The sequence below is a fragment of the Fusarium phalaenopsidis genome, assembly GCF_050370095.1.
Source record: "Fusarium phalaenopsidis strain FUZ10S chromosome Unknown contig_32338, whole genome shotgun sequence".
NCBI classification, from domain to species: domain Eukaryota; kingdom Fungi; phylum Ascomycota; class Sordariomycetes; order Hypocreales; family Nectriaceae; genus Fusarium; species Fusarium phalaenopsidis.
Window position 1 is genome coordinate 96,050 of NW_028145389.1, and position 138,516 is coordinate 234,565.

The following is a 138,516-nucleotide window of genomic DNA, read 5'->3' on the forward strand; positions in this document are numbered from 1 at the left end:
CAGTCATTTAGGCGATCAATGCGGAAGGCCGGGCTATCCAGCCGTTCATCGTGGTTACGGGCTAATATCACCTCGCTAATTAGTACTAAGAAAGCAACCTCCCGGGCGATTAGGCTATTGCGACGTCTCAAAATGGCTGGACCGATAATGAGATAGGTCTCGAGTGGCTAAAGCACTTCAATCAGCACATAACCAACTGATCAATTGGTCCCTATCGTCTTCTGATCCTCGATGGCCACGAAAGTCACCACTCGGCCGACTTTGAGATATATTGCGAGGAGAATAATATTATTATGCTCTATATGCCGCCTTATTCATCTCATCTACTCTAGCCCCTTGACGTTGGTTGCTTTGGGCTACTTAAGAAGGCTTATAGTCGAGAAATAGAGCATTTAATTAAATACTCTATAACCCATATTTCAAAGACTAAATTCTTCCCGGCCTTCTACGCCGCATTTTAAGCCACTATAACGAAGAAAAATATCAAGGCAGCCTTTAAAGGGGCTGGGCTTATTCCTTTTGACCTAGAAAGTGTGGTCTTAAAGCTTGATATGTAGCTATGGACTTTAATGCCTGCCGAGGAGGAGGCTGGCCCCTCTAACCCTTAGGTCTTAAAGACCCTAAAGACTATCCTTGAGGCCTAATCTTAGTCTAAATACCTTAAAAGAAGAATTAAAAGGCATAAAAATAGCTCTCTTAAATTAATTTTAGAAGTATTAAAGTCTCTTTCTAAGGGAATAAAGGCGGTTATATATGAGATGGCATTAATGAGGGCTAAGATCTAAGACCTTTAATAGGTAAATAAGGCATTAAGCCAGTGGCGAAGGGCAAAAAGGACCCGCTTATAGAAAAGAGGGAAGATAACTCTAGATAAAGGAAGGCAAGTAATTAATTAGATGGATATTAATGCGCAGGTAGTGGCTAAATCGTCGAGAAGTAGTGGTTAAGGAAGGTCGGCGCGACCGGGGGTTTAGCGCTATAGTATATATAGTAAGCCTGGTTATAATATAAGAATATATTAGGTAGTAATTAAGATATCTAGGGAAGAATATAGTAAGTAGTTTTAATTAATTAAATAGTTTATTATATTTTTATTATAATTTATATCTTAGAGGTTAAGATTTTTAATTTATATATTTATTTAATTTATATACTTATTAAGTATATTATAAGAAATAAAATTTATTTTTTAATTATAACTTAAAATTTTTTTATTAAGGTAAATTTTATAATACTTATAATTCTTTAATAAGAAACTTAAAATAATTAGGAAATTAAAACTATATAGTATATAAGAATAATTAAATTTAATAAGCTAACTAACTATATATATAGTATTATAAGTTAGATTAATAGATAAGCCCCTATAGCGACTGACCCTTAGTCTGCATATCCCCTAAGATGTAACTCCTTAACTATTACCTATATTTATCCTCTATATTAATATTCTATTAAGCAGCTCAGTGCAGTTAGCCTTTGTAATATTAAAATCCATGCTGCATGTGGTTAAGTATATAATGCGTGCTTTAAGATAACTAATATCTTAGTTATAGATATATAAAAGAGTCTAAATAATATCTTTATGCCTATTATAATCGCTTATCTAGGCATAAAATGCTTTAGCCTTAGCATAGTCCTCTAAGTTACTAATTTTATAGCCTAATATATCTTCTTTAATGCTTTAAAGCACTATTATATTAATTATACCTCTAATAATGCTATTATATATATCTCCTATAATATAATATTATACCTATATAGCATCGCTATATTTACTATTATAAACTATATTAATATACTAGCTAGCCTATGGCTTAACTACTGGGATCTAAGAGGTAATAGTAAGGACTTCTTAAATAGAGAACTTAAGGAATAATAGCTTAATTGCCTCTGATTCTTGTGTACTAGCTATAGCAGCGCAATAAAAGCTAAACGCAAGTAGCAGAAGCATAGTAGAGAAATATATTATAAATATATTAAGAACTCTTTGCTCTTAGAATAGGATATACTAGCTTAGCTATCTAAGAGTAGAAAATAGGCTATTTTATATAATCTTCTCTTATATTTTAGTGATTATACTTAGGTAGTAATACAGGCTTAGATTAATCTCGTCTCTAGTAATTATTTAATCTTTCGGCTAATATAGAACTAATAATTATAGATACTATGGAGTCTTTATTGGTTATGTTAGCTTTTTATAAAAACGTTCTATATAAAACTTTATTTAGTGATATGCTATTTAACCATCCCGCTTATATCTAAGCTACTAGCCCCGTTTTTCTTTTCTGATATGTCAAAACAACCTCAACTACCTATATATAAATCCCTCATTGCTTCTATACCAACCGCGAGCTTATCCCACATGGTCGTTGTATTCTGTTTTACTACTATCTTTACGTGTTTAATCTTTGGCTCTTTGCTACGCTTCGGCATAACTAGCCATAACATGCAACGGTCAGTTTAAGAATCAGTCACTCATTAAGGTTCCTTTCTAATCTAACCTCTTAAAGTAACTCTGCAGCTAGTGCACAGGAATTAGAGGCAATTAAGCTACTATTCCTTAAGTTCTCTATTTAAGAAGTCCTTATTAATACCTCTTAGATCTAGGTAGTTAAGCCATGGGCTAGCTAGTATATTAACGCAGTTCGCGATAGTAGATATAGCGATGCCATATAGGCATAGTATTATATTGCGGGAGATATATATAATAGCATTATTAGAGGCATAACTAATATAATAATACTTTAAAGCATTAAAAAAGATATATTAGAGTATAAGATAAACGACCTAGAGGGTTATGCTAAGGCTAAAGCATTCTATGCCTAGATAAATAATAATAATAGGCATAAAGAGGTTATTTAAATAATTTTATACCCTAGTTTAGAAGGTATCCTTAGAAGTGAACTCTAAGTAATTATTTACTATTCTATCTTATCTATCTATGAAGTTGGTTATATTTATATAATTAGTCTCTAAGTTAATTTAGTAAACTTCTCTTTATTTTAATTACTCGCTATAATTCCGCCCTATGCTAGGAAAGTTAGCTCAAAGCCGCATAAACTAACACTAAGTAATAACTACGTGGAGGTATGGATATTTATTCGTCTGTTATAGTTATAATATATATAAGTAGGCTAAATTCCAATATAAACGAGGCAGTATAACTAAAGCCGTCTGTGCTAAGCCTTAATTTAGCTATCCCCCTTGCACTTATATAAAAACCACTATTATAACAAGCCCGGCTTTATTTTTAGTTTATAGGATTCTAGCCTAGATTCCTATAGTCTCGGCCTTAAAGTATAAGGTCGTGCTTAGATATCGACTCGTCGCTGCACAATGCAGTGAATGCAATGACTATAGTGCGGGATAGTTAATAACCCGTTAATGGATAAGGTTTGATTAATATGGAACTTTTTATGAAAAGCTAATATAACCAATAGAGACTCCATAGTATCCCTAATCATTAGTTCTGTGCTAGCCGAGAGATCTTATAATTATTAGAGCCGAGGCTAATCTAGGCCCATATTGCTATACCTAGCCTAATTACTATAAATTAAAGGAGGATTATATTAAATACCTTGCTTTCTGCCCTCATAAACCTAGGCTAGTTAATCTCATTTCAAGGCTAAGCATTTCTTAATATATTTATTATATATATCTCTACTTCCCTAATACTACTAGCATTTAGCTTCCATTGCGCTGCTGCAGCTAGTGCATAGGAATCAGAGGTAATTAAGCTATTATTCCTTAAGCTCTCTATTTAAGAAGTCCTTATTAATACCTCCTAGATCCTAATAGTTAAGTTATAAGCTAGCTAATATATTAGTATAGTTCGTAATAATAGATATAGCGATGCTATATAGGCATAGTATTATATTACGGGAGATATATGCAATGGCATTATTAGAGGCATAACTAATATAATAGTGCTTTAGAGTATTAAAGAAGATATATTAGGCTATAAAATTAGTGACCTAGAGGACTATGCTAAGGCTAAAGCATTCTATGCCTAGATAAGTAACTATAACAGGCATAAAGACATTATTTAGACTCTTTTATATATCTATAACTAAGATATTAGTTACCTTAAAGCACGCATCAGATATTCGACTTTATATAGTCGCAATCTTATTGCTCTCTGATCTGATTATGTTTAGCTACTCCGGCACATATCAACACGGGAGGAGAACATAGGTGACACTCAAGGAGTTGCCTCTTGGGGGGAATGCAGACTGAGGGTCAGTCGCTATAGGGGCTCATCCACTGATCTAACTTACTACCGAGCTCATGCAGTTGGTCTATTGCTTGAAGAGCATTGCGCATATATACCTCTATGTTGCCGAGAGGTCTATGTTTCTGGCTATTCACCGCGTAATTTAGGGCATCATAAGGTTTATCTTAGTAGTAAAAACTTAGGATGTTTATGATTTGCGATTAAGGCGGTCTTTACTAGGCAACTTAAAAATCATAGTTGGGCAGTCTTCCCTATAATATTTATAATAAAATAGTTTTAAGAATATTCAGGACCTTAATAAATAAGTAATTAACTATTATATAATTAGTTTTTTCTTATAACCTTATATTTATTTTAACTTAAATATACTAGCTTGCCTATTAAGGTAGCTAGCTATTAGCAGGATTCTTTTATCGCTAGAATAGTATTAATAGGCATATATTAAGGAGTCTATGATATATACTATATAAGTAAGAAATCAACCGTGGATGCATAGGAATTGCGCCTAAATATTTAATCTATGGCTTATAAGAGTAGCTACTGCGCGGCTATGGACGATAGCTATAAAAGAAGCCTGTTTTTATCATGGATAATATATCTTTTACTATAAAAATAAGCTAGAGCCGATAAGTGCTAAAGTTAATATAAAACTCCTCTACTTGCCTCTATACTCGCTAGGCTTTAACCTAGTTAAGTAATACTTTATAGAGCTAAAAAACTTTATTAAGAAGCCCGGAATAGAGCTATCTAAACTATATAATAAGGACTTCTGACTATTCCTACTCCTAAGCATAGAAATAATAGGAAAATATTAAGCGAGCGCTATAGGCTATTTTTATCACACGGGCTCGCTATTAACAAGTATATAGAGTAAGCACTATTAAGTAATAAATTAATAGATAGATAGAATAAATAGACTACTATAATAAATAAAATAAAAGCATAGATAATAACTAATATAGTCTATATTATATATAGGATTATAGATTATTAACTCATATCTTAATATCCTAGATAAATAACCTGGCGATGCTAGCCTTAGCGCCTTGATTAACGTAGTGTCCAATGTTTTGATCCTAACAGAAGAGCCTTAGTTTGCCTTCGTGACAATACCCATGCTGAGAAATCCAGCTTTCTAGTAGCCATCTTTGACCTAGTCATAGAGCCATTGTTATAATCACTATGGCCCTGTCAATCGGTTTCAGGATCACCAGGGCTACCAGGTCCACTGCTGATGATAAAACGGTCCTAAAATTAGATAATAGTGGGTTATACCTATAATCACTCTCTAAGCTAGGTGCTTTCCATTTTGCTCTCCGCTTATAATCACGTCGCTATGCATCCTTAGCTCGTTACCTTATTTAGCATACTTAGCTATTTTAGTTGAAATACTTATATTTAATCTTATATACTTTCTTTGCTTATTAAAATAATAGTAAGAGCCCTAGTAAATGTTTCTATTATATTATATGAGATTATATAAGTCTTTCTAGACACGGGGCTAGCTAGTAGCTAGTCCCTCTGGGCAAGCTATTAAGTAATTACCCCCTACTGCTACACTACCCTAGACCCTTGATGTTCTTGTAGATAAAAGAGATGTTAATTCTGAGCTCCCTCCCTGCGATCTATGACAGAGACGACGACGATGGTCTCTTTATTATTCGTACTAGGTAGTCCCATGCTTCTTTAGCCGCAGATATAACTGGCACGCAGCCTCACTGAAACTAGATCCAGGGGAATTCCTCGCAGCGCGCTTATAAGACATTAAGAGGCACGCGACGCGTTGCTTCCATGAGTCATGCCAGCTATCAAGGGCCGCTTCGCGGCGAATACGTGATTACCGGCGCGCACGCATCCACTAGGGTGGCGATCCACCTACCCGACCCTTCTCGACCGTCCCCTTCCCACCTGATCACAAGTTTATTAAGCGGACGGACATCTTACCCTAGCTGCGAGACCAAACGGAGTAGCCGGGCTGCGCGGGTCGGGCTCGGCGGCATCGGGTAGGCTACTTGCCCTATGACCCAAGACGTTGCTAACGGACAAAGGAAATCATAGGTCGCGATCCATTACGGGCATAAAGTCCAATAGGCATCACTAGATACCTGGGTTTTCTAGGTATATGCGACCTCCATAGCCCGTTTCGAAGAGGTATACCGACGGAATCATTACTTAATAGCTTAGAATTAGTGATAAATGGCATCTTATTATACTTAAATAAATACTCTTAAAGGTCTTAAACTAATTAAAGTGGAAAGGTATTCTAGGCTTAAGTATATATAAAGTATTTAGTAATTATTTATTAAAATATAAGCTAGATAAAGATAATATATATTAAAATAAATAGATAATTATAGTAGCACCTTATTACTAAATAATATAGGCGAGATTATAGATTATAAAAAATAATATTTTAAGAAAAACTACTTAGAAACTATATAGAACTTTAAGGTTTATAATTATCTCTTAGAGAAGGTCTTTTAGGTTAGGGAGCGCTTATATCTAGTTAATATTATCTTATAGTATGCTATTAAATTATCCTTAAATTACTAAAGAATAATACTTAGTTTAATATACCTTTTTTAATTAAAACTACCTCTAAATATAAATAACATATATAATAAGCATACAACGCATCCAAGTATGCGACGCACTTTTCCCTCCTATACCTAACTTTTTAATTAATCAATTGATTTTTCTACTACTAAATATATTAGACCTAAATACTAAGGCTAAAACCCTTCTTACCCTTTAAGCCCTTCAAAATGACCTAAAACTAAGCGTCCGACGCGCTGCAAAGATCTATAAGGTCTCTGAGCCAAGGCTGCGTCGTCGCAGACAGGGAATCCAATCGCGATGCGATTGGATTCTAAAATCACGCCGACTATCTGATCTAGAGGAACAGATCATAGTTCAGTTTATTCTTGACCTAGATTTACGAGGATTCCCCCCCTGACTGCGTGCTATTAAAGAAATGGCTAACTGATTGCTTGCCGACCGCGATGCGTTACCTATCGGCAAGCGCTGGGCTTATAACTTTGTTAGGCGATATAAAGAGGTTAAGATGCGTTTTTTTTATAAATATAATTACTAGAGAGCTAAATGCGAAGATCTAATTATTATTTGTGATTAATTTAGGCTTATAGAGAGTATAATCGCGAAATATAATATTAACCTCGCTAATATCTATAACTTTAATAAGACTAGCTTTATAATAAGTCTAATTATAAGCGGAATAGTTATTATAGGTATAGATAGGCATAGAAAGCTAAAATTAATATAGCTTAGAAACTAGGAATAGATTATAGTGATCTAAGTGATTAATGCGGAAGGCTAAGCGATCCTGTTATTTATTATTAGTGCGGGCTAATATTACCTTGCTAATTAATACTAAGAAAGTAACCTCCTAGGCGATTAAGCTATTATAATAACTTAAAATAGCTAGACTAATAATAAGATTAGTCTTAAGTAGTTAAAATACTTTAACTAATATATAAGTAATTAATTAATTAGTTCTTATTATCTTTTAATCTTAGATAGCTATAAAAGTTATTACTTTATTAACTTTAAGAGATATTATAAAGAAAATAAGATTATTACGCTTTATATACTACCTTATTTATCTTATTTACTTTAGCCTCTTAATATTAAGTACTTTAACCTACTTAAGCAGGCTTATAATTAAGAAATAAAGCATCTAATTAAATGTTTTATAACCTATGTTTCAAAGACTAAGTTCTTTCTAGCCTTCTACGCCGCATATTAGGCCACTATAACGGAAAGAAATATTAAGGCGGCTTTTAGAAGAGCCGGGCTTATTCCTCTTAACCCGGAAAGTATAGTCTCGAAGCTTAATATGCAGCTATAGACTTTAATGCCTGCCGAGGAGGTAGCTAGCCCTATGACCCCTTAGGTATTAAAGACTCTAAAGACTATCCTTAAGGCCTAATCTTAGTTTAAATACCTTAATAGATAAATTAAAAGGCATTAAAGTAGCTCCTTAGAGTTAATTTTAAGAGCTCTTAAGTCACTTACTAAGGGGACTAAGGCAATAATATATAAGAATACCTTATTAAGGTCTAAGAATAAAGACCTTTAAGAGGTAAATAAGATACTAAGCTGGCGCTAGAGGGTAAAAAAGACTAGACTATAGAAAAGAGGGGTAATAATAGTAGAGGAGAGAAGGTAAGTAATTAATTAGATAGATATTAATATATAGGTAATAGCGGAATTATTAAGAAGTAGTAGTTAAGGAAGGTTAATATAACCGGGGGTTTAGTATTATAGTATTTATAGTAAGCCTAGTTATAATATAAGGACTTATTAAGTAATAATTAAGATATCTAGGGAAGAGTATAGTAAGTAATTTTAATTAATTAATTAATTTTTTATATTTTTATCTTAGTTTATAATAATAAGGTTTAAGAAAAGTATATTATATACTTAGATGTATTATATACTTATTATATATATTATTATATATTTTAATTAATATTCTAAGTCTAATTTTAGCTTAAAAATTTATATTAATAATATTTTATAATAAGCCTTATTATAATATATAAATTTAAGTATTTTTAAATTATATATATATAAGAAAAATATAATATAATATATATAATAAATATATATTATATATAAGTATATATTATATTTTTCTTATATCTTTAAGATAAAAATTATAATAAAAATATTATAAATTATTTTATTAATTAAAATTACTTATTATACTCTTTCTTAGATATCTTAATTACTACTTAATATATTCTTATATTATAACTAGGCTTAATATATATAATAAGCAAGTATACTAGATAAGTAAGTATATTAAAAATCCCTTATTTAATATTATTACTATTTAATTAATTAATTCCTTATAATTAGAGATATCTTAATTAAATAAAAAAGCTAGATTACTTCTTATACTTTAAGCCCTTTAAAATAACCTAGATTTAAAACTATAATAAACTATAAGGCTCTACTAAGTTAACTACTATGCCTTATATTATTAGCATAATAGCATATAATCTTAATATAATATTATCCCGAAATTATATAAACTATTAAATCTAGAGGAATAGATTATTATTTAGTTTATTCTTAACTTAGATTCGCGAGGATTTCCCCCTTAGCTATATAATATAAAAGAAATAACTAATTAATTACTTACTAACCGCGATGTATTACTAATTAGTATACGCTAGGCTTTAAACTTTATTAAGTAATACCTAGACCTTAAGACGCGTTTTTTTCGTAAATATAACTACTAGAGAGCTAAGTATAAAAATCTAACTATTATCTGCGATTAGTTTTAGCTTATAGTAAATATAATCACGAAGTATAGCATCTAATTAAATAATATCTATAATATTAATAAGACTAGCTTTCTTATAGGTATAATTATAAGTAAAATAGTTATTATAGGCATAGAAAGGCATAAAAAGCTAAAAGTAATATAGCCTAGAAACTAAGAATAGATTATAGTTATTTAAGCGATTAATGCAGAAGGCTAGCTAATCCCGCTGTTTATTATTAGTACGGGCTAATATTATCTCGCTAACTAGTACTAAGAAAGCAACCTCCCGGGCGATTAGGCTATTATAATAACCTAAAATAACTAGACTAATAATAAGACTAGTCTCGAGTGGCTTAAGCACTTTAACCAGTGCATAACTAATTAATTAATTAGTATCTATTATCTCTTAATCCTTAATAGCTATAAAAGTTACTACTTTATTAAATTTAAGAGATATTATAAGGAAAATAAAATTATTAGGCTTTATATATTATCTTATTTCTTTTATTTACTTTAGCCCCTTAATATTAAGTACTTTAATATACTTAAGAGTACTTATAGTTAAGAAATAAAGCGTCTAATTAGATGCTTTATAACCTATATTTTAAAGACTAAGTTCTTTCTAGCCTTCTATATTATATTTTAAGCCACTATAATAAAATAAAATATTAAGAGGGCTTTTAGAGGAGCTAGGCTTATTCCTCTTAATGCGGAAAATATAATCTTAAAGCTTAATATATAGCTATATACGCTAACGCTAGTTGAGGAGGTAGCTGAACCATTGACCCCTTGGGCCTTAAGGACCCTAAAGACCGTGCTTAAGGCTAGATCTTAGTCTGAATACCTTAAAAGATAAATTAGAAGGCATTAGAGTAGCTCCCTAGAGTTAATTTTAAAAGCTCTATAGTCTCTTGCAAAGGAGATAAAAGCAATTATGCATTGGGTAGCCTTATTAATCGCTAAGAATAAAGACCTTTAAGAGGCAAATAAGATACTAAGTTAGCGCTAGAGAGCAAAAAGAACCTAATTATAGAAAAGAAGGGTAATAATAATAGAGGAAGGAAGGTAAGTAATTAATTAAATAGATATTAATGCATAGATAGTAGCTAAATTATTAAGAAGTAGTAGTTAAGGGAGGTTAATGCGACTAAGTATTTAGCGTTATAGTATTTATAGTAAGCCTAGCTATAATATAAGGACCTATTAGGTAATAATTAAGATATTAGGGAAAGAATATAATAAGTAGTTTTAATTAATTAAATAGTTTATAATATTTTTATAGCGATTTTTATCTCTAAGGTAAAGATTTTTAATATACTTACTTATTTAATATATTTACTTATTATATATATTAATATTATTATAATATACTTAATAAGTATATAAATTAGATAAGTATATAAATTAAAAATCTTAACCTCTAAGATATAAATCATAATAAAAACATAATAAACTATTTAATTAATTAAAACTACTTATTATATTCTTCTCTAGATATCTTAATTACTACCTAATATATTCTTATATTATAACCGGGCTTACCGCATATACTATAGCGCTAAACCCCCGGTCGCGCTAACCTTCCTTAACTACTACTTCTTAATAATTTAGCTATTACCTACGCACTAATATCTATCTAATTAATTACTTGCCTTTCTTTATCTAGAGTTATCTTCCCTCTTTTTTATAGGCGGGTCCTTTTTGCCCTTCGCTGCTGGCTTAATGCCTTATTTGCCTATTAAAGGTCTTAGATCTTAGCCCTTATTAATACTATCTCATATATAACCGCCTTTGTTCCCTTAGAAAGAGACTTTAATACTTCTAGAATTAATTTAAGAGAGCTACTTTTATGCCTTCTAATTCTTCTTTTAAGGTATTTAGACTAAGATTAGGCCTTAAGGATAGTCTTTGGGGTCTTTAAGACCTAAGGGTTAGAGGGGCTAGCCTCCTCCTTGGTAGGCATTGGAGTCCGTAGCTGCATATTAAGCTTTGAGACTATACTTTCTGGGTCAAAAGGAATAAGCCTAGCCCCTTTGAAGGCTGCCTTGATATTTTTCTTTGTCATAGTGGCTTAAAATGCGGCGTAGAAGGCCAGGAAGAATTCGGTCTTTGAAACATAGGTTATAGAGCATCTAATCAGATGCTCTATTTCTTAACCATAAGCCTTCTTAAGTAGCCCAAAGCAACCGACGTTAAGGGGCTAGAGTAGATGAGATAAATAAGGCGGCATATAGAGCGTGATAATATTATTCTCCTCGCAATATATCTCAAAGTCAGCTAAGTGGTGACTTTCGTGGCCATCGAGGATTAGAAGACGATAGGGACTAGTTGATCGGTTGGTTATGTGCTGATTGAAGTGCTTTAGCCACTCGAGACCTATCTCGTTATCGGTCCAGCCATTTTGAGACGTCGCAATAGCCCAATCGCCCGGGAGGTTGCTTTCTTAGTACTAATTAGCGAGGTGATATTGGCCCGTAACCATGATGAACGGCTGGATAGCCCGGCCTTCCGCATTGATCGCCTGAATGACTATAACCCATTCCCGGTCTCTAGGCTGCACTAATTTCGGTCTTCCACGCCTTTCTGCGCCTATGACGACTATCCCGCTCTGAATTAGGCCTATTATAAAGCCAGTCTCGTCAAAGTTATAGATATCTTCTAATTAGATGCTATATTTCGTGATTATGTTCTCAACGAGCCTAAACTAATTGTGAATAATAGTTAGATCTTCGTATTTGGCCCTCTAATAGTTATATTTATGAAAAAAACGCGTCTTAAGCTCTAGGTATCGCTTAATAAAGTTTCTAGCCTAGCGCTTGCCGATGGGTAGCGCGTTGTGGTCGGCGAGCAATCAGTTAGCTATTTCTTTAATACCACGTAGTCGCGGGGGAAATCCTCGTGAATCTAGGTCGAGAATAAATTAGATAATAATCTATTCCTCTAGATTAAATAGTTTACGTAATTTAGGGATTTAATCGCAACGCGTAGATATGCTATATTATCGGCGATAGAGAGTAGTATAAGAGATTTTATAGACCTTTGCGGCGTATTAGAGACTTAATTTTAAGTTATTTTAATAGGCCTAGAGCGTAAGAAGGATATTAGCCTTTTTATTTAACTATAGCATATTAGGTAGTTAAGAATTAATTAATTAAATAGAAATATTATAAGATAAGGGATTTTTAATTTATATACTTATCTAATCCGCATACTTATTAAGTATGTTATATAATATATATAATAAGCAAGTATACTAGATAAGTAAGTATACTAAAAATCTCTACCTTAAAGATAGAAATTACTATAAAAATACTATAAACTATTTAATTAATTAAAACTACTTACTATACTCTTCCCCTAATATCTTAATTATTACCTAATAGGTCCTTGTATTATAGCCGGGCTTGCCGTAGATACTATAACGCCGAATACCTAGTTGCGCCGACCTCCCTTAACTACTACTTCTCAATGATTTAGCCATTACCTGCGCATTAATATCTATCTAATTAATTACTTGCCTTCCTTCCTCTACCATTATTACCCCTCTTTTCTATAGTTAGGTTCTTTTTGCCCTCTGGCGCTGGCTTAGTATTTTATTTGCCTCTCGAAGGTCTTTATTCTTAGCGGTCAATAAGGCTACCTAATGCATAACTGCCTTTGTCCCCTTTGCAAGAGACTATAGAGCTTTTAAAATTGACTCTGGGGAGCTGCTCTGATGCCTTCTAATTCGTCTTTCGAGGTATTCAGACTAAGATCCAGCCTTAAGCATGGTCTTTGGGGTCCTTGAGGCCCAAGGGGTCGATGGTTCAGCTGCCTCCTCAACCGGCGTTGGCATACATAGCTGCACATCAAGCTTTGAGATCATATTTTCCGCATTAAGAGGAACAAGCCTAGCTCCTCTGAAAGCCCCCTTGATATTTCGTTCTATTATAGTGGCTTAAAATGCGGCGTAGAAGGCCAGAAAGAACTCAGTCTTTGAAACGTGGGTTATAGAGCATCTGATTAGACGCTCTATTTCTTGACTATAAGCACTCTTAAGCACGCTGAAGCACCCAACGTTAAGGGGCTGAAGTAGATGAGAGGAATAAGGTGGCATATAAAGCCTAATGATCTTATTCTCCTTATAATATCTCTTAAATTTAATAGAGTAGTGACTTTCGTGGCTATCGAGGATTAAGAGATGATAGATATTAATTGATTGATTGGTTGTGCACCGGTTAAAGTGCTTAAGCCACTCGAGACCGGTCTCGTTATCGGTCTAGCTATTTTGGGTCGTCGCAATAGCCTAATCGCCCGGGAGGTTGCTTTCTCGGTACTAGTTGGCGAGATGATATTGGCCCGCACCGATGATAAACGGCGGGATCGGCCAGCCTTCCGCATTGATCGCCTGAATGACCGTAATCCATTCTCGGTTTCTAGGCTGCACTGCTTTTAGCTTTTCACGCCTTTCTGTGCCTATAATAACCATTCCGCTTATAATCATACCCATAAGAAAGCTAGTCTCATCAATGTTATAGATATTATCTAATTAGATGCTATACTTCGCGATTATATTCGCCATAAGCCGAAACTAATCGCAGATAATAGTTAGATCTTTGCACTTAGCTCTCTGGTAGTTATATTTATGAAAAAAACGCATCTTAAGGTCTAGGTATTACTTAATGAAGTTTAAAGCCTAGCGCACGCTAACTAGTGACGCGTCGCGGTCGGCAAGTAATTAATTAGCTATTTCTTTTATACTACATAGCCGGGGGGGAAATCCTCGTAAATCTAGGTTAAGAATAAACTAAATAATAATCTATTCCTCTAGATCTAATAGTTTACGTGATTTCGGGATAGTATTGCATTAAGATTATATGCTATTGTGCCGATGACGTAAGGCATAGTAGTTAACCTAGTAGAGCCTTATAGTTTATTATAGTTTTAAATCTAGGTTATTTTAAAGGGCCTAAAGTATAAGAAGTAATCTAGCTTCTTTATTTAATTAAGATATCTCTAGTTATAAGGAATTAATTAATTAAATAATAATAATATTAGATAAGGGATTTTTAGTGCACTTGCTTATTTAGTGCACTTGCTTATTATATATATTAATATAATATTAATTTCTTAATAAAAGATTAATAAAAGTTAAATAAATCTTAATTTTAATTATATATTTTAGTTTTATATCTAAGATTACTAAGCTAGGTATTATAAAAAGTTAGGCTTTAGAAACCTAATATAAAAACTCTTATAAAAATATTACTTATTATTCGCGGTTTAATATCTTAAGACCTCTCCCTATAAATAGCTATAATAAGGGACTTTATAGAGAACTTCTAGGCTAGATTTTTATATAATAAAAATCTTTCATAGTATATAGAGCTAATATTTAAGGTAAAATCCTTAAACTTTATCTTATAATTATATCTCCCCGGGCTAATAGAGTAGAGTAATAGTTTAACCTTTTAAAATAGAATTTTTTCCTTACTTAGTAAACTAATACCACTCTAATAAGTTTGCTTTTTATTTTTATTGCCTGTTTTAATAAAGAAAAAAAGATATATATATATAACGGGCTAAGCCCGTGGGGGTCTTAGCTTGCACTCTCGACTAAGACCTATATAAGCACTAAGGCCCATATAAGCTTAATAGCTAAAAGGGGGTTCTTTTTACTTCTTTTCCTTTACTTTCTTTTTCTTTCTTCCTTAGCTTTAAGATACTTATTAGAGTCGTTTAACTAGTTGTTAATATACTTAGCTGGACCGTTATAATATAGGGTTTACCTATGCCTTTATTAATAAATAAAAGCCCAGGGGTCCTCTTAAATAACTCTGCGGTATTTACTTATTTATAGTTTATAAAAATTAGATCTTAAAGTTTTAGTTTTTAAACCTAAGACTCGCCTAAAATCTCCTGAGTATAACAGTGGCTAGAGTTAAATTTTCTTAAGGCTTTAGAGGGTAAGTATTTAGTGATAATATATTAAATATCATCGGGGAGAGCTACTATAGCATAAGCTACTTATTTATATATAATATATATAATAAGCATACATCGCATGCAAGTATGCATTACACTTTTCCCTTTTATACCTAACTTTTTATTTAATTAATTAATTCTTTAACTATTAAATATATTAGACCTAAATACTAAGGCTAAAACTCTTCTTACTCTTTAAGCACTTTAAAATAACTTAAAACTAAGCATTTAATACGCTGCAAACCTCTATAGGATCTCTAAGTATAGGCTATATTACTAGCAAAATAGTATTTAATCGCGATATAATTAGATCTCTTAATCGCGTCGACTATTTAATCTTAAGGAATAGATTATTATTTAGTTTATTTTTAACTTAGACTTATAAGGATTTCCCTCTTAATTATATAATATAAAAAAAATAATTAATTAATTACTTATTAACCGTGATATATTATTAATTAATATATATTAGGCTTTAAACTTTATTAAGTAATACCTAGACCTTAAGATATATTTTTTTTTAAAAATATAATTATTAAAGAGCTAAGTATAAAGATCTAGCTATTATTTATAATTAATTTATACTTAATATAATATATATAATAAGTAAGCGCCGCAGACAAGCAAGCGCCGCACTTTTCTTAACCCTCTTTAGTAAGATCACAATAAAAACATAATAAATTAATTAATTAATTAAAACTACTTACTATACTCTTCCCCGGAGGTCTTAATTACTACTTAATACATTCTAGTATTATAACTAGGCTTACCGCATATTCTATAGTGCTAAACTCCCGGTCGCGCTGACCTTCCTTGACTACTACTTCTCGACGATTTAGCTATTACCTGCGTATTAATATCCATCTGATTAATTGCTTGCCTTCCTTCCTCTACCATTATTACCTCTCTCTTTTATAGCTAGGTTCTTTTTGCCCTCTGGCGCCGGCTTAGTATCTTATTTGCCTGTCGAAGATCCTATACCTTAGCCCTTAATAATGTCATCTTATATATAATTGCCTTTGTTCCCTTAGAAAGATACTTTAATGCCTTAAGAATTAACTCTAGGGAGCTACTTTAATATCTTCTAATTCGTCTTTTAAGGTATTTAGACTGAGATTCAGCCTTAAGCACTATCCTTGGGGTCTTTAAAGCCCAAGGGGTTAAGGGCCCGGCCTCCTCCTTAACCGGCGTTAGAGTCCATAGCTACACATTAAGCTTTAAGACCACACTTTCTAGGTCAAGAGGGATAAGTCTAGCCCCTCTAAAAGCAGACCTAATATTTTGTTCTGTTATAGTAGCTTAATAAGCGGCATAGAAGGCCGGGAAGAACTTAGTCTTAGAAACATGGGTAATAGAGCATCTGATTAGATGCTCTATTTCTTAACTATAAGCCTTTTTAAGTAGGCTAAAGTACCCGATATTAAGAGACTAAAGTAGATAAGACGAATAAGGCGGTATATAAAGCGTAATAATCTTATTCTCCTCGTAATATCTCTTAAAGTCGATGGAGTGGTGACTTTTATGGCTATTGAGGACTAGAAGATAATAGCGACTATTTAATCGCTTAATTATATACCGGTTAAAGTACTTTAGCTACTTAAGACCGGTCTCGTTATTGGTCTAGCCATTTTGGGAGGTTATAATAGTCTAATCGCCCGGGAGGTTACTTTCTCTATACCAGTTGGCGAGGTAATATTAGCCTGCACCTATGATGAATGGCTGAATCGCTTGGCCCTCTGCATTGATCGCCTGAATCACTGTAATCCATTCCTGGCTTTTAGGCTATATTAATTTTAGTCGACTATGCCTTTCTGCGCTAGTAATAACTATTCCGCTTATAATTATACCCATAAGGAAGCTAATCTCGTTAAAGTTTTAGATATTATCTAATTAGATGCTATACTTCGTGATTATATTTACTATAAGCTAAAACTACTTTTAGATTTCCTCTAGATCTTTGCACTTAGCCCTCTAGTAGTTATATTTATAAAAAAAACGTATCTTTAGCTTTTCTTATCGCCTAATAAAGTTAGAAGCCTAGCGCTTACTGATAGGTAGCGCGTCGCGGTTAATAAGCAGTTAATTAGCTATTGCTTTAATAGCATATAGTCGCGGGGGAAAACCTCGCGTATCTAGGTCGAGAATGAATTAAACTATGATCTATTCCTCTAGATTAAATAGTTGGCGTGAATTTAGGATAATATCGCGTCGGGATTAAATGCCCTGCTAGCGGCGATATAGCCGCCGCTTATTAATCTTATATATCCCTATAGCGCTTTAAATACTTAGTTTTAGGTTATTTTAAAGGGCTTAAAGGGCAAGAAGCGTTCTAGCCTTAGTATTTAGGTTTAATATATTTAGTAGTTAATAATTAATTAATTAAATAAAAAGTTAGGTATAGGAGGGAAAAGTGCGGCGCTTGCTTATTTATAGCGCTTGCTTATTATATATGTTATATAATAAATAAATAAAATAAATAAGTAAGTAAAATACTTTTCTTAACCTTTAAAATAAAAATTACTATAAAAATATAATAAATTATTTAATTAATTAAAACTTATTATTATATTCTTCCTTAGATATCTTAATTACTACTTAATAGGTCCTTATATTATAGCTAGGCTTATTATAAATACTATAATATTAAACCCTTAGTCGCGCTAACCTCCCTTAATTATTACTCCGCGATAATTTAGCCACTACCTATGTATTAATATCTATTTAATTAATTACCTACCTTCCTTCTTCTACTATTATAACCCCTCTTTTCTATAACTAAGTTCTTTTTACCCTTTAGCGCTAACTAAGTATCTTATTTGCCTCTTAAAGGTTTTTATTCTTAGTAGCTAGTAAGGCAACCTAATGCATAATTACCTTTATCCCCTTCTTAAGAGACCTTAGGGCTTTAAGGATTAACTCTAAGGAGCTATTTTAATGCCTTTTAATTTGTCTTTTAAGATATTTAGACTAAGATCTAGCCTTAAGCATAGTCTTTAGGGTCCTTAAGATCTAATAAGTAGAGGGTTTAGCCCCCTCCTTAACTGGCGTTAAAGTCTATAGCTATATATTAAGCTTTAAGAGTATACTTTCTAGGTTAAGAGGAATAAGCTTAGCTCCTTTAAAACCTCCCTTAATATTTCTTTTTATTATAATAGCTTAATATATAGCATAAAAGGCTAGAAAGAACTTAGTCTTTAAAATATAAGTTATAAAGCATTTAATTAGATACTTTATTTCTTAACTATAAGCCTTTTTAAGTAGCCTAAAGCACTTAATATTAAGAGGCTAAAGCAAATAAGATAAATAAGGCGGCATATAAAGCATAATAATATTGTTTTCCTCGTAATATATCTCAAAGTCGGCCAAGTGGTAGCTTTCATGCCTATCGAGGATTAAAAGATAATAGGGACCAGTTAATCAGTTGGTTATATGCCGATTGAAGTGCTTTAGCCACTCGAGACCTATCTCGTTATCGGTCTAGCCATTTTAAGACGTCGCAATAGCCCAATCGCCCGGGAGGTTACTTTCTTAGTACTAATTAGCGAGGTGATATTGGCCCGTAACCACGATGAACGGCTGGATAGCCTAGCCTTCTGCATTGATCGCCTGAATGACTATAACCCATTCCCGGTCTCTAGGCTACATTAATTTCGGTCTTCTATGCCTTTCTGCGCCTATGATGACTATTCCGCTCTAAATCAGGCCTATTATAAAGCTAATCTTATTAAAGTTATAGATATTACCTAGGGTAATATTATATTTCGCGATTATATTTTCTATAAGCTTAAACTAATTATAAATAATAGCTAGATCTTCGCATTTAGCTCTCTAATAATTATATTTATAAAAAAAATATATCTTAAGCTCTTAGTATTACTTAATAAAGTTAAAAGCCTAGTACTTGCTAATAAGTGGTGCATCGCGGTTAGCGAGTAATTAATTAGCTATTTTTTTAATACTATATAATCGCTGGGGAAATCCTCGTAAATCTAGGTTAAGAATAAATTAAATAATAATTTATTCCTCTAGATTAAATAGTTTCTATAACTTTAGTATAGTATTATATAGAGAAAGAATACCTTATTGCTAGCGCTATAGCATTATAGGACTAACTTTATAGATCTTTATGGCATATTAAAGAGATAATTTTAGGTTATTTTAAAGGGCTTAAAGAGTAAGAAAGATATTAGCTTCTTTATTTAATTATAATATACTAACATACATATATAGCGAGCCGGATAGCAAGCAAACCAGACACTTTTACTTTATAGTATAAATCTCACCTAATTATAAAAATAATTAAAAAAATGCTTAAAAATCCCATTTTAGGCTTTATAAGCTAGTAAGCTTAGATAAAATTTAAAAAAAATCTAAAACTTATTAATAATTTTTTTTAGATTTTTAAAAAAATTAATAAGTAAGTTATTTAAGAATTTCTTATTCGCACTGTTTATATTAGTTTTTTATTTTTTTTAAATTAAAGGAATTTTTTAAAAATATAAAAAAATTATAAACTTATAACTCTTTTAATTAGATTTAAGAAAATACTCTTTTTAAGCTCTTAGCTATTTTATAATAGTTTTTAGAAATTTAAGGTTAGTTATTTTTAAGTGCATAGTATTGCTATCCGGTTCGCTTGCTATCCGGCTCGCTATATATATACGTTAGGTAGTTAGGAATTAATTAATTAAATAGAGATAATATAAGTTAAGGGATTTTTATTTTACTTACTTATTTATTTTACTTACTTATTATATATATTATAATAAATATAATCACAAAGTATAGTATTTAATTAATATATAACCCGGGAAGTCTATATACCCCTTATCTCTATATATATAAATATCTCAATTATATTACTATAATATTATATAATATAACTCTTATAGGCATAACATATATAATAAGCGAGCGCCACAGACAAGCGAGCGCCGCATTTTTCCCTCCTATACCTAACTTTTCATTTAATTAATTAATTATTAACCACTAAATATGTTAGACCTAAATACTAAGGCTAGAATGCTTCTTGCCCTTTAAGCCCTTTAAAATAACCCAAAACTAAGCATCTGAAGCGCTATAGGGATATATAAGATTGATGAGCGGCGGCTATGTCGCCGCTAGCAGGGCATTTAATCCCGACGCGATACTATCCTAAATTCACGCCGATTATCTGATCTAGAGGAATAGATTATAGTTTAATTTATTCTTAACCTAGATGCGCGAGGTTTTCCCCCGTGACTGCGTGCTATTGAAGTAATAGCTAATTAACTGCTTACTAACCGCGACGCGCCACCCATCAGCAAGCGCTAGGCTTCTAACTTCATTAGGCAATAAGAAAAGCTAAAGATGCGTTTTTTTCGTAAATATAACTACCAGAGGGCTAAGTACGAAGATCTAGAGGAAATCTAGAAGTAGTTTTAGCTTATAGCAAATATAATCGCGAAGTATAGCATCTAATTAGATAATATTTAGAACTTTAATGAGATTGGCTTCCTTATGGGTATGATTATAAGCGGAATGGTTATTATTGGCGCAGAAAGGCGTGGTCAACTAAAATCAATATAGCCTAGAAGCCGGGAATGGATTATAGTGATTCAGGCGATCAATGCGGAGGGCCAAGCGATTCAGCCGTTTATTATAGGTGCGGGCTAATATTACCTCGCCAACTAGTATAGAGAAAGCAACCTCCTGGGCGATTAGACTATTATAACCTCCTAAAATAGCTAGACTAATAATAAGATTAGTCTTAAGTGGCTAAAGCACTTTGACTAGTATATAATTAAGCGATTAAATAGTCGCTATTATCTTCTAGTCCTCGATAGCCATAAAAGTTACTACTCCGTCGACTTTAAGAGATATTACAAGGAGAATAAGATTATTATGCTTTATATGCCGCCTTATTTATCTTATCTACTTTAGCCTCTTAATATCGCGTATTTTAGCCTGCTTAAAAAGGCTTATGGTCGAGAAATAGAGCATCTAATTAGATGCTTTATTACCCACGTTTCTAAGACTAAGTTCTTCCCGGCCTTCTATGCCGCTTATTAAGCTATTATGACGGAATAAAATATTAGGTCTGCTTTTAGAGGGGCTGGACTTGTCTCTCTTGACCCGGAAAGTGTGGTCTTAAAGCTTGATGTGCAGCTACGGACTCCAACGCCGGTTGAGGAGGAGGCCAGGCCCTTAACCCCTTGGGCTTTAAAGACCCCAAGGATAGTGCTTAAGGCTGAATCTTAGTCTGAATACCTCGAGAGATGAATTAGAAGGCATAAGAGTAGCTCCCCAGAGTCAATTCTAGGAGCCTTAAAGTCTCTTATAAAGGGAATAAAGGCAATAATGCATGAGAATGCGTTATTAAGGGCCAAGGTCAAGGACCTTCGAGAGGCGAATAAGATACTAAGCCGGCGCCGGAGGGCAAAAAGGACTAGACTATAGCGAAGAGGGGTAATAACAGTAGAGGAAGGAAGGCAAGTAATTGATCAGATGGATGTGGATGCGTAGGTAGTAGCTGAATCGTCGAGAAGTGGTGGTTAAGGAAGGTCGGCGCGACCGGGAGTTCGGCACTATAGAGTATGCGGCAAGCCCGGTCATAATGCTAGAACGTGTCAAGTAGTGATTGAGACCTCCGGAGAAGAGTATAGCGAGTAGTTTTAATTAATTAATTAATTTATTGTGTTTTTATTATGATCTTATTAAAGAGGGTTGAGAAAAGTGCGGCGCTCGCTTGTCTGCGGCGCTCGCTTATTATGTACGTTATATATTATTATGTCTTTCTTAGTCAGAGATGGTGAAATAGGTAAGTTATTACTAATCTCTATATAAATATAATATCGTGAAAGCGATTACCTAAGTTTAATATTTCCCTCTTATAGTGCTATTATTATTATGAGACGAGCCTTTACGAGGTAGATTTGTTTTCTTATGGAGGCTTTATATATAGAAAAGTATATTTTACCTTTAAAAGGTTAAAGTAGTGCCTCTTTTATATAATAAAATACTCTAGTATAGTGCTAGAGGTATTTCTTTGATTATACTCGATCGCATGCGAGTGAGGGTGCCTCTACTAATAAGCGTGCGATAGAAGGTATTGCAGGCCTAAGCTTAGTCCTAGTATCCCATCAGGGGGCGTTTTTATAGTTCTTAAATATTATATCTTATTATAGTTCTTTATTTAAGCATTCTTAAGAGAGCAGACCGGCTTTTACTATACGAGTAGAGGAGTAGTTGAAATATAAAATCTAGAAGCATATTAAAACCCTTAGTGAGCTAGTTTAATAGAATAAGATTAATAATCCTCTATGCCCCAAAGAGGTTAGCATTTATATTATTTATATAATATTTAATAGGCTAATAAATGCCCTTATATAATAATATAATATATTATTTAAAGTATAGGTACTAATTAACCCACGCATTAATTAATATCTATTAATATAGGTCTAGCTAGGTCTCTATAATATAGTCCGCATCGTTAATATAGCCAGAGATATAACACTTATTAAACATATTAAGCCTCTTATTATAGAGATACTTAGTTAGTAAGGCAAAGATCTCATTCCAAGAGGCATAGAGCTCCTTCTACTCTTTATGCCCTTAAGGATTACCCTTATCCTAAGTAAATACAGGCATACTAAAGATTAAAACCGATTTTTCGATATACCATAAGCAAAACCTCGGGGTTAACTCAGGGGGATAAGGGTAAGGGGAAATAGCATCCATACAAGCAAGGTAGCTACCTATAAGTATTATAGATAAAGGACTACTCCACATACTCATACATAGACTATAACCATTGGAGGGCCTAAGTATAGTTATCCTCTTCCTCGCGGCTAAGGAATATAAATGCAATACAGAAGAAGTTGCTCAACTATTCACCACCGGACCGGAGCGATAGTTCGCCCAACAGTTCGCCGACGGCTTTCTAGATTGCTGGAAGTGTAGACTTTCTAACACCAGAACAGCCTCTAGGCCTACCTACAGCAACGTCGCTGCCTTGCCTCCTGCTTCCCATGGCCAACCACCCCACCAACATCAGAGGCAACAGCAACAGCAACGAAGACAGCAAACCGACAGCATCACATTACCTTCTTCATGCTAATCAGGTCCATATACCCGGGGGATTAGGTAAGCGATTTACGCAACCCCTCTCTTCATCAGAGAGGGGGCGTCACAACCCGTAACTTCGTCACTGCTGTAACCGCCGCGCGCGCCGTAAATGCCTCACATTTCAATGAAGTAAGGGCCAATTTAAAAAAAAGAGACCATCAATAGCTTTCTATTGATCTGATCAATTGATGTTATCAATTTGAACCTTGTTGAAGATATTCCCACATTGTTGTGTGTAAGTGAATGTGGACCTTAGTCTCGGGCCCGCGACTGCGGCACGGGAATCGTCAGACCAGCCACCACAATGCACGCCTCGACCCCCTCATCATCCGAGTAGTTATTACGCACGCGATCATAGCCAAATCCGCCCCGATCTTCACGGCGTGATAGATCCTCTTCTTCATCGCTATTTTCACATGAATAGTCCCCATTTCCGGCCGCCAAAGTGATATGCGTGAAGCTCCCGATCTGTGTGTTCGTGATGATCTCAATTTCGTCGCTATCTGATGCCTCGTTGCTGGGCAACAGAGGCGTTAACCCTCTTGACGATACCGAGAGCATATCTTCAGGTATATCGTGATGCTGACCCCGCAAGGCTGCAGCCTTGCGAGCTTCCTCTAGATAAGCGGCAGCTTCAGGAATAGCTTCAAGGACATAAGGGCCCCAAATTCGATAGTAGAAGTCCCGTTTTTCCTCGCCAGCCTCAATCCACATGCGCCGGCGATTCTCCAATATCGACTTTTCCTCCTCAGCTAGCAGCCTCTGGCGGTCAGCTTCCTGTGAAGCTATCGCGGCGGCTTCTGCGGCGGCTCTTTCTCTCTTCGCTTTCACAGCCGCGCCTCCACGTAGTCGCGGCTTGTGACTATCACGAAGGCTGCGGAGGTTGCTTTCCTGCTGACGGTTTAATCTCTTTTCTTCTAATCTTCGTTCCTCTTCCTCTCGTGCCTCCACCATCCTCTGTAACTCACCCATAGTAAAAGCACCGTCTTTGATGCCCTTGATTTGGCGACGACTTCGTGTTCGGCGACCTTCACGTCGTATACGTTCCTTATGTGCAGATATCATAGCTTCATATGACTTCTGCGTCACAATGGAAAGATCAATGTATGCTTCTGCGTGCCGAATAACCCTCCGGGTTGGAGTATTTAGGAGGGATATCTGCTCTTGAATAGAGGCATCAGAGAGCTGCTTTTTAACCCTCCTTGGAGTCACCGTATCCCGGTTTAATACTGTTGGGAATAGAGGCTTTTCTCGCTCTTCAGCGTGCCGGCAAAGCGGACCTAAGATGACTTCTGGGTTAAAAGGGAATATGCCTGACTTCTCAAAGCCAACGTATATATGACAGGCTTTGAAGGCTGCATCATACATACGATTCCACTGATTGAGGAAGTCAAATCGTGACATCTGAAGTCCCCCGGCCATTATGAAGTCCCCCTGAGAGCGCATCTCTGTTCATTTTTGAGGTGTTGATAGACTCCAACGTCAAGAGGTTGTGTGAGGTGACTCAAGTGACTTGGAAGTCGGTACGGGATGATATCAAACATTCCACAATACCATAGGAATTCAGGATCCTTATGAGCGGAAAATGAGTCCATCAATAGAAGCCGATATGAGGTCGGAGCCTTCTTCAATTGGATACGCGGTTTGAACGCATATTCCTCATTAAACTGGGACTTTGTGATAGTCGTTGGATAGCCAAACCACTCCTCAATAGAGGATCCAGAGAAGGTCTCGCTGGCGGCAAAGGAATTGCGGTTGAAGTGTTGTAACCACTGGAGAGCCCGATGAGAGTCATTGAATCCTTTATCGGTGAATGTAAGGACGACACGCTCGTTAATCTCGGCACGGGTATATTCCTCTAATAAAGTCTTTGCCGTGAGTATTAGGAACGAAGGAATAGACCTCCCAGCTGCGCTGATGGCATCAACAGAGGTCAAAGACTCTTTATTGCCGGGCTGAAAGACAGTTGTTCGTGTGTTTCGTTTCATCCGCGTAGAAAAGAGCTTGAGGCTATTATTTACCCACCCAATTTGTAAGGGGGTCTCGTTAAAGTTCCAAAGATCGCACTTATTAATACTAAGTGTGCATATGAGGGCGTCGAATTCCTTGAAACAATTGTCGATGTGTTGTATATCTGTCTCAGCGGCGGCACGGGTGACTTCCTTGACTTTTGGGGACTTATGTTGAAGCTCATAATGACGCTTTTAAACCTCCGTACCCAAGCCTCTGATACAGGAGGCTGTGGCCCGTCAAATCGATGTGCCCGTAAGAAGCTGCGTAGTTGCGAATAGAGGCTTCTGTGACTGCAAAAGCGCTATTCTCAACGGTGCGGATAAAGGTAACTAAAGCTCGCTCTTCCGGGCCAGTCAGCGCCGATGGAGTGCCTCCTTTGGAGTCAGAAGGAAGCGGCTTTCCAGCTTTTAGCAGATATATATATTTCTTCGTCAGGTTCAGCTTTGCGTGGTGAATTGCTGCGATTTCCTTGATGCTATATTTGCCTGGGGTGGGGTTCGCCCGAGTTGTCGGTGGCGATTCAGCCCCCGATAAATATGCATGCGCCGCACGCGCCGCAGCAGTGCTTTCTTTGGCTGAAAATCGAGGTATAGCTAAATTCAATTAAGAAGATGATGTACTTCAATTTTGAAGCTATTCTGACCCTAATTGGTGGAGATGTGAGGCAGTTATGGCGCGCGAGGCGGTTACAGCAGTGACGAAGTTACAGGTAGTGACGCCCCCTCTCTGGTGAAGAGAGGGGCGGCCTAGTATTAGTCAGCCCCCTGGGTAAACAGGCCCCTCATACGTGCACGACCGGTCGTGCAAATAAGATCTGTTATGTAAGAGGGTTATGTGGCCTCAAGGGGCCACACACCGCCAATTGGCACCCTTATGCGCTGATCAACAGCTTCTACGATATCAATTCCAGTTGCCACGCCCTCTTCCTGCTATAATGGATGCAATTGATGACTATCACGGCTTCCCCGAGGATGCTCTTCCGCCTGAAGGCCAGTTCAGTTCACGAGAGGAACTGGCCGCGGCAATCAACGCCTGGGCAGCGCCACGGGGCTATGCCTTTGTCTCCGGGAGGTCTTCGAAGACTGCTAGCGGGAGACGTCACGTTACCTTTAACTGTGATCGTGGAGGAGCCCCTCGAACCTCTATAGCCCCTGAGAAACGGATGCGAAGGACTACATCACGTCGTATAGGATGCCTCTTCTCTATCATCGGGAAAGAGAGCCTGTGCGGGACTCAATGGCATCTACGGCATCGCCCTGAGACTCGCTTTCATCGTCATAATCATAGCCCAAGCTCTACCCCATTGGCACATCCAGTACATCGCCAACTCTCACACTCAGATAAATCGACAATCCACCAACTAGCCAACGCCAGCATTAAGCCAAGGGAGATCAGGTCATACCTCCGTATAACCTCTGATACAATCGCCACGCAGCAGGATATCTACAACTCTATTGCGCGGAGCAAGCGGGAGCTTACACAAGGCCAAAGCAACATACACGCCCTTGCTGATCAGCTGAATGACGAGGGCTTCTAGAGCAAAATCCGACTTGACGAGAGTGGCAGGGTTATGGCAGTCTTATTTGCACACCCGCAGTCACTGGGATACCTCAAATTATACCCTGAGGTGCTTCTCTTGGACTGTACATCTAAGACCAATAGGTATAAGATGCCTCTTCTTAATATAGTTGGTGTTGATGCCTATCAACGATCCTTCTGTATTGCATTTGCCTTCCTCAGCGGCGAAGAAGAAGATGACTTTACCTGGGCCCTTCAGCAGTTACGGTATACGTATGAGCTTCATGGAGTAGCTCTTCCCTCCGTGATACCCACGGACCGCTGCCTCGCCTATATGAACGCCATTTCCTCTTCTTCTTGCTTCCCCGAATCAGCTCTCTGACCTTAAGGCCAACCAGGCCAGGCAGGAGATTACTACGCCTCTTGATGTCTCTGGGGTATTATATGGCAATATCCGCGGCTGGGTGTCATATGAGGCCCTGCGGAAGGTTGATGCTCAGCGGGCACGGTTGCTAAAAGAGCTTCCCGCGTGTACGGGAGTCTTCACGATAACTCTTGGACTGCCTTGTGCTCATACCTTTTGGCCTTTATTGGTAGAAGGTCAGCCCCTTCAGCTACATCATCTCCATTCACATTGGCGCCTCCAGCGCTCAGGAACCCCCCAACTTATTATCGAGCCTCGCAAGTTGTTTGATCGCCTAGCAGCCAGTTCGACATTGCCACCGTCAAGCACGCGGCGTGAGCCCTCTGCATTTGAGGCCATTGAGAGAGCATCACAGCCTAGGGCGCCGCCACAGTGTTCAAGGTGTCATCAGTATGGCCATAGGATGAACGCCAAAGCGTGCCCATTACGGTATGACCATCTATTAGAGCCTCCTCCTCGGGAATCAGAGCCTACCCTTCAACCCACGACGACAACGCACACAGTAATACATACAGCGACTCGCTCTATAACCCGCTCATTATCGCCGGGGTCCCCGTCAGGAGCCTCTGTTGTCTCCGAGACTATCACAACCACACATACAACAACACATACAACAATCCGGGTCGTACCCCCCCGGGCAGCTATGCCGGCAGCTACTGCGGAAGCCCTTGTGTTGCGAGCTGGTGATCCCCGTGCTATTTATCAACGATATAAGGACTCACGAGCGGCCTGGTATGCTACGTTGCGTCGGGGAGCCCCAAAGACCAATCAACTATATCGGAAGGCTATGGGGCTGCCAATGCGCTATAGCAAAGCGGAATATGACTGGTGCCTTGACTATAAGCAGATGGGGAGACATTGCAAGGAGGGAAGAAGTATTAGAGAGTAGACCAAGGAGGAGCAGATAAGTTATCTAGACTGGGATAAGGCTAAGAACGAGCGAGTTAAGCATAATGTAGGGATAGAGATGGCACAGCAGCCTTTCTCGGGGCGGCGAGGTATGCAGGGAATATGGAATGCCGCTAAGGAAGATCTCGAAGTACAAGAGAGATAATATCAAAATAGGAAACCCCTCCCATTAACATTTAAAGGAATAATATAGCACGTAATTCCTATATATCACTATAAAGATAAAGAAAATACTAATCTCTAAGTATGATTATAGTGACTTAATGACTTAATTAAATAAAGCTATGGCCGAGTATATATGCAGCATAAAGTGGGCTCGGTTATCACTCATACATATAATAAGTCACATTAGAGCAATAACATCATAAAATGGCCTTTGAATTATCTACTGCGTGCCTTGCTAAACCTACTTTACATACCTATCCCGGTCTATATACTAGATATACATCCCTGACCGCTCCACTGCCCGGATTATTAGCAGGTATATAGTCATGCCTATGGCAGGCGTTGGCCACATAAGGCCTGTATATATTACCTGCTCATGGCGGTATACCCTATCAAGAGACTGAAGGATATTATGAGTCCATAGTGGATATATATCAGGGTCAACCCGCTATTGCCGATCGCCCAGAGAGTCTTAGAGGTACGCGATATGCCATTATCCCGCAGCCTCGTATCCCCACGCCAATATATCTACCACAATTGGCTCCCTCCGGGGAGGAAAGTATGTATTGGCGGCCGTTGCGTAGGCGCCGGGGTTCGCCGCGAAATACATAGGAGCTGACGTGATATCCGATGGCTGTGTATATGCAAGCCGCCAACTCTCAACCGGGAATCTAGGCACCGCATTGTGATCATAGCGCCCTATGGCCTGCGCCTGCCGGTTGTTCTCGATCGGCTGCAGGATAAAGCGGTTATCCTGGTTCACTCTCAGCGGTTCGATCGTTGTAGTATTATTGACGAAGATGGGGATATCTGGTGGACTTTAGCGTTAGCGCTAGGGTTATTAGCGATTAGACATCTTAATAATATTATTATATATAAGAATAGAGAGAATCTCTCAGTAGAGAAGTCCCGGCCTTATATATCTCACGCGTTGAGTTGATTCACTTACATCGTCGTCGTTACCTTAGTATGCTTCACGGCCTCGGGCAGCCTAATCCGCTACGCATAACCAACGCCAATAGATAATATATAATTCATTGAATAGCTACACTCCTACTAAATCACTCACTATATTCAATTTCACGCATCACGGCTGCTTCATTAGATAAAGAAGAGGATCTCTCACTCACACACATAACCCTCTTACATAACAGATCTTATTTGCACGACCGGTCGTGCATGTATGAGGGGCCGGGTAAACAACAGGTTGTTTTTATCGAACCTTATTACTGTGTCAATATGCACGGACAAAAAGTATTGAATCTCAGGGTGGTTTTTCGGGAAAACACCGGGGAACTTTATAGTGGTCCGGGTTGGCACGGACGAAAATCAGATAATGCGGCGCGATTTGGATCAACATTGGTACAGTAGGGTTTATGTCCTGGGGAAGATACTAAGGTGATTTTATTAGCTAAGGACAGGTACACAGGATTAGTCAGAGCCGGTAAAGGGTCGCTATAATAAGCATTAGACAAGGGAGCTCTTTACTATGTGTCTTATAGTTTAGCCCGATACATCGTATGATTGATATGTCTCGTGGGCTCAAAGGTCCAAGCAGCTGGCCCACCATATCAGTTTGTCCAGAGGCCTTGGCGTCGAGAAAGTTGTCGCCTTGGAGCACCTGCGTTCGGAGTTTTCCCTTATCTGCAAGCTTGGCGATGTCATCTTGTTCATTCTCAAGAATGGGCTCGCCCCACAGAATCCGACTGGCATCATCTTTGGGACGAAAGCGAACCGGAGGATTCCATGAGATGTTGGTAGTCCAACGTGACATGATGAAGATGTGACGAGATGTCTGGGGACGTTTGCGCTGGACTTGGACAGGTATTTGGTCTTGGCTTTTAGCTCTGCACTCTGCACTCTGCAGGCAGCTTCTCGTAAGCATCTCCAGGCCTAAACCGGATCTTCTGGGAGTCGCCGCGGTACCACTTTATCCGCACACTCAGACCACCTTAGCCGATCCCCCATCTCGGCCGCCAGCCGGAGAACGACGGCTTCCTGGAAGAGAGTATGGAAGAGGGTGGAAACATCACGACGAGTCAGCCATGGTCTTTATGGATGGTGCTCTTAATATATGAGGTGCTCTGATCGGACCATGCCATTGAGGCAAACAATTACAGCAATACGTCCCCACTAAGCACACCCCTTATCTTATACGTCTCTTGCACTACGACCTTCCTAGATGCGCCCGCTCGTTCTACCTTGGGCAAAATACTCTGAAGGTGTCTTGAAGGCAGGCCCATCAGGCTTATCCTGCCTTCCAGCGGGTGTCAGATCCAGCCAGAGATGAGTGGCGGCCAGATTATCAATGTGAGAAAACGTCGAGTATGTATGGTAAAGCTGACCGTCCTCCAACTTGAACACAAATACAGCGGGAATCTCGCGTCCGCCGGTATTCTTCTCTCCAGCCGCAGGGACCGAAGCGTCATGGTCGCTAAATGCGGCGTGGAAGTCGTAGCTGAAGCTCGTCGAGGCGCTGCTCACCCACGGGATGGCGGGAAAGTTCTTTTCCTTGTACGGAGTTATCTTTTCAACAGGAGCACGTGACACGACAGCAACAGAGGTGTCCTTGTCGGCGAGATGGCGTAGATCAGGCAGGTTGGCCACGATAAAGGAGCAACCGTGACATCCTTCGTCGGCTGTGGGTTCGAACATGTGGTGGTAGATGATCAGCTGGGAATTTTTGCCGAACAGGTCCTTTAGAGTAAGCTGGCCATGGGCGCTTTGGAAGGCATAGTTCTCTGTCACGGGGACTCTGGGGAGAGCGCGTCGCTGAGCGAGAATAGCGTCGTAGAGGCGATGGTACTCTTGTTCCTTGGCCAAAAGCTCGACGCGGGCTTTGGACCATTCCTCCATTGTTTCAACCTGACTAGCGTCAGAAATGGTCATGTTGATGTGAGGGAATTGATGAAAACCTTGGCTGGACATGTTGATCGAACCCCTGTAGGTAGTGGGCATCAAGAGTAACTCAAAGGCGGTGATGCCACGATTTATACTCTGCTCTAATAAACGACCTTCTTTCGACCTACAGGGTACACAAAGCTCTGTTATGACTCATGACTCCTTTTACATACAAGAAATGCCTGCTTCAACTACATTGAGGTTGCTGCCTAATTTCTGCCTGGACTGGCTCTCATCTGACTTGCGATCGCCGATCAACCCCGCCTGCATGTCTCGTATCGCAGTCGCCCTCGTCCTTTAAAGAGAAGAACATCAGAGCGAATGAGAGCTCAAAGGTCCGATAGGCCCCACCGATCCTCCCCCAACGTTGTGGCCAGCTGGTTGGTAATGATGAAACCAGTCTCAAACAACATCTTGAGAATGGCCAAAGCCTCACAGTTGGCACACGAATAGCTGTCGTTGACACGGTTGTATGAATACATAATGCTTGTAGTTTCGGCTCTGGCAGCATCACGTGACCCTCTTAAGCTAGCACCTGAGTGCACTACTAATATCAAAAGCCTATACCATAGAAACTTGGAAGATTGAGACTCTTGGCAACGTGGATTTTCACTCCACTATGCACGTTAATAGGCCTAGTGCCCCAAAAGAAACCAATCATAGAGAGTATACAGACAGAGGCAGCCTTTATGCCCTTCTTAAATCCAGAGCAGCCATTGGCCAGGCGTGAATCTGGCTATCTCCCCTTTGCCAAGAGTCTCATTTTTTTTGGAGTTTTCTATGGTATCTTGGTTGTAGTTGATGTCGGAACTGCAGGAGGTGTGTTATGCTTTTCAACTGATGCCGCCTTCCCAGTAGACCAATCGTAGGCGTCTAGATACCTGTGAAAAGGGCTTTAGTTGTTGAAAAGAGTAGCAGGGAGAATAAGAGAAGAAGTCGTGCTTACATCATTGTGCCGAAAACGTTGTACGAGTCGGCGTTGAAGAGGCACTTGTCTGGCCCGGCCCTCTGGGCAGCCTTCTTGGAGTTGAAGTGTGTAGCGAGGTTGAGGATGTTGTTAAACCGATCTATCCGTCATGTAAGTTGCAAATCCCTCCCTGGATGGTGGTGGCGGTTGAGTTTCAACTCACAGGTAGTGACCCTCGTCAACCCTTGCTTGACACGCTCCGCATTGCTCAATGATTTTTTTTGTGGTGAATATGTACCACTTGCGTCTCTGTAAAGCCACCTGCCGTCCTTGTCGACGGCATTTTGGTCAAGGACTTTTGAACGGGTCAGTTTTATACATCAGGAAAGCAAGGGGGGCAACTCACCGCGTCTGTCGGTTTCCAGACCTTTTCCATTAGCTCCAAACCAGTGAGAAAACTCGTGGAAGAGAACGTTGGGCAGAGTCTCGGTCCATTGGTCCAGCTTCTGGCCTGTGAGTGAGCCAGATGCCAGGACTGGGGATCCCTTCATAGCCTTGTCGTCCTTGAGAGTTGAGTCGCAAAGCTGTATCATGTCCAAATTGGTCTTGGTGTAGCCCCCGGTGAGTCCTTCACAGAGTGAAGGAATCTTGCGTGGTCCGTCGCGCCACCACAGCCGCCCATCCCAGTAATAGGCCCCGGGCCACTGCACTCCCTTGTCCGATGTTGACTCGGGCCGGTCCTTCAGCTTCTTTCCCGTGCCTTCGAGTAAGGGATCCTCCGCCTCTCTGTCTTTCCACTCCCACCGATCATCGCTGCACAGGATGGTAGGCTGTCTACAGCCATAACCGACCTTCAAAGTCTGATCCCCCTGGAAAGCCCTGCTCATTCGGCCATAGACGTCTAGCAGACCGGCCGTTAGTCAAGTGCTCGAGGTGGCCATGGAGTGCAGTTGACTGCTCGACTTAAACCAAAGGTCTTCCCAGTACTTGTCCTGAAAGGTCTCAACCTTGTTGGGATCGGGGACGAATCCAAACATGGGACCCATGGCTCTACCAATGCGATCCCATGTCTTCTGGTTCTTGATGGGCTTTTTACCAGGGCGATTTTCCAGAACGATCTCAAGATCCTTGACAGTCTTGGCCAGCATTTTACCCACGTCACTGTAGGCCCTCTCGATGTCTTTGTAGTATGGCGCACAGCTGACATCGAGCTTCCAGATACCCAGGTCTGGCGGCGGAGTTCGAGTTTGAGTTGGGGTTGTGGTTGTGGTTGGGGGGTCTTCAGCATGGCCAAGTCCTGTCAAGAGGCCGACGATGAGCCCGGCTAGACCCTGCGGACGCATCTTGCAGAACGGGTGACTGGAGGAATTGAACAAGGAAGTATGTGCATATGCCAGTCAAAAAGTGAAATGAAAGGGTTGTGGTTGAGGAAGACAAGATGGAGAAGTGCGGGTAGATAAAGGAAACAACTAGCTTGGTATTATATAGGGACGCAGACTGAGAGACTGACGTCCGGAACATGAAGTAACAGACGGGGACGTGTTCCCTGCAGTGAAAGTGCGAGCAACCCATGATCCACTGCCACCGTAAGCGACGGCAAGGACAGGGGGTCCAGAGAAGAAGGATAGATCGATATCCGGCATTCAGACATCATGGCGTGTTGTTGTGTCAAAGCACGCACATATACACAGCCACCTTGTCCGGCGACACTGCCCGGCCCGAACCCTGAGCTTCTAGTCAGGGCATATATGCGCGACAAGAGATGGAACTTTCGTGCCCAAGATGCAAGGGTCGTGCGCGAGATGTTTCCACATGGAGAGAACAAAGCTGACAGACAGCCTTTTGGCTCCGTGGTCACCAATCACCTCCAGAGCCCTTTGAGGAACTTTTTGTAAATTAAAGATGCAACAGTCTGATGACGTGAGTGTTGAGCGTTGTCGAGTTAGCTGCGCGCGCGGTATTTCTTGATTGGTGATGCCTTCACGCGGTCAAGGTTGCTGGCGTTGCAATTGCTGGCCGAGGATGGCCAGTTCATCGCCTCTGCCCTCAGGTTCCGTCGACCCGCCGGTTCAACCCCCATCCCCTTCCACAACGTCCGGCAATGAACCACCAGTTCAACCCCCGTCCCCCTCTGACCCGCCAAAGACAACAAGCTCTGAAGGGCCGGGCCTTGTTACCGTAACTGGAACGGACAGTGGGGTCATCACCTACAGTCCAACCAGGTATACCGAGTATGAAACTGTTACCGAGACAAGGACGACTACTCGGGATGACGGCCTCATCGTCATCATCTTCCCAGGCGGTTGGTCTTGGATCCCGTTCGGCATCCCAGGCCCGAACCCACCACCTCCTCCGCCTGGCCCCCCCACGCCCGGCCCTGACAAGCCGGATCCTTCAACAGCCAAGTCTTCTGGATGCACTCTCACGAAACCGCCAGAGTGTACTCGGACCGTGTCGTTCATCTCGGTTGGGTCGGGATACAGTTCCACCGTCTATGGTGAATGCTCGTACGCCACGTCTTGCGCGACAGGCGAGCAAAGCACCACAACGACTGTCGTCGACGTACAAGGCCAAGCCGACAATGAGTTTGGCGACCCCGAGGAAGAGTGGCCTGCCGAGTCTGGGGATCCTGATCAATCGTCACTCGACTTTTTTGAGGCATGGTACGACGAACTCGGAATCTCGTTTGATTCCATTGGCAATGTCGAGGCCGAGTGCGAGGGCGATGAAGCCCAAATAGACTCTATGTGCCTTGTGCGGACCGTCGTCGACTTTTGCAGCGAGGTGAACAAGGATAAGGACAAAGAGCTCTCTATTGAGATCCCTAGTGGCGGCAGGGAAGAGCAGAAGAGATCCATCGTCCGACGGGACGTCGAGTGTGACGGATGGGCCTTTGAGTTTGTATGGACGGGCTCAGGCGGCGGACAGTGTCTTGACAACTGCAATGGAGCCATGGCCGAGATTATTGGACAATGTGCCATCAGCGACCCATTCAGGGTCCCGGAGAAGGGCAAGATCGACGCCGAGTGCGGCACGTACTCATACAAGATCAAGCCCTTCACCAAGCCTACGTCTCCTTCATCCAAGCCCGCCGAGCCCTCCAAGACGGATGCTACGCCGGTCCCGCCGCAGGCTAGCAACTTTGAGTGCAACAACCCGGCTGACTTTATCGGCCACATTGACGTGAGCGAGTCTTCGGTATGGGATTCAGCCTGGTCTGCCTGCCACCGAGACATTGCCCCTGCCGAGTGGGACACAGACGAGTCCAAGAAGATAGGCATGTTTGACCAGTGGGAGAAGGAGCACGGCGTTGGGTTCCGTTACTCCATCTCCTGGATCGAGGGCTGCAGAGTTTTGCCCAACAACAAGCAGAAGCTCTGGCACCCGGAGGCATTCTACCACAAGTACTCACCCGACTGCCGACTTGTTTTCTCTGACCTCTGGAAGTATTGCAGTAAGTACCTTACCATATCCGGTTGTGTCAGTTAAAGAAGATTTTCGTAGTGCTGACGAACGATAGATGATAATGAGGGCGTGGGAGGAGCGGTGGACTATGGTTGCATCCGCTATGAGATGAAGGCGGGAGTTTGATATGGCACATCTATAGTAGGTAGGCTAGTCACACCAATGCTATGTGACACGCTGAAATATCTCCTACTTCTTAGAACTATTGAGCATGTGTAATAAGCCTATCCTCCATTTCAAATCGGCCGGACAGAAGGCGTGGCGACATATGACTCTTCCACCAGATCCTCACACAGTTTGCTATCAACCTCGTTGCCCATGAGCTACCAATTCCCATCAAGGTATCTGACATGGACTTTCGCGAGATCTCGAGTTCCCAAAACATGCCGTCAAACGCGTGGGGAAGGCCAGGGTACACGTCCAGTCTCGTCTTGACCCCGTGAGCACGCAGTGCTTTCTCATAGATGATTCCATCGTCCCTGAGCGGCAACCTGAATGTAGACAGGAGGCATGCCCGTGTGTGGATGTTCGGACTGAAAGGGGGAGAAGGCGGCCGACATTATATCCGGACGATAAGCATCCAGAACAAAGTCCATGGCTTTCTTGTTGATGTCCTTGTACTGAGCGGGCACAATTTCTTCCTCTAAGAGGTAAGGAATGCACGCCCAGACTCCTAAACATGGTTCCACCAGCATCGGTTCCTCCCATTGGATAGCCTGGTTCTGTGACGGGAGCACCCTTGCCACGGTCATGTGACCCGCGCACCTTGTTTTCATTCGGTCATCAAGGCTCGGAGCTTCTCACTAACCTCTGACCCTTGTCCAAGGCCGAAGGCCGAGCACCGAGCGGGGCGAGGACCGAGGAAACGCTCTGTCAAAACTCAAACCATGCGACATTCAGGCACTACATAAACCGCCTACTTTCGACTTTGTCCTTGGGTCCTATGTTTATGCTCCATCTGACATCGCACTGTGCCTGTCCTTTCCTGTCTTTGCTACGTTTGGCTTCAAGGCAGCCGTTCCTCTACCTGTCAACCCGAGGATAACAGAGCTACTCTTCAGCCAAGGAAGAAGCCCAACTCTCGGTACAATGTCAACTGTGGTATGTATCGCCTTGATCTTCTCTCATCTAAACCTATCTTGGGGCCTTGTCTCTATGCCCATGACGTTTCGAATGCCGTACTTGCATCTGCATCGACTTACCACTCCACAGGATCTACGCGTCGGCAACAAATATCGCATCGGCCGCAAGATCGGTGGCGGATCTTTCGGCGATGTATATCTCGGCACCAACATCATCTCAGGCGAGGAGATTGCAATCAAGCTCGAAAGCGTCAAGGCCAAACACCCACAACTCGAATACGAGGCACGTGTTTACAAGTCACTTGCCGGCGGTGTGGGAATACCCTTTGTGCGATGGTATGGCACCGAGAGCGACTATAATGCCATGGTCTACGACCTTCTCGGACCGAGTTTGGAAGATCTCTTCAACTTTTGCAACCGCAAGTTTTCCCTCAAAACCGTTCTTCTCCTTGTCGATCAGTTGATTTCTCGGGTCGAATATATCCATGCCAAGTCCTTCATCCATCGGGACATCAAACCAGATAACTTCCTGATGGGCATCGGCAAGCGAGGAAATCAGGTCAACGCCATCGACTTTGGCTTAGCCAAGAAGTATCGCGACCCAAAAACCCATTTCCATATCCCATACCGTGAGAATAAAAACCTCACCGGGACCGCGCGCTATGCATCCATCAACACCCATCTCGGCGTTGAACAGTCACGGAGGGATGATATGGAATCTCTCGGTTACATCATTCTGTACTTTACTCGCGGCTCCCTGCCTTGGCAAGGTTTAAAGGCAGCAACCAAAAAGCAAAAGTATGATCGCATCATGGAGAAGAAGATGACAACGCCAACCGAAGTTCTGTGTCGTGGCCTGCCCAATGAATTCGCCATCTATCTCAATTACTGCCGGTCTCTTCGTTTCGACGACAAGCCCGATTATAGCTATCTGCGAAAGATCTTCCGGGATCTCTTTGTCCGAGAGGGCTTTCAATACGATTACGTCTTTGATTGGACTGTCTACAAATATCAGAAAAATGCCGAGGCTATCGCAAAGGCTGCTGGAGGTAACGGCCCGACTGGGGGCGACCGAGTTCGACAATGAATGTAGTCAGTCTTCAGTCACGCTCCGTCTGTTTGGAACACAGAGGAACTCTTTTTCAACGTACACTCTCACACAGGCCACAATCGGCCCCCAGAGGTAAAGGTCTGAGAGCGTCTTCCCACATCACCTCGAAGGCATCAGTGCCATGCATGTGCGGTGCACTGTGTCTGCCCCATCAACGATACCAACACCAAGTTAGCCTGGCGTGTACTGGCTGCTGCTCCAATGGTCGGGGGGCAAACTATGTCTGGCACGGACTCTGTCTTTTCCGAACCATCACCCGAGTTGAGAGTTGGTCGACAAGATTGCCAAGAGACACTTGAAGAGAACTGCGTAAGGTGCTGGCGGGGTCGCTTGGAGATAATCAATAGTGTGGTAGGGTTCTTTTTCAATCTGGTAACGAGTTGCCGAAGGGCACAGAGAACGAAGATTGTACATACAAAGAAAATGTGTGTTCCCAATAATACTCCATCATGTGCCACTTACCCTGCCAAATACGTCCTTTCAAAGCTATGTCGGGCTTCAACTATAACAAAAAACACATTTGATAGGTCCTCTTACATGCATGCTGGAATCCTTCTACAACGCCAGACGATTCATAGGTCATGTCACATCTCAATGTCACCATTCAAGCCATCCCACACTGCCCAGTATTCCGTTGCGTTATCAACTGATGCTTCTGTTAATGCCTGGCTCGCATCCCAGGACGAACTCTGACCAGGTAGGTTCTCTGTAAGCCACAATCCTGAGAATACAGGGTTCGTTGAAAAGGCACCTTCCGATATCTGCAGATTATCAGTAAACTCGCTGATGGAGTGACTGCCGCCAGTTGTAAACTGCTCGTTGAAATCTGGGAAGCTGGGTCTGATAGATGATGTCTCGAATGACATTGCGGGGTTGGGTGTTTCCAAGAAGCCATCGGGGATAGAGTGTAGCTCGTGTCTCATGCTACTGATGGAACCTCTAATGTTTGACAGATTCGAACCGGTCTCGACTCGGTGAGGAAGCTCAACGTCCACCTCGATGGGGGTGGTCGACCGTACGACTCGACTCTTGTTATTGGATCCCTGGGCATCCAAGACTAGACTGGCCTCGTGTATTCGTTTTCCCCTCTCGACAAGTTTTGCGAGTGCGGACCATGGCCCACGGGTCCCAAGGTCTCCAAGGCTTATGGTCCAGAGACTTGTTACAAGTCCCAAGGCATTCCAAGAACGTCGAGCAACGTCTGCCTTGTAACGCCTCAGATACAAGCTTTCCAATATGAATGCGGTTGCATGCCAATGTAAATACGTGCCGAAAATCCAGCCTCGACGATGAGGCGGCGACATCGTCTCCAACACGTGCAAGTACTCGATAGTCTCAACACACGCTGCTACTAGATGGTCTCGAACGTCATTCGAGACGGAGAACCGCAACTTGGAGGATAAGGCAGGGTGGTAGATGAGCAGAGGTGCCGTGGCAAGGAACAGCTTTGCATTAGTGGCCGTAAGCCACTCCAAGCCGTCATCTGAGCAGTGCCGAAGGTAACACTCTTGAATCTGCTCTTTGCGCTTTGCCACCAATTCTCCCATCCCCTCTTCATTGGAGAGTTCAGCGCCCTTTTGCCCCCGCCCGCGTATCAACTCCTTCAAGAGCAAGCCAATCTCATACTTGACCAGCATATGGGTCATGTCGGTCATGCCTGTCCTTGAAGTTGGATGCTCCATGGACGTGGGATCAAGGTCAGAGTCGTTGATATTTTGCGGAAGTCCGCCATTGACACAGTCGTCAGCTATCATCCAGTCGGTACCCAAATCTAGAGCTGTCTTCAAGTCCAGAATCCAGAGGCAGAGCCACAGTCTTCTTCGTGTCTCCAAGTCGAAGGGTGACTCTTGAGAGTTGGGGCCCAGATGTACGCCGATGCCTTGGGCTATGCGCACAGCGAGTGCAGTGAGATTCAATGTCAACCGCAGTTGCACGTATTGCCTTGCAGAATGAATATACAAGACAAAGGCTTGTAGTGTCATCAAGTCCGTAGATGTCATGAACTCTGCTCTTGCAAGTGCCTGCTCAGTAGCACAGCGATATTGATTAATCAGGGTCTCCTTGTCTTGACCCAAAAGATCCCGCACCTGCTCTGTATCAGTCTATGTCGTAAGAATAATGGCAAGGCGTGAACATACTTCCTCCAAAGCCATGGAACCTACAGCAGCGAAGTAGATGGCGAAGATCAAGGCTTCCTCGGGTGGGCTGAGCGAACGGACCCTACCTTGAATGCTCCTAATGGTCTTTCTCAACGTCGGGATGTGGAAGAGTTTTACCAAGGGATTGACGTTTTCAACAAATGTCTGCCAGTAAAAGGGTATCTGTGACGGAGAAGGGTGCTGGCTGCCGAGGTTCCAGTCGGGTGAGGTAGAGCAAAAAGCTAAAGTATGGGTACTGGGAGGAGCCTTAAAGTCATCTAAGAACCGTTTGGCCGGATCGAAATTGCGAGCATCGGAATCAATTGTGATTTCCCTGTCGCTAGTGATAACCTCATCGGCCTTGTGAAGCTGCGGATAATATTAGTACCGGAAATGTGCCTTCTGAAGGGACTTTGCATACCAGTTCACTTAGCTCCACTAGACGTAAAGTATACTCGCAGTTGGCCTCTTCTTCAGCATCATCTCCTGGCTTCGCGTCGAACATGTAGAGTCGTTTGGGCAGCCTCTCTCCGATGGACCACCATCGATCAATCCACTGCTCTTTGGCCACAACACCCTCATCGAGTCGGAACTGTATATCTGACTGGCTCAAAGTTGGGCATTCCTTTGAAACGAAGGCCGCTGTCTGGTCGGATACGGGTCTGCCTCCTGGACCTCTCTGGAGGATACGCTCGGCAGCTCGAGCGCGCGGTTTCGGCCGGGCTCGACCAGGAGGCGGAAACACACACTTAGATCCATGCCTCGCGCAGTTGGCGCACGGAATTGCCTTGTCGCATTTGACCTTACGACGACGACATGTCACGCATGATCGTACGCTCAAGAATGGCTGCCGGCTGGAGGCTGCTGGTGATAGGTTTGACTCGGCGGGGTCGCAACTAGTCACGGGATTATCAGAGGGGTTACCATCGCAGTCGATGTTACTCTGGTATGTTTCTGATGGGATTTCGGGCAGATTAATCTCCATAGCTGTCACTTTGGTAAATAGGTTCGGTTCGTGGCTGAATAGAGAAGTGTGAGCCTGACGACCTTGACAGGCATTACGGGCGTTTCGGATAATTGATTTTGCGAACTTGACTGTCTCTGAGCTGCAAAGTCAGCTGCGATCGTCGGTGCCAAGGCCCTGGTGGCTTGTTCACAGCTCTTATGTAGTGCTCTAGAGACTGCATTGCAAGTTAGCATACCACGAGAAAATGTCTTTATTCTTCCTTTAGTAGGTATCTAGCAGGACTTATCGCTGACAATAAGTGAAGAGTTGATTGAGGAGGGTTATCTTGCGCTATTCTCGTCGGATATCTGGCCTCCTAGTAAGAATGGGGCATCTAGAGTATGTCTACACTAAAGCCGTGCCCCTTGCATCGCTTATACCTCGTCTCGAAAAGTCTCGTCTTGATGTGAATTAGAGGCCTCATCGATCTTATCCCATCGGCTGTCATAAACCTCCATTCCGTACCTCGCCCCACATCACCCCTGTCATCGTGACGGTACCTGCGGGGAACCCAAAAACCCCTCTCAGACCCTTCACAGCTAAAATCACACATAATTCATTTTGCTGATTGTAATGCCCTCCCGAAAGATACCTCCCAAGATACCGGCAGTCAATATCTATGATGACAATAGTTTCATAACAGAAGAAAACAACAGACGCGAGCAAGCGGCTAATAATACATGCCGGCCTGAGTTTCCCCTAGCTGAAGACCGCGGCTTCAACTTTCAACCTTTCAACGTGCCGCCTCGCGACCTTAAGGTCAACCCACTGCCCCAGGAGCCACTACAGCTCTTCTAGCTCTTTGTGCCTGTTTCCCTAGTCGAAAGCTGGGTTGAATACACCAACAACTGGGTCGCTAGCTTGCATGAGAGCGGCGTCATTGACAGCCAAAACCACGAACTGAAAGATAGCTCAAGGCTGCAAAAGTGGACGAGGCTCAAGGTCTCCGATGTATACATTTGGCTTGGAATCCTGATTTATATTGGACTCCATAAGGAAACTAGGATCAAGGACCATTAGAAAACCTCTGCGCTTAGGGACCAGCGTCCTACCTACTCCATCATCAAGTTTATGACCTATAATAAGTTTCAGCTTCTTCACCGCCACCTCCGACCCTTTGACCACACCAAATTCGTACCTGATGAACGCTTCCCTGAGGTATTCTAATGCGCACAACCGTGGTCTGATCTTATACAATACGTATCAACGCAGCTCTTAGAGCCGGGCTCTCATCTCGCTATGGATGAGGGCATGATCCAATATGAGGGGAGATCTCACCAGAAAACCACCGTACAGAACAAGCCGATCAACACGGGGTTCAAGGTTTGGGTTGTAGCCCAAAAGGGCTTCTTTTTACGGTGGATTTGGCACCAGCCTGGTCTAAAATACGGCCCTGTAGGTGTTGAACCTACTAAGAAGAGGAGGACTAGAGTGGGAAGAGGAAGAGGCAGAGGCAGGCCGGCGAGGCCGAGGGAGCAGTGCTGTTCTCGCCCGTCTTGAGATACATGTCAGCTCTCGGCGTCGAATCGGTGCGCGTTCGGACGTTGCGGATGAAGCCACGGAGGACGGGGATGGACGCGGAAACGATGGTGACGTTGGGCTCGGCCATGGACCATATCCAGTAGACTGCTTGGGTATTCAGGTCTATAGGCGAGCAGGGGCGTTAGCATGGATGTGGTTTGTGTCGCAAGGTTCCGCTGATCATGGCGAAGAAGCTTCTTACAGTCGGGAGATCGCACGTCGATCAGCATATACCCTTGGACGGCTTTCATCACGCCCGTGATCCCAGCGAGGATACCCATGCTCAACGCTAGGGCTATACCGATTCTCTCGTTCCTTTTTATTTGCAGATTGAATATCATCCTCCACGGCAGCAGAGCGAGAATGAAGTCGCAGAGGGCAGAATACACTGTCGCCGTGAAACCACATCAGGGATATTCCACGGTAATCCTGAGCCAAAGAGGGGGAACTCACGAGCGCTAAAGACGGTAAATGTGACAGACTGGCTCAATTTCCAGCAGTTATCCCCTCCGATATGTCCCTGGTCGGGAGCACCGCAGATGGCCTGCCATGTAGCGATGATGTGCACGGCGAACTGCAGGCTCATGGAGATGATGAGCCCCCAGATCAGCTTTGCCTCCCAGCCCTCGGGCATCAATCGCAGCAGCGTGATTCCAAAAGACGTCTTGGTCAGTCCCAGGGCGAGGGATTGCAGATTGTGATGGGCTCGAGCGACAGTGACCTTGGTCAAGCTGCCTGGGATCAAGACCACCATCAGCCAAGACAAGCAGGCCGAGGCCAGGAGAAGAAAGGTCCACCCGGCGAGGAGAATCCAGTCGTCCGCCTGGAGTCCGACGCCGACCTTTCGAAGTCGGCTGTAGCCTCGGAGTCCCATGAAGATGGTCGACACGAAGAGTTGCTATGAACAAGGGAGGAGCCAGCGTTCTAGTATCTCGAGACGTATGGGATCCGAGACGGTCGGTGGGAAAACTCACTGCCCATGTCGTTGCATGCACAAGCACCGAAAGATCATCCCTATCATGGACCATCTCGTCGATTGATCGACGGACACTGCCTACTGAACCACGCGGCCCTAGTTAAGCATCAGCGGGACGACGATTTTTGCTCGCGAATCGTGGTTTCTCTCGTAGGGAGAGACATTCAGTTATGGTTGCGCGGCAGCCATCCCCCGGAGTTTCGACTATCCTCAAGTCAGCAGGAGGCGTGTTGGCTGTCTCACCTGTTACATCGCTGCTCACACATGATCCTGGATGCGCCGACAGGGGACCTCCCAACTCGAACAAGTTTTCTCCGTACCGAGTACAACCCGAAGGGGTCTGTCCGTTTTGGTATACAGCACTCCTGCGGTGTAGCGAGCACCCTGTAAAGCAATTTATCAGTGAGGGCGCTGATCTCTGTGGCTGATTTATTGTAGCGAGGTAGAAGTGTTCCCACCTTTTAAGGTTAACAGATCCTTGTGGGTTGTAGGGCGGAGGCAGCCTAGAATTGACAATCCCGGATATTAGCTGCTGCAAGGCGCAGCCAACTGCATATCAGACAGGGCCGTAACAGCCAAACCTCGTATAGCGCTGGAACTTCCCCAAACTAGCGTGGCGTATCCTGGTGTGATATGGGTACATGCACTGCTTTACCTGCTCGCGGGAAATGAGTGTAAAGTCCGGAAGAGGTTCCCGAAGCTGTGAGTAGTGATATACTTACAGGGCCCTTGATCACGAATATGCATACTATTGGTGGGGCTTTCTGTCCCGTCGGCCCAGTCGCCACCGGGGCACGGCAGCTTTAGATTCCCGTTGTGGATGGCTTGGAAATCAATAAAGGGTTGTGTCTTCTACAAGCCTTGTTTCCAGAGGTGTCTGCAGTTTAGCTCTCTCTGCGACACTCGTTTTTTTTTTTTTAGTTTTTTAGTTTTTGAGTTTTTAACCAAGTCACTCCTTTATTTGTGTGTGTGGATTTTACCATGCTCATCAAGTCTGTTCCGGCCTTGGTGTCGTTGGGATTGTCTGCTCGTGTTGTTGCTCAGCAGTACAACGCCACCTCCACCGGCTTCAAAGGTGTATGGCTTCCTTCTGTATCATTTCTGTTCCCCCTTCTCTAAATGACCACACCCTTCCTTCTATTTAGTTGTTGATCAAGAACGAATAGTGCGATGCCCTTCTCGATGCTGGTCTCGAAGATATCCTGGTCTTCCCAGAGGACGTCGCATACGTCGACAGCGTCTCGACCTACTATTCATCCGAGAATCGCCGCCTTCGGCCAGTCTGCATTGTGCAGCCTCGCTCAACCGACCACGTCTCCGAGGCGGTCAAGGCTCTGAGCCGAGCCAGCGGCGCCGGCAACTGGGACATCGCCGTCCGATCCGGTGGTCACAGCGACTTCGACAACAATGCCGTCCATCGAGGTGTCACCATCGACCTTACCTTCTTCAACTCGACAAATCTTGTCAAACGTGACAGTGTTAAGTGGAAGGGCAAGAGTACACTGACCAAGGTAAGCGTTACGCTGCCGCCTAGAAAGAGACAGTAACTGACACCTTTGTCAAGTCGATCGCCCAGATCCGCCCGGGAGCTCGATGGGGCGAAGTCATGACTTACCTTGAGAAGCACAACCTGGGAGTTACAGGCGGCCGTTCCGGTCATGTGGGCGTAGGTGGCCTGCTCGTCTCGGGAGGCGCTTCGTACCACACCCAGCTCTGGGGTCTGTCATGCGACAACGTCGTCAGCTACGAGGTCGTCCTGGCCGATGGATCCATCGTTGAAGCGAATGCGAGACACAACCAGGACCTTTTCAAGGCTTTGAAGGGTGGCGGCAGCAACCTGGGCATAGTCACTCGTTTTGACATGCGGACCTTCACTACTCCTCCCTCTGGTGTTTACGGTGGCCTGCTTTTCACCTCGTGGGACCACCTGGGTGTCGTCACTAAGCAGTTTGTCGAGTACGCCAGCTCCATAGGCTCGGGCAACCCTGACCATCAGTTTGTCGTATATCGAGCTGACGCGGGCAATCTCTCCCTCATGGCCATGGCGGTCAGCACCGACGGAAATGAGGACTCTCCCACCTTTCGAGCCTTCAGCACCATCCCCCTTACCAGAGACCTCAGGAAGAAGCAGCCCCTCAGCAGCGTCGCCGCATCCATCGCTGATACCGGTGGCTCGCACTACATCCCCTTAACTCTTAGCCTCCAGGCTACCACCGACATCATGAACAAGGCTGCTGACGTCTTTGTCGCTCTGACGCAAGACCTGCGTGATGCAGACATTCCGGCGTCTGTCAACTTTGTCTTCCAGCCTCTACCAAAGAACCTCGCTTCCGTTATTCCCGGCAACAACCTCCTGGACCTTGACAAGAACCTGCCGGCTGATTCAATCCTCTTCGAGGCTAGAGGTACGCTGGCCGCTGAAGATGCCTCCTATGAAGGTCTTGTGCGGGCCAGGATGGCCCAGGCGATCAGGGAGTTGAGAGCGTACTCCGCATCGAAGGATGGCCATTCCGACTATCTCTACATGAACTACGCCAACCCCGAACAAGATGTCATTGGGTCGTACGGCTGGAAAAATGCAATGTTCCTGAAGAAGACGGCTCGGAGATACGATCCGACCGGCTTCTTTCAATACCGCATTCCAGGCGGATGGAAGGTCAATCGCGTCATGTAGGTAGTCTACTAGGGGGCGAGACCGTGAAGATCCGTAGTCCATTAATTTTCCATTAATAATTGAGACTACCAGATGGCTTTGCCCCAAATGACGTTGCCAAAGATATCCCGGTCCACCAGAGCCGCTTCATCAGACTCAGGATCGAATTTAGCAGTTGTAATGTCCTATTAACGTACATGTATAGCGAGTGCACCCGACAAGCGAGTGCACTACTTGTATTTTTACCTAAAAAGAGAAAATTAAAAAATACCTTAAAATTTGAGATCTTACTTAAATTTAGTAAGATTTTAGTAAAATACTATTTATATATTATATAATCTTATATAATTCTCTAAAAAATTCTAAGGAAATCCTTTATAAGGTAGTTTAGAAATAAGCTTATTCGCACTGTATACTTAGCTAGTTCTCTATAAAGGGACTTTTTTAAAAATCTAAAAAAATTATCCTAAGATTTCTTAAAATATTAGGTTTATAAAAATACTTTTTTTATATTTATAGCTATTTTATAGAAAAAGTTAGGAAGTCTAGGGTAGGCTATTTTTGGCAGTACAGTATAGTGGTGCACTCGCTTGTCCGGTGCACTCGCTATACATGTACGTTACTCCTATCATCTATTGTAATTGTCCCTTGACCTATTCATGATTTTTGTGCGTCGGTAATTAGCGCGGCGCTAATAGCTACCCCTTATCGGGACGATTTTTTAGTAAGTAAGGGACAATTTCTAAAAACTATATTTTAGTTATTTAATGAACTCCAAAAAGAGAGGGTAGATCTACCAACAATGGGGCTACCCAGACTGGGGACTAATGATCACTGTGAACAGAGGCCAGTGGTCAAAAGAGTCATAGCGACTAGTCACTCGGAAAGCTTATTACCAAGATTGCATCTGAGAACGATGGGGTAGCCTTAAGTGCCGAACACCAAGTTCGGGCTTGGTTTGAGCAACATCAACGTCAGCTGGATTCCAAAAATCCTTTTCATATTTGAGATCCTGACACTCGCATTTTATTTTTGCAGAAACCGCCAAGACGGACTGCCACCCTTCCACGGTTTTCCTTCCCGAGCTCCTAGTTTTTTTACGATGCTAGCGGCCGAGAACTCCCATTGGAAACTTGGCGAAGAGCGGGAAGTCACTAGATAGGGGGCCGCTATGGGTTGGTGGAGTAGGAAGTGCAATTACTGCGCTGGCCAAGGTCTTGGCGGTTCAGATATCCTTCACAAGCTTCAGGAGTGCACCCAAAGGTGCTCAACCCAGATATCAAGACGGGTGGGCCTCTTCCTCTACCGGGACTGGAAAGCACCGCACACAGCCTGCAGTGGATGCTTCCTGCCAAAGGAAATGTGCGCAAGATGGACGAAAGATTATGAGGACGTGTGGGTTGAAAACGCTTATTGGGCATGCCAATATGGACGGCATTTGGCATGCGACATTGTCATTGGACTCTTCCAATGCGGCCAAAACGACTTAAAGAGGTCTTTACTCGATTCCACGCGCGATCGTCGGGCCGCAATAGGGAGGGCACAAACAGACAGGGATAATGCTGTAGCACATTTCCTCACAAGGTAGATTACTATTGCAGGAGTTCGAGGGATCGAGATACTCCGACAAATCGTCGTCTTGACGAGAATGTTATGGTATTTGTCGATAATTATGTGGAGGTAATCAACGCAATGCCGCTGCAGGCCTATGGCTGCAGGTCTATGGCTGCACTCTGGTGTTCAGCAATCCCAGGAGCAAGATCCGCCAGCTTTTCTACGACGCCGGGCGTATGAAACCTATCCATAAAATGAAAAGCGGCTATGTTGATTGGGGGACTTTGACACAGGGGATTCACTTTTCAGATGACTCTTCACCTTCTGGTTCCGCGCCTGCACCTCGAGAGTATCCACCAGTTGCCCGGATACCCGGCAGCGTTGTACCTATATCACGAATAACTGGCAATCTTTCTAGTTAGATGTCTTGACTCTAGAAACTAGAGCTCGATATCACTATTTTTTTTTTTTTTATTTTGTTTTTTTTAAAAAAAAAAAGTCTTGTAACGCCTCAGCATAATGTTAAGTGGTTACCTACCACTCGACATACTGTCCCGCCTGCCCCTGTCTACAAACCCTAGGCAAGACTTTGATACAAATATATTGAGTCCAGTCCAGCCCGTTTGAAGATGACGAAATCAAGCGTCGGGACCACTGTCCCGTCTTGAAATACGCACGGGAAAATCTTCAATAAGCCAAATACCCTGCAACAACTCTTAGCTCATCACAGTACAAGCCAGGAGGGCGCATTACTCACCGCGTTCATGATATGCAGAGGTCTTTCGGGACGCGCCATGGCAAAATCAAAACGTCTCAAAAGCTATTGCAGCTATGTCAGTCTGGTTAGGCCTGGTGAATACATCGACATGCACTCACCTCAACGAAAATCTTGTTTAGTTCCATGAGTGCTACTGGCTTGCCGAGACACTGGTATTTTCCGCTGGAAAAGACGAGGTTCACCACCTCAGACATGCCTTCGACCTGTTCCGGTTCTGCTTCCAGCCAGCGTTCCGGTACAAAGAGAGCCGCGTCGTTGCCGAATATCTTTTTAGAATGGTAGATGCTGAACGGAGAAGTGCCAATCTGTGTTCCTCCAGGGATGAACTTGCCATTGATGGTATCACCTTGCTTGGGCACCGTCTTGAAGAGAGGACCGGCCGCGGGCGCCTTTATCCGCAGCCCTTCTTGTATAGCAGCCTGGAGATATGGGAGTTTGCGCGCTTCGGCGTCGGTAACGGGTGAGGATATTTTACCAGCCTTGATGGCATCATCAATTTCCTTCTGTAGGTTTCTGTAGGCTACAGGGTTGCTGAGCAAGCTCAGCATGATGACGCGGATTGTGGTTGCCGAGGTGTCGCTTCCAGCGACAACATTAAGCAGTGATTCTCTAGACGCTTCTTCCTGGCTGAGACCATGGCGGATGAAGGATCCGAGCATATCCGAGTGCTTTGTAGCGTTTGGCGCGAATCGCTCTGCAACCTTTTTATTCGCCACGCTGGGAGTGATTGTAAGGATTTTGCCTGCACGGCGATAGCTGGGAACTCACCCAATGAATGCTCCGAAACCAAACTTGTCGCTCTCTTTGGGCAAAAGACGCCGGAAAAGACGCGAGTGTAGGAGGGAAACTAATGAGGGTATGTTGGCTATGACCAGAGTGACTGGGAAGAAAGAGCGTGTAATCTTGATAAAGTCGAAGACGTCGTCATCTTGATCCACGTAACCGAAGGGCTGGCCAAAAGCTAGGTCGCTGATAACGTCCAGGGTGAAATATTGAATCTTCTGAGCAAAGTCCGCCGGGCGGTACTCGCGAGACGTTGAGAGATACTTGGTTCTTATGAGGTCGATAAGTCGTGCAATGTGCGCGTCAATTGTGCGCTCCAGTGACTCGTTCTCCTTGCCTGAGTACTGTACAGAGCTTAGCCATTGATTGCATCACATACACGTGGGATATGTAAGAAAAGCTTTTCGATAGATCACCTAGACACTGGCAAGACAATGAGGTTGAACTTACGCCGGCTGCCATCTTGTTACGCAATTTTGCATGAGCATCATCATCACGCATCGAGAACAAGTTGTCTTTGCCAGGCTCGAAACGGAGTGCGTTGTACCCTGTATACCCGGTAGGCAAATTGCCCCAAAAAGCATCAATGATGAACGGTTGTTACTTACAAGGCCCTCTCAAATACGGCGAGCGGCTGGCCATCATCCGGCGCAATAGTTTGGGATCATCGGTTGCCAGCTCATTGGGGCCAATGCGCACGAGCGACCCTGCAGTTGAACCACTGAGTCTCGCCGATCAACTACAGTAGTTGAGGATGCAACTCACCATATTTTTCATTGGCCGCTTGGATGGCGTAAGGCTGTGTTCCCTTGAGTGACTGTCTCACCATCCAAGCCTTGGAGAAACCGGCCCAGAATGGACCAGGAACGTGGGACAAACGGTACCACGACCGCAGCGAGTCGGCCAGGAACAGCACCGCCAAGCCGATGACGGCTGTGAGAATCACGGTCCTGGGGTTGAGGGCAACAAATGCCTCCTGTAGCAGGCCTGGCGATAAACCTTGGTCAGCGCTCATCGTGTCCAACTTGGTATCTGCAAAGTGAAATGTGGGAGTGAAGGGGGGAAATTCCTCAGAAGCACCAGCTAGTTAGTAGCCATGGACCTCGGCGGCGTGGGCGCGTCTCCCTTGCAACCTCGTAATCACGAATAACGCACCAATGATTGGAATTCGGAGACTCGGAGTCCCTTGCTGCGCCACGAACCAGCAGATGACTGACACGACATGTACTTGACACAATTTTTCTCCGCTTTCTTATTTTTTGCCGAATCCTTTGCGCCATTTCATCTCGATTCCACGTCGCGTCGCGAAACAACACCTGGAAGTCATCCACAATGCCTGTGCCACCATCGCCAGAGCATCAACAAGGGAGCCCCAACTCCCAAGGAGGCAGCGAGCACAATGTTGAGCCAACCATAGAGATAGAGGATGCGATTGTATGCCGTGCATCCGAATCCTAGTTTTGTTTTGCTGGAATAGTACCTAACTGGAGAACACCGCAGGCCGCCGACAACGACTCAACCCTTGGCGAGGTGCGACTCCAATTACCTCTCCAGCGTAGCCGGCGTATTCTTTGACGCCGACGCTAGTCTGGTAAATACTGAGGATGGTTTATTTACCGGTATTTATAGGAGCCTGACCGGTCCTACGTGTCCCTCTCGTCGAGCATCATGGCATATCGAGAAGAAAACGGCCGACGTTATCACGCCCTCAGTAGCGGCAGTAAGTGAATGGCTCTCGATGTTGGCGTAGGAGACTGACACACAAGTTAGAATACGTCCTTCCCAACGACGACGTTAGTTGAGCCCACGCTTGAAAATGACCGTGGTATTTCTCGATCGAGTCGCCATTAACAAGTGATCCTCCGCTGTAGGCAGAAAACGATAGACTTGGTAGGCATAGATGGTAGACGTATACGCATAATGCATAACGCATGCTGATATGGATGGTGGACCTCCAGCACGGGCTCTACGTCCGCACCCTACACGGGGGGCTCGCACTCTGTCCAAAGGCTAGAGACGCGAAACGAGTTCTAGACATAGGCACCGGCACTGGATCATGGGCCATTGACTACGGCAAGTAACCTTGGCTGCTGTGCATTATCTGCGCGCGGATGCAACGTACTGACATGGATTTAAAGCGGATGCGAATCCCGAAGCTGAGGTTTGACACTCTGCCCCTCTTCAACGTTAACATGTTACTTTGACTTATGCAGATGCTAACTTCCGAAGGTGATCGGTGTTGATCTGAGCCCAATTCAGCCATCGTTGTGCGTCCGAATACCGTTGTTTAACCCAGGAATTCGATACTAATACAACGTCGATACTGCTAGTGTTCCCCCAAATGTTATCTTCGAGATCGACGACCTCGAAAAGGAGTGGACCTGGACGAAAAAGTTCGACTTCATTTTTGCTCGAATGATGCTCGGCTGCTTCCAGGATTTCCCGCAAATCATCAAGGTAGCATTCAACAACCTCGAGCCGGGCGGCTACCTCGAGCTCCAAGACATGAGCCTCCCTGCGCGTTCCGACGACGACACCCTACACCCCGACAGCTACCTCTCCCAGTGGTGCAAGTGTTGTTTTGAAGCTGGCCAGAATCTCGGACGCCCCGTATTCCCCACCACCGAGTACAAGAACTACCTCGGAGCCGCCGGCTTTGAGGGTATTGTTGAGGTGCAACGCAAATGGCCAACAAACGCCTGGCCTCGTGATAAATATTTCAAAGAGTTGGGTAACTGGACGCGTGCCAACATTGCTGGTGGACTTGACGGTCTTTCTCTCGCCTACTTCACACGCGGCCTTGGTTGGTCGCCTGAGGAGACGCGTGTGTTTTGTGCACATACCAGGAAGGATATGGAGAATCCCAAAATACATGCTTACTGGCCGATGTAAGTGTTTGAACTGATCCAGCTTTTACTCTCCCTAACTTCCAGCGGCAGCTTTACTAATAACGTCTCTTATATTAGATATTTTATCTATGGGAGGAAGCCCTTAACTGCTGAGTAATATCAGCGTGATCTTAAAGTTATAAGAAAAGATAGTAATATTATTTGTTTTTGTTTTTTTTTAAATAACGTAACGTACATAATAAGCGAGTGGAACAGATAAGCGAGTGGAACAAAAATCCCTCAACCAACATCATCTCTATTTAATCAATTGATTCCTAACCACCTAGTATATCATAGTCAAATAAAGAAGCTAATATCCTTCTTACTCTTCAAGCCCTTTAAAATAACCTAAAATTATCTCTCTGATGCGCCGCAAAGATCTATAAAGTTAGTCCTATGATGCTATAGCGCCGGCAGCAAGGCATTCTTTCTCCACGTGATATTATACTAAAGTCACAGAAACTATCTAATCTAGAGGAATAGATTATTATTTAGTTCATTCTCGACCTAGATTTACGAGGATTTCCCCCGCGACTACGTGGTATTAAAGAAATAATTAATTAATTACTCGCCGACCACGACGCGCTACCTATTAGTAAGCGCTAGGCTTCTAACTTCATTAAGTAATACTAAGAGCTTAAGATATATTTTTTTTATAAATATAACTATTAGAGAGCTAAATGCGAAGATCTGGCTATTATTCGCGATTAATTTAGGCTCGTGGAGAATATAATCGCGAAATATAGTATTACCCTAGGTGATATCTATAACTTTAATAAGACCGGCTTTATAATAGGCCTGATTCAGAGCGGAATAGTCGTCATAGGCGCAGAAAGGCGTGGAAGACCGAAATTAGTGTAGCCTGGAGACCGGGAATGGGTTATAGTCATTTAGGCGATCAATGCGGAAGGCCAGTGTTATAGATCCCTTAGCTCTGGTAAGGGATGGAGGTACCGCTGAAAGCGGCAGTGTAATAGCTGGCTCTGGCAGCTATTTGGTCAAAGTAATACGATTCATAAAGCAAAGAAGGCACAAGGTAAGTAATCTAATCTAAGTTGATTCCTTCCTAACTAATAGCTGCTGGATTTGACTGTTATAGCGCTAGATCCGTCACGTGGGGAACCCATACGGCCGGGGCATGTAACAGCCAGGCTATCTAGCCGTTTATCATGGTTATAGGCCAATATTACCTCGCCAATTGGTACTAAGAAAGTAACCTCCCGGGCGATTGGGCTATTGCGATATCTAAAAATGGCTAGACTGATAATGAGATAGGTCTCGAGTGGCTAAAGCACTTCAATCGGTACATAACTAACCGATTAACTAGTCCCTATTGTCTTTTAATCCTTAATAGGCATAAAAGCCACTACTTAGCTAACTTTGAGATATATTGCGAGGAGAATAATATTATTACGCTTTATATGCCACCTTATTTATCTTATTTACTTTAGCCTCTTAATATTAGGTACTTTAGGCTACTTAAAAAGACTTATAATTAAGAAATAAAGTATCTAATTAGATACTCTATAACTTATATTTTAAAAACTAAGTTCTTTTTAGCCTTTTATATTATATATTAAGCTATTATAATAAAAAGAAATATTAAGAGAGGTTTTAAAGGAGCTAGGCTTATTTCTCTTAACCTAGAAAGTATAGTTTTAAAGCTTAATATATAACTATAGACTTTAACGCTAGTTAAGGAGGAGGCTAGCCCCTCTAACCCTTAGGTCTTAAAGACCTTAAAGATTATCCTTAAGGCTAGGTCTTAGTCTAAATACCTTAAAAGATAAATTAAAAGGCATTAAAGTAGCTCCCCTAAGTTAATTTTAGAAGCCTTAAAGTCTCTTTTAAAAAGAATAAAGGTAATAATACATAAGAATGCCTTATTAAGGTCTAAGGTCTAAGACTTTCGATAGGTAAATAAGATACTAAGCCAGCGGCAGGGGGCAAAAAGGACCTACCTATAGAAAAGAGGTAAGATAACTCTAAATAAAGGAAGGTAAGTAATTAATTAGATAGATATTAATACATAAGTAGTAGCTAAATCGTTAAAAAGTAGTAGTTAAAGAGGGTTAGCGCGACTAAAGGAAAGGTATTATTTAATATGCGGTAAGACTAATTATAATATAAGAATATATTAAGATATTCCTAAGATATCTAGGAAATAATATAGCGATAAGTTTTAATTAATTAGATAGTTTATTATATTTTTATAGCGATTTTTATTTTAAAGGTTAAGAAAAGTATTTTACTCGCTTGTCTGTTCTACTTGCTTATTATATATATTATCTTAAGCTTATTATATTACCTAATAAAGTTATAAGCCTAGCGCTTACCGATGGGTAATACGCCGCAGTCAGTAAGCAATTAATCAGCCATTTCTTTGATACTATATAGCTAAGGGGGGAATCCTCGCGAATCTAGGTCAAGGATAAAGTAAATAAGAATCTCTTCCTCTAGATCGGATAGCCTATGCGATTTCTAGATAGTATCGCGTCGAGACTAACGTCACGCCCCCTAAGACCGTGTGCACCCCACGACCGCCACGTCCGCGGGGCCTCACTTTCAATCTCTCCACCAAGTGTAATTCCATAATTTCTCAACGAAAATAAATACAATTTTAATTATAAAAGCTAGAATACATCCTCCATTTCCTCTTCATTATACTACGCAATTTCCATCGCATCATTAATAATATTGGGTGCGTGAGAGCGCTCATAAGCCTCGGCGGCATCTTCGGCATGAGCGCTCGCGTACGCAATTTCCTCAATCCGAGCAAATCGCTCGTTGGGATCCTTCTCAACAGTCTTCCGGCCTGTATGCCTCTGCGACGATAGCTTCAGTCATAGGCGCTCGTTTTCCTTCCTTAGAAGAACGTTCTGGCTGATAAACTGGTCTGTCATCTTGAGCACCTTCCGCTCGGCCATACGGGAACTGCGACCATCGCGATTTTGGTCACTTCTGCCCCGTTTTAGTAGGGAAGATACTTCTCGCGCGTTCCTTGGTGTTTGCCAAAGGTCGTCTGATAGTTGGTTTTCTTGCGGGGGCGTTTTTGGAGGAGGAAATTCTGGGACTAGACGGTCAGCCTTGATGAGCTCCGGCAACACCCTGTCAACATTACAGGGAATAATGCCAGCGCTATGAAAACCGGCTCGGATGTTCTTTGATATAAAAGCTTTATCCGATGCTATTTTATATGCTTGTATGAAGCGTTGTTTTTGGATAGGAGACCGGGCTTCGAGGTCCGCAAATTTTGCTGTCTCTTGGCGAAAGTATGTCTTCAGTGGACTAAAAATGCCCACATCGAGAGGTTGAGTGAGATGTGAAGAGTGAGGGGGTAAGTAAATAAGCTGGACTTTGTTCAGCCAAGCCAGGAACATGAAAGGGATAGTAACATGGGAGCTATGGCCGTCTAGGATAAGAATCCTCCACCGGCCGTTTCCTGGATCGGTCTCGGGCAAGAAGACATCAATAAACCAGCTCTCAAAGATCCGAGTATTTGACCAACCAGTCTCCGTACAGTCGTAATGCCAGTCAGGGATATCATCCTTATTAAACCACTGTCCCTGAAGCGTTTTCCCTGTGAAGACGACCACCGGCGTGAGCCGCCTTCCTGCCGCACTGGCGGACTCGAAAATCGATACCCAGGTATGAGAATCACTCTCTTCTACATAAGAATATCTCGTCAATGAACTGCCAATAACTCTTCCGGCTTTAGTTTCCCCTTCTGCAACCCCAGTCTCGTCGACATTAAGAACAAGACTCGGCGGGACATCCTTCTTAGTAATTTGCGTGCCGAGGCGTCGATAGAAGTTGTCAACCTTCTCTTTCGTAGTCGCCCGGGCCCGTAGGTGCTCCACGGACCTTCCTACCTTCAACTTTATACTTGGATGACGATTAATAAAGCGGTCAACCCACCGCCGACTAATGGGAAGATCGTCTCCGTTGAACTTGCAAATTTGCTCTGCGAATAGCCTCACTCTGACTTTGCATGGGGCCCGGCCGACAGCTTCCTCGTCAAGAATCCAAGCCACTAGGTCTTCTTCTTGAACTGGCGATAGTCGCTGTGTAGGTATTTTGGCCTCGCGGTTGGTGGTTGAGCCGTTTTGGCGATCGCGTAGCGTTGGCGCTGGAATCCCGTGCATTCGGGCTGCGACCGCCGTTGGACCTTCTGCCGCAGCGGAGCAATTTTCATTGCATGAGAGATAATCTTTTATTGAACGTGTTATGCGATGAAGTCGTTGACGACGTGGCGGTCGTGGGGTGCACACGGTCTTAGGGGGCGTGACGTTAGATGCCCTTCTGCCGGCGCCAGAGTATACCATAACCGACTTTATAGGTCTTTGCAGCGCATTTAAGACCTAACTTAGGGTTATTTTAATAGGCATAAAATATAAGAAGAATTCTAGCTTTGTAATTTAGCTATGGCATTCTAGGTAATTAAGAATTAATTCATTAAATAGTAAGGATATATAATAAGAGATTTTTAATCCACTTGCTTGTCTAATCCACTTGCTTATTATGTATGTTATATAAATTGCTATTTATTTATAAAGGGTAATTTTTAAAAATATAAAGAAAATACTATATAGTTTTATTTTTAATTAAATAGCTAGAAATGCTTTGTTTAGGTTTTTAAATATTTTATAACGTACTTGATAAGCGAGTTGAACAGATAAGCGAATTGAATACTTGAATTTTATACTAGTTTACACTAAATAGAAAAGAATTCTTTAAAAATTCAAATTAAGGTAAAAATAACTCAAACTTTTAGATTAGGTAGATTAAGTGAAATCCTATATAGTAGAATTTTCTTAGTTTTTTTAAAAAAAGATTTATATCTATTATTAAAAAAAACCTATTTATATTATCTTTTTATAGTTTTTTAAGATTTAATAGCTAAATAGATTTTCTTAAAATCTAGAAAAAAGCTTATCTCATGACTTTTTTAAATATAGTTTAAAATTTATTTTTTTAATATTTTTATAAATTATATAGCGCGTTTTAAAAAATTTAAAGTTTAGCCTTTTAGCTGTACAGTGCAAGTGTTCAATTCACTTGTCTGTTCAACTCGCTTATCAAGTACGTTACCTAGTTTTAGAAATTAAAGGTTTTGCTATTTTTGCCTACACTGTATAGTGCGACGCATACTTGCCTGCGACGCATGCTTATCATGTACGTTAGACACACACCATGGCCAGATAACCCCAGCCTGACATGTTCGTTTCTCTAGCAGCAGCTACGGCTTTAGGGTCATTCTTTATGACATATCTGCCACGGTAGAGCTATCTGGTTAGAGGAATCTGGGTAAACCGCAGCAAAGATCACATACCATAGGTATAGCTCTAACAAAGGCTCTTTAGATCAGTCCTTTGCGATGGCCGGGGTGATCTGCGACCCAGAAGGAGAAGATAACCATGCCAAGTGTTTTTGCTACGCCGTAGAACCCAGTAGCAAAGAGCTTGAGATCGGTCGATTGGATGCCCAGGATCGCAAAGATGCGAGGTGAGTAATATGTGATGATGTTGACGCCAGTCATATTCTGACACCTGTGTCGTGTAAGCGATAACCCTTGGGTTTTCATGTATGGAGGAGTCTCACATCATAAGACACAGGCCGATTGCCAGACGGTTCCGAATGCCCTTCTTGAAAAGGTCCTTGAGCTTGCCCTTGAATCCGGGGTTGATAGAATTCAGGTGAGCCTCAAACTCAACCTCGGCACGGATCTCACGCAGCTCTTTCGCCACATAAGGATGAGAGATTGGGAGTTGACGTATATCGGACATTATTTTCTCGGCCTTCTCCAACTGGTCTTGTTTGCATAGCCATCGGGGCGACTCGGGGCAGAGCGGTAGTACGGCTAGCAGGATCGCACCGGGAAGCAGTTGGAGGCCTAGTGGGACCCTCCATTGAGCGCTTGCTGAAAGGAACTGAGTGTTAGCTGCTGAAGGAGAATTAGACATGGATTACATACTATTGGGATCAATGGTCTTGTTCACAGCGTAGTTAACCCAAAAGCCAAGCATCTGGGCGCCCTGGGAGCCGATTTCGAAAAAGCCGATCAACTTGCCGCGAATCGCAGGCGGGGCCACCTCAGCGATATATCTAAACGACAATTGAGTTGGTAACTAAATCCCATTGTCTTTCTGGAGGGTTAGAGTCTCGTTTGTACGTACACTGGATGACAGGGGCTGCCGCTCCGATACCAAGTCCCGCGACAGCTCGACCGGCCATGATGAGACCAACGAGGCCAGGGGAACCTGTTTGCATAGATGCGCCGATCAAGAAGACGCTGACAGCGACTGTCATGCACCACTTGCGTCCCCAGCGGTCCGATATGGGATGAGAAGCAAGCGCACCGAAAAACATGCCCGCCTGAAAGCAGGAGACGATGTTGGAAGTCAAATCATCAACTGCTTTCTGGCTTTTGTTATTCAGGCCAAACTCATTCTCAAAAGAGGGAAGAATCAATGTTCCACCCATTACAGAGACATCATAACTTCCAAATTGTAAGCTTGATTCATGACGTTGATCACACGCATGAAATGGATTCAGGATACTAGTGACATACCCAAGTGCGACGGCGCCGAAAGAGACACCGATACAATAAACATGAACACGCCAATTCCTGATTTCTTTCGGGTCAGTGTTCCTAACTTCACTTTCAGCTGCTATGTCGCTGATGAAGGACTCCTTTGTTCTCTGTTTCTCCATTTTGCGTGTTGTCAAATAGATAACGGCTGAGCAGGTGGTTGACTGCGCAAGATGGTACAGAGGCAGTGCAAATCACTAAATCAGTGCCTGTTGGTGCCTTGATGGAAAATGGGCTGTGTCCAAGCGTAGTTATAGATCGCGGCTACTCATTTTGGTAGCACGCCGATGAACAAGGCAGAGAAGCAATCAAGCTCATCCGTGCGCAAGAGACTACTGAATGTGACGCGGAGGTGGCTGTGCAATATCTAGACTAGCGCGATTGACGCGGAGAACCTGGTCACTTGCCTCCTTCACACCCATCGGACGAATCCCGATGCCTTCATCCCCATCTCACTATGTGGCAACAATATGGCCTAGCATTGCAGGATTTCTTGAACTAGAAGAATGGCCAGTGTTATGGTCACGCGTGGAGTGAGAGTGTAACCACATTTGGCCTGGATAAATGAATTGGTGTAAACGCGTAGCTCTAGTGTCAAATCGGATAGCTCTAGAAGTCGCCTTGATCTATAGACACGCTTGTTTGTATGATGATGGGGACAGGTAGTTAGAAGATGGAAGAGGAGTGACAATGACTTTGATTGATTATGCTGCTTAATAAGATGTAATATGCTATGGCCACGCTATAGCAATACCGATTTTTCACCAGGTTTCACTATATTATATGTGTGATAGGCTCGGTAGTATTGAGAAGTACACACACCGAGGTAAAAGTACCCTAATGCGTTCTAATGCGGGCATCGCTTCATGGAGTAGGTTCCGAAGAGCAATTTCTATGATCTCCCCGTCATACGTTGTTTCAACGACATTCTAATCCCAACCGCCTTAGAACCACGACTGTCTATCCGAGTCAACGGAGCTACCCGTCAACTCCACGGGATTTCTCCGATAGTCGCAATTAATGGTTTCTCATCACTTTTTTGCACAGCCTCATCTTCCATGTAACTCTATCCCGCGGCTGCTTCTCGTCTTTCATGTTGGTGAGAGACATTATCATGGTGGGCTTCACAATGATGCATGAGCTCCCGACGCGAACTGCCGGCTCAGTCAGACCATGTTGCAAGCATAGCCCCTTTTTGAGATCCGCTTCGCATCTCTCGTCTATGATCGATTACGAAATATGCTCGTCAAGGTCCTCGGGGAAAATAATTCCCGTCGAGACTTAGGCCTAGATAATACATGTCATATAATTTCAAGCCCTTGACAGCAGATGTTGCCTCTACCTACCCTAAAAGGTTAGAAGAAAGCATTGCGCCTCAAGATCATCGTAATGAACTGTACAATTGTCATTGTGATAAACGTGTTGTTTGTTGTGAAAGTCAGGAAATCTCGGATTGACTCGGAGACCAGCACTGCCGCTTTCCATCACCAACAGACTGGACTTTTCATACGTTCTTGTGTAGAATTTCGCAGCTTAGAGACCGGAAACGGAGCTAAGCTTCTCAAGCCCATTCAAAGGTGGGAAGATGAATCAGTGATGCTACCGGAAAGATTATAGTTTTAGAGTTATGTATTGCATGGCATTAAGCCAATTCAAAATTTGTATTTTGTGAAGACCCAGCGTATCCTTCTGCGAATGTTTCCATTCTTCATTCTCAGCCTATGGGAAGAAAGGACTAAGAAATCAGAAAGCGAATAAGATTATCTCAGACAGTCCCCGGAGTCTTCAGGGGTGAGCATCTCAAGATTGAAATGCAGCACTTGCTGTGAACTCCGAGTCACGGCTTGGGATAATCCTTTGCCAACCCCGAAATGCTTACCGCTCCCAAAAGAGGTTCTGTTTTTCCGAAGTATGAAATTCGAGTCTGTCGGATACTTTGCGTGAGACACTCCGAGTGCAACAGGAGCATGGTCTTTAGCCCACATCGCATACACACAATGGCAGGTGGCGCATTCGATTCCACAATATGCGGGGATTAAGTTCTCACGGATACTAGCTGCATATCTTGCACTGCCTCAGTTCGAGGCCGATCTTTTAGCCAGAGCAATTCGATCAAAACTTCTCGCACCACAAAGTAGTCATCGGATGAGTCCGTCCCGTGTTCTGGGAAGTCGGAGCAAAGCCGATGCACTAAACACCCTGAATGATTGGCTGTTGAAACGCAAGATCTGGAGAAACTTGGAGGATGCATGGATGCGCAAATGACTTGCCATTTTCGACCTACCTCTCGGTTGTTGAATGACCAAGGCGGTCTCTCGAGGACATACTCTTCATCCTTGCAGGATACAGTTGCTCAGCCTCGTTGGATTGGTATATTACCACTCAGAAACACCGTCGCCTCTACTGGTGGTTCTAACCAGATGAACACCATCCCTTCCCCTCCATGAACAGGTTTACCAAGCTGCAGAATTCTTTCTGATCTCCTTCCCTCTTCTCCATTACCCTTCAGCAACCCTCCCGTCTAAGTCTTCGTCATGGCGGGCGACAACCTTGCTCCGCCCACACTTCAGGTGGATACTCGCCTTCGTTCTCCTAGCAAGTCTGAGACCCTGGTTTCAACTGCATCGGATTCATTCCTGTCGCCAATAACGCCAGTAACCACCAGTTGTGCCTCATCGGATATTGAGGACGCTGAGGCGGCCTTGCGGCCCGACCCAGGAACAGAAGCCGCATTCCGGGTTGACAACAACCCCTTTGCCTTTTCACCCGGCCAGCTGAACAAGCTCTTCAACCCCAAGTCGCATGCGGCCTTTCGGGCATTGGGAGGCTTGGAAGGTGTCGCTGCTGGGCTTCAGACGGATATCCATGCCGGACTCAACACTGATGAGACGTCGGCTCCCAGCTCCATCTCATTCCAAGAGGCTGTCAAATTACAGTCTCCTGCCACATTCGGCCGCACTCAAACAAGTGTAGCCCCGTCCACAGCTGCAAATGCATTCGAGGATCGCGCTCGAGTGTATAATCGCAACGTGCTTCCGGCAAAGAAGGCCACACCTCTGTGGAAGCTCATGTGGAACGCCTACAACGACAAAGTCCTGATTCTTCTTACCGTGGCGGCCGTTATTTCTCTTGCCCTAGGTCTTTATGAGACTTTTGGCGTGGATCACCCCCCCCGGCTCGCCCATGCCGGTTGATTGGGTTGAAGGTGTCGCCATCTGTGTCGCTCAACGACTGGCAAAAAGAAAGAGCTTTTGTCCGGCTAAACGCGAAGAAGGAAGATCGCAAAGTCAAGGTTACCCGGTCAGGAAAGTCTTCTATGATTAATGTATATGATGTGCTTGTTAGAGATGTCCTGCACATTGAGCCTGGCGATCTCGTACCCGTCGATGGAATCTTCATTGATGGCCACGATCTCAAGTGTGATGAGTCATCCGCAACAGGTGAATCGGATGCCATTAGGAAGACGGCAGGTATCAAAGTGTACAGGGCCATCGCGTCCGGGCAATCCACCAGAAACCTCGACCCATTCATCATCTCAGGCGCCAAAGTTCTCGAGGGTATGTGCTTACTCTCTAGCGATGTTGCAACCATATGGCTAACTTTTCTTAAGGTGTTGGTACCTTTTTGTGTACTTCCGTTGGTGTTCATAGCAGCTTTGGAAAGATCATGATGTCTGTCCGTACCGAAACCGAACCTACACCCCTTCAGCAGAAGCTCGAAGGTCTTGCCATGGCAATCGCCAAGCTCGGTAGCGCCGCGGCCGGCCTTCTGTTTTTCGTTCTTCTCTTCCGATTCCTTGCTGGGCTTTCGGGTGATGATTCGCCTGCAACTGAAAAAGCTTCAACTTTCATGGACATCCTTATCGTGGCCGTTACAATCATTGTGGTCGCCGTGCCTGAAGGACTCCCATTGGCAGTCACTCTAGCCTTGGCCTTTGCGACAACTAGAATGTTAAAGGAGAACAACCTCGTTAGGATCCTCCGCGCCTGCGAAACGATGGGCAATGCCACGGCCATCTGCTCTGACAAGACGGGTACCTTGGTAGGTGTAACCAGGTTCTCTAACTCGATACGTGAATAGACTTGCTAACGGAATGACTATAGACCACTAACAAGATGACCGTCGTTGCTGGTTCTTTTGGTTCAACGAGCTTTACCGACTTAGCCCCCCAAGACGCATCTGAGCAGTCAACCTCGGCATGGGCATCCAAGGTCACCCCAGTTGCCAAGAAGGCCATTGTCCAATCAGTTGCCATCAACTCAACGGCGTTCGAGAGCGAGGATAACGGACAAACCGTTTTTATTGGATCCAAAACAGAGACCGCTCTCCTCGACCTTGGCAAGAACCACCTTGGTCTCCAGTCTCTTGCCGAAGTCCGGGCCAACGAGCAGGTCGTCCAGATGTTTCCTTTTGATTCTAACCGGAAATGCATGGGTGCCGTCATCAAACTTGGATATGCCGGTGGACACCGCCTTCCTGTCAAGGGCGCCTCTGAGCTGGTTCTCGATTACTGCTCCAAGAAGGTCAACTTTGAAACGATGACAGAAGAGCCTCTCACAGAGGGCAACTCCCAATCTCTCCGATCAATCATCGATCAATACGCCAGCAGATCCCTTCGCACAATCGGACTTGTATACAAGGACTTCGCTTCTTGGCCTCCCTCATCTGCCGACGTCATCAACAGCGGTGGCATCGAATTCGCCTTCCTGCTCCAAGATCTCGTGTTTCTCGGAGTGGTTGGTATCCAGGATCCTGTTCGTCCTGGTATACCAGAGGCAGTCAGGAAAGCCCAGGGCGCCGGCGTGGTGGTTCGAATGGTCACCGGAGATAACTCCCGAACTGCTCAGGCTATTGCTACTGAATGTGGTATCTATACTGAGGGAGGAATTGTTCTCGAGGGACCAGAGTTCCGCAGACTTGACGAGGCTGAATTGGATGCAATTCTACCCAGGCTTCAGATTTTGGCCCGATCCTCGCCGGAGGATAAGAGAATTCTCGTTTCACGCCTGAAGGCCTTGGGAGAAACTGTCGCTGTGACCGGAGACGGTACTAATGACGCACCTGCTCTGAAGGCCGCGGATGTTGGATTCTCTATGGGTATCTCTGGTACCGAGGTCGCTAAAGAAGCTTCTTCTATTGTCCTTATGGATGATAATTTCACCTCTATTATCACTGCTCTTAAGTGGGGGCGGGCTGTGAACGACGCTGTTCAAAAGTTCTTGCAGGTTTGTCTTCCCCTTCCCTTCTCCAGTATCCAGAGGCTAACGAATTTTAGTTCCAAATCACTGTTAATATTACGGCTGTCCTCTTAGCCTTTATCACTGCGGTGTATGATAAGCACATGGAATCGGTGCTCAAGGCCGTTCAACTTCTCTGGGTCAACCTCATCATGGACACGTTCGCGGCGTTGGCCTTGGCAACGGATCCTCCGACAGAGGAAATTCTAGACCGCCCTTCGCAAGGCAAGAAGAAGCCTTTGATCACTATGACGGCAAGTCTTTTCTGTTTAGGTCGTTCATTGGAGCTGTCCTTCTAACGAATACGCCCTTTAGATGTGGAAGATGATTATAGGCCAGGCTATTTACCAGCTAGTTGTGACTTTCGCCTTGTACTTTGGAGGTGGCCAGATCCTCAAGTATGATCTGAACGACACTCAGCAAAAGCTCGAGCTTGATACTATTATCTTCAATACTTTTGTCTGGATGCAAATCTTTAACGAATTTAATAACCGGCGCCTCGACAACAAGTTCAACATCTTCCAAGGCGTCCAACGCAATCCATTCTTCATCGTCATCACTTGCCTCATGGTTGGCCTACAGGTTGCCATCATCTCCGTCGGATCACGGGCCTTCCAAATCAACCCTGGCGGCCTCGACGGCACTCAATGGGCCATCTCGATTCTCACAGCTATTTTTTGTCTTCCCTGTGCTGTTGCAGTGCGACTCTTCCCAGACGGCTGGTTTGCCACCATCGCCAGCGTTTTGGGTGGACCATTTGTGACCGTTTATCGCATTCTCGCCAAGGGTTGGTCCAAGTTGACTGGGGCCTTCTCTAAGAAGGAGGCCCCAGAGATTGATGCTGAGGCGGCTATTACACCCACAGTAGTTGTATCCGATTCCGGCATGCGTAAAAAGGAGGAGAAGTAGGAAGAAGGCTCATGTTGTTGAATGGTGGCGCAAGATCGTTTTGATGAACCGTTTGTGGGTCTTCTGTTCGTTCTCTTTGGTTTCGAACTTTTGGGCTGTTTAAAGTCACCTAGTGACTCATTTTTCTCCTTGTTCTTTTACCGCATTCACTATGTTGTTTACGATGGGTTGTTGGGGCTGATTTGGCACTCTTTCGCAACCAAAGCGGGACTCAGGGCCTATGACAAATAGACACTGCAATCATAGAAATTGAGGCACAAGCAATAGAGGCTCTCTTTTCACATTTAAACAAGAGGCAGGCGAACATGAACTACTATAGGTGTGCTCAAACGCATTTTTAGAAGTTGACACCAATGATCGCGCCCTCCTTTCTGCGGAGGCATCCCGGTGCCGAGGCTTGCCCGATTGGGAACCCGATGCGGAGGGTTCCAGTCACGCCGGTTAGTTCGGCGTTAACCCGATAGCTTCATGGGGTACCAATAGAGCTTTGGTGAAATTACCTGAGCCGTTGTTCAACAAATATCAGCCATGTAAACCTTCCATATCAATTTCAAGCCGTCTTCTCTTCGACAGTTATCATTATTACATCACGATCATCATGGTTCATCAAGTCAAGCCAGTTCCTCAGGGCGCCTGGGATACTCATCACCACATTTTCGAGCCTGATCGCTTTCCTTTCTCCGCAGGAAGACATTTCACGCCGTCGGTTGCCACTTTGGAAGACCTTCAGCAGTTCGAAGCCTCGATTGGTGTTGCGCACGTTTGCATTGCTCATGGCCTCTCCTACGGCCCAGACTGCACCTCGTTGTTATATTACCTCGAACAACTCCAAGGAACAGCCCGCGGCATATGTGTCATTGACGAGAGAAATGTCACAGACGACCTACTGGAAAAATACCATGCTGCCGGAGTGCGAAGTGTGCGACTTGACTTTTTCAAGGCCAAGGCCATGCACGATTTGCAGAAGCAGATTGACCTGATCAAGGCAACGGCCGAACGCTTGCTACATTGGAAGCCGGACGGCAATGGATGGAGCATCCAGATCCAGCAGCCGATTATGTCGCACTGGAAGGAAATCGGCCAATTCGTGTCGGGGCTTGGCCTCCCTGTCGTTGTCGATCACATGGGCCTTGTGAAAGCCGCCAGCATGACACCAAATGGAGATCCGCTTGCAATCTCACAGCCTGGATGGCAGGATCTCCTCAAAGCCATGGCTGATGGAAACATTTGGGTCAAGATTTCCGCACCATATCGGAATTCTCGCAACGACCCTGCCTACGATGATCTTGAGCAGATCGTAACGCAACTCGTCCGAGCCAATCCGAAGCGCGTGGTTTGGGGAAGCGACTGGCCTCATACGCAACGACACGAAGATCGCCACCTGAGAGGTCGAGAGGAAGTGGAGCCGTTCCTGAAGATTGATAACAAGAAATGGATAGAAAAGTTGAGCATGTGGTTGAGTGAGACAGAATGGAATGACTTGTGGGTAAACAACCCGAGGAAATTGTACAATTGTGCAGCATAAACAAAGCATCGGCTAGTCTAAACCTTGGAATTTCAAGTATCGATAGTCTCAAGTACCAGTCAACACGTTTATAGTATTTAACTGTGCTCAGGATTATCACCTAAGGCTATCAAAGGTGAGATGTATGAATAGCTATGCCGAATGAGCGTTTAAGAAGAGGAATAAAGACAAGGATGACACTTGGCCATAGTTCCTAAAGTGAAGAAGAAGCTGCTCTAGGTATCACACAATTTGACTGCGGCCTCTTTCTCTCACATCCGGAAGGCGCCAACTTTACGCCCTCGGCGACGCTTTGGATGCGACCTCGATCTCATCCTTGCCTCCGATCAAGTCTTCGGCTCCTTTCTCTTCCGTTCCCAGCGTGCTCTGGGCGAGAGCCTGGGCCTCCAAGACAGCAAAACTACCCCTTCCTATCTTGTACCAAGGCAACTTGAACAGCTCATCCATGTATTCCATCGACAGACCCTTTGTCTCGGGGTACGCGAAAAAGCAGTATATCGTCATGAGAGTCGTAAAGAGCGTGAAGAGCAGAAATGGCCCCCAGGCATGCATAGCAATAACCATGTTCGGTTGTGCCCGAGAAAGCGCAAAGTTGATCAAGTACTGCCAGGTAACGCAGGTGGCCATACAAGTTGACCTCAGTCTCGTTGGGAACACCTCGGCGTTAATGATCCAAGGAACAGTACCCCACGAGGTAGCATATCCCAACGCAAAGATGTAAATGCAGATGACGGCAACCCATCCAGCGGGACCTGTCGAAGACTCTGCCTCGGGATGCGCAACAGCAAGGTAGACGGTGATGTATGTGAGAGACCCGATGATGAGACTTGAGCCAATGAAAAGGCCCATGCGTCTTCCAAAGCGATCAACGAGGAAGAGAGAATATGCCAGCACAGCCAGAAATTTGACCAGGCCATATATACCAGAAAAGAGATAGTTGGTGGAACGGGATGTCAGTCCAATAGATGACAGGATGGAAGTGTTGTAGTAGGTGATGATGTTGCCGCCAGAAAACTGGAAGCCAACCTGGATGATCATGACCATGAACAGGCGCTTTCTGATGGCTGGACCAAACATCTCCTTGACCATGCTGATGGTGCCGGTCTTGCCAGACTGTACTTCCAGGCTTGCTTGGATGCCATCAAACTCCTGGCGCACAAAAGGGTGGTCGCGCGGCAGACGTCGTAGGCGTTCTAGAGATTGCTGAGCCTCCTCCATTCTTCCCCGGCTAAGTAACCATCGAGGCGATTCGGGAAGGACAAAAACGCCGGTAATCAGGACCACTCCAGGTAGAGCTTGGACGGCCATTGGCACCTGCCATTGCGTGTTTGTGTCCGCGCTGATGTTTTGCAACGAGCCATAGTTGATCCAGTAAGCCAGGCCAACACACAGCATGGTATTGGCGTTGTAGAGGGCAGTCAGGCCACCACGGATGGACTGGGGAGCAATCTCGGCAATGTAGCCAGGGCCAATGACACTCGCAGCTCCAGAGCCGTAGCCTGAGAGGATACGTCCAAAGAGGAACTCGATCCTTCCGTTCGATCGGCCCGGATTGGCGGTCATGAGGACTGCAGATGCAACGAATAGGACAGAGAAGAAGGCCAGGGATGGCTTGCGGCCCAGTCTGTCGTTAACAGGTGCGCATGTGAGAGAGCCAAGACAAGAGCCAAGAATTAGCACGGATGTGATCCAGCCTTTCCAATTAGCCAGCTCGCCATCGCTCATATTGTCAAGTTCGAATTGGGAATCGAAGGGCTTCATGGCCAGGACGCCAGATATGTTGGCAGTGTTGAATCCTATGAAGAGGTTGTTTGTCAATGGAGATGTCGAGGATCTAAGGGCATCCCACACTAACCATGCATTGCGCCTGAAAAGGATAGAATTATACAGTACAAGAGGATCCTGAAGGAGATGGCTTCCTTCGGAGTCTTTTCGTACACAGTCCTGTCGATTAGGGGCATCTTGCTCGTAGTTGGGCTTGTGCCGGTTTGATGTGGGCGACCCGTGTCAAGAAGCAGAAGGAAGGGAATGACCAAGATAAATATAGTCGGGAGGAACAACTACTTTAACGGGTTGTCAACGAGTCTTTGGTCGTACGTTGGATGGGTCTCGTCCGGCCTTGCACTAACCTACCCAAGGGAGGGTTTGTTTGGGGCACAAGTAAAATGGTGACCAGCCCCTGTTGGAATCTGATGCTCGCCAACCACGCGTGCAAGGGTCAAGTTGTTTCGGTGATTAGTACTCTTAGCTCCCAGTACGTAAGGCGAAAATGACAGATGAATCTCAGTAGCTCATCTAGATACTTCACCGAGGAGCTTCAGAGTTGAAAACTCTACTTTGATTCTCAACAATCCTGTTTCTTTGAGACTCGAGCCGGCTCGAGTCGTGGCTCGTGTTTAGACTGCTGACACCGCCTGCACTATGAGTTCCGTGTTTGCCGGATTATGCATTTGCTCATCGGCTGATCCCATTCGAGTGCCAACATTCCGGAGCCCCGGCAAGCTAGGGCAATCCCCAGAAAAATACTAGGGCACTATTGGCATCAGCGTCAACGCATGGGTCGTGCCCACGGGGTTCAATCTCATTAGGGGCGAGTGGGGTTGAGAGCGTGGGAGAAGGTTTTGTTCACGCTAAAGGATTGCGCTACGGGATTTGGCCGGTCAAGGGGCCAAGGTTTAACGCCTCGAGTAGTACGAGATGGGCCCAAGCCCCATTATACTTAGTGGGAAGTTTCAAAGCATGCAGCGCGAGGCATGGCAACGGGAACAAAGTCGGATCTTGCTCTTGTCGACTGCTTGGTTCTCTTCGTCTACGAGGCCTTGCCAGCAGAGTACAGGACGTCTCTCATAACCCGTTCGATAGATGCCTGGTACACCTCCACCGCCTTCATTTTTAAGACAGTAAGTTCCAATCTGCCAGCATTGTCTGTGACGAATTTTGTATACTCGTCCCGTACTGTCCTGTTGAGGTTGACCTTGACCATGCCATACGCACGAGTCTTGCGGAATTGATCATCAGGCACACCGTGAGTGCCGTGCAACACTAAGGGAATATCGGGGATGGATTTGTGCACATCCATCAAACTGCGCTCTGTCAGTTCAACACATCCACAAAGTGTGCAGCTGATATGGTGCTGTGGGAACTCACAGAGGGAGCTTCCAGAAAGCCTCTGGGCCGCCTGGACCGTAGTTGCCATGAACATTTCCAAAAGACGGGGCGAGGAACTGGACACCCGTTTCTCGAACGAACTCGAGCGCTTCATGTGGTTGAGTTAAGATTGTGTCGAGGTCGACAGGAGGAAGGCCATCTTCGCCACCCTCTATGCGGCCCATCTCGGCCTCAATGGCGATGTTTTTCGCGTTCGCCCTCTGTACAATCTCCTTGCAGCGGCGGATGTTCTCGGCTGGTTCGTGGATAGAGGCGTCGACCATGATCGAGTCAAAAGGCAGTTCGAGGGCGGCTTCGACGTCATCCGGCTCGATGCAATGGTCTAGATGGACTGCGATCGGAATACTGGCGGTATGGGCAGCTTCAATGACATATCGAATAAAGTGAGGGCCCTGAAATCTGAGGGTCCAAGGGAAGACTTGGATGATGGCGGGCGATTTGGCAGCCTCGGCCGCGCGAATCACGGCCATGACGCCATCATCGTTGTAACTACATAGGAATTAGAACAACAATGGCAGAGCCTCGAAATTCAGTCATTGGGCATCATATTACCAATTGTATGCTCCCACGGCGTAACCACCCTTGGACGCAGCATCCAGAATTTGGTAAGTACGGTTGCTCTGCGGAAACGAAGCCATGGTCGCGACCCAATGTGGTAAATTTGCCTGTGAAGGGTGGTTGATGATGTGCCATCAGTTCTTTATGCCTTGGTGTTGACGTCTTTTCTCAACGTCTTCCAAACCGATACAGACAACCCGCAAGGGGGTGACATGGTTCCACCCTACTCGGGTTGATGCCGGTGTGGAGTTGGGGTTATGGCCGAGCCATGGTCATCATTCATTGGGCAAAAGCCGAGTCCCCGCATCCATCCACTTCTGGTCCTTGTCGGGGAAGCCTCTGCTATGGGTGATAATACAGCCTTCGATAATTTATATCCAAAGAAAATATGCCATTGGGGGGGCACCACGCTACAGTTCGGTTACCATCATCCTCGCAACAATGTCTTCCACGGAATCAATCATCGACCGCCTCAAGCAGTGGTCCAGCTGCGACGCAAGTCCATCCACTATACCAGAAATGCTTATGTGGCCAGCTCTCACTGACACTGACCAGATTTCCGATGGCCTGTCCAAGCTAGGACACGCCCACGGTGGTTTTCTTGAGGGCATCAATCTGTACTCGCCTGAATTTCAGATGGGCGACACCAAGATCGTCGGCCCTGCCTTCACGGTCAAGTTTGAGCCCAAGTCTAACATGTCTGCTCCCAAGGTCAAGGGTAACTATGTACGTGCTACAAGTCATTTGATCCATGTCACGTAGAATTTGTCCCAGCTAACCAGAGAGGAATCAGATTGATCAAATCCCGAAAGATGCAGTGGTCTTCGTCTCTCAACCTACTCCTCATATCAATGCATGTTATGGGGGCCTGATGTCACTAAGAGCCAAGCACCTGGGTGCAGCGGGCGTGGTCATTGACGGATCCGTCCGAGACCTTCAAGAGCACCGCGACCTCAACTTCCCTGTAAGCCCAAGCATATAACCTCCCTCTCGTTTGCGTGCGAAACTAAGACCCATCTGCTAGCTCTTTGCACGAACTCACGGAACAACGGCCGGCGGTGCCGTCTGCTTCCCCTCGCAGGTCAACATTCCTGTCCAGCTACAATCGTCGATTCAAGAAGCCACGATCAACCGGCAAGTCATACGTGCACCGCCGGCGGTGCAAATAAGATCACGTGATATATCGCACCGCCGGCGGTGCAAATAAGGGCAACGTGGCATTATTGAACGGGGATAACACCCTTCGAATAAGGCCCTCAATTTAATCATCAACAGCTTCTATCACCCCAATTCAATGACCAGTAGTTTCTGCATTATCAATTCTATCTACAATCTCTTTTCCCTGCTCCAATGGATCCAATTGCGGCTTCTCGCTCCTTCCCCGATGATGCCCTCCCCCCCGAGGGCGAATATCACAGCCGCGAGGACCTACGCACCGCGATCAATGCCTGGGCTGCGCCGCGAGGCTATGCCTTTGTGACTGGGAGATCAAGGAAGACTCCTAATGGAAGATGCGTAGTTATCTTTAACTGTGACCGTGGAGCAGGGCGCACTCCTGCCCCCAAGGACCCAAAGCAGCAACGGCGGCAGACTATAACGCGCCATACGGGATGCCGCTTCTCTGTCATAGCAAAGGAGAGCCTCTGCGGCGGTATTTGGAGTCTGAGGCATCGTCCTGAGGCTGGCTTTGATAAGCATAATCATGAGCCAAGCTTCAGTCAAGTGGCACATCCAACGCTTCGTCAATTATCCCGGCAAGACAAATCAATAGTTCAACGACTTCACGGGGCCGGCGTTGAACCAAGGGAGATTAGGTCCTACCTACGCATCAATTCAGATACACTTGCTACACAGCAGGATATCTATAATTGCATTGCACGGGGCAAACAAGACCTTGCTCAAGGCCAAAGTAACATACGTGCCCTTACTAATAAGCTCAAGAGCGAGGGCTTCTAGAGTCGTCTTCGTCTCGATAATAATAGTTAAGTTATAGCAGCAATATTTACACATCCAAAGTCACTAGGGTACCTTCAATCTTATCCCGAGGTACTTATAATAGACTATACATATAAGACCAATAAGTATAAGATGCCTCTTCTCGAGATAGTTGCTATGGATGCCTATCAACGAACTTTCTGCGTTGCATTTGTATTCCTTAGTGGCGAGGAAGAAGACAACTATACCTAGGCCCTCATATATCTACGGAGCATATACGAGCTTCACAAGGTGGCTCTTCCATCTGTGATACTCATAGATCGCTGCCTAGCTTATATAAATGTAATTGCTTCTCATTCATGCTTCCCTAAGTCAATCTCGCTATTATGCTTATGGCATATCAATAAGGCTATCCTGAGTTATTATATGCCTACATTCACTCAAGATAAAAGCAACCCTAAGGGGCTCGAGGAGTGGAATAAGTTCTTTGCCCTCTAGCATAAGCTTATTGCCTCAGCAACAGAGGATATCTACGACGAGAACCTCAAAAAGCTTAAGGAGCTCTATATCCCGAAGCATATCAATGAGGTGGGCTACCTTATCCAGACCTAGCTAGATCCCTATAAGGAGCGATTTATCAAGGCGTGGGTTAACTAATACCTCCACTTTGAGCAATATGTTATATCTCGTTGCGAGGGTATTCATAAGCTTATTAAATCACACCTGAAGACCTCGCAAGCTGACCTCTTTGGGGCCTGGAGGATCCTTAAGCTTATGCTATTAAATCAGCTTGCCGAACTCGAGGCACTTCAGGCCAGGCAGCACACAAGCACGCCTCTTCGGCTATCAGGGGTATTATATAGCCATATCCGTGGCTGGATCTCACATGAAGCCTTATATAAGGTTGACTCTCAGCGGGAACGACTATTAGAAGCATATCCCGCGTGTATAGGCGTATTTACGAGGACTCTTAGTCTGCCTTGTGCTCATACCCTTCAGCTATTGCTAGTGCGAAATGAGCCCCTTTAACTACACTATTTCCACACACATTGGCACCTCCAGCGCTCAGGGATCCCCCAGCTTCTCATCGAGCCTTATAAGTTATTTGATCGCCTAGCGGCTAATTCAACGCTGCCGGCAATGAGCACACAGCGTGAGCTCAGTACATTTGAGCTCGTTGGGAGGGCATCATAGCCAAGGGCACAACCAAAGTGTTCGAGATGTCATGAGCTTGGCCATAAGATGACCTCAAAGGCTTGCCCCTTGCGCTACGAGGATCTATCAACGGCTCCACTGGCGGCTCCAGTCCAGACTTCTACGACCACGCAGATAATAACGTATATATCTTCTCGCTCTGTGACCCGCTCCTTATCCCCGTTATCCCCATCAGGCGCCTCTATTATATCCGAGACCATTACAACAACACATGTATCAACACACACAACAACTCGGGTATTATCTCCCCCGGCAGCTATGCTAATAGCTGCCCCAGCCGCGCCTGCATTGCGAGCTGATGATCCTCGTGCTATCTTCCAATGATATAAGGAAGCACGAGAGGCCTGGTATGCTACGTTGCCTCGGGGAATGGTTAAGACTAACTAGCAATTTAGGAAGGCTATGAAGCTGCCTATACGTTACTCTAAAGCTGAGTATAACTGGTGCCTTGACTATAAGCAAATGGGGAGGCATTGCAGGGAGGAAAATGGCATTAGAGACTGGACTAAGGAGGAGATGATGAGTTATCTTGATTGGGATAAGGCTGAGACTGAGCGGGTTGAATCTAATGTAGAGAAAGAGATAGCATAGCGGCCCTTTATATAGCGGCGAGGGATGCAGCATATCTGGGATGCTGCTGAAAGGGATCGTGAATTATAGGAGGATTGGTATGGAGGCGGGAACCCCCCCTATTAATATTTATAAAATTAATACGAGATATAATTAGTATATACTATTTGAAAGAGAAAGAAAAGGCGAATCTCCGAGCATATTATATATAACCTAATAGCTTATTTTGGTTGAGTTATGGGTGAGTTAAATGAGTGTGTATTATGGGCCTAGTAGCCTTTAATTATCTAGGGAATAAAATAACTACCCCTATAGAAATCACTGCCTTCCTTGCTAATACCACTACATATAGCCATTCTAATTGATATCCGCAATGTGAATCCCTGCATTCTCTAATGCTATGACGGTTAGCTAATAGGTAGTCATCCCCACCGCCGGCGAGGGCCAAACCGTGCCTAGGATAATTACGGGCTGATTCCGATATACCTGATCTCTGGCCTGAAGGGTATGTGTGCTCCAATGGGGGTTAATATCAGGGTTAACCCTCTGTTGTTATTGCTGTAGCTGCTAATTCTAATACGTAATATGCTACTCTCCCTTAACCTGATATCCCCATGGGCGTGATAGCATAGCGATAGGAGCACCTTGAGGAGGATACTGAGTATTCTGGGCTCTCATAAGGGCTTAGGGATTCCGGGCATATAGAGCATTGGATGTGGTAGGGTCATTCGGCAATATATGCTGAGCCCACTAATAATGCATCTGCAGAGGCTGGGCTCCCGGATGAGGATTATTGGGACGTTGCTCTTACTACTAGTTACCAGCAATGATATGCAAAGTAGCTGGGATATTTATATTTATTGGATATATTGCCCTGGCCGGTATTGATATATTATTAATGAAGATAGGGAAGTCCTAAGGGTTCTGACCTTAGTTTTAATTCTAGTTATTTATCTTCGCGGTGTTATTTAAGAGAGGATAAAAGCCTTCTTCAGTAAGAAAAAGCCTGCTTTATATATTAGAAGCATTGAAGTGATTCACTTCAGAACCATGCTATTCAGTTATGCAAGTGAAGGCATCACATATTGTTCACAGCCCAAGGCAGATTGGCGCGTGGTTAATAGATTACGTTGTATCCTGAATATCTATATACATAGAAGGCCTCTTAATCTCTTTAATTGCACGAATAGATGCTCTCTCAATAGATGAGGGAGGGATATCTCTTGATCACACACACATAAGTCGGTCTTACATAACAGATCTTATTTGCACCGCCGGCGGTGCGATATATCACGTGATCTTATTTGCACCGCCGGCGGTGCACGTATGACTTGCCCGATCAACCCTAGCGATTACATAATTGCAGATAAAGACGGTGTTGTTGTCTTACCTTCCGATCTGGCTGAGAAGGTGTTGGAAATTGTCCCTACTGTTGTTTCGGCTGATGAGAAGTGTGCCGAGGCCATCCGTGGAGGCACGTCCGTAGAGGAAGCCTTTGGCAAGTTCCGTGGGAAGAAATAAGTGAAAAAGATGGATCTTTGACTAATAAGCAGTAAAACGATTAAGCGGAGATAACCAATGCTTGACTTGCACACGGTCGTTTGGTTAAAGCCATAGCCTCTGGAAACATCACACGTTGGAGTATTACGGTGCCTCCATTTATCAATCACAGTAGATTTGAACAAATGATGGGTTCTGAGTTCGTTATGGGATTTCGGTCTCGGTTATACTCTAGAGGTTTCTTCCTCAATAATTCACACTCATTGATAAGCTGAACTAGCTCCATGTAAAGATACCTATTGCACACCCAGATGCACAATGTCAATTACCGATATTACTGATTGCATTCATTGCGTTTAGTCATAGGAACAGTCATCATCTATCGCATCTAGCATTGTTTTAACTTTTCAGTCCTTATTTTATTTGCTCACATACTATTTAATTATCTAACGGGGTCTCAGAAAGCTTGAGTTGTGACACTTCGTACTTGCTTGCAAGATCATCAAACATCTTCTTCTCTGCGTCCGCGAACGGGAGGCCCTGCTTTGTTCGCTCCACAGCCAGACGATATTCTGGCTCACCAGGGAACAAGACCTCATTGAAGCCCTCGGCAGGGGTTACACCGTGCACTCGCTGCACCAAGGTATCCATACGGGCGCGGAATTGATCAGCCGACATGAACACGTCAGGCTTGATGGCAATGAAGCAGTGACCGACGTTCTGCGGCCGAGCCTCCTTATACTGGTCGCCAACAGTTCCGCCAAACTCGGCACCAGAGAGAACTCCAGACATGATGTCCATGAGAATAGCAATACCAGACCCTTTGGGACCACCAATGGGGGCCATGGATCCATTCAGAGCGGCCTCGGCGTCCTCGGTGGGCTTGCCATCTTTGTCATAGGCCCAGCCCAGGGGGATCTTTTCACCTCGTCGAGCAGCACGGCGAATCTTTCCCTTGGCCACCACAGAAGGGGCCATGTCCAAGATGTAGGGGACTTCGTTTTGACTTGGGGCACCAGCAGCAAAAGGAGAGATACCGAGGAGAGTCTCCTTTCCACCGAAAGGCGGCATCTGCTTGGCCGAGTTGGTGAAGACCAGAGAGATCATGCCAGCATCTAGAGCCTGATTTACGTACGTAGCCGCCATGCCAAAGTGATTCGAGTGCTCGGCGGTAACGATACCAATGCCATAAGTCTGGGCACGACGGATAGCGTCGTCCATGGCCTTGCATGCGACAATAAAACCGAAGCCATTGTCGCCGTCGACGTGGGCGGCAACGGGTGTTTTCTCAGTGATCTTGATATCGGGTTTGGCCTTGAATAGTCCACTCGTCACTCGTTCAATGTATTGCTGTAGTCGTGCAAGACCGTGTGTGTCCTGTAGACGCAAGATTACTTATTAGCAACTGCAGTGACTGATTGTTGAAGTGGCCACATGAACCTACCACTCCGCGGGTGTCAGCCTGAACAAGACATTTGGCCATCGTCTCGGCATCATCTTCGGGCAAGCCAGACTTGGTGAGGAGAGACTTGGCAAAGACAGCCGCGTCGGTCAGCGAGGCATAGTATCGGGTTTGCGACGCCATAGTGATGCGTCTGGGCTGTGAATGGTGAGAAAAGCTCGAGGGCAGGATTCGTAGTGCACCAAAAGCTGAAATCACGATAAAAGCACAATGCTATAATGTATGGGAGCTTTCCAGTCGTCATGGCGGCCCGACGTCATTTTCTAAAGCTTCAGAAAAGTGGTGTCCTGGCTCGGGCTTATGCCGACTGAACCAGGTTACTCCACACGAATTCCCCGCCTTGCAAGGTTTATGGTGCTCCAGACTAAACGTTTGTAGAATAGTTCGGACCATCCCGGCATCCCGGCTTTGCCCCCACCGGCGACTTCATATATCGGCTTTTCCCCATGCCTTGCGTTCAGTTCCGTCTCGGGTCCCCAGTCGATGTCATCTTCACAGGATCGCCTTTTGGCCGACGCATTGGCCGCCTGAGCAATAAAAGAACAGGAAATGGGCCCAGGCCAACACTCGTCGAACAACCGGAACTCTCCGACCCCGCGGTCGGTCCCACGAGCTTCGGCATCGGGACCGGTCCCCGGTCGAAAGAAGGGGACTGCGTGCTTGCGGTGTCGCACCCAGAAGATCCGCTGTGACGACCAACAACCTGCGTGTGGTCACTGTGCTCGTGTGGGCCATGCCTGTGTTCGCCCTGGTCTGGTTCCGAACGCCGGCACTCTGAGGTAAGTTGAGAGGTCAATGACGATGGAGGCGAGAGTTCTATGCCGACTGATCTGGCAACAGTCACCTGAGCCAGGTTGAGGCTCGTCTCCGCTGGTTGGAAGATGCATTGCGCGAGGTAGCTCCGGAAAGGATGGATCATGCGCCGACAGTATCACAGCCAATCGAGGTCGGTGCTCCCATTTCCGATCTGGCCCAGCAGGCACCTCAAGGACAAGCTGCACGACCATCACCAGTCCCATTACAGCCACAGCCACAGGATGAGATAGTGCCACATCAAATCACAGACCAATCGCCGCATACCCTAGGCCATCTCGTCCACAATGTCTATGGTTCCACGCCTGATTCCCAGACCGAAACTAGTCCGGCAGTATCAACCCAAATCAAGCCGAACGAACCTCTTGCTCATGAAGTCGGGCTCTTGTCGCTCGCCAACTCCAAAGAATCCAAGTATCTAGGACCATCATCAGGGGTGCCTTTTGCAAGGCTCATCTTCTCCGCCATTCCCCAGTCCCAAGGTCTTGCAACTTGTTGGGCAACACCCAGTAACGCTGCCGCACAAGGTATCAATGCCGAGAGGGCGAAGCCATTTCCTCCCGACTGGACATCTGAAGTGGACCTTCAGCACTTTGTCGATGCCTATTTCGAAACCTACCAGCCCCTCTATCCGTTTCTTGACGAGGATGTCACGCACGGGTGGTTACAGAGTCTCTTCACCAGGCATCCTCAAGCAGCGTCAGCCTTCACCCATCACATGCCTCGACTGTCTGAGATCGAGGCAAGTCTGTCACCAATATCCTCAGTCCAAATATTTCTAATTATTGCTTTGGGATCTCGCACCCTGGAGGCACGCCTTTCTACCGACTTCTCTTCGGAGCGCTACTTTGCGACTGCCATGTCACGTCTCGATAGTCTCGCCCTGCATGACAGTAGTGAGGGCCTTCAAATCATGCTGCTGTTGACCCTCTGTAGCTTCAATTTTGTGGATGGCCCGAACGCCTGGTTCTTGACCTCCAACATTATTGCAAGCTGCTTGGATTTGGGGTTTCAGAGGAGGTGGATTGAGACAACCGCTACCATGACTGAACAACATCAACGCCAAATTGAGACCAGAAAGACACTCCGAAGTGGCATCTTTTGGTCAGCATACTCGCTTGAGAGGCAGTTGGCTGTAGTTCTTGGCCGGCCGCTGACTCTGCGGGATGAGGCTATCGACGTGGAATATCCTGGAGGTGAACAGTCGGTCCCAATTACACCTAGCCAGACCGAACCATCTCAGCCTTGCGTCCAGAGTCCTAAGCGAACCAGGCTCCAAGTGCCGGCATATCTAGTATCACACTACTCGTTCAGATTCGACCGCATTCTTGCCGAGATCAAACTAACACTATACCGAGTCGTCAACATGCCCGATCGCTTCCCCTGGCCTACGGAAACGCCCGCATGGCAAGTTGCCGTACACAAGTCCTGCGATGCCCTTCACGACGAACTCATAAGCCAGTTAAAGTGGCAGTCCCGTCGCAACTCTTCGGATCACGGGATGCGAAGCCTCGAAATAAAATATCACCAATGCCTCATGCTTCTTTACAGGCCATCGCCCGCGATTACCCAGCCAACCATTGACTCCTGGCGCGTATGCTACAACAGCGCAGTCAAGACTGTACTCATCTGTGCTGAGCTACAGCGATTCTGCAAACTGAACAACAGCTGGCTCACGGCGCACAGCGTCTTCGTCAGCGGCATCACTTTTATGTACTGTCTTTGGATCAACCCAAGTCTATTACAAGAAGTAGGTATTGACACATTTACAAGCAATACCAATGCCTGTTCCACAGTTTTGAGGTATCTTGGCAAAACATGGAGCGTCGCCGCCGATGCACTAGAGAAGTTCGAGCGGCTAGTGCAGACAACACTGGATGTCTGGAGGAACAGAGGCCAAGACCACATGACGGAAATGGAAGTTGGCCATTCTCTAATCTCTATGCACCAATCTCAGTGGCAAGCTGGCGCTGTTAGTGACGGCGTAAACGAGACAAATGTGGGAGATCTCATTTCTGCCAATGAGTTCCCGAGCATCTACAACAATATCGATTTTGGGTCCTTTTATACTGAGCTTGGGGATATGACTACTTGGTTTGACTTGGACTGGATAGTCCAAGGGCGGGAGTTTGGAGATTATCAACCATCGGGGAACATGTAATTGATTACTCGCGTTCTTGGCTCTCATGTAACTGGGGAGTTCAACGATGTCAACAACTCATGCACATTCTGGAAGTAGTCACAGCTTGATGAAGCTTCAGTGATTCACATATCCGACACCGTCAAAGGATTTATTGGGCACTAGACTGGGTAATTGACGCGAGGTGGGATCAGCTCTGGGAGTCTTTACGGGCTCGATAGAAGTGTAAGTTGGGGCTTCGTGTACCAGTGATCAAGTGACATAGCGGAATGCTGCTCGGCTGTCATGCTGCTCCTCCTCCGTCATACCCGCCACTTGAGCGTGAGATTCTCCCTTCATAACGTCAGACACCTCGGCGCCCGAGTCCAGTTTCTTGTTGGCGCGCTGCAAAATGATGCGCATGACAAGAGCAAGAAGTATTGTCCCAAGAGCAAAGCCAGAGTTGACCGACATGGCCAGCACGTATCGAGGCTTGTCAGAGTCTGGCCAGAGGTATGAAGTCCAGACTTGTGAAATGTTGCCAAAGGCGTTGACAAAGGCTACGGCAGCAGCACGCTTGATCCTAGGTCGGATCATCGTCTTTTGCGTCCAGGCCAACACAACAGCATTGGCTCCATGACCACCACCGACCATCAACATCATGGCGAAGTATCGTGGTCCGGTTTGCAGAGCAGCAGCACCCACGACAAAACCGACGATTGCGAGGGCCAGAGGCCACATGACGTGGAAGGACGAGTTCTGGAGTCGATCGGCCGACCAGTTGTTCGCAATGGAGAAGATAAGCCCCAGGAAGTATGGGGGCGCCGTCAACAGCAAAGACGCTGTCTTGCCGTAGCCCAAAGTCTGAACCACGGACGGGAAGAAGTTGGAGGTTGCAGCGGCAACTTGCAGGCAGAAGAACATGAAGGCAAAGATGTACAGTCGCCAGTCCTTAAAGGCCAACTTGAAGCCATAGGTCCAGTTCTCGCCATCTTCGTCCGCCTGTCCCGCATCTTGGATCAGTCTCCATTCAGCAACGGCGCGTTCGGTTGGGGTGAGCCACCGCGTTGTCGAAGGCCAGTCAGGCAGCGAGAGGGCTGAGAAGAGGGCGACGAAGATGGTGATGGAACCCTCAATGAGGAACAGCCATCTCCACGATTCCAATCCTCGTGCGCCTTCAAGCCCACTCTTGATGCCTCCACCAATGAGACCGCTGAAAGCACTGCCTAGCTGAGTAGCAGAGAACAGAATAGCGCTTCGAAGTCCCATTTCCGATCGCTTGTACCAGGAGGAGATGAGGAATAGTGCACCGGCTACAAGCTGTTAGTTAAATCATTCCAGCCCATAATTTCCTAAAAGATTCCCGTAACTCACGATAAAAGGCTGCTTCGACAAAGCCCAGGAAGAACCGAATGGCGTACAAGCCAGCTGCATTGTGGATGATGCCTGTCAGAGTTGACAGAAGGCCCCAGAGCGCCATGCACGCTGGCAGGTACAGAGATGGACGCAGCTGTGCGAGGAACATGTTGGATGGGATTTGCATCAGAACGTATCCGACAAAGAGAATTGCGACGGCGGTGGCATATTGAGCAGCGGTGAGGTTGAGGGAGTCTGCCAAGCCAGCGACTTTGGCAGCAGCAATGTTGTTCTATCGCCAAGACGTTCAAAAGTCAGCCAAGAAAAGTGCTATCCAATGATGATACGGGACCCGTCGACTTACTCGATCCAAGTAGTTGAGTACAAAAATGAGCCAAACACAGGCCAGGAGGCGAATATCCAGCTTGCGCTTGAGCTTCTTTTCAGCATCCAGGAACTCTTCATCGGACATGGCCTGGGCAGGCGCAAGACGGTTCTGGTCTAGCTGTCCCTTGAGCTCGACCATTTCAACGGTGCCGTCGCCTTGACCTTCGGCGACTTTGTCAGATGCCATACTGGATGCGACGATCGTAGAGCAGAGAGAAAAGGAGGTGGTGAAGGATGAAGTTTGGGTTGCTTCATGATTCACTGGTTCTAATAGCCTTTATATTCACAGACCCCAGCGCCAAAACGCTGCAAGTAGCCCCAGCCCCTCGTGTAGACCGCTTGTCCCCAAATTACCCCATGCCCCGGATTTACTACTTTCTGTGCTATTTACCCCATGCCCCGGATTTACCAAGTTACTTTCTGTGCTATTATTCCCCACGGGGCGCTCGTCTTTGATTCGCCCTTCCTAACTAAAACACGGGCAAAAGCCGAGGCTAGACATGGCCGAAACCCCGAAACCTTGTCCCGTACGAAAGCCGATGCAAGGAGAGGGAAGGAGAACCTCTACTTTAGTGCCGCGTTCTAGACTGTGGGTCTATATCATTTACTAGGTATGCTATGTGAGACATAGCACGACTTGTGCAGCCAGGTTGAGTGGTTGATGGTCCAAGCCAATCGACCCGCAGGCGCCATCCTCAGGGTGTATCACCCAACCCACAACTGGCACAACTCCCAATTCGCACAACGTAGTTTGAAACTTGTCTGCTTTAGATATCTAATGTATTTACTGAGATTTCTTCGTCAGGCTAGAGTTCCTTTAGTCCTGTCACGGGTCTCAACGACCTCAAGACCTTCAAAGAGCTTGAAGTGCCCAAGATGCGCCGCAGAAGCTCTTTGTAGTCCCATCCAAAACCATTTGCCGCCAATAGGGTCAAGCTTGCCTGATCCTCACGGCCAGGTCGACCGGGTCCAGTCATATTCTATTATCACGTCTGGTCAGATATGTTATACATGAAGTGAACTGTTGGATCTTACCGGCTTCATGTTAACGTCAAACAGAGCAAAAGGTGAATCCGAAGAGTCCTTAAACCTTCGCACATCAATACGAATCGGTGCAGTCACACCAAGGATGCTTGCTGCACGCTCGCATTCCCTGGCCAGCTTGTTGTATAAAGGGTCGGTTTCTCCGTTCTCAACTACTCTCGAGTTGGCCGTAACTGACACCACGCCGTTATAAGGTGCAATGCCGTCTTGATGGTTAAAACGCGTGACGACGGGGAGCGACCAATAGCCCTTGCCCTCTTGCGCAGGGGGCATGACAGTGACGGTTGCTTCCTCGCCTTGAAGAAACTCTTCCACCATGAACGCCATCGAGTTTTTGGAGAGTTCCCCAGAATGTGCCAAGAGTTCACTCTTGTCATGGCAGACCTTCACGCCGTAGCTACCGCGGCCACGGATCGGCTTAACCACAACGGGATATGAGACATTGTCGGCCGATTCGGAGATGTTGGAGGCCGAGGACATAGTAAAGGCCCGAGGCATAGTGAAACCGCCAGTGGCACGAAGATAATCATTGACAAATTGTTTATCATCATACTTTTCAACCACGAGAGGACCCTGACCGATGACTCGAACGGAATCCTCATAGGGATTCAGGCGCGTCGACGTCTGGAGCGGATGAGAGGCAAAAACAATGGTGTTGGACCATAGGTAGTTTGCCCCCTTATCGATGGCATCCAAGATACCATCCTCGGTATCTGGAAAACACCAATCGCTATTCTCGGTGGGATTTGGGCTCCTGGTTGGTGCGACGACCTCGACATCGTTGCATTGGCTGAGGTTGTAGGCAATGTCGGCACCTGAATCTTGGTATCCACCGGGCTTTTTGGGCTTCCGAACACCGTTGATGATGGGAGGACCTAAGGCCTGGTAGAGAACGGCGACTCGTGAAGGGGCTTTGGAGGACGAATATCGGATGCCGGCATAATGGGTGGCCGTCGACACCACGCGACGAATGTGGTGGTGTGCAAGAAACGCGCGACACGTAACGTGCCGAGGCACAACAAGGGCTTGCATTTCGAAATGATCAGCCGGGTGCAAGACTGGCCAAATTCGGTGTGTAGAGCACGGAGTTGGTTTGGTTTGGTTTGGAATTTATTATCTGACTGGCTGGAGAAAGGCTTGTGAGGCGGGGGAAAGCCGACCTACGGATAGCTCCGCCGGTCACAGAGCGACGGAAGGATCCCATTCACGAGAGGCAGGCCGGGGAAAAGCCGCCTTCCCCTACCTGTGCTTACGTAACTCAGGGCAAGCCCCGCTTGTTGCATGAGCTCGGTGGGTTGGAAGTGACACCGGCAGCAGGATGTCGTTCATTGTCACGATCAGGGAGATGGAGTTTCGTGGTTGCTCTGTCGTTCCTATACATTATCTAACTATTCCTCTTAGGCCCCCTCCGTAGGTGTTTGTAAACCGTTCAATCGTGACAGAGCCTCGAATGTGCACATGTATTCATCCTCGGGCGCAACTTCGAAGTCGAAGCGGCACAAGTCCTCCTTGTAAGGGAACATATATGTTTTCGTAACCCTGCGCAGTGAAATTAACCTTTGTGTGACAAACAAAACAAGATTTGGGAATCGATTCAACCTACCAGGCGTGCTCTTTGCTAGCCTGATACTCGTCGAGAGCTGCTCGGTTTTTGTGATAGCTCAAAAGAGCAAACTCAAATCCTTTGCTTCGCTCAATGGGGTCGGTGATGGATGGCCCTCCAACGATCAAACGGTTGTCTTTGACACATGTCAGATTCTTGAGCTTCTTGAGCTCTCGGACGAAGGTATCTTTGTGTTCTTGGGTCACGTCAGCCCGGAACTTGAAGAAGACTGATCCGTGTTCTATTAGCGACAATTCAAATGGCCATAGATTTGCTGGGATGCCCACCCATATGGATGATCGTCATGGTGAAAGCTTTGGGATTTTATCAGACGGACGCCGCTGTGTGCTGGTAAGCTGTAATATGAACAGTGAGGGACGAATATGTTTGTGGCTGGTTTAATGATAACCTCGAAGCAAGGAATCACTCGGCAGTGGGAGCTGTAGCAAAATCAGAGGTTGTGTCGCCGTTTTTAGTGTTAGTCGGACAAAACCCGGCGGTCGTCTTTGACCCCGGCCGTCATCCGTTTACCCCTCGGGGGTTCACCGATTGTGGCCCAGTTGCATCCTGACTTACCAACCTGGGTAGGTGTTTTCATCGGCCCATGTTTGAACAAGGTGTGTTACCCTAGGATCTACGTACTGGCGCGTAAAGTGAAGGAAACAGTGTGAGTACCTCTATTCCATGTAGTGGGATGTTGAATGGTCGGCCACATATATATCTGGACGGTTTCATCACATTGATGCCTTGCCAGCTAGGTAAAAGTCTCACTTTCCTTTCATATTCATTTCTTATTGGTGGATCAAGGCTTGGCGATCTCCTTATATGTCACATCAACCATGGCCCAAGCACAACGCAACTTCGTCTCGGATGGACAATCCGCCCTTTCCGGCGTCATCGAGGGCCTCCTCAGCTTAAACCCTTCACTCTATCTCGACGAGAAGTATAGAGGTATCCCAAGTCGCAGATTTATTTCAGTGCTACCAGATTCTCACCTATGTGCACAGTTGTGTATCGGGATGCTTCGGACCGAGATCAGCGAGTAGCACTTATCAGTGGAGGTATATCTCTTGACTGTTAAGCTATGGCAAGGTCTACAAGAGTCCAAGAGCTAATATCCACAATTTAGGGGGTTCCGGTCATGAACCTGCCCACGCCGGCTTTGTCGGGCATGGCATGCTGGACGCGGCCGTATGTGGAGCTGTTTTCGCTTCTCCCAACGCTGCTCAGATTGAGGCTGGCCTTGCAAGAATCCAATCTCCCAAGGGCATTCTTGTTATCGTCAAGAATTACACCGGCGACAAGCTCAATTTCACACTAGCTGCTGAACGCTTTCGCCTCGCCAGCGGTACACCAGTCCGCTTGATCGTTGTGGCGGATGATGTCTCCATTGGCCGCACTCGCTCTGCCCTCGTAGGTAGGCGCGGTCTTGCTGGAACTGTTCTCATCCACAAAATTGCGGGCGCCGCATCAGTTGCTGGTCTTGATCTGGACGGCATCGTGGCGGTCACAGAGTTCGCCATGGCCCACATGGGCACCATTGGAGTTGGCCTTGACGGATGCCATGTCCCTGGGCATGCCAACGAGTCGCGACTGGCAGATGATGAGGTGGAGATTGGTATTGGTATTCACAACGAGCCTGGCAGCAGACGTATCAAGCCACGACCTGGGCTGGATACTCTCATCAAGAGTATGCTCAGCAACCTCTTGGACGACGACCCAGAACGCAGTTACCTGAGCACACCTTGGAAAGAAGACCACAGTGTCGTGCTTCAGATCAACAACCTTGGTGGTATTTCATGCTTTGAGCTGCTCGCTATCACGAGGCAGGTCATGTCACAACTGGAAACCGGCTACGGAATAAGACCCGTGAGGGTCTACTCCGGCACTTTTCTGTCTGCCCTCGACTGCCCTGGATTCAGCATCACGCTGCTTGGCCTGCCCAAGTCTGACAAAACATCCACACAAATTCTTCACTGGCTCGATAGCCCCAGTGACACAGTGGGATGGCCTTGCAACCTCGACCAATCAGCATGGGCTGGACATAAACCTGTTGCTTCTCGTACTATTAACGAGAGCCTTGCCATGACGGGACCTATCCAAGATATTCCACCCGTCAAATGTACGAGCCTCCCCAGGACCTAACATGTCTGTCGCTTCATTCTGCTAACAAGTGTTTGCTGTAGGTAACTCTAAAATGTTACAAGATATTCTTAAGGCGATACACCAGTCTGTCGTTGCTGCGGAGCCAGAAATTACCCGTAACGATACAATCCTGGGCGACGGCGACTGCGGGACCACGCTTGTGGAAGGTTCAACCTCCTTGATTCAAGCCTTGCAAGAGAAACAGATTGACACAAGCAGCCTTTCACACGGCGTTCTCAAGATCGCCGATCTTGTCTCTCTTAGCATGGGGGGCACATCAGGCGCCTTGTACTCGGTCTTCATGACTGGATTAGCGTCAGGCATAGTCACCACGCTGGGGGACGATGGTCTGAGCATTCGCACATTTTCTGCTGCCCTATGCCAGGCGCTCAGGAGTCTAGAACAAGTCACTGCTGCTAGAGAGGGCGATAGAACCCTGATGGATGCATTGAGTCCCTTTGTGCGAGTGTTCTCAGACATGGCCCGTGACAAAGGAAACACTACGCTAGAGGTCATGGAAACAGCGCTATTGGCGGCCGAGCAAGGCTGTAAGACTACTCGCGGGCTTAAGAGTAGATTCGGCCGGAGCACTTACGTCGGTGCGGCAGATAGCCAGGGCATAACTGCTGATATTGCTGATCCTGGTGCGATGGGGGTGGTGGCAATAATCTCTGGCGTCTGGCAAGCGATTAGTTAAAGGGGGCGCAGCGGATGTGCATTGCTATGCGCACCCGTCGGCGGTGATCCCCGCAAGTCTGTTGAACTGCAACTGTTTACCTTCCGCTTCATCTCTTGATTGTGCCTGTCTCTGGCTGCCATGTCCAGACCTTCACTCTCCCGGCCACACAGGATCCGGTATTTTTATCGAACTGTCATATCGGGAGTACAATAAACGACACAAAAGCGATGAGGCAAGGTCAGCGGGAAGCTCTGCTATCGAAACAGAGTTAGCAGAGAAGCCGAGCTTTCTTTAAGGGATCCCGACTTTAACATTATCTGGTTGGCACTTGTCTGTTGAGGCAAACCCTAATACTATAATTTTAATTTACTGCTGGGGCCAAAGCAAGCAGACTGAAGCTAATGTCCTTTCCTACACCTCGAATAAACTCGAGAATCACGCCAAGAGCCCTCTCTGAGAGCACGTCATCGTCCTGGTCCAAGGCACCCCTTTCAATTAGGCCTTTCCTGTCGCCGTCGAGTTCGTAGAGATGGCCATTCTTGTGAGACTTGGCAAAACAGACATAATGAAAGTCAACCTCGTCCTCGGCGTTTTCGGGTACTTCGGTGTCGCCTTGCAAAGCAATCGTCTTATAGATAGATTCCGGCTGCTCATCCTCCTCCAGGACGGCCGCGCGGTCCAAGTACCTGAGAGGTTCGACTGATGTAAGAAGGCTAGCGAGATGTGATTTGGGCACTTGTGATGGCTAGGTCGAAGTATGTAAACAAGGGGAGTTGTACTGACCGATGAAATCCCTTGCGGCTCCGTTGGTAACAACAGCGTGCAAGATGCCGTACAGTCCACAGGCATTGTTGATAGTCTGCTTGAACCACACGACATCCTCATCAACGCCGCTCTTGGAATATTCACGCTTTTTTTTTTATGTCAAGCTGTTGAAGATCCACCTCGTAGTTTGGAGAAGTCGGAAATACAAGCACCAGAGCAAGAGCCGGACGAGGGATAAGGGAAAGAAGGTCAGGCTCGTCTAGCGAGAAAACATTATGGAATTCTAGCTCAGGTGAGAGGTGAAGGCCGTGGGCCAGCTCAGTGAAGACGGTCGGATTGGACTCGAGTAGGATGAAGTGCTTGCGGTATGACATTGTTCCCGGCGCCCCGACTGCGAAAGCAGGACTCGAGAGTTTTATGCCCCTAGAAACCCCTCGGGTTTCCCAAGAGCTTCACGTCCATCACCATTACCACGTTGCGGCCCAAGGCCGAGAGCCGTAAGGTCAGAAGAAAGCATGCCAGCTTAAACCTAGCATCTTTTCCGCTCCAACAAACTCCGGCACTTCCGCACCGAAATCTTCGAGCCGCTGAAGTCTGAGCCCCGGTCCTGCAATGCCGAATCACGTCGCCAAACTCAATCCTGGCACCTTTCCGCCTCAGTCTTCTCACCAGCAACAGTTTAATGATCACATTATCCACGAGGAAAGTAAAGGGGTGGCTGAGGAGATAATATCTCAAATTAAGACCCCAGATCTGAGAACCGCATTTTCGATCGACGAAAGCTTGATTGTGGAAAGCTCTAAAGGCTTAAAAGATAAGTTTATGCCCCGTCACCGGATATAATGTGTGATCTCTCATAAACCCGTCATATCTCTTATAGGTAGTCTTTATCTCTATACCCTAAAATCCCGTCTTAGCTAGCTTACTTTTTAGCCACTTAGTGGTACTGAAATAGTTGTTATGGGCGTTATAGCTTAGCCTGTGCTCTCTCGAGGTGCTTATAAACGAAGCACGGTTGCACTCCGAGACACCTTCGCCGGCCTGCCTACACCAAGAGTCGTATCAAATCCCGTCAATTGATCTGTCTCTCAGAGCCTTTATGACACGTCTCAAGGCAGCCACTCCTCAGGCCTGGGCAAATTGGCTGGGTGGAGGCCCTGGAGAGGTTTAAACACCCAATTCAGCCCCGAGGGTCTTCTTGAAGGAGAAGGATACGAACGGGCATCGGTCACCAACCAGCACGATGCTATCTCGGGTTTCTAGAACTACTAGATAACCCAGCGACGGAAGAGTAACCCATGTAGGGTGACGACTCAGTCTATTAACCATGAAACCATGGAAGAGTCCTTCCATACTTTCCCACTGCCTTAGTCGCCTCACACTTTTGATCTCTAATAATTTTTATTGCACTCACTGATGAACGGTTACCTGCTCCTGTGAAGTGTTATAATAAAGCACAGCTATATAGTCCTCATGCATTTTACATACAAATTGGGGAACGAAGAAGAAAAAAATGAGGCGTTGATAAAATATGCCAGGAGCCGTCACCCAAGTAACGGTACTTGGATCACCCAATGGACAAGATACTGCCTTGTCCAGCAGAGTCTAGCCCGCCAAACAAATAGCTTAAGACCCCTAGATGTGGTCGATTAGGCCATGGTACACATTATTAAAGAGCATAAAGATAACTTCATCTCTCTCTCAGGCTCATATTTTATTCTGAGATTCTGCTTGATGAAAAAGATTCGTATATCGTCGTGCTCGAAAATCATCCCTTCAATGGCCACTCTGCGCTCAGGTCAGGGAATGAGCGAGACCACTCCGGTCTTGAGAGAATCTTATGGTTGCCCAGTGACTGACAGAAGTGGCCAGAAGGGGCGGGCTCAGGTGCCCTCCCTGAACCGAATGCTCCAGATATACTATCATAGCTGTATAACGAGACATGGGGTTTCTTTTGTGGCTTCATATTGAACCTATACTCCTTCAAGCGGTGGCTCCATATTCGCATCTTGTCAACGGATTTGTCAAAGGCTCGTTTCGCACTGACTTTAGCATCGGACTCGTTGGGTTCTTCGATGGGAACTCGTCCAATGGCCTGGAGACCTCTCTTGTTCGTGTTCACCCTGACGAGGAAAGTTTCCAAAAGCTCCTTAGCTTCAAGCAAATCTTTCCAATCTGGATGATCTTGAGGAGTGTGTCGTAAGAGTGCTGAAAGGAGAAGCGGATATCTAGTAACTCGCTGCACAGGCTTAATCAGAAGCGAGTCTAAGCCCCAGGCTCTAGTGAGATGCTTTGTGACTTCTCTGCATTCGCCTAGCCAGAACCTGACGATCGGATCCTGCTGGATTTTTGTCAGGTGCTCCGCAACTTGATCGCTTCGCTTGAAAAACTCTTCGAGTGCCGCGGTCATCTTGCCCATGTTGAGCTTGAAAACAGACCCGACCATTGAGGCTCGGTCGTTAGCATCGTCGACTTTTATGAAATGGCGGTGATTTTGGTTGGGCTTAGAGGCCTCGTCCCCATGTAGCGGTGGCTGATTGCGATCCGGGTTGTAAACATTGATGACAGCGTTCTTGATCTGCGCAAGAAAGGAGATGTGAACGGAAACGATATCGTCGATATTACGGAAGATTGACCGAGCTCTCTGAGCGTCGAGAGCCGGGCAAACATCTGCGGTCCCCTTGTATACCTGCTGCAAAATTCTCATATCTCTTGCAAATACCGTCTCCGTATCGATGAGTTCCTTAATCACATTTCGCCGATGAATGGCACGAGGTACCGTTACGTATCTGCCATGAGGCTTGATCTCTGCCGCGCCTTCGGTCCCGCAGCCGTCATCGATGGAAGTTGTTCGTGTAGATTTATGCCATGTCGTGGATTGGTAACCGAAGGTTGTGAATCGAGATACAGCCGACGTGGTTTTCGGACGTTCAACTTCCTGCTCGAGTGTTGTATGGTAACCCTCATATTTCAATTGCCCATGGCGTAACACCGATGCCATATGCAAGGTACAGGCTGTGTCGAGGCCTGAGTATGAGGAGATTGTTGGCATCCCGCGATCAGACAAAGTTGCCTGAACGGGTTTCCTGCTCACCACTTGTGAAAGAGAGGGAGTATATGGAAAACCATCCTCGGTCCGTTCCTCCTGTAGACCCTGTGTCGCTAGCGGGCTTGGTCCCATTCTCACACATGCCCAAGGTTGGCTAACTGGCAAACTTTTCGTCGTCTCGCTCCTGATGGTGGTTCTGTAGTTGACGCTGAGATGATTTCGCAACAGAGAGCTCGTGTGAAGTGTGAAATGAACCTTGAAGCAACAAGTTTAAGCCACTAAGGTTATCGATTGGGTAGTAGTGGTCACCTGGGTTATCATGTAACAAATCAAAGCCTAATCAATGGCACTGCGTGGGGACGCCAGTTTTAGAATGGCCGTGCGTTTAAAGGGAAAAATTTCGAAGAGAAACAGAAGAATGCCGGCAGCGACTAGATGTTGTGTCTTAGTTTACAATGTACACGTAGCTTAGGTATTAGGGCTAAATCAAAGCATTTTAAATGACAGCCTCTACCAACGCAGAGGAATTTCAGGTGGGATTAGCAGTGGGCTCGGGAATGCGTGACTGCGTATCATTAAGTCCCTCCCGTTCAAAATGATTCGCACTCTGTCCTGCTGAACTTCACTTTGTTTGTTTGTTTGTTTATTTGTTCTTATCTTGCAACACTTCGACAGCGATCAAGGAGCACCGCTGCAAATAGTATTATAATAAAAATCCGTGCTATCTTTCCATCAATAACTATAGTTGGTGTCACGGCAGGCCTTGATTATGTACTTGAACGGTTCCCTATCGAAAAACAGAACTGCCAGCTATGGGCACAATATCCGATAGGATGGCTGGGTAGTTCTAGATGGCCCCGGTCGTTTAGTGCCTACAGAGGTCTTCAACGCTGAAGCGGCAGGAGCACTCAAAGGCTTGTAAGCCGCTCTGGGCCACCCTCACCTCGACAACTTCGCGGCCGCCGTCTTTCTGCGAGGAACGCGTTCCGATTCCTTACAAGAGATCGTCTTGGAATTTTAAGGCTGCATATACCGCCTCTTAACTGGTGAACGGAAATCAGGATATTGTCGAAGTTGTTAAGCTCTTATTAAACACAGTGGTGCTCCTGATTCTTTTGAAGCTCAGATTCAGCCTATTTGCACCGACAGGCTAGATGCTGCTAGTTCCAACACATGGGTGCCAACTTGAATAGGCTCATACGAGATAAATTATTCCGGCATTGAAGATTGACCCTTGCATAGGCCGTTTCCCTGATACAGTTCGTTCTCTACGTAAGCTATGTTTTCAACACTCTTAGGATGAAGGAGTTGCATGTGGATATTTTGTCATAACAGGGGAAAGCCACGTATCCAACTCTAAGGTGAGTTTTATTAAAGTGAGCCACGGCGCAGATGAGATAAGAAGCAGCAGGCAGTCCATTCTGAGGCGCTGGGTAATGTTCGCCTATTTTTGTGCCCTGCAATCTTCGTCCAGTACAGCACATCGCAGGGAAGCGATTAATTAAGAATGATTAGGTCTATCTAGGGGGGCTGAAGTTTTCAGGACTTAAGAACTCATGTCTCAGGGCATGATGGCCCCCTGACGATCGGGGTGTCATACGTGCAGGAGCGAGCTGAAATAAGACATTGTGGGGGGTGCCAAGATACAGTTTCTGCCCAGATTGGAAATCTTGCTAAAGGCTTCCCCGGCAACTTCATCGACGATCCCCGATACGCGCCGTATTTCGCCGAGGCACAGCCGTTCACTATGGGTACGCTATCACGTAGTCATCATCAACACTGCTTAACCGCAACAAGGGTTAGTATTCAAGGGTGCGAATTGTTTTCCACGATAAAGCATTTGAAGAAAATAGAAAAAATACGCCTGGTCGTGGAGACACATGTTGATGCTTGTTTGAAGCCATGATATTTCTGAACACCCAACCAAGTTGTCGATAGCCGGCTATAGGGTAGCCACACCGGGCCGACCATGAACGTGCCCAAGTCGGTGCCCAACGACACTATGATGCAGCAGCCGCAGGTTGGCGCGTTCCAAAGCCTGGCCATGTCCAATTGGAGCCTGGGTGATGCCGACTTTGGTGCCGTAAAGCCCGACATGTCGAGTTGTCCGAGCCTCGACGTCATGATAGGCGTGGGTGATCCCATGATTTATCACGGCTATAACGACGATCTGATGCGATTATAACCTATATGTTTTCTATGTTTCATGAAGCCTACAAGCATTTAGGGTTTAAATGTCTGACTGGTGGACACCAAGTTCCTCAGTTCAAGGCTTTTGGTACTCTGCATCCTGCCCTTTTCCCGACTTACTGAGATCACGAAGAGGAAGCGTGACAGGAAAATCGACAGTCTCGAGAACAAAAGATGTAAGGAGGTACCATCCGGCCGCCGCAGACACAAGACGGGTGCAATTGTTCCCAACGTAGTCCTACCTATTCGAGTAGTCCTACCCGTTAGAGTAAGTAGCGGGACGCATGCGGAATGTTTGTTTCTTTTTTAAGGATATTGCAAAGCTCAAACTGCCTGTCCCATGACGCGTGCGACGACATATCCGAAACAGTCTCGTGTGGGTGGAGTGGGTTGTGTCATCTCAGCTACCTCGGTATGTCGAACTCTCAATAACGGAATATTCCGCCCAAAACCCACTACAATTGCTGCTCTGTTTATTCCAGCCGGGTTCCATTTGGTACCATGAAATCGTAAGATTTCATCGGGGGTTCGTCGGTACGTCAGGTCATTTATTTTCACCACAGTGGGATACTATATTCAACGCAGAATCTTTAGACCGCATGGGCAGATGGGATCTAGGAGTATGTTTAAGCTGGGTGGCTGTGCGCGAGTATGCCGCTATGAGTCGCCATCATCGGTCCCGAGACAAGTAGGGACTTCCTTTCTGTTTTTAAATCGAGTTCATGCGTACACTACACAAGTCTTTACCAACATAGACGTTTCGTTTTACACATGGGCTAGAGTAATGCCCGTGAATGATCCAGCCTTCGTAAAACTTCTTCCGGTTGCCACCATCAAAATCAAATCTATACACGGCGCCGCCCATGTCAGTCGTGTAGATATGGTGGTTCACAAGGTCTAGCTTGATGCCAATGGCCTCGTGAAGATTGCGTGCAACGAGCTCTTGGTCCTTGCCAGGGGAGCTTGTAATACCCGACGCCGATACCGGTTTGATCCCTTTTAGGGAGACACGGTTAATGCTGTTCCCCAGGGGCAGTTCTCCACGATCGGTCCAGTACAAGTCCTGGCGAGTACCGTCCGCCTCAAGGTCGATTGGCTCGGGCAAATTTTGAAACAGACACTCGATATCTGTACGGTTAGTCCCGTCTTGGCCCCTGGGAAAGTCAATGTTGGCTTGGGAGATGCGGCCCTAGAAGCCCTTTGATGGACCTTTCTAAGTCCAATAGAATTTGCCCGTCGCGTGTGAGAAGGCAACTCCGACGCACCAACGTGTCTGGCCCAACTTTTCCTCCAGGGCCTGGTAGTCACCGGTCTGAATGAGGAGCTCTAGATTCTGGCCATCGAAGTTGCATCGCCACACTCGGAGCCCCTCTCGATCGGAAAAATATAGCTGCTGCTTCTCATTGTCGACAACAAGTTGCTTGGGCGTGTGCACCTTTCCTTCGAGGACGATCGCCTTTATATCAGTTCCGTCTAGGTTGCACGAGTAGACGGCGCCATCATTGGCAGTTGGCATGCCCATACTGGTCCAAAACAATTTCCCCGCAGATATGGAGATGTCTAATCCGTCAGAGGTGCGTTGACTCGACACCAATGTTTTCATGGGCCGACCGTCCGAGGCACCAACGAGGATCCTCCCGCGCTGCCCAGCCTGGAGGATGTCCTCGGATGTTAGGCCTATGTCGAGGAAATACAGCAGGGCACATTGAATGTTGCTGGGGCTGCCTTCACTGCGCCACCCGGAGGCAGGAGACCTCTTTTCCCTGACTTGGTGCCGAGCCTCCCCGCGCCGATGTACTTTTTCAAGAAGTCAACAGATGTCCGGGGAAGATTGCGCTCCTTGATATAATGCTCCTCGATGAATGACACGGTGTCTACGGGCCTCATATTCAACCGACTCTGGGCCGCCATCAAGCGCGAGGCCCTCTACATCATGGCCGAGGGTGTCGCCGATCCGGAAGAAATCGACCATCTGTGGACCGAAATGTGGTCCGGAAAGGCCGTTGGACCAGTTGCTATGATGGACCAGGTTGGCCTGGATTCCTTCTTGGCAACGTATGGGTGCGTCTTAATCCGTCTGAGCTTCTTGACCAGGAAGGGAAAGATACTCTCATCCGTTTCCCCGTCCGTCTTAAGCTCTACGACACGGTTATCTGGAGGCATATAGTAATGCATATTCAGGATACGCCTCTTCGCTGACGGACCAAGATTGTTCACTATCTCTAGAGACTTGTATGATGATGAGTTGCTGCAGAGGATAGCATCGCAAGGTGCCTGCGCCACCAGCTCCTGGAAAGTCTTGATTTTGAGGTCAAGGTTTTCCGGAACGGCCTCAATCACAAGCCAAGCCTTCTCTACCGCAGGTTTAAGGTCAGCGAAGGCCTGTACGTCTCCAGACTCGGAGTTGTCGGTATAGAGGGACATGCTGGCAGTGCAGTAGTGCACAGCGGCGATTCTCTGCTCTGGGCCAGGGTCGCGTATGGTAACATCGAAGCCACTTGCTGCCCAGGCACATGTGATTCGGCGCCCAAGGACGCCACCACCTAGGACGGCGACTATCCTGCCTTCGGGGGATGGTAGTCGGAAGCTGGACATGTTTTCTAGGTTATTGAATTCAGGACGAAAAGGATACAAAGTAGGTCTGGTTGACGTAATTAGAAAGAAAGCGAGGAAGGATGGCCTTCAGCGGTTAAGTAGATATCGTGCAATGATGGCACCCGTGTTCCACGTCCGGATGCGATAGCACTTGCAGGAATGCACTTTGAAGAGCTGGTTGGCTATCCGGCATGACATGGTAGCTGAGGGAGGGCATAGACTTTATGAAAACGGGCCGACTTTGACGAGAACATCAGCTGAGAGTACCCTGCAGGATTCAGCAGCCCGCTGGTATCGGTATGTGCAACTCATCCGGTGTCGTCATCGAGGGGTATTAGAGGTCAAAGTCATTCAACAAGTCGAGATACGAATAGGGTATATCTCATTTTCCTTAATGCACGGAGTTTCAGCTTCTCAGGCTCACGTTTCCCCTCCCTTGGTTGGCAAATCAAACATCCGTCACCGTAATTTTCGCCGACATGGCCATCAAGGAATCAATCGTTATTGTCGGAACCGGTTGGGGTGGTTACACACTTCTGCAAGATATTGACTTTACGCAGTTCAACGTCATCATCATTTCTCCGGAACAAACCAGCCCTTACACGCCGCTCCTTGTTCGTCCCCTCCCCATCATCTCCCCTCACCCCCGCGGATCATCGATGATGGAAATTAACGCGCATGCTCGGCCAGTGCAGCATGTGGACTCTTCGACTTCACCCTGGCAGAGGAGCCCGTTAGACATACCGGCCACCCAGTGACATACTACAAAGCTACTGTGGAGGGAGTCGACTTTGGTCAGAGGATCTGTTTCTGCCGGGGCGTAGACGATAGTGGCCAGCGGACCTTCTCCATTCACTACGACTTGCTTGCTTTGGTGCCCGGAGGAGCAAGAACTTGTTCTGGACTCGAAGCTGGCGAAGAAAGATTATGATGATGGCTAACTGGTACTTGGATTGGTTGGATGGTCGAGAGATTGCCCGAGCATGACCAGTCAAGGATTCTACTGTCAACCGTATAATTAGACATGCCGGTACTCTCGCGGACTAACTTTGTAGATTCTAGGTAGATACCTCCCACAGTGAATTGAAAATGATGGTTCTCCTACATGCAAGTTTGAAAGCTGGAAATGCCAAAGCCAGCTATGTCAGCACTGGAAAGTCGTTCAGTGGATCTCAGAATGGGATCTGGGGGGCGGGAACGGACGGACTGACCTCCAGAAACATCGTGTTCTGGTGGTCGCCACCGTCGCTGCCTTCCCTTGCCGGCTTGATCGGGGTGTACGTTAGTAATGTGTGGGATCAAGCTGGTTGAGCCTGCTGATCTTTGCTGCTCAGCGTCTCCGGAGTGAGCAACAATAGACTCTCAAACTAATGCCGCGTTGCTATGCAGATCGAGGCATTTCGATTAGCTGTGAGGACTGAAACTGGTCACAAACAATGTGGGGTATTCGATGCTACAGCGCGAGCATTGGTAAGTTTAAATTCCCCTTGAATCACCACCCCGTTGACTAGCGGAACTGGGTAGGTATCTCGCGGGAGTGTACCCAGCCAGCCTAGCTAGTCTATCAAGGTGAGCTGAGAAGCTACCTCATTCAGCTCAAAGATAAGAAGAGCTAATCCGTGACTTGGGTCAGTTAAACCTAGTCATTGGCTGTGTTTCGCCTTGAGCAGCTGAAACGGTGAAGATCAACAAGCCGGAATCGGCCTGGTCCACCATAAGTACAAACCCCAGGATATGCGGACTGACAATCTATTCACGCAGTGAAGTCGATCTAATGGCGCTACTCGCAAATTCCTCGCTTTGTTTTCACACTCTCCTTAGCGTCTTCTAGTTTCTCCACGCCAGTTTGCCTCTCGTTCTCGGGGTCGTTCTCTGACCGCCCGCTCGCCTATTGAAGCTTCTTTATCTTCGATAAAATTGTCTTCATCTCCCCCGAGCCGTGAATTCATGGGCCTTACAAGAGCCCAGTTCTTAACTTTCTTCCCGCTCACGTTCACATATATTCCTATATCCACGAATTTGCCACTGACTCTACCCTAAAATACCGTGGGCCGACACTGGCCACGGGAGCTAAAAATGAAATACCATACCATAGGGGATAAGGCTCAAGCACGACCAACGCTATGCCTGAACTCTGGGAGCATTTGACGAGTACGGGTCCAAGCTAGGTTTTCTGCTCCAGACGTCTTTTTCACAGCTTTCTCTATGATATGCCGTCTCTTTGACCCGAGGCCACTTGCAATAACAGTACATATTACAATAGATCCCCCATCTCTCGCATGTCTATTTAGGTTACCATTCTTTCTTCCTTATGACTATTGCGAACACAAAGCTTCGGTTGTTAACCAGTCAGCAACCCAGAAATGTAGAAAGTACGGGAATACCCTTCACGACAATGGTCTAACATTTGAAGGACCATAAGATATCCAATTTAATTTAATCTAACCTAGACTACATTTCAAGTTCATATTATTGTCTTGCAGATTGAACCGTACGTGTAGCTTTGATTCCCCTGTCACATGACACCATTGCTGGCTCAACTTCCAACCCCAGATAAGCACCAAGTCCCCGTTGGCAGTAGTACTATTAGCAAGCTGTGGACCTCTTGGCGCTCGAATAAAGGCTTAAGCAGCGACGCCAACGGGCTTCTGGCAAAGGAGACCAAGGTCGGCCTAAAAGGAGAATTACAGCATGTCAGCCATCAAACTCGAAACAAGCGGCTCAACGGGGTTCACTTACAACCTCAGCGGCGCCGCAGCAACGAGCGCGCTGGCCAGACTTGGCACAAATAGCGGCGAAATGAGCGGCGTCCTTTGGGACCTCGACAGCTGCACATTGTTAGCTAGTCCGGCTCGGAAAGTCTGAGTGATACTTACGGGAGCGGCAATCGATGGAGATGACGTTGAGGAGATCAACACCGCAGCACTGAGGGTTACCGAAGAGACCGCCATCGGGACAGGCGTCGTAGTCGGCCACGGCAGCGGCAGGCATCGCGGAAGCGCCAGCGAAGAGAAGGGAGAGGACAGAAAAGAACTTCATGATGTTTTGAGGTGTAGATGTTTGAGGTGTAGATGAGTGTGGTGTGAAAGGTGCCTGCTTGCTGAAGTGGTAGTTGTTCTGATGATGGTGAAAATCTGTTTCTCTCTGGAGGACCTACTGGTGGTTTTATACTTGCCAGATTGCCGTCCCCTTGTGCCTTTCTCAAAAACTCATCATTTCGTTCTCGTGCCTTTGAGCATGTCCTACTCAGCTCTCGACGCATAGGGTTACGCTGAAGTCGCCGAAGTTTACCTAGACTTGGAGTTTGGAATGCCCTTCAGCTCTACGCGTACGCTCCTGACGTAAGTGTGAAGGCTTGTAAAAGCTCCGATTGTGGCTGGCCCCAGGTCTTGGAATTGTCCCATCCCTCTCAAGCCTCCCCCGCCTGTAATTTCAGACAAAACCCAGAGTCAATTCATCTGGAACAGTCTTGGCAGTTGATAGCTGAACAGTCACGAATGTCATAGATCAGCCTAACTGCCCAATGAGTGAGCGGGATGCAGACGTTTGGTGGGTCCTGTGGACGCACAAGGCACGGGAAGAAAGCATGCCATCAGGGATCATCCCAGAAGCCCGGCTAACCGGCGACACCAGATTATGATACATCAGGATGGACTAATAGACTAATTCAAGTATGCGGCAGGGGCGTCCTCCAACCGTCGATCGATGCCTGACAATGTCTTAGACATAACTCAATTAAGACGACAACCACGTTTTATTCAGCTCTGGTACAGCGAGGATAGAGTGATCATCGGCTTTCTAACTAAAACAGAAATCGGCAGGGAGACAAGAGCTTAAATGCCCCTCCAAGCCTTGGAACTATTTACGTTAAAATGGTCTCTGGTAGAAACTACTCTTTGCTTGATGACCGACTCCCCGACACAGCCTGTTCAGACTGCAACGCCAATCACAACCAATGCCAGTCCAAAAACCACGCCAAGCTCGAAACGACCATTGACATTGCTGATTGCAGCGCCGGTAACCACAGCTGGACCAGTCGTCTCGGGGCCTACAGCCGGAGAAGTCGGGCCGTCGGCAGATGGGTGTGACGAGACGGATACCGTCCAAGATGAGGGATGACTGGCGATGTTACCTGAACCCTGGCAAGTTTTGCAGGAGTTAGACTCTGAGACAAGGGAATTATGACCCTCGCTTTCGGGTGGGGTTCTGGAGCTGCCAGCCGTAGGAGCAGGCTGCTTGGCAAATGGCTGTGAGAAGCCGGATGGCGGCTCGTCGGGAAGATTGTTGGCGGCACGGCTTGTGGAACAGGGACTGGGCTCCAATGGGAGAGAAATGTCTGTCTGACTTTCAGGGACAGCTCCAGGACCGCCAGTTACAGCAGCAGGGTGCTTGACAGATGGCTGCGAAGACCCAGATCCCATCACAAATGACGGCTCCTCGGGAAGATTCTCTGGGGAGCCGCCAATAACCCCCGACGGGATATGTGTGTTTCCCTGCTTTGCAGGGCTAGCTCCGGGGCCACTAGCTGTAGGGACAGGCATGCCTTTCTCGTTTTCAGGGATGGGTGCGGAGCCACCAGCCCCAGGATTGGGGTGTTTGATAGACGGGTTTGAGGGAATAGGCACTGTCTGGGGTGACCCATGAGGACTGTTCTCTTGGGCGCCGCATGTGGTGCAGGCGTCGGGCCTGGACGGAATAGGCATGTTCTTCTGGTTTCCAGCGAAACCTCCGTGGGCAACCTCCCCGGTCGGGGCGGCTTCGACAATCGGCACAGTGAGCGTCGCGGTGATGGGCTCATGGCCGCAGGACGAGCAGACAGCCACAGTCGAGGTGAAACCAGGGGGAACGCCGGTATGAGGAGAGCACTCGGCCTTGGAGCAGTACGCAGTTATGACGTAGGTATGCATACGCAGCCCAGTAGAGCAAAACTCAGGGTACTGAGTAGTGTACACGATGCTCGTCTGGTGATCAAGACCAGGGGTGCCTCCAGACCAGGTGCTGGTGCTTCCAGTAATGGTGCTGGTGATGGTGGGAAGGGTATTGACCGAAGTCACACATGAAGTCGTGTCGGCCCTGACGGTAGACCCCGCGGTCAGAAGAAAAGAGAGGGCAAAGGACTTGAAAGTCTGCATCTTGAAACGAGTGAAGGGGCAATATTAATGTAGGAACGAGTGTAACTTGTGCGATAATGTGTACTATGTCAAGTGAACAAAGCGGCGAGAGAAGAGGCCGTCTGCTAGATTATATAGACGCAGTGCTTCGTCATTTTCTGCCCAAGTGTTATTCCATGGCTTCACATGTTGAACACCACTCAGCTGAGCTAGAATTGCAACGGGAAATTATAAATGCCAGTAATCCTTATCCAAACTTCGGAGTTGAAGTAGAGGTGAACCAAAGAGAATCCCTAGTCGGACAGCCCAATAGAATCGGGCCGAAATCGCCAACTACGCAAGCGCTGCTACCGGGATAGGATTGTCTCGATAACCTCCACCGTGTATGCTTATCACTTCTCATTTCGTTTAAGTAGCTCTATTCAGCTGCCGGTAAACATTCCACCGACATCAATTGCTTCTGTCGAGGACTAGGGAAGTTAGCTGAGCCAATTTCCCACAGGAATACCCGCAGTGCAGAAGTCATTCGGGACATTCCTTCAGGAGAAAAGGAGAAATGCTGTTAGAGTCATTCACGCATTGTCAAGGTCAACGCGGACTCTCAACCCCTAGTTCCATCTCCAAGTATATATGTGCAGACTCCATCGCCTGTTCTGGTGCCCTTCCTCAATATCAAGCAGACCATAGTCACCTCTAAATCATTCGTTTCCCTCCTGCCAGACACATTCTTTTATCACCATGCAACCTGAAAGAGCTGTCGCAACCACTGCGTCTCTAGCGCACATGGGCTCTGTGCTTGCCCAAACAATGGGGTCTCCCCCGGTTGACGAAATATGCCCCATCGGCCTCAACGTCCAGCCTATCGAGTTCCAAGTCCTGCAGCCCATTCTCGTCGACACTTTCGTTCCTGCCAACACCGACCTTGTCATCAATGACGATCTGGTCCTTCATATTACCGATGCTCCCGTGTCGCTCCGCACCGTTTTAACCGAGACCTCGACGAGTGTAACCCAAGTCACAAGGTTCGTTCAAGTTGGACTCTCGTGTCGTTGAATACTTTGACTGATATATCATAAGCAGCGCCTTCAGCGGTAATCCGTTCGAGGGGCAGTTCATCACTATCACTTCAACCGCTGGTCCAGGTGATGCCAATGACGGTTCAACTACGATAACTTATCCCCCGAAGGATCCCAACGGCCAGGGTACTGTGATCATCCAGGTACCGCCAACGACCAGAGCCTCCACACCTACCGATACCGAGGACGATGTCGAAGTCTCCGGGCTTTATACTACCGTAACCCGGACTGTTGATACTAACGGCAACAACGGCCCCGTTACGAGGACATATCCTCCGACCGACCCTGATGGCCTTGGCACGATTGTCATCGAACTGGCTTCAAACCCTGATGCTACCGGCGGCAGTAGAAACACCGAATTTCCCTTGTCATCTACTGAGGCGTATACCACAGTCACTACCACTGGAGGCACTAACAATAGCCCTGTTACGAGAACCCACCCCCCAAGTGACGGTAGAAGTTTGGGCACCGTTGTTGTCGAAGTGCCGCAAGTTACTGTTGCATCCAGTGGGGGCAGCACAACAGGACCCCAATTTCCATCAACTACGCACTACACCACCATCACTACAACCTCGGAAGGAAGTGTTGATGGTACTGTCACAAGGACATACCAACCAACCGACGATGGTGACCTAGGCACTGTCATCGTTCAAGTGTTTTCAGTGGAGGATGCTTCCACGACTGCCACAGGCGATAACAACGGGAGCTCAGCAACAGTTAAAAACACGCAAGGCCCTACAGACTCTCCTGTCACCAACGTGGATGAGACAACTGCTCCTACAAGCCAAGGAGAGTCCATTCAGACTGATTCTCCCAGTAGCACTGACGTGTCTGGTGATGGGGACGAGACTGACTCGACCGAAGCTATGACTGAGACCGGTGCTTCGGCCAACACTGACGCCAATACCTCAACAAGCTCCAATGGCGGCACCAATACGTCTACTGATGGCTCTAGTGGCCCCGGGACAGACATGTCGACTGACACCAACACGTCAGTCGAGTTTGCTGAAACAGAATCCACTTCCCTCCAAGCCTCAGTTGAAGGCACCGAGCCGGCCGAGTCTCTTTCACTCCCGACATCGGCTACAACTGCTGAAGCGGTTCAGTCTTCCTCCCTTCCAATTGATTCTGAAAGCACAGGGTCAGGCGTATCTACTGGGTTGGATTCACCTTCTCTCCCAACCTCAGCTGGAAGCACTGAACCAGCCGAATCAACCGAGGCAGAATCTACTAGTCTTCCAGCCTCTACTGAAAACACCGAACCAGCCGAACCAACTGAAATGACGTCGATTCCTAGCCCAGCCTCTACTGAAAACACCGAACCAGCCGAATCAACCGAGGCAGAATCTACTAGTCTTCCAGCTTCTACTGAAAACACCGAGCCAACCGAACCAACTGAAATGACGTCGATTCCTAGCCCAGCCTCCACTGACCTCAGCGAGCCAAGTGGCTCGACTGAGGCACCCTCGGACAGCTTGGAATCGACTCACGCTCCAGCTGAAACGGGTACTTCCTATGAGCCTTGCCCGGATAGTTTATACGGAAACCCTCAATGTTGTTCGGTTAATGGCCTAGGAGTGGTGGACGCGGAGTGCGATTCCCGTAAGTTGTGCTTCGCCCTCGTGGTTGAAAGTTCTAGACTGATCAACGTATTAGCAACCGAGACCCCGACAGACCCAGACTCGTTCAGTCAGATATGTGCGGCCACTGGTCAGCGAGCCCGCTGCTGTGTTCTACCCGTGGTATGTAACCTGAAGCATCTTATACGGAACGACTGAGGCTAACATAGGCTACCTTGACTAGCTTGGTCAGGCACTTTTGTGTATGACACCTGTGGGGGTGGCTAACTAGAACGTAAAGATTGCGGGCGGATACTTGGAGGCCACCCCACCACCTACTACTATTAATATGTAAAGGATCACTCGTAATTTAATAAATTACATACTTTCTATCCATACACGCTAGTCAATCCTATGCTTGCTATAAACCTTAATAATGTCTCTTTTATTTATTGTGCTATTACTAGGTGTTACGGGCGAGCCTGTGAGAGTGGTTATTCCCCATCGAAGAACCGGGAACAAGAACCGGCCAAACCTTTGGCCGAGGCCCCGCTACGAGCCCTCTTGGTATGCTATGAAACCCGAACTTTCGTTGAAATAGGCCCTGGCCCATTCTTGGTGTTCATTAGCATCGATATATTGGTCTCTACACTGCTGGAAGGGTCATCAAAATTAAGCTATTTTACAGTTATCAATGAACCCCATCGCCTCGTCTAGTTGTTAAATGGGTGCGTCAGGGGATCTAAAGAAGCCGTACGGCAAGAAAGGTAGTGGCTCATGGTAAGAAGAATTGGTGCCTGCCTCGAGAAAAGTGATGTTCTTGTTATCTGGAGTCCAAGGACATCGGACAGGCATAACCTACCGTCAAAGGGACATTCCACCCGTACAACTTCAATACTAGCCTGAATAAGGAATTATTTCTGATCACAGTTCATCCCATAATTGTTGATACGGGTGTCATAGACACTGCCGGCAACGAGGGCTTTAAACATGATATCGTCTGAATGCTGCTGAAGTTTGTCGGATGCGAGGCACCCCAGGGTAATTCCGACCGTGCGATTGGAGTGTTCATGGTACCAGCAGAGATGAGGAAAGAGAGAATGATGCCGATGATAGCGAAGATGGCGTACAAAACGCTCGCAACGATTCCGTGCGCGTTGGAATCGTAGGGATCATCTTCCACTGCTGGTAGCCTGGTTTGTGGAAAGCTCTCCAAAGTTCCTCGGACACAGCAGGATTGACTGGATCATTACTGAAGTCACTTCGATGTCCGAGCATGGCGCTGAGTATGAAAACAAGAGGGGAACGGGGATGAACGGGAACGGCCTTCACGACACTCATGCAGAATGAACATATTTATACGCCTGAGCAGGCGGTGGTTCGTGCTCTACCCCCACGTACTTCAATTTACTGTGGTTCTGGGCCGGATTCTTAGGTCATACAAAAGGAAATGGCTCGTAACTCCACGGATATTTACATTAGGACAAAGGCAGGTGAATTTTAGCTTGGGAGATTGTACTGAGAAGTCTTTCGCTTGCTCAGCCTAAAATGTGCACCCCAACCGACGAGCCGCAAAACCCGACCTCCTGCAAGCCAGGCGTTTCAGTTGTTAGGGACAGACAAGGCAATGAGTACTAGTTTGAGCGAACTCGGTTCCAGTCTATACATCTGAAGCACTCGCCACTTACTAAGTCACAAAGTCCATGTCATCTATCGTTGAGACGCTCACTACTACCGAGTCCGCGGTTTCGAGAATTGCTTTTCACGTGTTCATGTGCTTTTGCCAGGTCTCTAAACTGGGCGCACTAAGCACATAATCTCATTGTTCAATCTGACCCGTACGGCATAACGCCAATTCGTGGTAAGAATTTAGAATGGCTTTGAATAGTCAAGATTCGGTTCTTCTCAATGATTCACTTCTCTGGTTGGCTTTCTCAGTCAGAATTGCCCATTTCCGCTTCCTTATTGCTTCGTGCATGACCGCTCCGTTTCTCTGCCGATCGTAGAAGACCGCACAGTCGTTATATAGTTTCGGTCTGACCTCCTTGAATGCGTCCAGGATATCACACACCCTACTGCGAATCGCTCTGGTCATGTAAGCAACAAGTCTGCCAACACCTGGAGTTGGGTCTACTATACCTCTTCCAATAACACTCGTAGTTTTCAAAAAGAGGCCCAAACATGATTGGAAGGATAACCTCCGCACCATCGGTGACGAGCTCGCAGAAATGTGCGCTGTTCCATAAGCACAATGTACGCTCGACAACTTGGTAGTGTGGACTAGTCATGGATTTGGCAAGTTGGCGGAAGAGAGGTCCTTGGACTTTGAAGAATTCGGCAGAATCCAGGACTTTGAAGATGTCTTCGACTTCATTCAAGAGGAGGATCTCCTTTGTGCTGCTGACTTTGGGCCAGAAACGTAGCAGTCTGAGGATTACCTGTACTAGTTAGAATGCTGTAACGAAAAGGTAATTCCAGTCGTCTTACAGACTCAGCAAGTGTTGTATCCTTTTCCAGAAATCCAACGATACAGAAGGACAGCTGGGGATGGTACCTGCCTAGGATCGTAGGTTTGTGGAGGGGGAGTAAGACACAATTCAGGAGTGTCTTATGCTCCTCTTTCAGGGGTATGGAGAAGCCGGCAATAATAGAGCCCATAATTTCCAGTAGTTCAGCTATGCCGTTGAACCTTTGTGTCTCGTATGTAAATTGGAGAAAAATGTGGTTGATAGACCGCCGAATAAAAGATCGTAGAGTAGAAAATTTGACATAAATGGAGTGAAGGATGTTTTTCACATAGTCTCGCTCGCGGGGATCTTCAGAATTGAGGAGCTCTAGAAGCTGGAGCACAAAGCCCTGTTGGACAAAATCCTTGGCAACATCTGTCTTGAAATCGTCGCTCCTTATGAAGCACAAGAAGAGCTCGTATATGATATGGATGTGGGGCCAGGCAACCTCGAAAACTGGCGCGTCCAGCTCGAGGTCGAAGACTCCAGACGGGGTATTCGACACTGGTGGTCGTAAAGGTCGAAAAATATTTCTCGCCAACATGTTGAATACTTTCGAGTACATGTATGGCCTCATGAATCGTGTGTTAGAAGTAATACTGTCGAGGAGCTCGTGAAGTACAAGTCTCTTGATCTCCTTGGATTCCACATGGCTGTTCGCGTCGTTGAAGTCGAAGATAATATTGCACTGGTCGATCTTCTGCATGACAAGGTCATACCGTTGGCTCGGGGGCACGTCGTAGATGCTCGGAAGACGCTCTAGCTCTTTGCTAGTGGGTATGTTAAAGCCGGACGAGTTTCGCCGTTGTTGGGGCATCAGAAACACCGACGGTATCGCATCCAGGCAGTCTATTGCCTTCTGGGTTGAGGGCAACTCGTGGCTTCTTCCCGGCAGTGTCAGGTGATGAGGTATCGCTTCCATGGTATCCGGTGGGGGAAAATGCTAAGGTTAGATTTAGTAACATGCCCGTTTATCAAGGTCTCAAGCCGCTTACGACAGGTCCTAGGCTAATACTGGTGGTTTCAGGTACTTCCGGGTCCGAATTATCGCAGTTAGTATTTTCAATACCGCCTGTCGAAGCAACTTCATCCCGGATTTCGCTCGGCTGTTCGATGCTTGATAGGGTCAAAGGCAGAGGGCGAGCAGGACGCGGGGGTGTCCGTTTGATGCGGGTATCGTTCAAAACTGGGCTGGGAGATGGAACTTCTAATAGAGATGACTTGCTGGATGAAGCTCCGGTTGGTAGAGACACAGTTGCATCTCCGGATGGCTTGTTCGTCTTGTTGGATTTGGTGAGGGGCTTGCCTCGTGAGATCTGTCGATGCAGACGTCAGTTCTCGAGATCCAGAGCAACCAATGCCAGGCTCGGGGGTTATAACTCTTTTCTGAAATCGCTTCATCCTCCTTAGCGACCGTTGTTGACCCTCTATCGGGGCACATTCAAGTGAGGGGTTGTCCTTGGTGATGGAGGACTGACGGATAGAATGGCACAGTTAAGTGGTGCGAGGAGGGGTGAGCGTGACCTAGTGGCAGATAAATGGCTAGAGATAAGGTGTCCATTTGTCTCACCCAAAGTAGACAGAAAACTAGCTACATAAACCTTCCATGCGGGTTTCTAGTTCAGCATATAAGGTGATCGGCTGGTAGGTGTACAACTGTACATTAAAATTCTGTATGTGACACGTAGGTATCAGGCAAAATACGAACTAACAGCAAGATTGCAGACACTGTCGTACGGCGGAATCCGGGTCCTCCCGTGCGACTCTCGTGGGTTGGAGAAACCGTTCGTTGGGCACTTGGCTCTCCCGGGGTGGGATAAAACTCTTCACCCACACAATTTCAACAAACTCGGCAGGGATTTCGGCGACAGGGACGGTGAGATGATGCTCTTTGTTCAGTTAGCCGTTCGTTAACCAACCCTGTTAGCGAGATCCCGATGTTCAGGTTGTAAACAGCAGGCAAGCGTGTGCTGCCGGAACAACATTTAGCAATCATCAGACGATTCGGAAACAACGAACCCTCCCCAAGCGACAGGGGTCACAGCGTTAGGCCATTAGCAGTCACGGCAATTCCGAGAGCCGCAACGCCACATCGGCGTCACCGCCGTGGATCCGTGTTACAAGCCGTGCCAGGCCTCACCATCCTGGGGCTAGTTTGGGATCTAATCCTTGCCATTTTGAGAGCAGACACCCCCTCGCAATCTTCTACGTGGTTTCCCCGGATCAAAACTCTTCTCCCTGCAATCGTCTGCTTCAGCCATATGGCCGTCCCTCCCAAGCGTATCAAGAGTTGGTTGCTGCTTCGCGAGCAGCTCTGTCGGATATTCTCGGATGGTCTGTAAGTCACAATTGAGAATCGAGGCATCTACGAGAGAACCGGATAAGCAACTAGCCTCATACATTAAAGCAGCAAGGTTTAGCACTGGAGATGACACCGTACAACACCACCAGGCACTAGACCAAGGATAGAATATCTAGAAAATACACACAACGCCGCCCGTGGAGGTAACCCGGCACTCAGGATTTCAGTTGACCGAGGAGAGCCTCAATAAGGGAGTCGACGATGATACAGTTGGGATTGGGAGGGGAATAAGGAAGGACGTATCTATCAGGGTCAGGGCGAATCAGTTCGAGGGAAGAAAAGAAGAAAAAGAGAGGCCCATGTCACGCATCTCACATGGAAGAGCGACGCTAACCACAATCGGAGGTCAGCTTCAACCTCGAGATCCTGACACTTCACGAATCCTTTCCTCAGCACCTGTTGACCTACGGAAAGGGAGGATGGCGCATCTTGTAAATCATCAAGCCAAGGACTTGGATAACATCACGCATCGACCTTGCCATGTGGCAGCGAGAAAAGCACTACCCCCCCGCCCAGCGGGTCGTAACTACGTTCAGCCGAAACAAGCCAGGGGACGATGACATTCTTCTGAGCTTAGCTGTGGAAGGATGGAGTCCGGGGGCGGCGATGATAAGGATGGGGAATATAGATAGGGAAACTTATGGTTGCTCAGCTGGCCAGGATCAAGACCTGCGTGAAGAGGGCCATGGCATTAGGACGTAGCCAAGTCGGCATGGCCGAGGCAGGGTTATCGAAAAGGCCGGACCGCTGTGCGGATCTTTCTCGACCAACTGAAGGGTAGAGGCACCGCCATGCCGTACCAAGAGTGTGCCGACCCGGTTATAATACAATTTCGGCGCCGCGTGGATGGTCGGTCTACGACAAGGGGTGGACTCCGCCGCGATGCAGTACATGCTTCCGGCTCCGCTCCCCGTAACAGAGGCTCGGTCTGACAGCCGATGCACCCCGCAGTAGATCGGGGAGGCGGAACCCTTGGGGTACACGCGGATAATGAGTTGTCATGGCACTTCTCATTGTAGCATGGGTGTCTGAGATGATCTCACATGGGAATAAGATGGTTATGCTGCTCAATACCGCTCAGCCAGTTGATTTACTGACGGGGCTCTGACCTCTCTTTAGTTCCGAGTCGGACATTGACGGAGGTGGTGCAGATATTTCTTGCTGTCTATCTTCGGAACGGACCGTTCCCTGTGTCTTTTTGCAGCGGGTTTGCTGGACTACCCATTGACTAAACCTCAGAAGGTTGAAGCGTGGGGGCAGAAGGGATGGTTGAAATGCACCCCCTTCATCTATTGCAGACCAGTGGTGTTAGATTTTGAAGTGAATTGTGCGTATTCATTGCTCTTCTCACCTTCCTAGAGGGTGAAGGCAGGCTATTGATGCCTTTTGGTGGAATCAACTAGAGTACCTGCATCGTCAGCCTGTGGCGATAGGTGACGATGTTCCTGTGGCAAATCCCTTCCTTTCCAGCAGCTCCCAATAGCTTTCTTCTACCACATATTCAACATGATGGATCGGTAGTATTTTCGAAACAGTAGATATAGAACGGTACAAGCCGTTTTGCAAGCCAGCAGGGCTAACTGGAAGCCTTAGTCATATGTCGGGGCTAAGCGAGGCACGGAGGAAGGGTTGCCAGATGTCCCCTCCGGCAGTGCTGGCGACAGCAGAGAGGGTATCTTGAGGGGTGCCCGAGATGCCAGGGCCCGAACCTTTGCGGCAGGCGATAAGGGGGACAGATGAGCATTGATCCGGATGCAGTCATCTGAACACAAGGGACCACTGGGCAGACCTCTCGAATTTACTAACCGATCCAGTGAGGCCGAGGTTGGTAGCGGAATATGTCCGCTGGTAGCTCGAGAGGGAGCAGTTTGCTCCACGAAACCCGTTGCCTCTGATGATACCCCGGGAGGCTGCATTCTAGGTTCTGTGAGCAAGGCATGCCCTAGCCGTATGCTCGAAGATGTTGTATATTGAGGATTTGTTGTGATGTTGGAAATATTGTTACGGTAGCAACCGGCCCTCTTGCCAGCTGGCTTCTTCGAGCGAGCATGTCGTCGGATCCTGAGTCGACCTCCCTGGTCTGATATGGTTTTGGTGAGCTCGGTGCTTTCCATCAAACCAGGAAACGACTTGGGCGTATAAACATTGAAGGGAGCGGTCTCGATCTTCATCCGATAATCTGCACCACAGGCAAAATCTCTGGAAGGGGACTCCATGTCGAGATCTCTTTCCTCTTTGATAATCTCAAACAGGCTGAATGATAGACGATACCAGCCCTTCTCGTCGACAGCGAGTGTGGGGAAAGTAAAGTAGCCTGCCTTCGTCGGATGATCTAGATGCATCATTCCAGAAGTGCGAGCACCAAATAATGGACGAGGGTCGGCGCTGGTGAGAGTCTGGGTACATTTACGGGCGACGGGAGGCAGAGCATCTTCGATGTTCGCCTGTAGGAAAAAACTGGCATTGTAGTCCGACGTGATGTCATTGCCTTGCTCAACAGAAGGGCCCTCAATGACCCGAAGGCTAATAACGGGCGGAGGATCAATGCAACGTTTATGACCTTTGGCTGGTTGACGTCAGCACCCCAGGGTCTGATGCAACTCTCGCGGATGAGCCGAGGCTGTTGCTGAGCACTTACCTACTTCTCCAGGAGTACAAGCTCGAGCTTGCATAGGCTGCTGAAGAACCATCAGGTGATACCACAGACTTCGGTTATCTCGCGTGGCCCGATGAATGCGGGCGACGGTGTTCTCTGGGGCAACTGCAGGGGCTGGAGATGAGTGGGCCATGATAGTGTACCGTGTTTTAATCAACGGCAGGCTGGAGGTCATATAGGATTGTTTCCAGAGGCCAACAGGGGTGAAGGGTTTGGGGACGGTGGAGGAATGATTGCGAACGGCAGGCTCACGGGTTGGCGTCCGAGATATCCAGAGCCGGATCACAGCTCCTGTGGATTTGTCAAAGTGAAGGGGCAAGATGAAACCAATGGGCGCGAAAAGAACTGGATGAAAAGATTTCATTCTCTAAATGAATTGACGTGCTATGTCAAAGGGTTGGGCCCAGGCCAGTAGTCCCAAGGGATAACCTGATGTGCTTAAAACAAGCGCATTGAACTCACGCTGTAAAGGGAATGGAAACACGGTATATATATAACCGACTCAGTGAGTTCGCAGACTGGAGGGCCACAGCTGGTCTACAGATCGCTCCCGGAGCGAAATACAGTCCGCCCCGATATGTCTAGCACTGACGTCCATCCTAAGCGATCGAGAAGAACATCAGATTCAGTTCCATGCGCATTGGTTTTTTTTTTTTTTTCCTTTCTTTTTTTTATCCGATGCAGTCATCGAGCTGTGGGGCGCAATTGCACAGAAGCAAGGACGAAAAAAGGGGGACAGAGGGGTGAGGGCAATCGAACATCAGGTCACGAATTTCCATATACGTCGCGGATGATCGGAAAGCCCGAAACAATGTGGACAAGCTGATCGGAGAGCTCGTCGATTGGTCCCGATCACTCGGAGCTGACAAGACACGTCGTCCGACCCTAGGAATCCAGAGCCCAAGCAGGCGACCTCGCTGGTACGAAAAAAGCAAATAACGAAGCTGTGTAGTATGGGAAATGCCAGCACAAGCCACCCCCGGATCAACTTCGGTGGCGTTGACAAAAGCTGAGGCCAAGCAATGGAATATCCCTGTCTCTATGGGGAACAGGCACCCACCGAGGGGCGCGGTGGTGTCAACGGGGTCCAGTTGGATACCGTTCCGAGGCTGCCTTCATGCTAGTTCGCGCCGCTCGATTTTCGGCTCCTCGCTGAAGCTTAGAGTGGCCAAAAATGGTACTGTATGTACCTTCGTGCAAGGTTATATAGCGATATCAACACAGGCCAGCCACAGAGTCATGGGGTTTGATGAAAGGGGAAGCCTGATCCCAGCCATTTAAGCATAGATGGGAAACACTTCAGCCAAGGGCATCGCCAAGCGGTGTTAAGAAGGGAACTAACATACACACCACCAATAACCGCTTCTTACTTTGTGACCCTGGCATGAGTCTCTCTCTATACCCTAGGCCTAATATTAATCGCCACATCGCTCGTATCTAGCTTAAACTTAGCTCGCTAGCTGCAGGCTGTGCCAGTTCATCACTTTTGTCTGAGGCATCTTCTTTGGCGTCGACCAAGACACTGATCACTCCTTGTTTTCCAAGACATATCTATATCTAGCCTTGCCATTCGCCATATCCACAACAACCTCATTTGCATCACTCATAGGCCTAACGTTGACCCAGGCGGTGAGCTTGGAGTCGGCTGCTAATTGAAGCATCTCCCTGATGTTTTTCCTTGAACCGATCAAGCTGCCGCCTAGCTTGATGTTCTTTCTGAGGAGGGCAAATGCGCTAAAAGAGGGGATCGGATCCTCTGGGGCACCCAACTGAATCAGCGTGCCGTTGACGTCTAGCATGGAGATGTAGTCGGCAATGGGCAGGTTGGGGCCAGATACTGTGCAGATTATGAGATCCAGAGTACTCTCGTACTTGGTTGCGAAATCCGTTTCTTCTGCAGTGGCGATGAAGGAGTCGGCGCCCATCTTGAGGGCATCTTCTTTTTTGAGTGATGTTCGCGATATGGCCACCACCCTGTCTGCCCTGAGGGTCTTTGCCAGCAAAATGCCGAACGAGCCCAATCCGCCGACGCCGATAACACCGACTCGCTTGCCCGGCCCGGCTCCATTTTCTTTGAGCGGGGTGTAGGTGGTGATGCCAGCACACAGAAGGGGCGCGGCCAGTTCGGATGGCAGACCGTCAGGGATCTGGAAAACGAACTCTGAGCTGCCTCGCCAGTACTTGGCATAGCCGCCATTCGCTTTGCTACCGTCAGGGTATCTGGCATCATAGGTGATGACGGTCTTTCTGCAGTGCTGCTCCTGGTCATGGGTGCATCGGTTGCACTCAAGGCAGCTCAGAGACTGGGCGCCGACACCTACACGGTCGCCGACCTTGACGTTCTTGACGTCTTTGCCGACACGCACGGCATGGCCAACAATCTCGTGGCCCACGACAAGAGGATAATCGGCCGGTTTCCAACTCGACCTTAGATGGCTTAGATCACTGCCACAAACTCCACAGTGGGTGATGGCGATGTCGATGTCGGTGTCGAGGAATGGCTTAGGCTCGTAGGTGCCCCATTGCAAGTTGCCCTTGGCAGAGTCTTTGTCGTAGGCGATCCAGCCCTCAAATTTGTAATCTGTCGGCATTATGCGGCGGAGGTGGAAGACGATAGAGCAGGGCAGGTTCGTGTACCAACCAGGAAATTAATTGAAAGGCAACTGGATTTGGTCTGGGCCTGGGCAAAATTTATGAGCAGCTGGCATTGACTTGAAGATCGCGAGATGACTAGAGTGACATGAATCGCTGATTTAATGCCATGTCATTCAGCGGAGATAAGGTGTGGTGATGACAATGCCTCCGGCCAAGCCCGTGCCTTGGTGCCCCATCGTCAAGATCTCTACGGAGACCCAGCGCTCCAGTAAAGTTCCCAGAAAGGCCTGTTAGTGTCTCGAGGCTGTCATTTTGCCTTTGACGAGACCCTCCGCTCGTTCTATGGTTCCACTTAACCGACCCTATCCACAACTTCAATTTAACCATTGCTAGACCGTACGTAGCTACTTGGTGAATTCTGCCGAAATGGGTGCTATGCCTAGCTAAAGGGGTATCACGTGAGCAGTTCGCCTATCGGGTAATTGTCGGCTATTCGGCGAATCATAAGAAGCACTAGGCCCAATTAGGAAGGTTATCTAGGATGAATGCGGGCTAGCCTCAACTTGAACACAACCTCCCTTTCTGGCGAATTCACACTGGGCCAGAGGCCTATAGAACCTAGGGGACACTCTGCAAATACGCCCGATAAGAACCGGAATCTAGTCAAGGCAGCAAGGTTGGGTGCGGCGGCGCAACTGGTGAGGGACAAAATGAACAAAACTGTGTTGACATGGGAGACGACTGAGCTTGGATACCCTGTCGACACTAGCCTGGAAAACCTGGCGGTTCATGACACGGAGTTTAGTGCTTATCTCCGGTCATCCTACCCTGAACATGTGTCCTCTGGGAAGCAGAAGTTTCATGTACAATAATGCGAATAAGATCTACCCTTCAAGTTGTGCGTGGGGCACATCTAGCTTTGGATGTGCTGTTAGAAGCTTCATGGAAGTCTTTTTGTTGAATAATCGTGCTAAGGGTCAAGTTTTCGCAGATGGTAGTTCGCACACTTGATAAGGACGAAGATACCGTCAGAAGTCGTGGAATTCGCGCTTTTTGAGTTTCCATATTTCCACTCTTAGCCACCTGGCTGTCTGGTTTGATTGGATAGCCTATTGCCGCGCATTCCCGGGAAGCCTGACTTATGAGATACTATAGCTTGATTTGATCGCTTAGGCTGGTGGGCTTGCATTGGCTTGCATTGGCTTGCACTAGTTGAACTCAAACAAGCGCGAATTTCACGAGTTCTTATGGTAGGTATCAATAATGCTTTCACTAGCATATAATAATGTGTTGCATCTGTCATAGGTGGGCAAAGTAGAGAGGGTGCTGGTTGTTAATTGAATGGAGGCTGCGGAGGGCATGGCAGTTGTCTGCTGTTCTTGACCGCGAAAGCACCGCTCGCAAATCATAAATAGCTATGTTCTGATGCTGAGTTGCTTGGATGATGTATGCGTGACGGTTGACGTCTGAGTCTTTTACAGGCCTTCCGCACTCCTCTTGTTGAACAGCCACCATTATACGGGGGACTTCCTGCCCAACCTAGCAGCCAAGCATAGGGGACCCGGAAAGCGATGACATTTGACAGCTTGGGCTGTCTATACAACACTAAGTTAAAATATCCAGGTGGGAGAGCTACGCTGCATGCGAAGATAACCCATCAGCTCTACCTATCCATCTATTAGGCCTATGCTGAGCATAAGCCACCTTGGATTTTGGCCTTGATATGCCTATTGGTCGTTGAGCGCCTTGAATACATATTTTATATTATGTGGATAGTTACTATGAGCATGCCTGGAGGACTTGTTCTCTGTGAATCGTTGGTACTGACACTAGCCCTTCAATGCAATCACGAACGATGACCTTATTTGCTTCCAAGGATCGTGATGCTTAACAAGAACCCTATGGACTCGGTGAAGATGTCCGGGCGATGACAGCAAGCGTGGCTAATGTTACTGTTGTGTTGCCCCCTGATGTTGTATGAGGGCTTTCAAGGTGGACATCAGATCAACGCCGCCGCTTGAGTGTCTCATGTGCCCTGTGCGGATCTCTTCCAGCTAGTTTTCAAAAGTCTTGACACCTTTGATCTCTGCTCTTACTAATTTCTCGTCACCCACTGTAACCAGGATGGCATCTGAAAGGTTATCTTTGATCTGAGCATCCGCAAAGACTGGCAAAACCTTGTGCCCAACATGGTGGCCAAGCTCAAGCAATGGGGTACAATGCTGGAGGTTGAGAAGGATGTCGCTGATGTCCTGGTCAAGAACGACGCCAGATTGGACGAGATTGAAGCCATTGTCTTGAGGTTTCTATTCAATGCCTATCTACACCTCATCACATGAAGCTGATGACATGTTAGCCACCTTCATCGGGACCACACCGGCAATCCTGCCAGGTTCCCAAGCTCAGTCATGGCCATCGTTGGGCTTGGTCTCAAGGAGGCGCAAATGCCCGGTTGGCCAGCAAACTTCAGCGCAGAGATTAACGAGGCGGATATCGCAGGCCGTGAAATTGCCGAGATCGTAGAGTCCCAATTCACTGGCGATGTTGGTGGAATGCCTGGATATGACTACTTCGGAGACGGCAGCTTCTATCTCTTGGATACTCCAGGCGTGCGTGCCATTCTATGTCGATGAAGAACTTAGGCTAAAAAATCTCAGCATTCCCTCGGCCACATAAATGAGTTTGCGAGAACAGCAACATCGCCAGAGTCATTCATTTTCATGGCGGCTGATAGCGTGCACCTGGGCGGCGAATTTTGGCCGACAGAGGCTTTACCACTCCCAAACCTGGTTGATGTTCCTGGTTTGACTCTGTGCTCTTGCTCTTACGAACAGCCCCTCAAGTTTCATCCTCACGACTCACCTACTAAGCCCTAACTGGGTTTGGATCCTCGATTTCCAGAACACCTTATCGCCGCCGAGAAGACAATGTCACGCATACAGAGAGAGATTTGACACTGAAGAAAGAGTTCTTATCATTTTCGCTCACAATATCACCCTGTTCGAAATGTTGGACTACTTCCCCCAAACGTTAGACAATTGGAGGTCTAAGGATTGAAAGGCGGAAAACGGATGGAAGCTTTCGGTTGATCTTCAGCAGATCGCTCGGAAGCGAGCGGCTTAGCGACATGTGGGTGATAGGGCACAAACAATTGACCGAATGGAGAAGTTGTGTATTGTTGGGCTGCGTATTTACAGACTCTGCGGCCAAATTCTGTCAATATTAGATCGGACTAGTGACCAACCCTGAGCCCTGTTGATGGGCGCTGAAGGAATGTTCGGAGGCTCCCTCCAAGTCAAGGGGGGACAATGTGCACATAGAGTCTACGTAATTACATGATCTTCACCGCCCGATGATATGACCTCGTTCGGGATGCCCAGGAGTATGCTGCTCCTCAAACAGTTGGATGGCCTCTAGCTGCAAGCCTGTCACCCGAGGTGCCATCTGTTGAAGGTAACCTGCAAGGTGTATGGGCTCATGCTGCAGGCCTGTCGCACAAGAGTTTATACGCTTGGAAAGAACCTGCAAGTGGCAACTTTGAAAATCAGGTTGGGCTTAGAGCTACGCCCATGGGGGGTTGGGGGGGATGGTCTAAGCCATCACCACTAGGAATGTCACATAATCTCTCCCCCTCCTTCATATCACTGGGAAGTGTTGATAGCTTTGGGGAGATTTGTAACATCCGGGATACCACGATGCCGAGCTCCAGACCAACTCAGGACCTCCGATTGCTGGCAGACATCACAGTCGACAGCAATATAGTCAGACGTATGCACTGCAACATCATCCTTGTCTGATTCCTCTCTGACTGATTGACCAAGAACTCCCTGGCTTCACAAAATCAGCCAAAACCACACTTAAAGGAGATAGTGACTGGTCATGGCCGCTACGAGTTGATGTCGAGCTTCAAGACGGAACCGGCCAGCCGTACTTTGTCGAGGTTCGGGCATCTTCACACTCCTCAAACAGAACTGATGAGATGAAAGATAACAGCAGGTGACTTGGTCGCAGTATGGTCTTGGGCTAGTTCTCCTCAATGAATCTTCTCTATTCTTTGGCTATAGACTTCGTCGTAAAGCCGATTGCTTGGAGAGATTGCTGCTCAGCGGCGGACATTGTTTTTTCTCATCACCGAGTTTCATGAGATGCTGCATGACCGGCTGGATATAACGATCTTCTGTGAACAGGTTGCTAGCCTACACAAGAGATCTGCTGACTTATTCGAAAGCGGAACCTTGACTGTGCCTCTCCACGGAAGGTTCGGCTTCATGTCACCACGCACACGGGCATGGTTCCACAGGAAAACCGACGGACTGAAACGTGGGAGGACTTCTTCATCAAAAGTATTAGGAGCATACTGGCTTTCGAGGAGCGCACTAAGGGGTCTTCGGATAGACTAGATGATCTGGCTCGACAGCTGATAGACAAAGTCATTCCCAGGTTGCTCATGCCTTTGGAGACGGAAGGGCGTACAATCCGTCCTACTCTCATCCACGGCGATCTCCGATCCCGGAATGCCAGAATTGATTTCACGACAAGGAAACCGGTGATTTTCGATGTCGGATCATTCCGGGGACAAAAAGATGGGGAAAGATTTCATCGACGAATACCACCGGCACATGCCTAAGTCGGAATCCCAAGAAGATTGGGAAGACCGAGATATTCTCTACTCAATGTTAGTTGAAACTCGTTCTCCCTCTCACTACACTCATATCTGACTGTTTCGCAGCCGCTTCAACCTCTTATCATCAACCCACTGCCCGGGCAATGAAGAGACAAGAAGTATGTGAGTGAGCGCTTTATTAGTGTCAGGGGCGGAAAAACTAACAGATGTAGGGCCTTGGCAGATATGGAGTATTTGGTTGACAAGTATTCTGGAGAGCTGACCGGGGCCCAGAGATAATTATGTAGGCAAAAAAATTACTTTAAAGCTTAGCTATACTTTTCTAGGAGAACCTGTCCGAGTGCAGAGTCAAACCATACATCCAGATCCACGTGAACATTCTCTTCAATTCAACTATCCCCCGCATATCCAAAGAGTCTAACCCAACGAGCTGGTGGCGTTGAAGAGGTGAGCTTGGGCGACAGTACCGGCTCTGCCATGCGCGGAGAGATGCTGCCATTCCTCGACAGGCCCGAGCCCGGCTGCACCACAGTTTTCAATAGTTATGGTTGATAACTTCTGCCACAGGTATAAGAAATTTTATGGATAGGTAAGCTCCTCATTTCGAGTCATGAACAGCTTGACTCAGGGCCCCCTGGACACGCCTGGAAACCCTGTTATCAAGCTTATCGAGACAAAGGCAACAGCTACTACTGGACCTTATATGACTCTCAGTCACTCATTGGGGAAAGGTCATTCCGTGAATCTAAACAAAGGAACATGCCGCAAATTTGTCCACGGAGTTGACCCGTCGTCTCTCCCAACCTTATTCAGAGAAGCCTCATTCATTGCGCGACAGCCAGGGGTGCGTTATATCTGGATCGATGCTCTCTGCATATTTCAAGATAAAGACGATCTTTCAGACTGGAGCCGAGTGGCAACTTTAATGCACCTAGTCTATGCCAACTCGCTATGCAACATCGTAGCAGCCGAGACGGCGGACAGTTCTCACTCCATGTTGATTTCCCAAGACCCTACCATCATGATATCTCCGGTCACTGCTGTCACCATTCAGAAACGCGGAGAAGGGTTGCCCCGGAAGTACACGTTCAGAGATGGTCATTTCGGAAGGACAATCGACAATGCGCCAGTCAATACTCGGGCCTGGGTGATGCAAGAGCGTTACATGTCACCGAGGGCCTTGCACTTTGGCGCTCAACAGGTCTTCTGGGAATATCGTGATAAGATTGCCTCCGAGTTGAACCCTGATGGCTTGAGTGTCGGACCTGGGCGACGCTTCAAGTCACAGTTTGTGGACATGCGAGATCAACACGCCAACAAGGGCGGGTGGGAAGATATATTTGGGCCCATGGGTGATTTTGCCCCTTCTTGTCACCATCACGATGAACGTGATGACTTCATCAGCCTGGTTAGGAACTACTCTAGTTGTCGTCTCACTTTCCCTACTGATAAAATCATCGCTTTCTCGGCCATCATGAAGCAAATCTGCGGGTTTTGGCACCATGAGCCCGTCGCGGGCATGAGAAGCCGCTGCCTCGAGAACGACCTGCTCTGGTCCGCCAGCCAAGACAACGAACCCTCACAATATGAGACGTATGCCGCTCCCAGTTGGTCGTGGGCGTCAGTGAAGGGAAAGGTCGATTATCCTCCAGTGCCATTTAGTAGCAGCCTCATTCGAGTGGAGGACTACAAGCTCGAGTACGTGACCAAGGATCCAACGGGGGCAGTTCGAGGCGGTTGGCTTCGTTTGAGCGGAGCACTGAGAAAAGTGAAGCTGCTTCGCGGAGATGTCAATGCCCCTAGAGCTGGAAGCTGGTCTCTGACGTTCGATGGTGCTGAAATTGAGTGGTCTAACCCGAAAACCCCTTGGGTTGTGAAGCTCGATGCTCCATTTGACCGCTTTGACGACGAGAATTGATGTTCTTTACTGCATGCCGGCGGCAATAAATTACCATCCACAGGTGGGGTCCATTGAATCTCTTCTATTCAAGCTTGTAGATGCAGACAAGGGGCGTCTTTCGACGGATAGGGATGGCTAGCGGATCATCACGGGTTGAGCGTTTTCTGATGCCTCAGTGTCCTGAGCAGGGACTAGAGGCACGACAACAGGAATTGGCAAGAAGTCTGCCATGCGTCGAGTACAAAGATGGACGTTATTTTATCTGCGTTTCTTAGGAAGATTTTAAGTACTTGGGGAACTCTCCATCAAAGCAAATTACTCAAGTGCGGTTTGTACTTGGCCCAGCCGCCCACGGAATTCGGGTAGCTTCATTTTCATCAGCTTTCACAAAGAGTTACCAGCTCGGGCAATTATATTTATTTTATTATACGACTAAGGTAAGTTTAATATATTTAAGCTAATATAACTATATAACGTATTTTAGAATATAATAAAATAAAAAAAAATACTTAACATATATGATAAGCATGCGCCGCATCCAAAGTATGCGCCGCACTTTTCCCTCCTACACCTAACCTTCCACTTGATTAATTGATTCCACAACTACCAATTATGTCAGACCCAAATACAGAGGCTAGAACCCTTCTTGCCCTTCAGGCCCTTCAAAATAACCCAAAGCTAAGCGTCTGACGCACCGCAGGGATCTATAAGGTCGACGAGCGACGGCTACGTCGTCGTAGATAAGGGATTTAATTACGACGCGATTGGATCCCAAAGTCTCGCCGACTATTTAATCTAGAGGAATAGATCATAGTTTAATTTATTCTCGACCTAGATTTACGAGGATTTCCCCCGCGATTGCGTTTTATTAAAGAAATGGCTAACTAACTGCTCGCCGACCGCGATGCACCACCTATCGGCAAGCGCTGGGCTCATAACTTTATCACGCGATACTATAAGCTTAAGACGCATTTTTTTCATAAATATAACTACTAGAGAGCTAAATGCAAAGATCTAATTATTATCTATAATTAGTTTTAACTTATAGCGAATTTAATCGCAAAGTATAATATTTAATTAAATAATATCTATAACTTTAATAAGACTAGCTTTCTTATAGGTATAATTATAAGCGGAATAGTTATTATAGGCTTAAAAAGGCATTTAAAGCTAAAATTAATATAGCCTAGAAACTAAGAATAGATTATAATTATTTAAGTAATTAATATAAAAGGCTAGGTGATTTAGTTATTTATTATTAATGCGGGCGAGTATTACCTCACTAATTAGTACTAAGAAAGCAACCTCCTGGGCGATTAGGTAATTATAATAACCTAAAATAGCTAACATATATATATAGCTTGCGTAATAAACAAGCATGCGTGATATAGGTATTTATACTTTATAAAAAGAAATTAAAAAAAGCTCTTAAAATTTAAGATAAAGCTTAGAATAAATAAAGTTTTAATATTAGACTTATTATATAATATATTATTTTATATATTTTTTAAAAAAATCTTATAATACTTCTTATAAGGTAGTATAAAAAAAGTATATTTATATTATATATTTAATTATTTCTCTATAAAGAGCTTTTTTAAAAAATCTAAAAAAAATTATTATAAGGTTTCTTAAAAGATTAAGTTTATAAAAATACTCTTTTTAGGTTTCTACCTATTTTATAAAAAAAGTTAAGAGGTCTAGGGTAAGTGGGATTTTAGTAATATAGTATACTATTACGCATACTTATTTATTACGCAAGCTATGCATATATGTTAGACTAATAATAAGACCGGTCTTAAGTGGCTAAAGCACTTTAACTAATATATAATTAATTAATTACTTAGTTTTTATTATCTTTTAATTCTTAATAGCTATAAAAGTTATTATTTTATTAACTTTAAGAGATATTACGAGGAAAATAAGATTATTATACTTTATATACTAGCTTATTTATCTTATTTTCTCTAGCCCCTTAATATTAGGTACTTTAGTCTACTTAAAAAGGCCTATAGTTAAGAAATAAAGTATCTAATTAGATACTTTATAACCTATATTTTAAAGACTAAGTTTTTTTTAGCCTTTTATGCTATATATTAGGCTACTATAATAGAAAAAAATATTAAGCTAGCCTTTAGAGGAGCTGGGCTTATTTCTCTTGACCTAGAAAGTATGGTCTCTGTAAAAGACTAAAAAATATAGACTATAAGGTCTGAATAAGGTATAGGGTAGGTAATTAAAATAAGAGGAGAATAGGCAAAGGATTTAGTCCTTATAAAAAGCTAATTAGCTAGATAAGGGATTATAGGCTAATAAAAGTAGGTTATAAGATAAATACTTATATAAAAAGACTAGGTTTAATAGAGTTATTAAGTTTTAAATAAAGCTCTAAGTCCGGGTCACATAACTTACCTTATATATTTAGAATTACCTAGAAGGGAAGTTTATATAACTCCGTGATATCTTGCTAATCTAAGTAGTTATAGCTTAGGTAAGTATATTATTAAATAGCGCTAATAATATAATATAAAGTAGTAAGTTATTAGACTTATATTTTATAAGCTAAATTCCTTAGAATTATTTATAAAAGAACTTTCTTATTGTGACGATCGTGTGTTTCCCAAGGGATAAACCGGTCGTGCAGGGTTTATGTTGGCAGAGAGTGCTGGGCGTAGTCTGAGCAATAGGTTGTAAGTCACGTCTGGTAATATGCTCAATGGTATTGAGTGTAACCAAGTTGTATTGATAGCTGAGGTAGCTAGTACATAAGAAAGTACAATGAGCGTGTTCTATATACTTGGGATCAATCCTTGGACCGACGTTCTCTGGGTTCGGTCCATTGGTAGGGCCGACGTTTTCAACGTTCGGTCCTGGGACCCATGGGAGCGACGTTCGGTTTCCTCGGTCCTGCTTAGTCAGAGTGTTTTCTGCCATGCTTCCCCGCCTGGCCCATGTCATGGCCGTGACACGAGGTTCCCTCCCCGTTGGTCTTGTCCTCAAGACCAGTTTCAGCGGCCAAGTGTTGTCGGTGGGTAACTCTGACTTGTAAAAATTTCCTTTTGCTGACGTGATGTCAGGCCGGGTTTCCAAGCGTACTTCTTTGCGAAAGCTTTCCGAAGCGCAGGGTCTTTCTGCTTATATTGAGGCTTTTGGTTCCGAAATCATGCCTTGTACTCGTTGTTTCCGCCAGGGTCTGTCCTGTAAGGTGGTTTCCGATCGTTCCAACCGTTGCTCCAATTGTGTTGATGCGAAGGTTGTGTGCGATGGGGCCGGCGTGGCTTCCTTCCGTGAGTGGGTGTCAGTGCTTTTTCACGGCGGTTTGGCTGATTTCTTGTAGTTGCGAAAAATATCCGGGAGCGCAAACGCCTGGAAGGTGAGGAGGCTGAAGCAGAGGCTGCTTTGGAGGAGGCGATGGCTAAGCTTGCCCGCATTCGGAAGCAGAAGAGGTTGCTCAAAGCGCGTGGTGACGAGGCTTTTGAGCGCGGCTTACGTGCCTTGGAGGAATCGGGCGAGCTCCGTGAGGAGTCGTCCGCTGTTGTGGAGGCGCATTCTTTTTGGGGCCATTGACTTGATTGATTGGAACGCTGTTGGTCTTGACGAGCCTGTGCTTGGCGTTGTTGGTGGAAGTCCTTCAGAAGGCGTTGTGCACCAGTGAGGTGTTCTGGGGGTTCCCATGTGTTTTCTGAGTCGGGGTAGTCCTTCCATTTGATGAAATACATTGTTTTGCCATTGATTTTGTTCATGTCGAGGATGGCTTCTACGATGTATTCTTCTGGTCCGTCGATTTCTGTGTCTGGTTCTTTATTTGTTTTCACCTGGATGGTGTCTTGTGCTGGCTCGAGTAATGAAATGTGAAAGATTGGATGGAGCTTGACCTTGGGTGGTAAGTCCAGTTCGTAGTTATGTTTCGAAATTTTCTGCTTAATCTTGTATGGTCCGATGTATTTGTAGTCGAGTTTTTGTTTTGTCGTTTTGTTTCGATGTTTTTTGTTGCGAGGTAGACCATGTCTCCCTCCGAGAGGATCGGTCCCTCGATTCTTTTCTTATTGGCGTATGCCGTCATTTTGTTTCTGACGAATTCGAGTTCTGTTTTCATTTCTTCATGTAGGTTTCGTAATTGGTCGCTGGTGAGGATCGCCTTGGGGTTGATGATGGCGTCTCGGGATTGTCGGTAAATGTCTGGTGTGAACCCGAAATTGGCGTATGCTGGTGTGACCTTGGTGCTTTCGTTGGTTGCTGTGTTGTAGGCTAGCTGGGCAGCTGGTAGCTTTTCAACCCAGTTGTTTTGCTCGTAGTTGATATAGCATCGGAGGTATTGTTCCAGTGTTTGATTCATGCGTTCCGTTTGTCCGTCTGTCTCCTTGTGGTATGCAGTGGAGAGTTTGTGATTGATTCCCAAGTATCCTGTGAGGCTCTGCCAGAATTTTGATGCAAATGGTGGTCCTCGATCTGTGATGATCTCGAGTGGTAGTCCATGTGTTTTGGCAATGTGGAAATAGAAGAGATAGGCGAATTCTTCGGCCGTTGTTGCTTCTCTATAAGGTATGAAATAGGAGAATTTCGTGAGTCTGTCCACGATGACGAGAATGCTATCGTAGAAGTTTCCAGTGGCTGGTTCTTCTGATAGGGGTAGTTTGGTGATGAAATCCATAGTGATTGAGTCCCATGGTTGTTGTGCAACTGGGAGTGGTTGTAGTTTTCCGTATGGTTTGTGGCGTCGTGCCTTGGTTTTCGCGCAGAGGTCGCATTGGTTGGCGATGGTTGAAACAATTTTCTTCATATTAGGAAAAGTAAACGTCGTTTTGACTCGTTCTAGGGTTTTATTGATTCCTTGGTGTCCGTGTAGCAGGTGTTTGTGTATTTCGCGTACGAGGTCGTGTTGTAGTTCCTGTGGTACTTGTTGTTTGTCTGTTTTCTCATTGTCTGGGAGGTGTTGGTTGTATTCTAGGATTCTCGTGAGTAGTGGATTGCCCTGTTCCACTGTGTAGGTTGTTGCAATGATTCGTTGTGTGAGGTGTCCTTCCTGCGTGAACTGCAAGAGTTGTTCCTTTGTCTTGGTTCTTCCCGTGTCTAGGTCGGGGCGTCGGCTGATGGCATCGGCTCTGCCGTTCTCCGTTCCTTTGACGTGGATGATGACGTAGTCGAATTCTGAGAGGTATTCGGCGTACCGGAGTTGGCGTCCGCTGAGTTCTTGTGTTTTCGCGAAGTGGGTGATGTTCTTGTGGTCCGTATATACCTTGATCTGGTGTTGGCTTCCTAGGAGATAGTGCCTGAATTCTTTGAAGGCGTTGACGATTGCGAGGAATTCTTTGTCGTAGATGGGGTAGTTTAGTTCCGCTCCATGTAGCTTGTGGGAGTAGAATGCGATTGGGTGTAGGAGTCCTTTGTCGTCTCGTTGTCCAATCTGTGCGCCTAGGGCGAAGTCCGAGGCGTCGGTTTCGAGTTCGATTGGTTGAGATGGGTCGAACATCTTGAGCACTGGTTCGCTCAGGATGAGTTCCTTGATTTTGTCGAAGGCGTCCTTGGCTTTGTTCCCAAATACGAAGGTCTTGTCCTTCTTCGTAAGTTCCGTCAATGGTGCAGCTATCCGTCCGAAGGCTTTGAGGAACTTGCGGTAGTAATTGGCGAATCCAAGGAAGGCTTGTACTTCCTTGACGTTCGTTGGTTCTTCCCATTCCTTGACCGCTGAGACCTTCTTGGGGTCCATTCGTATCTCGTTGTGAGAGATGATGTGTCCGAGGAATTCCACTTCCGGGGCGTGGAATTTGCTTTTCTCGGGTTCCACTAACAACTTGGCGTCTTGTAGTGTTTGCAGTACCTTGTGGACGTGTTCCGTGTGTTCTTCCTCCGTTTTGGAGAAGATGAGGATGTCATCCAGGTAACATACAACGAATATGTCCAGATGTTCTCGTAGCACGTTGTTGATCATTCGTTGGAATGCAGCAGGTGCATTGGTGAGTCCAAAGGGCATAACGAGGTACTCGAATAGTCCGTACTTAGTACGAAAAGCGGTTTTCCATTCGTGTCCTTCTTTGATCCGAATAAGGTTGTAGGCTCCTTTGAGGTCGAGTGCTGTGAAATACTTCATGCCAAAAAGCCGATCCTTCAATTCGCTGATGAGAGGTAGCGGTGTGCGATCCTTGACCGTAATGGCGTTGAGCATCCTGAAGTCGACACAAAGCCGGAGCTTTCCGTTTTTCTTCGGAACGAACATGACGGGGTATCCGACAGATGACTTGCTTTCCCTGATATATCCTTTCCGTATCATGTCTTCGATGTATTCCTTCAACACTGGTAGTTGTGCTTCGTTGAGTGGGTAGAGTTTGCTGAAGCCGGGTTGCTTCCCATCGATGAACTCAATTTCTAGGTCGTAGTGTGTATGCTCGGGTAGGCCTGTTTCGAGTTCTTCCGCGAAGAGTTTCTTGTAGATGCGATACTGCCATGGAATGTTCTTGAGTCGCTCTTCTTCTTCCGGGTTATCCTGTGGTTTCTTTTGTGGAGCTAGGTCCTTTTCGAGTTCATGAAACTGTTGCATGACTCGTGCGATCATCCTTTGTCGCTGTCGTTTTCGTCCTTTTTGATGTTTGTGTCTTGTCCCTGTGGGTGGAGAGGTGTCTCGTGTTGGCCTCTGCCTGGCTTCTCCGGTTCCTTCGGTAGAAGTTTGAGATCTCGTGTCGTATTCTGAGTCGTCATTTGCTGTGGAAGGTGTCTCATCGTTGAAAGAGAGCACTTGGCCAGTCTTCCAGTCAAAATGTGGGTTGAATCGTTGTAACCATGGGTACCTGAGTACAAGATCATGTTGCTTGTTCGGTACAACGTCGAATGAAATGCCCTGGTTCTTTCCTTCAACGAAAACTTTGAGGTGATCAATCTCGCTGTCGATGATACCGTTGTTGTAGTCGAAAGGGGTTCCTTCTAGGTTGACAACCGAGTAAGGCGTCTGTTTGTACCTCCATGGTAGCCTGAGCCTATTCGCCGTTGTCGGGTCGAAGTAGTTCTGCTCAGCTCCGCTGTCCACTAAAGCGTTCAACCATTCTCCTCTGACTCGTACTTTCAGTTCTAGGCATCGTCGCCTGTGTACTCCGGTGGTGGAGTAGAGGGCCTTCTGGGGTAATGTATTCCCTTGTTCATCCACCCGTCGCCCTGTGTCGGATGGGGTGTCTAGTTTTTTGACATTGCCAGAGCGTAGTTTGTGTGATCAAATTCACACTCGCTGTTTGCGCAGGCGTCGTAGTCGTGCGTGTCGTCCTTTTGTGCAGCCAGTCCTGGTACTGCCGTTCTTGTTCGGCTCCGGGGTCTTCTTCGTTTTCCTGGCTGATCGTCTTTTGCCAGTCCTCGATCTTGTGAGTGATCCGTTTCTTCTCCTGAGTGGCGTGGTAGAGTTTTGAAGAATATCGCGCGTTCGCGACGCCGATGGATTCATACCAGTGTACCACTTTGTACCCTTCCGTTTCGTACCATAGGTAGGGTTTATGGTTTGGTTGATGTGGTAGTGGGACGGGGAAGCAATCTTGCTCTTGCTTCTCCTCTCGGTGGGTTTCGCACCAATGGTGTTGGCACGACATCCAAGAGATGCTAGCATGCTCCTGGTGTGTCGGGTATGTCCTTACGTCGTCTCGTGGATTGAAAGGTGCTTCCGGATGTCGAGGGTTTCGGCCAATTCCCGATGGTAGGCTCGAATGCAAATTTCTTGCTCATCTGACGTTTCCACATGTTCTCGTGCGGTCTGGATGTACCTTTCCCTTAGGCTGTTCCAGTACCTGTTATTGTTTTCGTCGTACAGTTGGGGGTAGTCTTCCTCCTCCCATAGTTCTTTGTCGCTTTTCCGGGGCTTCCTAGAGCGCTCCTGGCGTAGTTCTCTCTGTAGTTGTCGAGCCTTGTGCTCGAACTTGGTTCGATTGATGTTGCTACTGCTTGTCTTGGCAATCCAATCATTGCGTGGCAGTCTGCTGTGTTGGTCTGTTTTTTGTCGTTCGCAGATTTCATCGTATTCCCGTGATGCCTCAATCTGGTGTCGAGGGCATAGGGTATGGTTGCACCGTGTGGGGTCATCTTGTCGGCAGTCCCTTCGGTGGACTGTGGCGGGCACCAAAAGTTGTTCCTTCTCTTCGTATCCCACAATCCATTTCTTGTGGTCAAATCCTTCTGCGGCGGCTTCTTGGAAGTCGGCTTGTTCGTTCGATGGTTGTTGTGCTGAAGGGGTGTCGTGGGTTCTTCGATTTTGGGTTCGGCGCGTCTGGTCACGGCGATGGTACGTTGTGACATCAAGTTGCCTGGTTGCTGTCTTCCCTTGTTGGGCTCTGGGAGTGGTTTCCATCCCACGTGTTCTGTAATGTGCGAGCGGTTGTTCTTTTGAGGTTTGACTGGTTCGTGGAGTCGTTCCTTCGTAATGTTGTTGATCATATAGTTGCCTTCCGCCTGTTTTTCTGAGAGGTATACTTGGCTGTGTGGCATGTCCAGCTCATCTGGTTGGATGCCGGTTTTGTCGTATCCTTGTCGAGCCATTCCGAGTGTTCTAACGGTGCGGATGGCCGTCTGGGGTTCGGTATCTGCCCAGGTGGATCTTACCTGTTTCTTACCTTCTGGGAGGGGTTGTCGTGGCCTTGGTTGATAGCGTCCCTCCTCCGTATCCCGCTGCTTCTTTCGGCATTCATTTGCCTTGTGTCCCTTCTTGTGGCAGTAGTAACATTCAATGTCCTTGCTGTCCTTCTGGGCTGCTCCAAGTTCCATAGGTCCTGCGTGGGTCCCGTAGGAGGTGTTGCCCCTGGTCTGTTCTCGCCTTCGAGATTGGTTGGCGTTGTTCTTATTGCCCCAAATTCGTCCTTTGTTGGATTTTTCCATGCGTCGTTCAAACTGTCGGTTGTCGATCTTGATAGTCATGTCGATGTAGTCCTGGAGATTGTCGGGTTTTCCGTTTTGCAGAGTTCGTCCTTCACCTCATCCTTGAGTCCTTCGTAGAAAGCAATCTGAAGGGCACTTGTTCCCCAATTGAGAAATGAGGTGATTTGTGTGAACTCGGCTGCGTAGGTCGAGGCGGCCTTTGTCTGTCGCAGGTTCTTGAGTTTCTGCGTGGCCTGTTGTTCTTCATCGATGGTTCCGAAGTTGCGTCTGATCGCTTCTTCAAAGTTTTCGTATTCGGCGAAAAGGAGTTGTGTTTCCTCGGTGGGTTCATTCCCGAGAAAGTCGCGCAGCTTGGGTTCAAACCAAGTGAGTGCGTTACCCGTGAGGCATCTGCTGGCGTGTAGGACCTTGCTTTCGGCACTGGCCATCCTGGTGGGAAAGTACCGTTGGTATGCTCTGAGGGACGTAAGAAACGTCCTGACGTGGGTGGCCTGTCCGTTGAATGGTTCTGGGTCCTTGGGTTTGATGATCTCGCCGATGTCTTTGTGGGTAGTACCAGCGGCGGTGTGCTCGAACGTCAGGTTGCCGAGATCGTGAACCTGCTGTTGTGCCAGGTCATTTTGCTGGGCTTGGAGCGTGGTGAGTCGGTCGATCCGGTTCTGTTGTTCGTTGATTGTTTGCTGGTATTGCTGCTGTTGCTGTTCCATGGCTTGGCGGAAGCGTTCCTGCATGTCGTTCATGGATGCCTCCATGCTGGCCAATCGTTCCTGAGTGATCCTGGCGTTGTTGCGTGCGCCGTCCAGGAGGTTGTTATGCTGGATGCTCAGGTGGTTGTACTTATTTCTGAGTTTGCGGACTTCATCTTCGTGTGAGGCCGGGACGATGTGTTCTTCGCCATCGTCATCAGTGTCCATCGGGATGTTAGGTTCCTCTGGTTTGGTCGCGGGCTGTCCCTGTTGGGGGGTGACAGGCAGCTTGCTGCGAGGGGTAGAAGGAGATCCAGTGTTGGGTGCCATGGTAACAGTATTGCTCAGAGTATGCAGTACACTACTGAACAAGAGCTATCAACGTGTGACGATCGTGTGTTTCCCAAGGGATAAACCGGTCGTGCAGGGTTTATGTTGGCAGAGAGTGCTGGGCGTAGTCTGAGCAATAGGTTGTAAGTCACGTCTGGTAATATGCTCAATGGTATTGAGTGTAACCAAGTTGTATTGATAGCTGAGGTAGCTAGTACATAAGAAAGTACAATGAGCGTGTTCTATATACTTGGGATCAATCCTTGGACCGACGTTCTCTGGGTTCGGTCCATTGGTAGGGCCGACGTTTTCAACGTTCGGTCCTGGGACCCATGGGAGCGACGTTCGGTTTCCTCGGTCCTGCTTAGTCAGAGTGTTTTCTGCCATGCTTCCCCGCCTGGCCCATGTCATGGCCGTGACACCTAAGTATTACTGAAAGCGGTGAGATGAGAACTGTTTCTAGCAGCTAGAAGGTCAAAACAAACATAAGTCGCAATGCAAAGAAGGCACATAAGAGGTAATCTAAAACTAAGTTGATTCTATTTAAAAGCTGCTAGATCTGGCCATTATAGAGCTAGATTCGTCACGTGGGGGACCTATGTGACTGGGGCATGTAATAAATAGGTTTTTTAAAAACTAACTTATTAAGAAGGTTTTAAAAAATATAAGAAAATTTTAAATAATAGCTAATTATATTACTAACTAAACTTTTAAATTATAGCTATTTTAAGACTAAATTGGTTTTTTTAAGAAGTTTTTGAAATATACTTTATAGGTTGAAATCTAAGTGCGACGCTCACTTATCTGCGACGCTCGCTTATTGTCACGGCCATGACGCCCGCCAGGCGGGGAAGCCCGGCAGAATGGACTGACTAAGCAAGGGACCGAAGGGACCGAGCTTCGCTCCCACCGGTCCTGGGACCGAACACAAGAACATTCGGTCCTACCCTGGACCGAAGTCCAGCAACATCGGTCTCAAACCAGCCTGGAAGTATATAGGACACACTCATTAGCACCCTCTTATGTACCAGCTACCTCAGCTATCAATACAACTTGGTTACACTCAATACCTTTGAGCACATTACCAGACGTGACCTACACTCCTGTTCAAGACAACGCCAATAACCCTCTGCCAACATAAACCCAGTACGACCGGTTTATCCCTTGGGAACATACGATCGTCACACTTATTATATATGTTATAGAGATATTTAATATATAAACTTTTAAAGCTTTATATATTTTTACTTCTTAAGTTATTAAAAAAAAAGCTTATTAGCACTATGTACCTTACTATATCTAGCTTAATAATTTAATTAAAAATATATTAAAATATAAATTAATTTAAATTAAGTATAATATATATAATAAGCTTATATCCTAGATAAGTATATATCCTAAAAATCCCTTAATCTCTCTCTTTTATTTAATTAATTAATTCTTAATTACTAAATATATCTAAATTTAATAGCGAGGGTAATATACTTCTTACCCTTTAAGCGCTTTAAAATAACCTAAAATTATATATCTAACGCGCTATATTAATCTATAATATCTGCCTTAAAAAGCTAGGTTGCCGCTAGAAAGGCATATAATCTCGACGTAATTAAATTCCTAAATTATATAAACTATTTAATCTAGAGGAATAAATTATTATTTAATTTATCCTTAACCTAGATTCGCAAGGATTTCCCCCGCGACTACGCGGTATTAAAGAAATAGCTAATAGTTTACTTATTAACCGCGATTTACTACCTATTAATAAGCGCTAGGCTTCTAACTTTATTAAGCAGTACTTAGACCTTAAGATATATTTTTTTTAAAAATATAATTACTAGAGAGCTAAGTATAAAGATTTAATTATTATTTATAATTAGTTTATATTTATAATAAATATAATCGCAAAGTATAATATTTAATTAAATAATATCTATAATATTAATAAGAATAGCTTTATAATAGGTATAATTTAAAGTAAAATAATTATTATAAATATAGATAAGTATAAAAAGCTAAAATCAATATAGCCTAGAAACTAAGAATAAATTATAATTATTTAGGCAATTAATATAAATAGCTAAGCGATCCCGCCGTTTATTATTAGTACGGGCTAATATTACCTTGCTAACTAGTACTAAGAAAGTAACCTCCTAGGCGATTAGGCTATTATAATGACCTAAAATAGCTAGACTAATAATAAGACCGGGCTCGAGTGGCTAAAGCACTTTGATTAGTGTATAGCTAAGCGATTAAATAGTCGCTATTATCTTCTAATCCTTAATAGCTATGAAAGTTATTACTTTATTAAATTTAAGAGATATTACGAGGAGAATAAAATTATTAGGCTTTATATATTGCCTTATTTATCTTATCTACTTTAGCCCCTTAATATTAAGTGCTTTAGCATGCTTAAGAATACCTATGGTCGAGAAATAAAGCATCTAATTAGATGCTTTATAACCTATGTTTTAAAGACTAAGTTCTTCCCGGCCTTTTATGCTATATTTTAAGCCATAATAATAGAAAAGAATATTAAAGTAGCCTTTAGAGGAGCCAGGCTTATTCCTCTTAACCCAGAAAGTATAGTCTCGAAGCTTAATGTGTAGCTATGGACTCTAATGCTGGCTGAGGAGGTAGCTAAACCCTTGACCCCTTGGGTCTCAAAGACCCCAAAGACTATGCTTAAGGCCTAATCTCAGTCTAAATACCTTAAGACACGAGTTATAAGGCACAAAAGTAGCTCTCTAGAGTTAATTCTAGAAGCTATATGGTCTTATTCTAAGGGAATAAAGATAGTTATGTATAAGGTTGCCTTACTTAATGTCACGGCCATGACATGGGCCAGGCGGGGAAGCATGGCAGAAAACACTCTGACTAAGCAGGACCGAGGAAACCGAACGTCGCTCCCATGGGTCCCAGGACCGAACGTTGAAAACGTCGGCCCTACCAATGGACCGAACCCAGAGAACGTCGGTCCAAGGATTGATCCCAAGTATATAGAACACGCTCATTGTACTTTCTTATGTACTAGCTACCTCAGCTATCAATACAACTTGGTTACACTCAATACCATTGAGCATATTACCAGACGTGACTTACAACCTATTGCTCAGACTACGCCCAGCACTCTCTGCCAACATAAACCCTGCACGACCGGTTTATCCCTTGGGAAACACACGATCGTCACATGGTGAGAGCTCTTTTTGGGGGGGGTTCCCCACCCCCTGGAAAAATCTTCCCCCCCCCCCCACCAACCCCCCCCCTCCCCCCCCCCCCCAAAAAAGCTGCCTGTCACCCCCAACAGGGACAGCCCGCGACCAAACCAGAGGAACCTAACATCCCGATGGACACTGATGACGATGGCGAAGAACACATCGTCCCGGCCTCACACGAAGATGAAGTCCGCAAACTCAGAAATAAGTACAACCACCTGAGCATCCAGCATAACAACCTCCTGGACGGCGCACGCAACAACGCCAGGATCACTCAGGAACGATTGGCCAGCATGGAGGCATCCATGAACGACATGCAGGAACGCTTCCGCCAAGCCATGGAACAGCAACAGCAGCAATACCAGCAAACAATCAACGAACAACAGAACCGGATCGACCGACTCACCACGCTCCAAGCCCAGCAAAATGACCTGGCACAACAGCAGGTTCACGATCTCGGCAACCTGACGTTCGAGCACACCGCCGCTGGTACTACCCACAAAGACATCGGCGAGATCATCAAACCCAAGGACCCAGAACCATTCAACGGACAGGCCACCCACGTCAGGACGTTTCTTACGTCCCTCAGAGCATACCAACGGTACTTTCCCACCAGGATGGCCAGTGCCGAAAGCAAGGTCCTACACGCCAGCAGATGCCTCACGGGTAACGCACTCACTTGGTTTGAACCCAAGCTGCGCGACTTTCTCGGGAATGAACCCACCGAGGAAACACAACTCCTTTTCGCCGAATACGAAAACTTTGAAGAAGCGATCAGACGCAACTTCGGAACCATCGATGAAGAACAACAGGCCACGCAGAAACTCAAGAACCTGCGACAGACAAAGGCCGCCTCGACCTACGCAGCCGAGTTCACACAAATCACCTCATTTCTCAATTGGGGAACAAGTGCCCTTCAGATTGCTTTCTACGAAGGACTCAAGGATGAGGTGAAGGACGAACTCTGCAAAACGGAAAAACCCGACAATCTCCAGGACTACATCGACATGACTATCAAGATCGACAACCGACAGTTTGAACGACGCATGGAAAAATCCAACAAAGGACGAATTTGGGGCAATAAGAACAACGCCAACCAATCTCGAAGGCGAGAACAGACCAGGGGCAACACCTCCTACGGGACCCACGCAGGACCTATGGAACTTGGAGCAGCCCAGAAGGACAGCAAGGACATTGAATGTTACTACTGCCACAAGAAGGGACACAAGGCAAATGAATGCCGAAAGAAGCAGCGGGATACGGAGGAGGGACGCTATCAACCAAGGCCACGACAACCCCTCCCAGAAGGTAAGAAACAGGTAAGATCCACCTGGGCAGATACCGAACCCCAGACGGCCATCCGCACCGTTAGAACACTCGGAATGGCTCGACAAGGATACGACAAAACCGGCATCCAACCAGATGAGCTGGACATGCCACACAGCCAAGTATACCTCTCAGAAAAACAGGCGGAAGGCAACTATATGATCAACAACATTACGAAGGAACGACTCCACGAACCAGTCAAACCTCAAAAGAACAACCGCTCGCACATTACAGAACACGTGGGATGGAAACCACTCCCAGAGCCCAACAAGGGAAGACAGCAACCAGGCAACTTGATGTCACAACGTACCATCGCCGTGACCAGACGCGCCGAACCCAAAATCGAAGAACCCACGACACCCCCTTCAGCACAACAACCATCGAACGAACAAGCCGACTTCCAGAAGCCGCCGCAGAAGGATTTGACCACAAGAAATGGATTGTGGGATACGAGAGAAGGAACAACTTTTGGTGCCCGCCACAGTCCACCGAAGGGACTGCCGACAAGATGACCCCACACGGTGCAACCATACCCTATGCCCTCGACACCAGATTGAGGCATCACGGGAATACGATGAAATCTGCGAACGACAAAAAACAGACCAACACAGCAGACTGCCACGCAATGATTGGATTGCCAAGACAAGCAGTAGCAACATCAATCGAACCAAGTTCGAGCACAAGGCTCGACAACTACAGAGAACTACGCCAGGAGCGCTCTAGGAAGCCCCGGAAAAGCGACAAAGAACTATGGGAGGAGGAAGACTACCCCCAACTGTACGACGAAAACAATAACAGGTACTGGAACAGCCTAAGGAAAGGTACATCCAGACCGCACGAGAACATGTGGAAACGTCAGATGAGCAAGAAATTTGCATTCGAGCCTACCATCGGGAATTGGCCGAAAACCCTCGACATCCGGAAGCACCTTTCAATCCACGAGACGACGTAAGGACATACCCGACACACCAGGAGCATGCTAGCATCTCTTGGATGTCGTGCCAACACCATTGGTGCGAAACCCACCGAGAGGAGAAGCAAGAGCAAGATTGCTTCCCCGTCCCACTACCACATCAACCAAACCATAAACCCTACCTATGGTACGAAACGGAAGGGTACAAAGTGGTACACTGGTATGAATCCATCGGCGTCGCGAACGCGCGATATTCTTCAAAACTCTACCACGCCACTCAGGAGAAGAAACGGATCACTCACAAGATCGAGGACTGGCAAAAGACGATCAGCCAGGAAAACGAAGAAGACCCCGGAGCCGAACAAGAACGGCAGTACCAGGACTGGCTGCACAAAAAGGACGACACGCACGACTACGACGCCTGCGCAAACAGCGAGTGTGAATTTGATCACACAAACTACGCTCTGGCAATGTCAAAAACTAGACACCCCATCCGACACAGGGCGACGGGTGGATGAACAAGGAATACATTACCCCAGAAGGCCCTCTACTCCACCACCGGAGTACACAGGCGACGATGCCTAGAACTGAAAGTACGAGTCAGAGGAGAATGGTTGAACGCTTTAGTGGACAGCGGAGCTGAGCAGAACTACTTCGACCCGACAACGGCGAATAGGCTCAGGCTACCATGGAGGTACAAACAGACGCCTTACTCGGTTGTCAACCTAGAAGGAACCCCTTTCGACTACAACAACGGTATCATCGACAGCGAGATTGATCACCTCAAAGTTTTCGTTGAAGGAAAGAACCAGGGCATTTCATTCGACGTTGTACCGAACAAGCAACATGATCTTGTACTCCGGGTACCCATGGTTACAACGATTCAACCCACATTTTGACTGGAAGACTGGCCAAGTGCTCTCTTTCAACGATGAGACACCTTCCACAGCAAATGACGACTCAGAATACGACACGAGATCTCAAACTTCTACCGAAGGAACCGGAGAAGCCAGGCAGAGGCCAACACGAGACACCTCTCCACCCACAGGGACAAGACACAAACATCAAAAAGGACGAAAACGACAGCGACAAAGGATGATCGCACGAGTCATGCAACAGTTTCATGAACTCGAAAGGACCTAGCTCCACAAAAGAAACCACAGGATAACCCGGAAGAAGAAAGAGCGACTCAAGAACATTCCATGGCAGTATCGCATCTACAAGAAACTCTTCGCGGAAGAACTCGAAACAGGCCTACCCGAGCATACACACTACGACCTAGAAATTGAGTTCATCGATGGGAAGCAACCCGGCTTCAGCAAACTCTACCCACTCAACGAAGCACAACTACCAGTGTTGAAGGAATACATCGAAGACATGATACGGAAAGGATATATCAGGAAAGCAAGTCATCTGTCGGATACCCCCGTCATGTTCGTTCCGAAGAAAAACGGAAAGCTCCGGCTTTGTGTCGACTTCAGGATGCTCAACGCCATTACGGTCAAGGATCGCACACCGCTACCTCTCATCAGCGAATTGAAGGATCGGCTTTTTGGCATGAAGTATTTCACAGCACTCGACCTCAAAGGAGCCTACAACCTTATTCGGATCAAAGAAGGACACGAATGGAAAACCGCTTTTCGTACTAAGTACGGACTATTCAGAGTACCTCGTTATGCCCTTTGGACTCACCAATGCACCTGCTGCATTCCAACGAATGATCAACAACGTGCTACGAGAACATCTGGACATATTCGTTGTATGTTACCTGGATGACATCCTCATCTTCTCCAAAACGGAGGAAGAACACACGGAACACGTCCACAAGGTACTGCAAACACTACAAGACGCCAAGTTGTTAGTGGAACCCGAGAAAAGCAAATTCCACGCCCCGGAAGTGGAATTCCTCGGACACATCATCTCTCCACAACGAGATACGAATGGACCCCAAGAAGGTCTCTGCAGCGGTCAAGGAATGGGAAGAACCAACGAACGTCAAGGAAGTACAAGCCTTCCTTGGATTCGCCAATTACTACCGCAAGTTCCTCAAAGCCTTCGGACGGATAGCTGCACCATTGACGGAACTTACGAAGAAGGACAAGACCTTCGTATTTGGGAACAAAGCCAAGGACGCCTTCGACAAAATCAAGGAACTCATCCTGAGCGAACCAGTGCTCAAGATGTTCGACCCATCTCAACCAATCGAACTCGAAACCGACGCCTCGGACTTCGCCCTAGGCGCACAGATTGGACAACGAGACGACAAAGGACTCCTACACCCAATCGCATTCTACTCCCACAAGCTACATGGAGCGGAACTAAACTACCCCATCTACGACAAAGAATTCCTCGCAATCGTCAACGCCTTCAAAGAATTCAGGCACTATCTCCTAGGAAGCCAACACCAGATCAAGGTATATACGGACCACAAGAACATCACCCACTTCGCGAAAACACAAGAACTCAGCGGACGCCAACTCCGGTACGCCGAATACCTCTCAGAATTCGACTACGTCATCATCCACGTCAAGGAACGGAGAACGGCAGAGCCGATGCCATCAGCCGACGCCCCGACCTAGACACGGGAAGAACCAAGACAAAGGAACAACTCTTGCAGTTCACGCAGGAAGGACACCTCACACAACGAATCATTGCAACAACCTACACAGTGGAACAGGGCAATCCACTACTCACGAGAATCCTAAAATACAACCAACACCTCCCCAGACAATGAGAAAACAGGACAAACAACAAGTACCACAGGAACTACAACACGACCTCGTACGCGAAATACACAAACACCTGCTACACGGACACCAAGGAATCAATAAAACCTAGAACGAGTCAAAACGACGTTTACTTTTCCTAATATGAAGAAAATTGTTTCAACCATCGCCAACCAATGCGACCTCTGCGCGAAAACCAAGGCACGACGCCACAAACCATACGGAAAACTACAACCACTCCCAGTTGCACAACGAACCAATGGGACTCAATCACTATAGTT

General features: G+C 46.3%; 31 protein-coding genes across 31 annotated transcripts; 13 read left to right on the plus strand and 18 right to left on the minus strand.

Moving 5' to 3' along the window:
- Nucleotides 1-30,810: 30,810 nt before the first annotated feature.
- Nucleotides 30,811-31,521, minus strand: LRP88_14335 (uncharacterized protein; the record flags this gene model as incomplete). Its single annotated transcript, XM_083250680.1, has 1 exon — nucleotides 30,811-31,521. One exon carries the CDS (start codon nucleotides 31,519-31,521, stop codon nucleotides 30,811-30,813), a length of 711 nt encoding a protein of 236 aa, XP_083093535.1.
- Nucleotides 31,522-32,311: 790 nt separating this feature from the next.
- On the minus strand, nucleotides 32,312-33,783 carry LRP88_14336 (uncharacterized protein; the record flags this gene model as incomplete). Its single annotated transcript, XM_083250681.1, has 5 exons — nucleotides 32,312-32,414; nucleotides 32,480-32,600; nucleotides 32,664-32,795; nucleotides 32,847-33,341; nucleotides 33,396-33,783. 5 exons carry the CDS (start codon nucleotides 33,781-33,783, stop codon nucleotides 32,312-32,314), a joined length of 1,239 nt encoding a protein of 412 aa, XP_083093536.1.
- A 679-nt stretch (nucleotides 33,784-34,462) lies between these two features.
- Nucleotides 34,463-36,031, plus strand: LRP88_14337 (uncharacterized protein; the record flags this gene model as incomplete). Its single annotated transcript, XM_083250682.1, has 2 exons — nucleotides 34,463-35,894; nucleotides 35,961-36,031. The coding sequence occupies 2 exons, from the start codon at nucleotides 34,463-34,465 to the stop codon at nucleotides 36,029-36,031; spliced, it is 1,503 nt and encodes a 500-aa protein (XP_083093537.1).
- Nucleotides 36,032-36,994: 963 nt separating this feature from the next.
- On the plus strand, nucleotides 36,995-38,074 carry LRP88_14338 (casein kinase 1 family protein; the record flags this gene model as incomplete). Its single annotated transcript, XM_083250683.1, has 2 exons — nucleotides 36,995-37,006; nucleotides 37,118-38,074. 2 exons carry the CDS (start codon nucleotides 36,995-36,997, stop codon nucleotides 38,072-38,074), a joined length of 969 nt encoding a protein of 322 aa, XP_083093538.1.
- A 4,594-nt stretch (nucleotides 38,075-42,668) lies between these two features.
- LRP88_14339 (uncharacterized protein) lies at nucleotides 42,669-43,637 on the minus strand (the record flags this gene model as incomplete). The annotated part of the gene is made up of 2 exons (XM_083250684.1): nucleotides 42,669-42,886; nucleotides 43,217-43,637. The coding sequence occupies 2 exons, from the start codon at nucleotides 43,635-43,637 to the stop codon at nucleotides 42,669-42,671; spliced, it is 639 nt and encodes a 212-aa protein (XP_083093539.1).
- Nucleotides 43,638-44,720: 1,083 nt separating this feature from the next.
- Nucleotides 44,721-46,413, plus strand: LRP88_14340 (FAD-binding oxidoreductase; the record flags this gene model as incomplete). The annotated part of the gene is made up of 3 exons (XM_083250685.1): nucleotides 44,721-44,816; nucleotides 44,906-45,250; nucleotides 45,304-46,413. The coding sequence occupies 3 exons, from the start codon at nucleotides 44,721-44,723 to the stop codon at nucleotides 46,411-46,413; spliced, it is 1,551 nt and encodes a 516-aa protein (XP_083093540.1).
- Nucleotides 46,414-48,766: 2,353 nt separating this feature from the next.
- Nucleotides 48,767-50,522, minus strand: LRP88_14341 (cytochrome P450; the record flags this gene model as incomplete). The annotated part of the gene is made up of 6 exons (XM_083250686.1): nucleotides 48,767-48,775; nucleotides 48,823-49,441; nucleotides 49,493-49,851; nucleotides 49,958-50,055; nucleotides 50,116-50,214; nucleotides 50,273-50,522. The coding sequence occupies 6 exons, from the start codon at nucleotides 50,520-50,522 to the stop codon at nucleotides 48,767-48,769; spliced, it is 1,434 nt and encodes a 477-aa protein (XP_083093541.1).
- Nucleotides 50,523-50,839: 317 nt separating this feature from the next.
- Nucleotides 50,840-52,399, plus strand: LRP88_14342 (S-adenosyl-L-methionine-dependent methyltransferase; the record flags this gene model as incomplete). Its single annotated transcript, XM_083250687.1, has 6 exons — nucleotides 50,840-50,941; nucleotides 51,008-51,037; nucleotides 51,137-51,227; nucleotides 51,646-51,668; nucleotides 51,737-51,774; nucleotides 51,838-52,399. 6 exons carry the CDS (start codon nucleotides 50,840-50,842, stop codon nucleotides 52,397-52,399), a joined length of 846 nt encoding a protein of 281 aa, XP_083093542.1.
- Nucleotides 52,400-57,754: 5,355 nt separating this feature from the next.
- Nucleotides 57,755-58,460, minus strand: LRP88_14343 (uncharacterized protein; the record flags this gene model as incomplete). Its single annotated transcript, XM_083250688.1, has 3 exons — nucleotides 57,755-57,944; nucleotides 57,997-58,315; nucleotides 58,370-58,460. The coding sequence occupies 3 exons, from the start codon at nucleotides 58,458-58,460 to the stop codon at nucleotides 57,755-57,757; spliced, it is 600 nt and encodes a 199-aa protein (XP_083093543.1).
- Nucleotides 58,461-61,521: 3,061 nt separating this feature from the next.
- LRP88_14344 (uncharacterized protein) lies at nucleotides 61,522-65,133 on the plus strand (the record flags this gene model as incomplete). The annotated part of the gene is made up of 6 exons (XM_083250689.1): nucleotides 61,522-62,125; nucleotides 62,335-62,544; nucleotides 62,598-63,028; nucleotides 63,091-64,212; nucleotides 64,263-64,491; nucleotides 64,559-65,133. The coding sequence occupies 6 exons, from the start codon at nucleotides 61,522-61,524 to the stop codon at nucleotides 65,131-65,133; spliced, it is 3,171 nt and encodes a 1,056-aa protein (XP_083093544.1).
- A 598-nt stretch (nucleotides 65,134-65,731) lies between these two features.
- LRP88_14345 (uncharacterized protein) lies at nucleotides 65,732-66,658 on the plus strand (the record flags this gene model as incomplete). Its single annotated transcript, XM_083250690.1, has 1 exon — nucleotides 65,732-66,658. One exon carries the CDS (start codon nucleotides 65,732-65,734, stop codon nucleotides 66,656-66,658), a length of 927 nt encoding a protein of 308 aa, XP_083093545.1.
- A 273-nt stretch (nucleotides 66,659-66,931) lies between these two features.
- Nucleotides 66,932-68,619, minus strand: LRP88_14346 (sugar porter family MFS transporter; the record flags this gene model as incomplete). Its single annotated transcript, XM_083250691.1, has 2 exons — nucleotides 66,932-68,454; nucleotides 68,514-68,619. 2 exons carry the CDS (start codon nucleotides 68,617-68,619, stop codon nucleotides 66,932-66,934), a joined length of 1,629 nt encoding a protein of 542 aa, XP_083093546.1.
- Nucleotides 68,620-69,467: 848 nt separating this feature from the next.
- On the minus strand, nucleotides 69,468-70,464 carry LRP88_14347 (class II fructose-bisphosphate aldolase; the record flags this gene model as incomplete). Its single annotated transcript, XM_083250692.1, has 3 exons — nucleotides 69,468-69,741; nucleotides 69,806-70,315; nucleotides 70,379-70,464. 3 exons carry the CDS (start codon nucleotides 70,462-70,464, stop codon nucleotides 69,468-69,470), a joined length of 870 nt encoding a protein of 289 aa, XP_083093547.1.
- Nucleotides 70,465-70,825: 361 nt separating this feature from the next.
- Nucleotides 70,826-71,689, plus strand: LRP88_14348 (RraA family protein; the record flags this gene model as incomplete). The annotated part of the gene is made up of 4 exons (XM_083250693.1): nucleotides 70,826-71,110; nucleotides 71,178-71,348; nucleotides 71,409-71,522; nucleotides 71,660-71,689. 4 exons carry the CDS (start codon nucleotides 70,826-70,828, stop codon nucleotides 71,687-71,689), a joined length of 600 nt encoding a protein of 199 aa, XP_083093548.1.
- A 4,353-nt stretch (nucleotides 71,690-76,042) lies between these two features.
- On the minus strand, nucleotides 76,043-77,189 carry LRP88_14349 (Ldh family oxidoreductase; the record flags this gene model as incomplete). The annotated part of the gene is made up of 2 exons (XM_083250694.1): nucleotides 76,043-76,981; nucleotides 77,049-77,189. The coding sequence occupies 2 exons, from the start codon at nucleotides 77,187-77,189 to the stop codon at nucleotides 76,043-76,045; spliced, it is 1,080 nt and encodes a 359-aa protein (XP_083093549.1).
- Nucleotides 77,190-80,271: 3,082 nt separating this feature from the next.
- LRP88_14350 (uncharacterized protein) lies at nucleotides 80,272-81,928 on the minus strand (the record flags this gene model as incomplete). The annotated part of the gene is made up of 3 exons (XM_083250695.1): nucleotides 80,272-81,311; nucleotides 81,373-81,646; nucleotides 81,719-81,928. 3 exons carry the CDS (start codon nucleotides 81,926-81,928, stop codon nucleotides 80,272-80,274), a joined length of 1,524 nt encoding a protein of 507 aa, XP_083093550.1.
- Nucleotides 81,929-82,547: 619 nt separating this feature from the next.
- LRP88_14351 (uncharacterized protein) lies at nucleotides 82,548-83,817 on the minus strand (the record flags this gene model as incomplete). The annotated part of the gene is made up of 2 exons (XM_083250696.1): nucleotides 82,548-82,721; nucleotides 82,777-83,817. 2 exons carry the CDS (start codon nucleotides 83,815-83,817, stop codon nucleotides 82,548-82,550), a joined length of 1,215 nt encoding a protein of 404 aa, XP_083093551.1.
- Nucleotides 83,818-84,182: 365 nt separating this feature from the next.
- On the minus strand, nucleotides 84,183-84,694 carry LRP88_14352 (Dabb family protein; the record flags this gene model as incomplete). Its single annotated transcript, XM_083250697.1, has 3 exons — nucleotides 84,183-84,324; nucleotides 84,389-84,617; nucleotides 84,676-84,694. 3 exons carry the CDS (start codon nucleotides 84,692-84,694, stop codon nucleotides 84,183-84,185), a joined length of 390 nt encoding a protein of 129 aa, XP_083093552.1.
- A 533-nt stretch (nucleotides 84,695-85,227) lies between these two features.
- Nucleotides 85,228-87,230, plus strand: LRP88_14353 (uncharacterized protein; the record flags this gene model as incomplete). The annotated part of the gene is made up of 3 exons (XM_083250698.1): nucleotides 85,228-85,348; nucleotides 85,518-86,510; nucleotides 86,575-87,230. 3 exons carry the CDS (start codon nucleotides 85,228-85,230, stop codon nucleotides 87,228-87,230), a joined length of 1,770 nt encoding a protein of 589 aa, XP_083093553.1.
- Nucleotides 87,231-87,573: 343 nt separating this feature from the next.
- On the minus strand, nucleotides 87,574-88,351 carry LRP88_14354 (uncharacterized protein; the record flags this gene model as incomplete). The annotated part of the gene is made up of 3 exons (XM_083250699.1): nucleotides 87,574-87,898; nucleotides 87,992-88,122; nucleotides 88,190-88,351. The coding sequence occupies 3 exons, from the start codon at nucleotides 88,349-88,351 to the stop codon at nucleotides 87,574-87,576; spliced, it is 618 nt and encodes a 205-aa protein (XP_083093554.1).
- Nucleotides 88,352-95,142: 6,791 nt separating this feature from the next.
- On the minus strand, nucleotides 95,143-95,811 carry LRP88_14355 (uncharacterized protein; the record flags this gene model as incomplete). The annotated part of the gene is made up of 1 exon (XM_083250700.1): nucleotides 95,143-95,811. One exon carries the CDS (start codon nucleotides 95,809-95,811, stop codon nucleotides 95,143-95,145), a length of 669 nt encoding a protein of 222 aa, XP_083093555.1.
- A 2,624-nt stretch (nucleotides 95,812-98,435) lies between these two features.
- LRP88_14356 (fungal hydrophobin-domain-containing protein) lies at nucleotides 98,436-98,850 on the minus strand (the record flags this gene model as incomplete). Its single annotated transcript, XM_083250701.1, has 3 exons — nucleotides 98,436-98,483; nucleotides 98,551-98,639; nucleotides 98,688-98,850. The coding sequence occupies 3 exons, from the start codon at nucleotides 98,848-98,850 to the stop codon at nucleotides 98,436-98,438; spliced, it is 300 nt and encodes a 99-aa protein (XP_083093556.1).
- Nucleotides 98,851-99,740: 890 nt separating this feature from the next.
- Nucleotides 99,741-100,943, minus strand: LRP88_14357 (uncharacterized protein; the record flags this gene model as incomplete). The annotated part of the gene is made up of 1 exon (XM_083250702.1): nucleotides 99,741-100,943. The coding sequence occupies one exon, from the start codon at nucleotides 100,941-100,943 to the stop codon at nucleotides 99,741-99,743; it is 1,203 nt and encodes a 400-aa protein (XP_083093557.1).
- A 717-nt stretch (nucleotides 100,944-101,660) lies between these two features.
- LRP88_14358 (fungal hydrophobin-domain-containing protein) lies at nucleotides 101,661-103,912 on the plus strand (the record flags this gene model as incomplete). The annotated part of the gene is made up of 4 exons (XM_083250703.1): nucleotides 101,661-101,944; nucleotides 102,000-103,600; nucleotides 103,655-103,740; nucleotides 103,859-103,912. The coding sequence occupies 4 exons, from the start codon at nucleotides 101,661-101,663 to the stop codon at nucleotides 103,910-103,912; spliced, it is 2,025 nt and encodes a 674-aa protein (XP_083093558.1).
- A 6,107-nt stretch (nucleotides 103,913-110,019) lies between these two features.
- LRP88_14359 (uncharacterized protein) lies at nucleotides 110,020-111,215 on the minus strand (the record flags this gene model as incomplete). The annotated part of the gene is made up of 3 exons (XM_083250704.1): nucleotides 110,020-110,135; nucleotides 110,441-110,992; nucleotides 111,065-111,215. 3 exons carry the CDS (start codon nucleotides 111,213-111,215, stop codon nucleotides 110,020-110,022), a joined length of 819 nt encoding a protein of 272 aa, XP_083093559.1.
- Nucleotides 111,216-112,608: 1,393 nt separating this feature from the next.
- On the minus strand, nucleotides 112,609-113,673 carry LRP88_14360 (NAD(P)-dependent alcohol dehydrogenase; the record flags this gene model as incomplete). Its single annotated transcript, XM_083250705.1, has 1 exon — nucleotides 112,609-113,673. One exon carries the CDS (start codon nucleotides 113,671-113,673, stop codon nucleotides 112,609-112,611), a length of 1,065 nt encoding a protein of 354 aa, XP_083093560.1.
- Nucleotides 113,674-115,866: 2,193 nt separating this feature from the next.
- LRP88_14361 (uncharacterized protein) lies at nucleotides 115,867-116,553 on the plus strand (the record flags this gene model as incomplete). Its single annotated transcript, XM_083250706.1, has 3 exons — nucleotides 115,867-115,979; nucleotides 116,034-116,286; nucleotides 116,335-116,553. 3 exons carry the CDS (start codon nucleotides 115,867-115,869, stop codon nucleotides 116,551-116,553), a joined length of 585 nt encoding a protein of 194 aa, XP_083093561.1.
- Nucleotides 116,554-119,322: 2,769 nt separating this feature from the next.
- On the plus strand, nucleotides 119,323-120,219 carry LRP88_14362 (uncharacterized protein; the record flags this gene model as incomplete). Its single annotated transcript, XM_083250707.1, has 1 exon — nucleotides 119,323-120,219. The coding sequence occupies one exon, from the start codon at nucleotides 119,323-119,325 to the stop codon at nucleotides 120,217-120,219; it is 897 nt and encodes a 298-aa protein (XP_083093562.1).
- A 4,794-nt stretch (nucleotides 120,220-125,013) lies between these two features.
- Nucleotides 125,014-130,058, minus strand: LRP88_14363 (uncharacterized protein; the record flags this gene model as incomplete). The annotated part of the gene is made up of 6 exons (XM_083250708.1): nucleotides 125,014-125,089; nucleotides 125,235-127,218; nucleotides 127,627-127,787; nucleotides 127,962-128,414; nucleotides 128,465-129,069; nucleotides 129,138-130,058. The coding sequence occupies 6 exons, from the start codon at nucleotides 130,056-130,058 to the stop codon at nucleotides 125,014-125,016; spliced, it is 4,200 nt and encodes a 1,399-aa protein (XP_083093563.1).
- A 3,343-nt stretch (nucleotides 130,059-133,401) lies between these two features.
- Nucleotides 133,402-135,108, plus strand: LRP88_14364 (uncharacterized protein; the record flags this gene model as incomplete). Its single annotated transcript, XM_083250709.1, has 1 exon — nucleotides 133,402-135,108. The coding sequence occupies one exon, from the start codon at nucleotides 133,402-133,404 to the stop codon at nucleotides 135,106-135,108; it is 1,707 nt and encodes a 568-aa protein (XP_083093564.1).
- Nucleotides 135,109-137,449: 2,341 nt separating this feature from the next.
- LRP88_14365 (Ty3/Gypsy family RNase HI domain-containing protein) lies at nucleotides 137,450-138,088 on the plus strand (the record flags this gene model as incomplete). The annotated part of the gene is made up of 1 exon (XM_083250710.1): nucleotides 137,450-138,088. One exon carries the CDS (start codon nucleotides 137,450-137,452, stop codon nucleotides 138,086-138,088), a length of 639 nt encoding a protein of 212 aa, XP_083093565.1.
- Nucleotides 138,089-138,516: the final 428 nt, after the last annotated feature.